Source organism: Loxodonta africana, unplaced genomic scaffold (assembly GCF_030014295.1).
Source record: "Loxodonta africana isolate mLoxAfr1 unplaced genomic scaffold, mLoxAfr1.hap2 scaffold_134, whole genome shotgun sequence".
NCBI lineage: Eukaryota > Metazoa > Chordata > Mammalia > Proboscidea > Elephantidae > Loxodonta > Loxodonta africana.
In genome coordinates this window covers 52,106-196,284 of record NW_026974892.1, presented here as the reverse complement: position 1 = coordinate 196,284, position 144,179 = coordinate 52,106, and the positions used below count along the sequence as shown (strand labels likewise).

The 144,179-nt window shown below is 41.3% G+C and overlaps 1 long non-coding RNA gene across 4 annotated transcripts; it reads left to right on the top strand.

The window, feature by feature from the left end:
* Positions 1–27,998: 27,998 nt before the first annotated feature.
* On the top strand, positions 27,999–142,947 carry LOC111749293 (uncharacterized). 4 transcript variants are annotated; one of them, XR_010319973.1, is made up of 7 exons: positions 28,005–28,105; positions 29,303–29,505; positions 72,685–72,827; positions 79,884–80,058; positions 99,728–101,134; positions 136,976–137,136; positions 141,030–141,504. It is a non-coding gene; the product is annotated as an uncharacterized LOC111749293 (long non-coding RNA). The 4 variants fall into 4 exon arrangements; XR_010319974.1 differs by lacking the exon at positions 99,728–101,134 and adding an exon at positions 141,511–142,947 and having other exon boundaries at positions 28,008–28,105; positions 141,030–141,144; XR_010319971.1 differs by lacking the exon at positions 99,728–101,134 and having other exon boundaries at positions 28,010–28,105.
* Positions 142,948–144,179: the final 1,232 nt, after the last annotated feature.

Sequence of the window (144,179 nt, the reverse complement as noted above, 5' to 3'; positions counted from 1 at the left end):
TCCGGAGTACAGGTCTGGGGCCCCTCCTGCCAGGGCTCCAGGTTGCTGACCAGGGACTGAGTGTTGGCCAGTGTGGGGGCAGAGCTGATCGTGCTCTCCTCAGAGAGCTCGGCCTCAAAGACCTGGGGCATCTTGCCCACGGGGGCAAAGGAGGTTTTGGTCTGCCAGGCGACCGCCACCCCCTTGACTGTGCGCACCTTGGTGAAATATGTGCACCTGACCCATCGCTGTCCTGGGGCAGCCCCGTAGCTGGAGGAGTGAGAGGTTTGCTTGGTGGAAAATGAAGGAAAAGAGCTCTCTGATGGTTTTTGGAATCTTCCTGGGCCTGGAACTTGGGCTTTTTGCTTGGGATATTGTTGACTCCTGGGCATTTTCCTCTTGGATAGAGACCTCTGAGAATAGAGAGTAGATTTAGTAGAGCTTTCAGGGTCCTTATCCTCACCTGTGAGCCCAAAGCTTTGGTCACAGGGACCCCTGGAGGCCTCTCCATCACCATATCCTCCACCTCTGCAGACCCCATGGTTTCTTTCTTCTTCCCCAGAGACCCACCACCCTTTGGGGGCACTGCTGTGGAAGACAAAGTCTCCATTGTAAAGTGGCACTGTTTATGGTAGTTCATTTTTTAAGAAGTTATTTTTCTTTAATTCCACATTTATTGAATTCCAATGAATTTGTTCCTTTGGAACTTAGAAATGACCTCATTCCCCTGAAACGTCATAATAAATGTGTGACGTCATTGAAAGTTTTCTATGAGGGTGATTTTCTTAGTAAATTTCGGGTGTAAGCACTCAAAGGAGAGCAATGCTGACCTCTTTTCAATCTCTTTTCCTGAAAGGCTGTTTTACGGAGAAGTTACACTTAAAGAGAAGAATGCGTATATTTAGTTAAGACACTTAACTAAATATACGCATTCTCCTTCTATCATTCATTAGATTTGGGTTGTTTTAGAATAACTCACTGTTGAATGAGAATATGTTAGAGCCAGGACATATGACGAAATATAAACACAAGAATTTGTTAAAATGAATAAATTTTTAACACTAAAACAATTTCATCTGGGAATAAAAATTCTTTTATATATATTGTTGATCCTCTACTATATACAGAGAATTTCTATTTTAATAACTTTCATTTCTTTCTTCCTACCTTCCTTCCTTCCTCCCTCTCTCTTTCTCTTCCTCCCTCCCTCCCTCCCTTCCTTTACTTCTTTCCTTTCTCTCTCTCTTTCTGTTCTATGTCATTAAAAAGTGTACCACCCTTTAGATTCACCAGTTCCAAATAGTTGAGAGATAATATAGGGTAGCTGTGAGTTGGAATCAACTCTATGGTAATGGGTTTGGTTTACAGGGTATGTATTTTAAAAGGTTTTATATATATACATAATTTAGCTGGACATTTAGGGAAAACTACTTAAAATCTCCTCATATCAATTTTATCATCTATAAAATGTCAGTGGTGATATCAACCTTAAGAGGTTGTGTGAAGTATAAACTACAATTTAATCCTGACACAAATCCTGAAATATTTTAGGTGTCACCCAGTGAAGGTGGTGAATAAAAGTTTTACCTCCCATGTATGGTCATGGTCCAGATTTAAGGCTTGTTTCTCCCACTTTTGTTTCTTCTCTGAAACTATCATCAGATTTTTTTCTCCTTGTCCTTTCTTTTTGTGTATAATGTAATAAATGCTAGTGCCCATATCACAAAATTATGGGGGAAAATTAAAAATAAAGACAGGTTAAAAGTTTTGTAAATAGACTACAAATAAATATTTATTTTTCTTTCAATGGATAAAATAAAAATAAAAGGGACAAAAAAAAACCTATTTGGATTTATTTTTACAGAAGAAAAAACATCCTCTTCTATTTATACCTGGGGAAAATGCTTAAAGCTGCTTCCGGGTCAGGCACACAGCCCTTGAAATGAGTTCACAGGACAGGATACTAGCACATAAACAGGCAAGACATGGATAAAAAACAATATGTTCCATTGGCAGTCATAAGACATGGCATCAAATAACTGATCTGATGTGGCATTCATTACTTCTGTATTGTGCTGTTTTCCCCACTTCTTTAATTTAGGAAAATATTAGCTACCTCGTGGGCAAAACCATTTTAAAAACGTGATTGTAAATATGATGTACATATATTCACAAAACGTGGAGGAATTCTATCCCTTCAAAAATATAGGAAAAAACATTTGGGGAACTAGTGACTAAAAACAATGAAACATATAAATCCTTAGATTAGAGAAGGCAAAGATACCCCAAGAGGGTAAAGTAAAAATAAATCTGAATCAAGATATAATGTAGTGAAACTTCAGTACATGAATACAATAAAAAATCTTTAAAAGAACCAGAGAGTAAAGAAAGACATTTATTCAAGAACATAGTGGAAAAATTCACAAGTTGCAAGAATCCTTAGAGAGACAGCATGTAGAAATCCAAAAGATTAACAATAAAATTACAGAATTAGACAACGCAATAGGAAGTCAGAGGAGCAGACTCGAGCAATTAGAATGCAGACTAGGACATCTGGAGGACCAGGGAATCAACACCAACATAGCTGAAAAAAAATCAGATAAAAGAATTAAAAAAAATGAAGAAACCCTAAGAATTATGTGGGACTCTATCAAGAAGGATAACCTGCGGGTGATTGGAGTCCCAGAACAGGGAGGGGGGACAGAAAACACAGAGAAAATAGTTGAAGAACTCCTGACAGAAAACTTCCCTGACATCATGAAAGACGGAAGGATATCTATCCAAGATGCTCATCGAACCCCATTTAAGATTGATACAAAAAGAAAAACACCAAGACATATTATCATCAAACTCACCAAAACCAAAGATAAACAGAAAATTTTAAAAGCAGCCAGGGAGAAAAGAAAGGTTTCCTTCAAGGGAGAATCAATAAGAATATGTTCTGACTACTCAGCAGAAACCATGCAGGCTAGAAGGGAATGGGACGACATATACAGAACACTGAAGGAGAAAAACTGCCAGCCAAGGATCATATATCCAGCAAAACTCTCTCTGAAATATGAAGGCGAAATTAAGATATTTACAGACAAACACAAGTTTAGAGAATTTGCAAAAACCAAACCAAAGCTACAAGAAATACTAAAGGATATTGTTCGGTCAGAGAACCAATAATATCAGATATCAGCACAACACAAGGTCACAAAACAGAACGTCCTGATATCAACTCAAATAGGGAAATCACAAAAACAAACAAATTAAGATTAATTAAAAAAAAAAATACACATAACAGGGAATCATGGAAGTCAATAGGTAAAAGATCACAATAATCAAAAAGAGGAACTAAATACAGGAGGCAATGAACTGCCATATGGAGAGTGATACAAGGCGATATAGAACAATACAAGTTAGGTTTTTACTTAGAAAAATAGGGGTAAATAATAAGGTAACCACAAAAAGGTATAACAACTCTATAACTCAAGATAAAAACCAAGAAAAACGTAACGACTCAACTAACATAAAGTCAAGCACTATGAAAATGAGGATCTCACAATTTACTAAGAAAAACGCCTCAGCACAAAAAAGTATGTGGAAAAATGAAATTGTCAACAACACACATAAAAAGGCATCAAAATGACAGCACTAAAAACTTATTTATCTATAATTACCCTGAATGTAAATGGACTAAATGCACCAATAAAGAGACAGAGAGTCACAGACTGGATAAAGAAACACGATCCATCTATATGCTGCCTACAAGAGACACACCTTAGACTTAGAGACACAAACAAACTAAAACTCAAAGGATGGACAAAAGTATATCAAGCAAACAATAAGCAAAAAAGAAGAGGAGTAGCAATATTAATTTCTGACAAAATAGACTTTAGACTTAAATCCACCACAAAGGATAAAGAAGGACACTATATAATGATAAAAGGGACAATTGATCAGGAAGACATAACCATATTAAATATTTATGCACCCAATGACAGGGCTGCAAGATACATAAATCAAATTTTAACAGAATTGAAAAGCGAGATAGATACCTCCACAATTATAGTAGGAGACTTCAACACACCACTTTCGGAGAAGGACAGGACATCCAGTAAGAAGCTCAATAGAGACACGGAAGACCTAATTACAACAATCAACCAACTTGACCTCATTGACTTATACAGAACTCTCCACCCAACTGCTGCAAAGTATACTTTTTTTTCTGGCGCACATGGAACATTCTCTAGAATAGACCACATATTAGGTCATAAAACAAACCTTTGCAGACTCCAAAACATTGAAATATTACAAAGCATCTTCTCAGACCACAAGGCAATAAAACTAGAGATCAATAACAGAAAAACTAGGGAAAAGAAATCAAATACTTGGAAAATGAACAATACCCTCCTGAAAAAAGACTGGGTGATAGAAGACATCAAGGAGGGAATAAGGAAATTCATAGAAAGCAACGAGAATGAAAATACTTCCTATCAAAACCTCTGGGACACAGCAAAAGCAGTGCTCAGAGGCCAATTTATATCAATAAATGCACACATACAAAAAGAAGAAAGAGCCAAAATCAGAGAACTGTCCCTACAACTTGAACAAATAGAAAGTGAGCAACAAAACAATCCATTAGGCACCAGAAGAAAACAACTAATAAAAATTAGAGCTGAACTAAATGAATTAGAGAACAGAAAAGACAATTGAAAGAATTAACAAAGCCAGAAGCTGGTTCTTTGAAAAAATTAACAAAATTGATAAACCATTGGCTAGACTGACTAAAGAAATACAGGAAAGGAAACAAATAACCCGAATAAGAAATGAGAAGGACCACATCACAACAGAACCAAATGAAATTAAAAGAATCATTTCAGATTATTATGAAAAATTGTACTCTAACAAATTTGAAAACCTAGAAGAAATGGATGAATTCCTGGAAAAACACTGCCTACCTAAACTAACACATTCAGAAGTAGAACAACTAAATAGACCCATAACAAAAAAAGAGATTGAAACGGTAATCAAAAAACTCCCAAGAAAAAAAGCCCTGGCCCAGACGGCTTCACTGCAGAGTTCTACCAAACTTTCAGAGAAGAGTTAACACCACTACTACTAAAGGTATTCCAAAGCATAGAAAATGACGGAATACTACCCAACTCATTCTATGAAGCCACCATCTCCCTGATACCAAAACCAGGTAAAGACAGTACAAAAAAAGAAAATTATAGACCTATATCCCTCATGAACATTGATGCAAAAATCCTCAACAAAATTCTAGCCAATAGAATCCAACAACACATCCAAAAAATAATTCACCCTGATCAAGTGGGATTTATACCAGGTATGCAAGGCTGGTTTAATATCAGAAGAACCATTAATGTAATCCATCACATAAATAAAACAAAAGACAAAAACCACATGATCTTATCAATTGATGCAGAAAAGGCATTTGACAAAGTCCAACACCCATTCATGATAAAAACTCTTACCAAAATAGGAATTGAAGGAAAATTCCTCAACATAATAAAGGGCACCTATGCAAAGCCAACAGCCAATATCACTCTAAATGGAGAGAACCTGAAAGCATTTCCCTTGAGAAGGGGAACCAGACAAGAATGCCCTTTATCACCGCTCTTATTCAACATCGTGTTGGAAGTCTTAGCCAGGGCAATTAGGCTAGACAAAGAAATAAAAGGTATCCGGATTGGCAAGGAAGAAGTAAAGTTATCACTATTTGCAGATGACATGATCTTATACACAGAAAACCCTAAGGAATCCTCCAGAAAACTACTGAAACTAATAAAAGAGTTTGGCAGAGTCTCAGGTTATAAAATAAACATACAAAAATCACTTGGATTCCTCTACATCAACAAAAAGAACACCGAAGAGGAAATAACCAAATCAATACCATTCACAGTAGCCCCCAAGAAGATAAGATACTTAGGAATAAATCTTACCAAGGATGTAAAAGACCTATACAAAGAAAACTACAAAGCTCTACTACAAGAAATTCAAAAGGACATACTTAAGTGGAAAAACATACCCTGCTCATGGATAGGAAGACTTAACATAGTAAAAATGTCTATTCTACCAAAAGCCATCTATACATTTAACGCACTTCCGATCCAAATTCCAATGTCATATTTTAAGTGGATAGAGAAACAAATCACCAATTTCATATGGAAGGGAAAGAAGCCCCGGATAAGCAAAGCACTACTGAAAAAGAGGAAGAAAGTGGGAGGCCTCACCTTACCCGACTTCAGAACCTATTATACAGCCACAGTAGTCAAAACAGCCTGGTATTGGTACAACAACAGACACATAGACCAATGGAACAGAATTGAGAACCCAGACATAGATCCATCCACGTATGAGCAGCTGATATTTGACAAAGGACGAGTGTCAATTAACTGGGGAAAAGATAGCCTTTTTAACAAATGGTGCTGGCATAACTGGATATCCATTTGAAAAAAAATGAAACAGGACCCATACCTCACACCATGCACAAAAACTAACTCCAAGTGGATCAAAGACCTAAACATAAAGACTAAAACGATAAAGATCATGGAAGAAAAAATAGGGACAACCCTAGGAGCCCTAATACAAGGTATAAACAGAATACAAAACATTACCAAAAATGATGAAGAGAAACCCGATAACTGGGAGCTCCTAAAAATCAAACACCTATGCTCATCTAAAGACTTCACCAAAAGAGTAAAAAGACCACCTACAGACTGGGAAAGAATTTTCAGCTATGACATCTCCAACCAGCGCCTGATCTCTAAAATCTACATGATTCTGTCAAAACTCAACCACAAAAAGACAAACAACCCAATCAAGAAGTGGGCAAAGGATATGAACACACATTTCACTAAAGAAGATATTCAGGCAGCCAACAGATACATGAGAAAATGCTCTCGATCATTAGCCATTAGAGAAATGCAAATTAAAACTACGATGAGATTCCATCTCACACCAGCAAGGCTGGCATTAATCCAAAAAACACAAAATAATAAATGTTGGAGAGGCTGTGGAGAGATTGGAACTCTCATACACTGCTGGTGGGAATGTAAAATGGTACAATCACTTTGGAAATCTATCTGGCGTTATCTTAAACAGTTAGAAATAGAACTACCATACAACCCATAAATCCCACTCCTAGGAATATACCCTAGAGATACAAGAGCCTTCATACAAACAGATATATGCACACCCATGTTTATTGCAGCTCTGTTTACAATAGCAAAAAGTTGGAAGCAACCAAGGTGTTCATCAACGGATGAATGGGTAAATAAATTGTGGTATATTCACACAATGGAATACTACTCATCGATAAAGAACAGTGACGAATCTGTGAAACATTTCATAACTTGGAGGAACCTGGAAGGCATTATGCTGAGCGAAATTAGTCAGAGGCAAAAGGACAAATATTGTATAAGACCACTATTATAAGATCTTGAGAAATAGTAAACCTGAGAAGAACACATACTTTTGTGGTTACGAGGTGGGGAGGGAGGGAGAGAGGGTGGGAGAGGGTTTTTTATTGATTAATCAGTAGATAAGAACTGCTTTAGGTGAAGGGAAAGACAACACTCAATACATGGAAGGTCAGCTCAATTGGACTGGACCAAAAGCAAAGAAGTTTCCAGGATAAAATGAATGCTTCAAAGGTCAGCGGAGCAAGCGCGGGGGTCTGGGGAACATGGTTTGTGGGGACTTCTAAGTCAATTGGCAAAATAATCTATCATGAAATCATTCTGCATCCCACTTTGAAATATGGCGTCTGGGGTCTTAAATGCTAACAAGCGGCCATCTAAGATGCAGCAATTGGTCTCAACCCACCTGGAGCAAAGGAAATTGAAGAACACCAAGGCCACACGACAACTAAGAGCCCAAGAGACAGAAAGGGCCACATGAACCAGAAACCTACATCATCCTGAGACCAGAAGAACTAGTTGGTGCCCGGCCACAATCGATGACTGCCCTGACAGGGAGCACAGCAGAGGACCCCTGAGGGAGCAGGAGATCAGTGGGATACAGAACCCAAATTCTCATAAAAAGACCAAACTTAATGGTCTGACTGAGACTGGAGGAATCCCGGCGGCCATGCTCCCCAGACCTTCTGTTGGCACAGGACAGGAACCATCCCCGAAAACAACTCATCAGAAATGAAAGGGACTGGTCAGCGGGTGGGAGAGAGATGCTGATGAAGAGTGAGCTAATTATATCAGGTGGACACTTGAGATTGTGTTGGCAACTCTTGTCTGGAGGGGGGATGTGAGGATAGAGAGAGAGGGAAGCCGGCAAAATTGTCAAGAAAGGAGAGACTGAAAGGGCGGACTCAAGAGGGGGAGAGCAAGTGGGAGTAGGGAGTGAGAAGTATGTAAACTTATATGTGACAGACTGATTGGGTTTGTAAACGTTCACTTGAAGCTTAATAAAAGTTATTAAAAATAAATAAATAAATAAATAATATAGGAAAAAACATTTGGGGAACTAGTGACTAAAAACAATGAAACATATCAATCCTTAGATTAGGCAAGGCAAAGATATCCCCAGAGGGCAAAGTAAAAATAAATCTGAATCAAGATATAATGTAGTGAAACTTCAGTACATGAATACAATAAAAAATCTTAAAAAGAACCAGAGAGTAAAGAAAGACATTTATTCAAGAACATAGTGGAAAAATTCACAAGTTGCAAGAATCCTTAGAGAGACAGCATGTAGAAATCCAAAAGATTAACAATAAAATTACAGAATTAGACAACGCAATAGGAAGTCAGAGGAGCAGACTTGAGCAATTAGAATGCAGACTGGGACATCTGGAGGACCAGGGAATTAACACCAACATAGCTGAAAAAAAAAAACAGATAAAAAAATTTAAAAAAATGAAGAAACCCTAAGAATCATGTGGGACTCTAAAAAGAAGGATAACTTGTGTGTGATTGGAGTCCCAGAACAGGGAGGGAGGACAGAAAACACAGAGAAAATAGTTGAAGATCTGCTGACAGAAAACTTCCCTGACATCATGAAAGACGAAAGGATATCTATCCAAGATGCTCATCGAACCCCATTTAAGACTGATCCAAAAAGGAAAACACCAAGACATATTATCATCAAACTTGCCAAAACCAAACATAAACAGAAAATTTTAAAAGCAGACAGGGAGAAAAGAAAGGTCACCTTCAAGGGAGAATCAATAAGAATAAGTTCAGACTACTCAGCAGAAACCATGCAGGCAAGAAGGGAATGGGACGACATATACAGAGCACTGAAGGAGAAAAACTGCCAGCCAAGGATCATATATCCAGCCAAACTCTCTCTGAAATATGAAGGCGAAATTAAGATATTTACAGACAAACACAAGTTTAGAGAATTTGCAAAAACCAAACCAAAGCTACAAGAAATACTAAAGGATATTGTTTGGTCAGAAAACCAATAATATCAGATACCAGCACAACATGAGGTCACAAAACAGAACATCCTGATATCAACTCAAATAGGGAAATCACAAAAACAAATTAAGATTAATTAAAAAAAAAATGCTCATAACAGGGAATCACTGAAGTCAAAATGTAAAAGATCACAATAATCAAAAAGAGGGACTAAATACAGGTGGCATAAAACTGCCATATGGAGAGTGATACAAGGCGATATAGAACATTACAAGTTATGTTTTTACTTAGAAAAATAGGGGTAAATATTAAGGTAACCACAAAGAGGTATAACAACTCCATAACTCAAGACAAAAGCCAAGAAAAAAGTAACGACTCAACAAACATAAAGTCAAACACTACGAAAATGAGGATCTCACAATTTACTAAGAAAAACGTCTCAGCACAAAAAAGTATGTGGAAAAATGAAATTGTCAACAACACACATAAAAAGGCATCAAAATGACAACACTAAACACTTATTTTTCTATAATTACGCTGAATGTAAATAGACTAAATGCACCAATAAAGAGACAGAGAGTCTCGGACTGGATAAAGAAACACGATCCATCTATATGCTGCCTACAAGAGACACACCTTAGACTTGGAGACACAAACAAACTAAAACTCAAAGGATGGAAAAAATACATCAAGCAAACAACAAGCAAAAAAGAAGAGGAGTAGCAATATTAATTTCTGACAAAATAGACTTTAGACTTAAATTCACCACAAAGGATAAAGAAGGACACTACATAATGATAAAAGGGACAATTGACCAGGAAGACATAATCATATTAAATATTTATGTACCCAATGACAGGGCTGCAAGATACATAAATCAAATTTTAACAGAACTGGAAAGTGAGATAGACACCTCCACAATTATAGTAGGAGACTTCAACACACCACTTTCGGAGAAGGACAGTACATCCAGTAAGAAGCTCAATAGAGACACGGAAGACCTAATTACAACAATCAACCAACTTGACCTCATTGACTTATACAGAACTCTCCACCCAACTGCTGCAAAGTATACTTTTTTTTCTGGCGCACATGGAACATTCTCTAGAATAGACCACATATTAGGTCATAAAACAAACCTTTGCAGACTCCAAAACATCGAAATATTACAAAGCATCTTCTCAGACCACAAGGCAATAAAACTAGAAATCAATAACAGAAAAACTAGGGAAAAGAAATCAAATACTTGGAAAATGAACAATACCCTCCTGAAAAAAGACTGGGTGATAGAAGACATCAAGGAGGGAATAAGGAAATTCATAGAATACAATGAGAATGAAAATACTTCCTATCAAAACCTCTGGGACACAGCAAAAGCAGTGCTCAGAGGCCAATTTATATCAAGAAATGCTCACATACAAAAAGAAGAAAGAGCCAAAATCAGAGAACTGTCCCTACAACTTGAACAAATAGAAAGTGAGCAACAAAACAATCCATCAAGCACCAGAAGAAAACAAATAATAAAAATTAGAGCTGAACTAAATGAATTAGAGAACAGAAAAAACAATTGAAAGAATTAACAAAGCCAAAAGCTGGTTCTTTGAAAAAATTAACCAAATTGATAAACCATTGGCTAGACTGACTAAAGAAATACAGGAAAGGAAACAAATAACCCGAATAAGAAACGAGAAGGATCACATCACAACAGAAGCAACTGAAATTAAAAGAATCATATCAGATTATTATGAAAAATTGTACTCTAAGAAATTTGCAAACCTAGAAGAAATGGATGAATTCCTGGAAAAACACTACCTACCTAAATTAACACAATCAGAAGTAGAACAACTAAATAGACCCATAACAAAAAAAGAGATTGAAACAGTGATCAAAAAACTTCAATAAAAAAAAAAAAGAGATTGAAACGGTAATCAAAAAACTCCCAAAAACAAAAAGCCCTGGCCCGGACGGCTTCACTGCAGAGTTCTACCAAACTTTCAGAGAAGAGTTAACACCACTACTACTAAAGGTATTTCAAAGCATAGAAAAGGACGGAATACTACCCAACTCATTCTCTGAAGCCACCATCTCCCTGATACCAAAACCAGGTAAAGACATTACAAAAAAAGAAAATTACAGACCTATATCCCTCATGAACATAGATGCAAAAATCCTCAACAAAATTCTAGCCAATAGAATTCAACAACATAACAAAAAAATAATTCACCACGATCAAGTGGGATTTATACCAGGTTTTTTTTTTTATGCAAGGCTGGTTTAATATCAGAAAAGCCATTAATGTAATCCATCACATAAATAAAACAAAAGACAAAAACCACATGATCTTATCAATTGATGCAGAAAAGGCATTTGACAAAGTCCAACACCCATTCATGATAAAAACTCTCACCAAAGTAGGAATTGAAGGAAAATTCCTCAACATAATAAAGGGCATCTATGCAAAGCCAACAGCCAACATCATTCTAAATGGAGAGAGCCTGAAAACATTTCCCTTGAGAACGGGAACCAGACAAGGATGCCCTTTATCACCGCTCTTATTCAACATCGTGCTAGAAGTCCTAGCCAGGGCAATTAGGCTAGACAAAGAAATAAAGGACATCCAGATTGGCAAGGAGGAAGTAAAATTATCTCTATTTGCAAATGACATGATCTTATACACAGAAAACCCTAAGGAATCCTCCAGAAAACTACTGAAACTAATAGAAGAGTTTGGCAGAGTCTCAGGTTATAAGATAAACATACAGAAATCACTTGGATTCCTCTACATCAACAAAAAGAACATCGAAGAGGAAATAACCAAATCAATACCATTCACAGTAGCCCCCAAGAAGATAAAATACTTAGGAATAAATCTTACCAAGGATGTACAAGACCTATACAAAGAAAACTACAAAGCTCTACTACAAGAAATTAAAAAGGACCTACTTAAGTAGAAAAACATACCTTGCTCATGGATAGGAAGACTTAACATAGCAAAAATGTCTACTTTACCAAAAGCCATCTATACATACAATGCACTTCCGATCCAAATTCCAATGTCATTTTTTAATGTGATAGAGAAATCACCAACTTCATATGGAAGGGAAAGAAGCCTCGGATAAGCAAAGCATTACTGAAAAAGAAGAAGAAAGTGGGAGGCCTCACTGTACCTGATTTTAGAACCTATTATACAGCCACAGTAGTCAAAACAGCCTGGTATTGGTACAACAACAGGCACATAGACCAGTGGAACAGAATTGAGAACTGAGATATAAATCCAACAACATATGAGCACCTGATATTTGACAAAGGCCCAGTATCAGTTAATTGGGGAAAAGATAGTCTTTTTAACAAATTGTGCTGGCATAATTGGATATCCATTTGCAAAAAAATGAAACAGGACCCATACCTCAGACCAAGCACAAAAACTAACTCCAAGTGGATCAAAGACCTAAACATAAAGACTAAAACGATAAAGATCATGGAAGAAAAAATAGGGACAACCCTAGGAGCCCTAATACAAGGCATAAACAGAATACAAAACATTACCAAAAATGATGAAGAGAAACCCGATAACTGGGAGCTCCTAAAAATCAAACACCTATGCTCATCTAAAGACTTCACCAAAAGAGTAAAAAGACCACCTACAGACTGGGAAAGAATTTTCAGCTATGACATCTCCAACCAGCGCCTGATCTCTAAAATCTACATGATTCTGTCAAAACTCAACCACAAAAAGACAAACAACCCAATCAAGAAGTGGGCAAAGGAAATGAACACACACTTCACTAAAGAAGATATTCAGGCAGCTAACAGACACATGAGAAAATGTTCTCGATCATTAGCCATTAGAGAAATGCAAATTAAAACTACGATGAGATTCCATCTCACTCCAACAAGGCTGGCATTAATCCAAAAAACACAAAATAATAAATGTTGGAGAGGCTGCGGAGAGACTGGAACTCTTATACACTGCTGGTGGGAATGTAAAATGGTACAACCACTTTGGAAATCTATCTGGCGTTATCTTATACAGTTAGAAATAGAACTACCATACAACCCAGAAATCCCACTCCTCGGAATATACCCTAGAGAAACAAGAGCCTTCATACAAACAGATATATGCACACCCATGTTTATTGCAGCTCTGTTTACAATAGCAAAAAGCTGGAAGCAACCAAGGTGTCCATCAACAGATGAATGGGTAAATAAACTGTGCTATTTTTTTTATATTCACACGATGGAATACTACGCATTGATAAAGAACAGTGACGAATCTGTGAAACATTTCATAACATGGAGGAACCTGGAAGGCATTATGCTGAGCGAAATTAGTCAGAAGCAAAAGAACAAATATTGTATAAGACCACTATTATAAGATCTTGAGAAATAGTAAAAACTGAGAAGAACACATACTTTTGTGGTTACGACTGGGGGAGGGAGGGAGGGATGGAGAGGGTTTCTTACTGATTAATTAGTAGATAAGAACTGCTTTAGGTGAAGGGAAGGACAACACTCAATACATGGAAGGGCAGCCCAATTGGACTGGACCAAAAGCAAAGAAGTTTCCGGGATAAAATGAATGCTTCAAACGTCAGCGGAGCAAGGTCCAGGGTTTGGGAACCATGCTCTAAGGGGACTTCTAAGTCAATTGGCAAAATAATTCTGTTATGAAAACATTCTGCATCCCACTTTGAAATGTGGCGTCTGGTGTCTTAAATGCTAACAAGTGGCCATCTAAGATGCATGAATTGGTCTCAGCCCACCTGGAGCAAAGGAGAATGAAGAACACCAAGGTCACATGACAACTAAGAGCCCAAGAGACAGAAAGGGCCACATGAACCAGAGACCTACATTATCCTGAGACCAGAAGAACTAGTTGGTGCCTGGCTACAATCGATAACTGCACTGACAGGGAGGACAATAGAGAACCCCTGAGGGAGCAGGACATCAGTGGGATGCAGACCCCAAATTCTCATAAACAGACCATACTTAATGGTCTGACTGTGACTAGAGGAATTCCGGTGGTCATGGTCCCCAAACCTTTTGTTGGCACAGGACAGGAACCATCCCCGAAGACAACTCCTCAGACATGAAAGGGACTGGACAGTGGGTAGGAGAGAGATGCTGAGGAAGAGTGAGCTAATTATATCAGGTAGACACTTGAGACAGTGTTGGCATCTCCTGTCTGGAGGGGGGATGAGAGGATAGAGAGAGTTGGAAGCTGGCAAAATTGTCACGAAAGGAGAGACTGGAAGGGATGACTCATTAGGGGGAGAGCAAGTGGGAGTAAGGAGTAAGATGTGTATAAACTTATACGTGACAGACTGACTTGATTTGTAAACGTTCACTTGAAGCTGAATAAAAGTTAATAAAAAAAACTTTATTTAACAGAAGAAACGAGAAAATAATATCTGCTCTTAACACTTCTATTCATATTCATATTTCAGATTTACACCCCCCAAAAAAGAAAGAGAAAGAAATTATAATGGTTGTGAATTGATATAAAAAATTATTATTGAAGGTTATACAATAGTCTAAACAGAAAACCTAATAGAAATTAAATGCAATTGATGAATTGTAACAGAAAGCTTAGCAATGATTTTAGATGAATTTTCAAAACCATTTAATTAAACAAAAGCTTTACAAGATTTATTTTAAAAGATACAAGTTACATAAGAACAAAACTGCACACACTCCTCAATGACATGCATGGAATCAAGCTTTCGAGACCTTCATTTGCTGATGTGGCATGACACAAAAGGAGAAGAAACGGCTGCAAACATCCATTAATAATAGAAACACAGAATGTATGAAGTATGAATCTAGGAAAATTAGAAATCATTAAAAAATGAAATGGAACACATAAACATCAATATCTTAGGCATTAGTGAGCTGAAATGGACTGATATTCGCCATTTTGAATCGGACAATCATATGGACTACTATGCCAAATCGAAGAGATATGGCATTAAGTTTATCATCAAAAACAACATTTCAAGATCTATCCTGAAGTACAATGCTGTCAGTGATAGGATGATATCCATATGCCTACAAGGAAGACCAGTGTCTTAGTCATATAGTGGTGCTATAACAGAAATGCCACAAGTGGGTGGCTTTAACAAAGAGAATTTAATTTTCTCACAGTCTAGTAGGCTAGAATTCAAAATTCAGGGTGTCAGCTCCAGGGGAAACTTTCTCTGTCAGCTCTGTGGGAAGGTCTCCATCATCAATCTTCCCCTGGTCAAGGGGCTTCTCAGGTGCAGGGACCCTGGGTCCAAAGGACATGCTCTGCTACTGGGGATGCTTTCTTGGTGTTATGAGGTCGCCATATCTCTCTGCTTGCTTGTCTCTTTTATATCTCAAAAGGTATTGCCTTAAGACACTATCTAATCTTATAGATCTCATCAATATAACTGCGACTAATCCATCTCATCACATCATTGTGATAGGATTTACACCACATAGGGAAATCACATTAGATGACTACATGGTAGACAATCATACAATACTGGGAATCATGGCCTAGGCAAGTTGACAGATATTTTTTAGGGACACATTTCAATCCATGACAAGCAGTTAATATGACTATTATTCAAATTTATGCACCAACTGCTAATGCCAAAGATGAAGAAACTGAAGATTTTTACCAACTTCTGCAGTCTGAAATTGATCAGACATGCAATCAAGATGCATTGATAATTACTGATGATTGCAATGTGAAAGTTGGAAACAAGAAGGAACAGTAGTTGGAAAATCTGGCCTTGGAGACAGCATGATAGAATTTTGCACGACCAATGACTTCTTCATTGCAAATACCTTTTTTCAACAACTTAAATGGTGAGTATACGCATGGGCTTCACCAGATGGAATATACAGGAATCAAATGTCTACATCTGTGGAAAGAGACAATGGAAAAGCTCAATATCATCGGTCAGAACAAGACCAGGGGCTGACTGTGGAACAGACCATCAATTTCTCATATGCAAGTCTACGAGAGCCAAAGTACAACCTTGATTATATCTCACCTGAATTTAGAGACTATCTCAAGAATAGATTTGATGAATTGAAGGCTAATGCTTGAAGGCCAGATGAGTTGTGGAATGACATCAAGGACATCATACATGAAGAAAGTAAGAGGTCATTGCTCTGACAGGGATCACAATAGAGGGTCTGAGAGCTGGAGAAAAATGTGGAACAAAATTCTAACTCTCAAAAAAGACCAGATTACTCACCTGACAGAGACTGGAGAGATGCTGAGTATGTCCCCCAGACACACTTTTTGCTCAGTAATGAAGTCACTCCTGAAGTTCACCCTTCAGACAAAGATTAGACAGACCCATAAAGCAAAACTAAAGGGGCACAAAAGCCCAGGGGCAAGGGCTAGAAGGCAGGAGGGGACAGAAAAGCTGGTCATAGGGAACCCAGGGTCTAGAAGGGCAGAGTGTTGACATATTGTGGGGTTGGTAATTAGTGTTACAAAACAATATGTGTACTAATTGTTTAATGGGAACCTAGTTTGTTCTGTAAACCTTCATCTAAAGTATGACAATAAAGATATAAAATAAAATATATATGTATATCTGTTGGAAAAAAAAGAAAGCAAGAGGTCATTAAAAAGCCAGGAAAGAAAAAAAGACCAAAATGGATTTCAGAAAAAACTTCGAATTTGCTCTTGAATGTAGAGTAGCTAAAGCAAAAAGAAAATAATGAAGTAAAAGAGATGAATAGAAGATTTCAAAGGGCACCTCAAGAAGACAAAGTAAAATATTATCATGAAATGTGTAAAGACCTGGAGTTAGAAAACCAAAAGGGAAGCACATGCTCGGCATTTCTCAAACTGAAAGAACTGAAGAAAAAATTCAAGCCTTGTGTTGCAATATTGAAGGATTCTACAGGGAAAATATTAAATGACGCAGAAAGCATCAAAAGAAGATAGAGAAGGTGGAGTCAAGATTGCGGAGTAGTCAGACACTTCCAGTGATCCCTCTTACAACAAAAACCAAAAAAAAAAAAAAAAAAACAAAGACCTGAAAAAACAAGTGGAACAATTTTATACATGACAAGATAAGGGCTCTGAACATCAAAGGCAAAGTTAGGAAATCAGACTGAGTGGCCGGGGGAGGGAGACACGGTTCAGAAGTGGCGAGCAGTTGCCGGACCTGACTTGGTGAGAAATGGCACCCCTTGGACACAGTCCCCTGGAGGGACAGTGGCAGGGCTGGCAGTAGCATTCAGGATGCAGTTTCCTCAGGGGGAGACAGCAAGTCTCACAGTCTACTCACAACTCCGGAACCAGAGAAGAACAGTGTTGTTGGCAAAAGCTAAGTACTTGCATTCGTTTTACTGTGCGCTTAGCCCCCAAGATGGCTTCAGTAGCTGTAGATTTCCCTGCACCTGAGATAGGTGTTGCTGTGCAGCCTGAGCCATTCTCCTGGCCTTGGAGAAGGAATAAATTAACAACTGGTGGAAAAGATAATCTGCCAGCTCCCCTAAGCTGGGGAGCTCAGGACAGAAGAAGCTCCTTTCCAGGCACAAATGGTCCACGGACTTTAAATATCTTTCACCCCTGCATGGACCTGTGTAGGCCCATCTCGGGAGATTAGGCCCTTGTTACTGCAACGGTGTATGTGCCGGGTATCCAACTGTTTCACCTTGCAGTGGAGAGGTGTGTTTTTGATGTTTGACACTGCTCTGCCTATTAAACAGGGTCCTCACCTACCTACATTGGTGGCCTGAGGAGTGGTGGCTCCACCCACATCATCTAGACACCCAAGACAGGGGTCCAAGGATAACAGGTGCCTCCCAGTCCTTACAACCAAAAGCATAGGGTGCCTGTGGTATAAATGCAGAACCCAGCTACCTGTGCACTATAGAAAACGGGTGCACTTTCCTCACAGACACTTGGGAGATGGTTGTCAGCCCCCTGCCTTTGTTCAGAGTGTGACCCCCTGCTTCAACCAGATACCTGTGTCTCCAACAATCACCCCTCCCCATCTAAGACTATAAGACTTGATGACCTACAATTGATGACCAACTATCTAGACACCTGAGCTGAATCTATACAAGAAAAGTGAATGGACTCCTAGGCTCATATACCTGGTAACAGCTCGAGCCATCTGGTGACAGGACGTTAAATCTTGAAAGTTGCAAATGATCAAGCGAGCTCACTCAAGCACCCTATTTGGGCATATCAAAACAAAACAAAGCAAAAAGCTAGGATACAGTAGGCAAAAGTAAAATTATAAAATAAAATAACTTATGGATGGCTCAGAGACAGCAGTCAACATCAAATCACGTAAAGAAGCAGACCATGATCACTTCAACAATCTCTCAAAACAAAGAATCAAGTAATCTTCCACATGAAGGTGTCTTCCTGGAATTACCAGACGTAGAATACAAAAGGTTAATATACAGAACTTTCAAGAGATCAGGGAGATCAGGCAAAATGCAGAACAAGCCAAAGAACACACAGATAAATTAGATGAAGAAATTAAAAAGGCTACTCAAGAACATAAAGAAAAATTTAATAGGCTGCAACAGTCCATAGAAAGAAAGCAATCAGGAATTCAGAAGATTGACAATAAAATTACAGAATTAGACAACTCAGTGGACAGAGGAACAGTATTGAGGAAATGGAAAGCAGAATTGGTGAGATTGAAGATAAATAACGTGGCACCAATATATTTGAAGAAAAATCAGATAAAACTATTTTTAAAAACATGAAGAAATCCTAAGAATCATGCGGGACTCTATCAAGAGAAATAACCTAAGAGTGAAGTATCAGATTAGGGAGGGTTAACAGAAAAAACAGAGAGAATTGTTGAAGATTTGTTGGCAGAAAATTTCCTTGATACCGTGAAAGATGAGCAGCAGATATCTATTCAAAATGGTCATTGAACCCCACATAAGGTAGATCTCAAAAGAAAGTCACCCAGACATATTATAAACAAACTTGCCAAAACCAAAGACAAAGAGAGAATTTTAAGAGCAGCTAGGAATAAATGAAAAGTCGCCTACAAAAGAGACTCAATAAGAATAAGCTCAGACTACTCGAGAGAAACCATGCAGGGAAGAAGGCAATGGGATGAGTTATATAAAGTAATGAAGGAAAAGAATTGCCAGCCAAGAATCATATACACAGCAAAACTGTCTCTCAAATATGAAGGTGAAATTAGGACATTTCCAGATAAACAGAAGATTAGGGAATTTGTAAAAAAAAAAAAAAACCTACAAGAAATACTAAAGAGGGTTTTCTGGTTAGAAAATCAACAATATCAGATATCAACCCAAGACTAGAATGCAGGACAGAGCAACCAGATATCAACCCAGGTAGGGAAATCACAAAAATAAATCAAGATAAAAAAATGCTCAGAACAGGGAAACAGTGATGTTATTACGTAAAGGACGACAATACTAAAATAATAAAGAGGGACTGAAAAATGTAGTCATAGATCTTTCATATAGAGAGATAGTCAAGGGGTAGAGAGAAATAAAAGTTAGATTTAAACTTAGAAAAATAATGGCAAATAATAAGGTAACCAAAAAGGAGACTAACAATCCTACACATCAAAATAAAATACAAGAAAAAGGTAACAACTCAGAAAAAAAAAAATCAACAACGAATAAGAGGAAAAGACCATATACAGAGAAAAACTACTCAGTACAAAAAATTAAGCAGAAAAAAGAAACTCGACAACATACAAAAAAAGATATCAAAATGACAGCACAAAACTCATAACTACCAGAATTACACTGACTGTAAGTGGACTAAATGCACAAATAGAGACAGAGAGTGAAAGAATGGATTAAAAAACACGATCCATCTATACACTGCCTACAAGAGACACTCCTTAAAGACACAAACAAACTAAAACTCAAAGGATGGAAAAAACATATATCAAGCAAAAAAGAATCAACAAAGAGCAAGAGTGGCAATATTAATTTCTGACAAAATAGACTTTAAAGTTAAATTCACCAAAAAGGATAAGGAAGGACACTATAAAATGATTAAATAGACAATATACCAGGAGGATATCACCATATTAAATATTCACACACCCAATGACAGGGCTTCAAGATACATAAAACAAACTCTAACAGCATTGTAAAGTGAGATAGACAGCTCCACAACAATATTAGGTGACTTCAACATACCACTTTGGTGACGAACAGAACATTCAGAAAGAAGCTCAGTAAAGACATGGAAGATCTAAATGCCACAATCAACCAACTTGACTTCACATACATATACAGAACACTCCACCCAACAGCAGCCAAGTATACTTTCTTTTCCAAAGCATATGGAACATTCTCTGGGAGAGACCACATATTAGGCCATAAAGCACACCTTAAAGAATCCAAAACATCAAAATATTGCAAAGCATCTTCTCTGACCATGAAGCTATAAAAGTAGAAATCAAAAACAAAACAAAAAAAAAAGCAAGGGAAAGAAATCAAACACTCAGAAACTGAGCAATACCTTGCTCAAAAACGACTGGGTTATAGAAGAAATTAAGGATGGAATAAAGAAATTTACAGTATCCAATGAGAATGAAAACACTTCCTACCAGAACCTTTGAGACACAGGTAAAGCAGTGCTCAGACGTCAATTTATAGCAATACATGCACACATCCAAAAAGAAGAAAGGGCCAAAATCAAAGAATTATCCCTACAACTTGAAGAAATAGAAAGAGAGCAACAAAAGAAACCCTCAGGCATCAGAAGAAATTAAATAATAAAAAGTAGAGCAGAATTAAATGAAATAGAGAACAGAAAAAAAAATTGAAAGAGTTAACAAGACCAAAAGCTGGTTCTTTGAAAAAATTAACAAAATTGCTAAAACATTGGCCAAACGGACAAAAGAAAAGCAGGAGAAGAAGCAAATTACCCAACATCACAACAGACCCAACTGAAATTAAAAGAATCATATCAGATTAGTATGAAAAATCATACTCTAACAACTTTGAAAACCTAGAAGAAATGGATGAATTTCTAGAAACACATTGCCTACCTAAACTAACAGAAACAGAGGTAGAACAATTAAATAAACCCATAACAGAAGAAGAGGTTGAAAAAGGTAATTTTAAAAATTAAAAATCTCCCAAGAACAACAACAAAAGCCCTGGCCCTGACAGCTTCCCTGGTGAGTTCTACCAAACTTTCAGGAAAGAGTTAACACTACTACTAGTAAAGGTGTTTTAGAGCATTGAAAAAGATGAAATACTCCCAAACTCATTCTATGAAGCCAGCATATCCCTGTTACCAAAACCAGGTAAAGACACCACACACACACACACAAAAAAAAACAAATTACAGACCTATATTCCTTACGAAATTAGATGCAAAAATCCTCAACAAAATTCTACCCAATAGAATTCAATAACATGTCAAAAAAAATAATTCACCAGGACCACGTGGGATTCATACTAGGTATGCAGGGATGGTTCAACATTAGAAGAACAATCGAAGTAATCCACCATATAGGTAAAACAAAGGACAAGAACCACATGATCTTATCAACTGATGCAGAAAAGGCATTTGACAAAGTCCAACACCCGTTCATGAGAAAAACTCTCAGCAAAATAGGAATAGAAGGAAAATTCCTCAACACAATAAAGGGCATTTATATAAAGCCAACAGCCAACATCACCCTTAATGGAGAGAGCCTGAAAGCATTCCCTTGAGATGGGGAACCAGACAAGGATGCCCTTTATCACCACTCTTATTCAACAGTATGCTGGAGGTCCTAGCCAGAGCAATTAGGCCAGATAAAGAAATAAAGGGCATCCAGATTGGTAAAGAAGAAATAAAAGTATCTCTATTTGCAGATAACACGATCTTATACAGAGAAAACCCTAAAGAATCCTCAAGAAAACTACTGAAACTAGTAGAAGAGTTCAGCAGAATATCAGGATACAAGATAAACCTACAAAAATCAGTTGGATTCCTCTACACCAACAAAAAGAACATTGAAGAGGAAATCACCAAATCAATACCATTTACAGTAGCCCCCAAGAAGATAAAATACTAGGAATAATTGTAACCAGAGACATAAAAGACCTATACAAAGAAAACTACAAGACACTACTACAAGAAACCAAAAGAGACTTACGTAAGTGGACAAACATACCTTGATCATAGACAGGAACTCTGAACATTGTAAAAATGTCTCTTCTACTGAAAGCGATCTATAGATATGCTGCAATTCCAATCCCAATTCCAAGGACATTTTTTAATGTGATGGAGAAACAAATCACCAACTTCATATGGAAGGGAAAGAGGCCCCAGATAAATAAAGCATTACTGAAAAAGAAGAACAAAGTGGGAGGCATCACGTTACCTGATTTTACCGCCATAGTAGTGAAAACAGCCTGGTACCGGTACAGCAGCAGACACATAGACCAATGGAACAGAACTGAGAAACCAGACATAAATCCATTCACTTATTAGCTGATATTTGATAAAGGCTCAAAGTCAGTTAAATGGGGGAAAGATAGCCTCTTTAACAAATGGTGCTGGCATAACTGGCTATCCCTCCACAAAAAAATGAAACAAGATCCATACCTCACACCATGCACAAAAACTAACTGAAATGGATCAAAGACCTAAATATGAAATCTAAAATGATAAAAATCATGGAAGAAAAAACAGGGACAACACTAGGAGCCCTAATAAAAAAAAATATGTAGCATAAACAGTACAAAAAACATTGCTAACAATGTGCAAGCACCCAAAGAGAAAAGAGAACTCCTAAAAATCAAACACTTACGCTCATCCCAAGCCTTCACCAGAAGAGTAAACTGATTACTTACAGAGTGGGAAACAGTTTTTAGCTATAACATTTCCGATCACCCTCTGATCTCTAAAATCTACATGATATTGCAAAAACTCAATAACAAAAAGACAAATAATCCATTTTAAAGATGGGCAAAGGATAGGAACAGGCACTTCAACGAAGAAGACATTCAGGCAGGTAACAGATACATGAGGAAATGCTCACAATCATTAGCCATTAGAGAAATGTAAATCAAAACTACAACGAGACACCATCTCACTCTAGCAAGGCTGCCATTAATGCCAAATCACAAAATAATAAATGTTGGAGAGGTTGTAGAGAGCCTGGAACACTTATTCACTGCTGGTGGGAATTTAAAATGGTGCAGCCACTTTGGAGATCAATCTGGCACTTCCTTAAAAAGCTAGAAATACAACTACAATAGGATATGGCAATCCCACTCCTTGGAATATATCTTAGAGAAATAAGAGCCTTTATATGAACAGATACATGCACAACCATGTTCATTGCAGCACTGTTTACAATAGCAGAAAGATGGAAGTAACCAAGGTGCCCATCAACAGATGAATGGATAAATAAATTGTGGTGCATTCACACGATGGAATACTTCACTCAGATCAAGAACAATGATGAATCCGTGAAATATTTCATAGCTTGGAGGAATCTGGAGGGCATTATGCTGAGTGAAATTAGTCAGTTGCAAAAGGACAAATATTGTATGAGACCACTATTATAAGAACTCAAGAAATAGTCTAAACAGAGAAGAAAATATTCTTTGATAGTTATGAGGGTGGGGAGAAAGGGAGGGAGAAGGATATTTGCAAATCTAGATAGTAGACAAGAACTATTTTAGGTGAAGGGAAAGACAACATACAATAAAGGAGAGGTCAGCATAAATGGACTAAATGAAAAGCAGTTTCCTGAATAAACCAAATGCTCCAAAGGCCAGAGGAGCAGGGGCAGCAGTTGAGGGACCATGTTTTCAGGGGACATCTAGGTCAATTGGCATACTAAAATCTATTAAGAAAACATTCTGCATCCCACTTTGGTGAGTGGCGTCTGCAGTCTTAAAAACACTATCAAGCGGCCATCTAAGATGCATCCATTGGTCTCAACCCAGCTGGAGCAAAGGAGAATGAAGAACACCAAAGATACAAGGTAATTATGAGTCCAGAAGACAGAAATGGCCACATAAATCCGAGACTATATCAGCCTGAGACCAGACGAACTAGATGGTGCCTGTCTACAACCGAAGACTGCCCCAACAGGGAACGAAACAGGGCATCCCTGACGGAGCATGAGAGCAGTGAGATGCAGACCTCAAAGTCTCATAAAAAAAATCAGACTTAATGATCTGACTGAGACTAGAGGAACCCTGGAGGTCATGGTCCCCAGACCTTCTGTTGGCCCAAGACTGGAACCATTCCCAAAGCCAACTCTTCAGACAGGGATTGGACTGGATTATAGGATAGAAAATTATAGTGGTGAGGAGTGACCTTCTTGTCTCAAGTGGACACATGAGACTATGTGGGCAGCTCCCGTTTGGAGGGGAGATGAGAAGGCAGAGGGGGACAGAAAGTAGCTGAATGGACACGGGGAATACAGGGCTGAGAGAAGGAGTGTGCTGTCTCATTAGTGGGAGAGGAGCTAGGAGTACATAGCAAGCTGTATACAAATTTTTGTATGAGAGACTGACTTGATTTGTAAAGTTTCACTTAAAGCACACACACACAAAAGACAGAAAGAATACACAGAGTCACAGTACCAAAAGAAATGGTCGACTTTCAGTCGTTTCATGAGGTGGCATATGATGAAGAACTGGTAGTAGTGAAGCAAGAAGTCCAAGCTACACTGAAAAAAAAAAAAAAAAAGGCACTGGCGAAAAACAAGGCTCCAGGAACTGACAGAACACCCACTGAGTTGTTTCAACAAACAGATGCAGCACTGCAGATGCTCACTCCACCATGCAAAGAAATTTGGAAGCTAGCTACCTGGCCAACAGGCTGCAAGAGATGCATGTTTGTGTCCATTCAAAGAAAGGCGATCCAACAGACTGTGGAAGTTATCAAATGTAAATTAGTAAATATGGTAAACAAACAAACAAAGAAACTCTATCTATTCTACACTGAATATGACATTCTATCCCCAGGAGATCTAGTGAGTTTATGATGTTGTTGTTAGGTGCTGTTGAGTCAGTTCCAACACATAGTGACCCTATGTACAACAGAACGGAACAGTGCCCAGCCCTGGGCCTTTCTCATTGCTGTGTCTGAGCCCACTGTTGCAGCCGCCGTCTCAATCTGTCTCATTGAGGATCTTTGTCTTTTTCACTGACTCTCTACTTTACCAAGCACGATGTCTTTTTCCAGGGACTGATTCCTCCTGATAATATGTCCAGAGTACGTGAGACCAAGTCTTGCCACCCACTTTTCTAAGGAGCATTCTGGCCGTACTTCTTCCAAGACAGGTGTGTTCATTCTTCTAGCAGTCCATGGTATATTCATTATTCTTCACCAACAACATAATTCAAGTTTCAGTTCTTTTGTCTTCCTTATTCATTGTCCAGCTTTAGCATGCATATGAGGCGACTGAAAATATCATGGCTTGGTTCAGGCACACCTTAGTCCTCAAAGTGACATCTTTGATTTTTAACACTTTAAAGAGTTCTTTTGTAGCAGATTTGCCCAATAAAATATGTCATTTGATTTCTCGAAGTCTGCTTCCATGGGTGTTGACTGTGGATCCAAGTAAAATGAAATCCTTGATGACTTCAGTATTATCTCTGTTTATTGTGATTTTTTTATTGTTCCAGTTGCGAGGATTTTTGTTTTCTTTATGTTGAAGTGTAATCCATACTGAAGGCTGAAGTCTTTGATCCTTATCAGTAAGTGCTTCAAGTCCTCTTCACTTTCAGTAAGCAAGGTTGTGTCATCTGCATGTCTAGGCTGTTAATGAGTCTTCCTCCAATCCTGGTGCCCCTTCTTCTTCATATGATCCAGCTTCTTGGACTGTATGGATATACGTTTTTTTAAAGACACTGAGTTTTTGGTAATTTACTACGGCAGCCCTAGAAAATGAATACAGAGCCCTTCACCAAGAACAAGTCAAGTTAGCACCAAAAATGCTCCTGTAAGGGTAGCCGCATAGCATGAGACATGGCAGTTTTTAAAAAGTATGAAGTAAAACTTTCAGCTTTGACAAAGAAAGGGCTCCTCTAAGTCCAAGTTCTAAGTCCACTGCTGTTGGGTCAATTCTATCTCATAGCGACCCTAAACGACAGAGTAGAATTGACCCATAGGGCTTCCAAGGAGTGGCTGGTAGATTCGAACTGCTTGAATAAGTATTGTGAAAAAATACAACCCTGACACACAACTTTTCTGAGCTTAGTATTAAAACAAAACAAAACAAAAAGAAGTTGCTATCGAGTGGATTCTGACTCATAGGGACCGTACAGGACAGAGTAGAGCTTCCCCACAGGGTTTCCAAGGAGGGACTGGTAGATTCAAACTGCAGACCTTTTGGTAGCACCCAAATGCATAACCACTGCACCACCAGTGGCTTTCAAATCAGCTATAGGCTGATGATCTCCAAATTCTTAGAACCTGGAAAACTATTCTACCTCAGAGTGGTATCCACAGCTGGAAACTGTTCTCCACACTTGGATGACCTCAGACATCCAAATCTAACATGTCCAGAAAAAATCTTTTGGTCATTTTCTCAAGTTTGTTCCTCCATGGTTTTCCACATGGTAGAGAATGGCTCTGGTGACCATGCTCTCATGGTAGCCTGAATTCCAGAAGTCACCTTTGATTCTCCATTCCCCTCATCCCATACGTCTGATCGACCAGCAATTCTTGGCAGCTCAAGCTCCAAAGTACACCTCAAGCCTGCCCACTGTTCCCACCTGCACTTCCACCATCACTCCTCACCCTGACCACTGCAGAAGCATCCTGACCGGTCCTCTGTATTTGCTGTCTTCAAGTTCTCCTGGGCTACAGTTAATTCCTGGGACACATTCTTTCTCAAGACCGTTGAACAATAGAAGGAGAAGGGCATTTAGTTGTATGCTACCTCCTCCGCTTGAGCTGCACGCCCCTCAGAAATCACTTTTCACTGTCCACTCTATAATGTCTCTATTCCAATTTCCTGTCTTTGGCCGCACTGCTTTGATAGCGTGCATGCATGTTTGCTTCAGGAGTCATGTAGACAGATGCTTGCAGGAATTTTTCTTAGTACAATCATGGTTGTGTGCCATCAAGAGATTCTGACTCATATCAACCCTGTATGACAACTTAGAACTGCTTCACAAGGTTTCCTAGGTTGCAGCTTTTTATGGTGCAGCCCCGGTGGCACGGTGGTTAAGAGCTCGGCTGCTAACCAAAGGGTGGACAGTTCAAATCCACCAGTTGCTTCTTGGCGGAAATACATGGCAGTCTGCTTCTGTAAAGACTTATAGTCTTAGAAACCCTATGGGGCAGTTCTACTCTGCCCTATAGGGTCACTACGAGTCTGAGTTGATTGAACAGCAACTGGTTTGGATTTTGTTTGGTTAGAATCTTTATGGGAGCCCATCTCCAGATCTTTTCAACCCCTGAGCTGGTGAGTTCCAACGGCCCACCTTTCAGTTAGCCAAGCACTTAACCGTTGCACCTCCAATACTTAACTCTGCGCCGGAGAGGGCCCTCTCCTGACGTCTCCCGTCTCCTCACCCCGCACACCTTGGCGTAGTCCTTGCTTCTAGACCCCACCCTCCCCTCTGGAGGCCCAACCCCCCCAAGCCCGCCCCACACCCGGGCCGCTGGGCGGGGCCGGCAGCCATGTTCCTCGCCGTCCAGCCAGTTACTCCCGGAAGCGCTGGGACGGGTGGTGAGGGGCCCGGGCAGGTGGCGCGCCTTAGAGAGGATGCTGTTCCTGCTGCTTTCCGTGCGTGTTTTCTGAAAGGTATGAAACTCCGGCAGGTGGGTGGAGGGACCCGCTCCCAGACTGAACAAGCCCGGCCCCTCAAAGGTGTGGAGGGAAGGCGCCAGGAGGGCGGTTTCCAGTGCCAGCATCCTGTGGGTTCCAGAGGTTGGAGAGTCCGGACGTTGGTTTAGCAGCTCGCATCGCCCCCTCAGGCGTACCCCGTCCCGAGTGATCCCCAGGGGCGGACGCGGCACGGGGGCGGGCAGACGCAGCCACTCTAGGGGTCTGCGAAATTTGCATCCCCATGGATTTGCGGGGGGGGGGGAGTCCAGCCGCAGGATCCAGCTGCGGAGTGCCCTCGGGCCTAGGGGCTTGAAGGGCTTGGGGAGAAAGGCAGTGTCCAGGGCTGCGCCAAGGTCCCTACTCTGCCTGGGGCGGGTTTGCGGGCCAAGCTGGGGGATGGGCGCCTGCCCCCTCCGCCCCCCACCTGCTCCCTGTGCCAGGGGGGAAACCAAGGCCCAGAGTTCGCCCGGGGGCGGTGAGATTCCAGACTGAGGATGGGGCACTCGCCCCCGTTCGTCGTCCCACCCCCACCAGACTCCGTAGGGTGCCAGGGACGGGGAGAGAGGGATCCCCCGCCCAAGGCCCCGCTGCCCCTTACTGTTTTGGGCACTGTGCCTGGGAGGCTGAGGCACCCCGCGCCGTCGCCCGCGCCCAGCTGGTCTACTCTCAGGTCTGGGGCGTCGGCGCGGCCCCGGCCCCACCTGGAAAGGAAGGGGTCCTGGGAATCTGTGGAGCAGCGCGGGGACCCTACTCCTTGTGGAAGCAGCGATTCAGTGTGTGTTAACAGTGTGGATGCCGGGTCCCGCTCCCGCTCTGGGTGGCGGGGGTGGGGGTAGCAGGAAGGGGTCCTGAGCGCCCATGTTGTTTGTTAACTTGAGCATTTGTGCGGCGCTGTGTACCGGTGGCTGTGGACGCGGTCTCTGGTGCTGAGGGGATATGAGGGTTCCTCAAACTGGTGGGATTTGGAGCCTCTACCCTGGTGGCAGTGGGTTTAGTGGGTTACCCTGGTGGCTAGTGGTTAAGTGCTAAGGCTGCTAGCCAAAAGGTTGGCAGTTTGAATCCACCAGGCGCTCCTTGGAAACTCTGTGGGGCAGTTCTACTCTGTCCTATAGGGTCGCTATGAGTCAGAATTGACTCGATGGCCACAGGTGTGGGTTTTTTTTTTTTTTTTAGGTTGGAGGAGATTAGGTGTCTCTCGGGCTGACATTTGAAGGTCTGGAGCTGGCCGTTTATGAGGGTTTATAAGGGTTTTAAGTGCTCCGGCCATGGGCACCAACCCGATCTTCCAGCCCCTGCGGACGGACCGCCTCCCCCGCCCCGGGGGGATTGGCTGCTCTGGGACCCCGAGCCCAGAGGACGGTGAGAAGCTGACAAACGTGAGTGATGCCCTGCAGGCTCCAGTCGGCGGGGCAGCCCTGCTCACATGGTCTCAATAGGGGCAGTCGGCTTCGTGCCTGGGGGGTGGTTTCCGAATGTTTCCTCGTGGCCCCCCCCCTCCTGCGGGGCGACAACTCTCCCCTGGGCGGGGACCTAGTAGAGGTCTGCAGGGCATCAGGGTATGGAGGGGCAGAGCTTGGGCGGGGAGGGCGCAGCCCTGCAGGTTCCTCTACGTGACCACGGCGGGGGGGTGTGGGTCGTGAAGGCTGGGCCTGGTTGAGGACCCACTAGGTCTTGCAGGAGGAGTGGGTTAGGATAATCATAGCATTAATGGGAGTATTGAGAGAGCGCCCTGGGGCGTTGGGTCCCTCGGGAAGAAAAGCTTCTGCTATTCCCACTGGAGCAGTACCCAGGTCGTCCCGGCTTAGGTCCAGGAGGTTCCCATGCTCGGAGGGCCTGGTGGGCAGAACAGAACCGGCGGTGCGCGCGCCCTCTCGCCCCCTTGCGCCGAATCGCTTAAGTTCAGTGTAAGGCGATTCTAAGCCATGGTTCTGGAACTCAATAGTGAAGCAGAGCAAATGATGCAGTGCCTTGATGGGACCGGTGGAGACAACAAGAAGCAAAGCACAGCTGAAACTTCAAAATTCCACTGAGTGTTAGTAGGATTTGGAGGGAGAAAATAGACGGAGACTCGAGAGGCCCAGAGATGCAGAAGGGTTAGAGGATTAGGGTTAGGGGTTAGGGTTTGGTGTTAGGGGTCCAGGTTTGGGGGTTAGAGGTTTGGGAGTTAGGTTTAGGGGTATAGGTTTTAGGTGGTTGGGGGTTGGGGTTAGGGCTGGGGTTACTAGGCTTGGGCACAAGTGGTTTAGGGTTATGGTTAGGGTTGGAGTGAGGCTGAGGTTGATTCCCCAGTCTTGTGTACCGTCTCTTCCTTCACCAGAGTTACCACATATCTGTTGTTTGGTTGGAAACCCTGAGGGTGTGGTGGTTAAGAGCCACCGGTGCTAACCAAAGGTCTGCAGTTCGAATCCACCAGGCACTCCTTGGAAACTCTATGGGGCAGTTCTAATCTGTTCTATAGGGTCTCTATGAGCTGGAATCGAGTCGACGGCAGTGAGTTTCGTTGTTTTGGTTATTGTTTAGTTAGCTTTTCTCTACCCACTCCGTCTCCCTGGTGAACATCAAGGATTGTTTCTGTGCGTAAATATTTTCATGAGTTTTTATGATAGTGGTCTCTCACTGTGTATGTCGTTTTGTGATTGACTTAGTCAGTATGATGCGCTCCAGATTCATCCATGGCGTGAGATGTTTCGGAGATTCATCATTGGTCTTTATTGTCGTGTAGTGTTCCACTGTGTGTATGTACCATAGGTTGTTTATCCATTCCTCTGTGGACGAGCACTGAGGTTGCTTCCATCTTTCTGCTACTGTGAATAATGTTGCAGTGAACACGGGTGTGCATATGTCTATTCCTGTGACTGCTCATGGAAACCCTGGTGGCTAGTGGATAAGTGCTACGGCCGCTAACAAAAAGGGTTAGGGTTTGGGGTTAGGGATGTTAGAGTTAGGGTTGTTAGAGTTAGGGTTTGGGGTTAGAGTTTAGGGTTAGGGTTTTTCGGTTAGGGTTTTTGGGTTGGGGTTAGGTGTTAGGGTTAGGTTTAGGGTTTGAGGTTAGAGTTTGGAGTTATAGGTTAGGTGTTAGGGGTTGCAGTTTGGGGTTTAGTGTTTTGGGGTTTAGTCGTTAGGGTTTGGGTTAGGTTTTAGGGGTTAGGGTTTAGGTTTAGGGTTGGGGTTGGTGTTGGGTTTGTTTGGGATATGTGGTTTGGGTTAGAGGGTGGGTGTTAGGGGATTGGGGGTTAGAGATTGAGGGAGTTAGAGGGTGAGGGGTTAGAGGGTGAGGGGGTTAGAGGTTGAGAAGATTATAGAGTGAGGGAGTGAGAAGGTGAGGGTGTGAGGGGGTGAAGGTTAGGGTTTAGGGTTAGAGGATTTAGGCTTAGGGTTCAGAGGCTTAGGGTTAGCGGGTTAGGGGGTTAGGGTTTCAGGGTTCAGAAGTTGGGGTTGGTGTTGTGGTTAGGGTTAGAGACTTAGGGTTAGAGGGATAGGGTTTGAGGTTTAGGGTTAGAGGATTAGGGGTATGGTTTAGAGGTTTATGGTTAGGGGTTAGGGCTAGGGTTTAGGGGTTCAGGTTTAGGGGTTTGGGATGGGTTTGGGGTTAGGTTTCAGGGTTTAGGGTTAGAGGGTTAGGTTTAGGGCTTAGGGCTTAGAGTTTAGGGTTTTAGGACTTAGGGTTTAGGGCTTAGGGCTTAGAGCCTAGGGTTTAGGGCTTAAGGTTTAGGGTTTAAGGCTTAGAGTGAGGGTTTGGGCTGGGGGCTGGGGTTAGGGTTTAGGGTTAGGGTATTAGGGTTAGAGGGTTCGATGGTTTAGCGTTTAAGTTTAAGGGTTAGGGTTAGAGGTTGGGGTTACGCGTGTTAGTGTTTAGGGTTTTGGCGTTTAGGGTGTTCGGGTTAAATGTGTTAGGGCTAAGGGTGTTAGGGTTTTAAGTGTTATGGTTTAGGGTTAAGTGATAGGGTTAGGCTTAGGCTCATTCTTAGGTTTAGGGCTAGGGATTTGAGGTTTAGGGTTTGGAGTTGGGTTTGGGGGTTGGGGTTAGGTTTAGGGCTATGGTTAGAGGGTTAGAGTTAGAGGGTTAGGGTTTTGGGTTAGGGTTTCAGGTTAGCGTTAGAGGGTTAGGGTTCGAGGGTTAGGGTTAGGGTCGTTAGGGTTAGGGTGGTTAGGGGTTAGGGTTAGGTGTTAGGGTTTAGGGTTTATGGTTAGGTTTAGGGTTTGGGCTTTGGGGTTTGAGGTTTGGGTTTAGGGTTTGGGGCTTAGAGTATAGGGTTTAGAGTGTAGGGTTTTGGTGTGTAGTGTTTTGGGGTGTAGGTGTTTAGGTTGTAGGTTTTAGGGTATAGGGGTTAGGGTTTGGGTTAGATTTAGAGTTTAGGGCCTTGGGGGTTAGGACCTAAGGGCTTAGGGTCTTAGGGGCTTTGGGGCTTAGGGCTTAGGGGCTAGAGTTAGAGGGCCAGGGTTATGGTTTGATTCCTGGCTGGTAATTTTTTTCCTTCAATATTTTGTATAAGTCATCCCATTGCCTTCTTGCCTCCATGATTTCTGCTGAGTAGTCCAAGTTTATTATTATTTACTCTCCTTTGTTGGTGACTTCCTTTATCCCTAGCCTCTCTTAAAATTCTCTTTATATTTGATTTTGGCAAGTTTGATTATTATATGTCTCGGTCACTTTCTTTTGAGATATACCTTATATGGATTTTGATGAGCATCTTTCATGATATCAGGGAAGTTTTCTGCCAACAAATCTTCAACAGTTCCCTCTGTATTTTCTGTTAGCCCTCCCTGTTCTGGTACTGCAATCACTCATAGTTATTTCTCTTGATAAAGTCCCACATGATTCTTTGGATTTCTTCATTTAAAATTCTTTTATCTGCTTTCTCTTCAAATATATTAGTCCCAAGAGTTTTATCTTCAGTCTCAGTAATTCTGCCTTCCAGTTCTTCAATTGTGCTCTTCTTACTTTCTATTGAGTTTTCTAATTCTGTAATTTTATTGTTAATCTTCTGAATTTCTGATTGCAGTCTCTCTATGGTTTTTTGCAGCTTATTAAATTTTTAATTATGTTCTTGAGTAACCCTTTTAATTTCTTCGGCTGCTTTATCTTTGTGTTCCTTGGCTTGTTCTGCATTTTGCCTCATTTCCTTCGTGATGTCTTTAAGAGTTCTGTATATTAATCTTTTGTATTCTGCATCTGGTAATTCCAGGATTGCACCTTCATCCAGAAGATTGCTTGAGTCTTTGTTCTGAGAGCTTGTTGAAGCAATCATGGGTCAGCTTCTTTTTTTTTTTTATTTTAATAATTTTTATTGTGTTTTAAGTGAAAGTTTACAGATCAAGCCAGTCTCTCACATAAAAACTTATACACAATTTGTTACATATTCCCAATTACTTTCCCCCTAATGGGACAGCCCACTCCCTCCTTCCACTCTTTCTTTTCGTGACCATTTTGCCAGTTTCTAAGCCCCTCTACCCACCCATCTCCCTTCCAGGCAGGAGATGCCAACATTGTCTCAAGTGTCCACCCAAACCAAGTAGCTCACGCCTCACCAGCATCCCTCTCCAACCCATTGTCTAGTCCAATCCATGTCTGATGAACTGGCTTTGGGGATGGTTCCCGTAGTGGGTAAATGGAAGGTGTGGGGGCCATGATCACTGGGGTCCTTCCAGTCTCAGTCAGACCATTAAGTCTGGTCTTTTCATGAGAATTTGGGGTCTGCATCCCACTGTTCTCCTGCTCCCTCAAGGGATCTCTGTTATATTCCCTGTCAGGGCAGTCATTGGTTGTGGCCCGGCACTATCTAGTTCTTCTGGTCTCAGGATGATGTAGTCTCTAGTTCAGGTAGTCTTTTCTGTCTCTTGGGCTCGTTATTATCTTATGTTCTTGGTGTTCTCCATTCTCCCTTGATCCAGGTGGGTTGAGAATCATTGATGCATCTGAGATGGCTGCTTGCTAGCATTTAAGATCCCAGATGCCACTCTTCAAAGTGGGATGCAGAATGTTTTCTTAATAGATTTTATTTTTCCAGTTGACTTAGATGTCCCCTGAAACCAGGGTCCCCAAACCCCTGTCCCTGCTTTGCTGAACTTCAAAGCATTCAGTTTATTCAGGAAACTTCTTTGCTTTGGTTTGGTCCAGTTGTGCTGACCTCCACTGTGTTGAGTGTTGTCCTTCCATTCACCCAAAGTAGTTCTTGTCTATCTCTTTAGTAAATACCCCTCCCCTCTCCTCCCTCCCTCCCCCCTCTCGTAACAACAAAGGAATATGTTCTTCTCAGTTTAAAATATTTCTCAAGATCTTATAATAGTGGTGTTATACACTTTTTGACCTTTTGCAACTAATTTCACTCAGTATAATGCCTTCCAGGTTTCTCCATGTTATGAAGTGTTTCACAGATTCATCACTGTTCTTTATTGATGTGTAATATTCCATTGTGTGAATATACCTTATTTATCCATTCATCCATTGATGGGTACCTTGGTTGGTTCCATCCTTTTGCTGTTGTAAACAGTGCTGCAATAAACATAGATGTGCATATATGTGTTTGTGTAAAGACTCTTATTTCTCTAGGATATATTCCGAGGAGTGGGATTGCTGGGTTGTATGGTATTTCTATTTCTAACTTTTTAAGGAAGCGCCAAATTGACTTCCAAAGTGGTTGTATACCGTTTTACATTCCCACCAGCAGTGTATAAGTGTTCCAGTCTCTCCACGGCCTCTCCAACATTTATTATTTTGTGTGTTTTGGATTAATGCCAGCCTTGTTGGAGTGAGATGGAATCTCATTGTAGTTTTTTGATTTGCATTTCTCTAATGGCTAATGATTGAGAGCATTTCCTCATGTATCTGTTAGCCGCCTGAATGTCTTCTTTAGTGAAGTGCCTATTCATATCCTTTGCCCATTTTTTAATTGGGTTGTTTGTCTTTTTGTGGTTGAGTTTGAGCAGAGTCATGTAGATTTTAGAGATCAGGCACCGGGCAGAGATGTCTTAGCTGAAAACTTTTTCCCAGTCTGTGGGTGGTCTTTTTACTCTTTTGGTGAAGTCTTTAGATGAGCATAGGTGTTTGATTTTTAGGAGCTCCCAGTTATCTGGTTTCTCTTCGTCATTTTTAGTAATGTTTTGTATTCTGTTTATGCCATGTATTAGGTCTCCTAATGTTGTCCCTATTTTTTCTTCCATGATCTTTATCGTTTTAGATTTTATGTTTAGGTCTTTGATTCATTTGGAGTTAGTTTTTGTGCATGGTGTGTGGTATGGGTCCTGGTATGGGTCCTGTTTCATTTTTTGCAGATGGATATACAGTTACAGCAGCACCTTTTGTTAAAAAGACTATCTTCTCCCCAATTAACTGACACTGGGCCTTTGTCAAATATCAGCTGCTCATATGTGGATGGATTTATATCTCGATTCTCAATTCTGTTCCATTGGTCTGTGTGTCTGTTGTTGTACCAGTACCAGGCTGTTTTGACTACTGTGGCAGTATAATTGGTTGTAATATGGGGAAGAGTGAGTCCTCCCACTTTGTTCTTTTTTAGTAATGCTTTACTTCTCCGCGACTTCTTTCCCTTCCATATGAAGTTGGTGATTTGTTTCTCCATCTTTTTAAAAAATGTCATTGGAATTTGGATCGGAAGTACATTGTATCTATAGATGGCTTTTAGTAGAATGGACAATTTTACAATGTTGTCTTCCTATCCATGAGCAAGGTATGTTTTTCCAATTACGTAGGTCCCTTTTGTTTTTTTGCAGTAGTACCTTGTAGTTCTCTCGGTATAGCTCTTTTACATTTTTGGTAAGGTTTATTCCTAAGTATTTTATCTTCTTGGGGGCTGCTGTGAATGGTATTCATTTGGTGATTTCCTCTTCAATGTTCCTTTTGTTGATATAGAGGAATCCAACTGATTTTGTATGTTTATATCGTAATCGGAAACTTTGCTGAACCCTTCTGTTAGTTTTAATAGTTTTCTTGAGGATTCCTCAGGGTTTTCTGTGTATAAGATAATGTCGTTGGAAAATAGAGATAATTTTATTTCTTCCTTACCAATCTGGATGCCCTTTATTTCTTTGTCTAGCCCAGTTGCTCTGGCTAGGACCTCTAGCTCAATGTTGAATAAGAGCAGTGATAAAGGGGATCCTTGTCTGTTTCCCGTTCTCAAGGGAAATGCTTTCGGGCTCTCTCCATTTAGGATGATGCTGGGTATTGGCTTTGTATCAATACCCTTTATTATATTGAGGAATTTTCCTTCTATTCCTATTTTGCTGTGAGTTTTTATCATGAGTGGGTGTTGGACTTTGTTAAATGCCTTTTCTGCATCAATTGATAAAATTATGTGGTTCTTGTCTTTTTTTTATGTGCTGGATTGCATTAATTGTTTTTCTAATATTGAAGCAACTTTGCATACCTGGTATAAATCCTACTTGGTTATGGTGGATTTTTTTTTCATATGTTGTTGAATTCTGTTGGCTAGAATTTTCTTGAGGATTTTTGCATCTATGTTCATGAGGGATATAGGTCTGTAATTTTCTTTTTTTGTGTTGTCTTTAGCTGGTTTTGGTATCAGGGTTATGCTGGCTTCATAGAAGGAGTTAGGTAGTATTCCGTCCTTTTCTATGCTTTGAAATACCTTCAGTAGTAGTGATAAGTCTTCCCTGAAAGTTTGGTAGAACTTTGCAGTGAAGCCGTCAGGGCCAAGGCTTTTTTTTTGGGGAGTGTTTTGATTACCTTTTCAATCTCTTTTTTTGTTATGGGTTTATTTAGTTGTTGTACTTCAGTTTGTGTTAGGTAGGTAGTGTGTTTCTAGGAATTCATCCATTTTTTCTAGGTTTTCAAATTTGTTAGAATACAATTTTTTGTAGTAATCTGTTATGATTGTTTTACTTTCAGTTGGATCTGTTGTGATATGGCCCATCCCATTTCTTACTCGGATTATTGGTTTCTTTTCCTGTATTTCTTTAGTCAGTCTGGCCAATGGTTTATCAATTTTGTTAATTTTTTCAAAGAAGCAGTTTTTGGCCTTGTTAACTCTTTCGATTGTTTTTCTATTCTCTAATTCATTTAATTTTGCTGTACTTTTTATTTTTTGCTTTCTTCTGGTGCCTGACAGTTTCTTTTGTTGCTCTCTTTCTGTTTGTTCAAGTTGTAGGGACAGTTCTTTCATTTTGGCTCTTCTTTAATATGTGTGCCTTTATTGATATAAATTGACCTCTGAGCACTGCTTTCACCATGTCCCAAAGGTTTTCACAGGAAGTGTTTTCAGTCTTATTGAATTCTGTGAATTTCTTTATTCCCTCCTTAAGGTCTTCCATAACCCAGTCTTTTTTGAGCAGGGTATTGTGCAGTTTCCAAGCATTTGATTTCTTTTCCCTGGTTTTTCTGTTATTGATTTTTACTTTTATGGTCTTTCGTTCAGAGAAGATGTTTTGTAATATTTCAGTGTTTTGGGTTCTGTAAAGGCTTGGTTTATGACCTAATATGTGATCTATTCTAGAGAATGTTTCATGTGCACTAGAAAAGAAATTATAGTTTGCAGCTGTTGGGTGGAGTGTTCTGTATAAGTCTATGAAGTGAAGTTGTTTAATTGTAGCAATTAGATCTTCCATGTCTGTATTGAGCTTCTTACTGCATTTCCTATCCTTCACTGAGAGTGTTGTGTTGAAGTCTGCTACTATAATTGTGGAGGTGTCTATCTCACTTTTTAATTCTGTTAACGTTTGTTTTATGAATGTTGCGGCCCTATCATTGGGTGCATAAATATTTAATACAGTTATATCTTCCTGGTAAATTGTCCCTTTAATCATTATGTAGTGTCCTTCTTTATCCTTTGTGGTGGATTTAACTTTAAAGTCTATTTTGTTGGAAATTGATATTGCCTCTCCTGGTCTTTTTTGATTGTTGTTTGCTTGATATATTTTTATCCATCCTTTCAGTTTTAGTTTATTTGTGTCTCTATGTCTATGGCATGTCTCTTTTAGGCAGCATACGGACTGATCATGTTTTTTTATCCAGTCTGCAACTTTCTGTCTCATTATTGGTGAATTTAGTCTATTTACATTAAATATAATTATAGATAAGTATGAGTTTAGTGCTGTCATTTTGATGCCTGTTTTTGACAATTTCATTTTTCCATTTACTTTTTTGTGCTGAGTTTTTCTTTGTAGAATGTGTGTTCCTCCTTTTTATAGTATCTGAGTTTATGTTTTTTATGTTGGTGAGTCATTATGTTTATCTTGGTGTTTATTTTGAAGTATGGAATTGTTAGACCTCGTTGTGGTTACCTTAATATTTACCCCGGTTTGACTAAGTAAAAAGCTAAGTTGTTTTGCCCTGTATCGCCTTGGTTTCCTCTCCATATGTAAGATCTATGCCTCCTGTATTTAGTCCCTCTTTTTTTGTCTATTGTAATCTTTTACATAATCACATCAATGATTCCCTGTTTTGAGCAGTTTTTTTTTAATTAATCTTATTTTGTTTTTGTGATTTCCCTATCTGAGTTGATATCAGGATGTTTTGTTCTGTGACCTTGTGTTGTGTTGGAATCTGATATTATTGATTTTCTGACCAAAGAATTTCCTTTAGTAATTCTTGCAGTTTTGGTTTGGTTTTTGCAAATTCTCTAAGCTTGTGTTTATCTGTAAATATCTTAATTTCACCTTCATGTTTTAGAGTTTTGCTGGATATATGATTCTTGGCTGACAGTTTTTCTTCTTTGAGTGCTCTATATATGTTACTCCATTGCCTTCTTGCCTGCATGGTTTCTGCCGAATAGTGCAAACTTATTGATTCTCCTTTGTAGGTAACTTTTCGTTTATCCTTGGGTGCTTTTAAATTTTTCTCTTTATCTTTGGTTTTGGCAGGTTTGATGATATGTCTTGGTGATTTTCTTTTGGGATCTATCTTGTATGAGGTTCGATGAGCATCTTGGGTGGATATCTTTTCATCTTTCACGATGCCAGGGAATTTTTCTGCCATCAGATCTTCCACTATTCTCTCTGTATTTTCTGTTACCCCTCCCTGTCTGGAACTCCAGTCACACGCAAATTATTCTTGATAGAGTCCCCCATGATTCTTAGGGTTTCTTCATAGTTTTAAATTCTATTATCTGATTTTTCTTCAACTATATTTGTGTCAATTGTCTTATCCTCTAGCTCCCCCACTCTGCATTCCAGTTCCTCGAGTCTGCTCCTCTGACTTCCTATTGAGTTGTCTGTGTGACTTTATTGTTAATCTTTTGGATTTCTGAGTGCTGTCTCTCTATGGATTCTTACAGCTTATTAATTTTTTCACTATGTTCTTGATTAATCTTTTGGATTTCTTCAACTGCTTTACCCGTGTATTCCTTGGCTTTTTCTGTAGATTGCCTTATTTCATTTGTGAGGTCATTCTTGATGTCTTCAAGCATTCTGTATACAATTGTTTTATATTCTATATTTGGCAATTCTAGGAATGTATCCACATCCAAGAATGATTTTGATTCTTTGATTTGGGGGTTTGTAGAAGCAATCATGGTCTGCTTCTTCATGTGATTTGATGTCGACTGCTGTCTCTGAGCCATCTATAAGATTTTGTCCCATTTTCTTTTATATTTGCTCACTGAGTCTTATCTTGTTGTTTTGTTTTGTTACAATACACCCAGATGGGCTACTAGGTTGTGGTATGGTGATTGCTGTAGGTTTTGAAACACTTACATCCTGTTACCAGCTTGCCTGAGCTGTTACCAGGTATATAAGTGTATGAGTCCATTCACTATTCTTGAATACAATCAGCTCAGGTGTCCTGATAGCTGGTCACCTAGTGTGTGGTGTAGCCTCTCACCTATTACCTTAGAGGAGTAGTGGTGATGGTTGTATGCACCAGTTTCTATTAGTGGCAGGGGGTCACATTTCGAGGAGGGCAGGATGCTGACAGCCTTCCTTCAAGTGTCAGTGAGGTAGGTGTGGCTCTATTCTCTAGAGCACTCTGGTGGGTGGGCTCTGCAGCTGTATCTTAGGCACCCAATGCTTGGGAGATGTCACTATTCTCAGACCCCTCTAGCAGGTGGCTAGGTGGTGTGGGTGGAGTCTCAGCACTCAGTTCGCTGGTGTGGATCAGCGAGGGCTCTGTTTAGTAGGTAGAGAGGTATCTGACCTCCAAAACTTGCCTTTCCACTGCTGAGCTAAAATAATTATGGTGAGATCTCTATCAGAATCGCCTTTGCAGTATAATAGCCACCTAGTTACCTGTAGGGTGAAAGCCAAAGACTATGGGTCTGTTAATGCCTGGATGGAGCTGATTCTGTATTGTTATTCCAGTTTAGGGAAGTCAGGGAAGGATTTTTCTTTGATTGTTAAATGCTGCTTTTCTCAGGCCAGGGGAATGGGTTAGAAAAGAAAGAAGAAAAAAAAATCGAGCAGTGCACTTCACTCTCTAGCACAGAGAATTCCAATGTTAATGAAGCTGGCTGGGGCAATGAGGGGTGGAATCAGATATATAGAAGAGAGTAGCCTGGCAAAATATACAAAGTTTACTTATGTTGTTTGGTGAGGACTGTTTTTTCTGAGATTCCAGAGCATTGTGTAGCTTGTGTGTGGTGGCTGGATCCCTGCTGAGACTGTCCCAGAGGGTTAGGGCTGCGTCCATGCTCACACCGTCTCAGGAAGCCGCAATCAGCTCCCCCACACTTAGTCCCAAGCCCAGCACCAAGGTTTCCTTTCTGGGACGCTGCACTCCAGGCTCCAAAACCAGTCGCTGCTTTCCCATGGTTTTTCATTTCCCTGTCAGCCGCGTCTGTGTGGAGCCTGCGTGTGCTGCCTGGGTCTCCTCCGAGGTTCTTCCTGAGGGTTAGGCCTACATCCGTGCTTCCCTGTCTCAGTAAGCCACAATCAGCCCCACCACTCTGGCACCAGGGAACCGTGAGGGCTCAAGGCTGTGGCATGGGACACTGGCTCCGGAAGCGGTCCCTGCTGCAGTGTGGCTTTTTGCTCACCTGTCACTCAGGTCAACTCCTTAGTTCTGTGTTTGATGGTCAGGGTTTGTAGATTGTCCTTTATGTAATTGATTCACTTGTTTTTTCGAGTCTTTGTTTCAAGAGGGATAAGCCGAAGCTTCTACCTAGTCAGCCATCTTGGTCCTGCTCCTGTGTCTGCCTCTTTATGTGATTTGATATTGACTGTTGTCTCTGAGCAATCTGTAAGTTATTGTATCAGTTTATTTTATGCTTGCTTTTTGTATCCTAGCTTCTTGCTTTGTTTAGTTTTGGTATTCCCAAATAAGCTGCTTGAGTGCGGTAGGTTGATTATTTTCACCTTTGAAGCTCTAATGTACTATCACCAGATGGCTAGCACTGTTACCAGGTATATGAGCCTAGGAGTTCATTTAGTTTTCTTGTATGGATTCAACTCAGGTGCCCAGGTAGTTGGTCATAAAGTGTAAGGTACAGGCTCTGTCCTACAGTCTTAGAGGGGCAGGGGTTATTGGTGTAGGCAGAAGTATCTGGCTGCAGTAGGGGGTCAGACTCTGATCAAGGCAGGGGTCTGACAGCTGTCCTCTGAGTGTCTGTGAGGAAAGCGCATCCCTGTTCTGTAGAGCACACGGGTGGGTTCTGCAGAAGGGCGGTGGGTACCCAATGCTTTTGTTTGTAAGTTCTGGGAGGTACTACTTACCCTTGGAGCCCTGTCACAGGTGGCCAGGTATTGTGGGTGGAGCCAGCAGTCCTTAGGCCCCTGATGTGGGTAGGTGAAGATGCAGTTTAATAGGCAAAGCGGTGTCAAACATCAAACACCCATCTTTCCACTGTCCAGCTGAAACAGTTGCAGTCTGGCAACAAGGGCCTATTCTCCTGAAATGGGCCCACGCAGGTCCATGCTGGGGTGAAAGGTATTCAAAGCCCATGGACCATTTGTGCCTGAACAAGAGCTGCTTGTGTCCTGAGCTCCTCAGCTTAATTGAGCTGGCAGATTATCTTTCCCCCAGTTGTGAACTTATACCTTCTTCAAGGATGGAAAAATGGCTCAGAGTGGTACCGGGGCCTATCTCAGGCCCAGGGAAGTTGACAGCCACTGAAGCCGGCTTGGGAGCTGAGGGCGTGGTAAAATAAACACAAGTAATTAGCTTTTGCTGAGAGTGCCGTTCTTCTCTTGTTCTGGAGGTGTGAGTAGTCTGTGCAACTTGCTGTCTTTCCCTGAGCTAAGCGCCTCTGGAGCACTACTGCCAGCCCCACTGCAGTCGCTCCAGGGAATGGTGCCTGAGGGTTCCTGGCTATTCAGGTCCAGTAACTCCTCTCCACTTCCAAATAGTCTCTCCCTCCCCCTGCCGTTGAGTCCATTTTCTAACTTTGCCTTTGATGTTCAGGGTTCCTAGCTTGTCATAAATATAATCGCTTCACTTGTTTTTTCGGGTCTTTTTTGTAAGAGGGATCACTGGCAGCATCTCCCTGCTCTGCCATCTTGGCCTCGCCTCTCTAATATAATCAACAATTTTTTTTTAAATGAAAAAAAAGAGTGAAACCTGTAGAAACAACAAATAACAGAATGAGATCCACAGAAAAACTAGATATTGGAGCTATCAGACAAAGACACCGAAATAACTCTATTATGTTCAAAGAAATAAAGGCAAGACTTAGAAATTTGGCAAAAAACTAGAAACTAAGAAAAAGATCAACTTAGAAAGTCAACTGAAAACTATAGCTGAAGTTAAAATCTTAATGCATGTATATAACAGTGGATTAAAAATGCTGAAGAGAGATTTAGTCAACTGGAAGATATGTTGGAAGAAAATAGAGGCATAGACAAAAGAAAAAATATATAAAATATAAAAAGGAATAAGATATAGAGAATACAATGAGAATATCTAGCATAAGATTAAGAAGGAAGAAAAAGAATGAGGCAGAAAAACTGAGATTATGGCTGAGAATTTTCTTCAAATGATTAATGATATCAAGTCACAGATCCTAGAAGACTTACAAAACCCAAACCAAAAAAAAAAAAAAAAACCAAAAAACCCACTGCCGTCGAGTCGATTCTGACTCAAAGCGACCCTACAGGACAGAGTAGAACTGCTCCGTAGAGTTTCCAAGGAGCGCCTGGTGGATTCGAACTGCTGACGTTTTGCTCAGCAGCCATAACACTTAACCGCTACGCCACCAGGGTTTCCTTATAAGACCCATGTAGGGTAAATACAAAGAAATTCGTATCTAGGTACATCATAGTAGAACTGCTGAAGCTAAAGACAAAAAACCCCACAAAAATCAAATAATTTAAAACTACTTAAAGAATGGAAGAGATTATCTTTAAAGGACAAAGAAAAAAACTGACTGATGACTTCTCTACAGAAATAGTGACAACCCTAAGATAATAAAAAAAAAGACAATAAGATGATATATTTAAATTATAGAGAGAAAATCCATGGCAACCCAGAACTCTATGCTGAGGAAAAACATCATGAATGAGCAAAGACCTTTTGTTTTCAGACAAACAAAACCTGGATAAGTTAACATCAGCATGCCCACATTAAAGAAAATTCCAAAAGTATTCTTCAAGCAGAAAGAAAATAAGGTGAAAGGCTTAAGATGCAAGAAGGAATGAAAGTTAATGAAACGAGTAAAAATAGAGGATTACTGACTGCATGACATAATAAGAATAGACATTATTGGGTTTAAAATATGTAAGAAATTAGAATGTATGATAACTACAGCCTTTTGACTTTAATGGCTGTATGGTCAGGAAACATGCTGTGTAATATTTTGATGTTTTGGATTCTGTTAATGCTTGTTTTGTGGCCTAATACGTGGTCTATTCTCAAGAATGCTCCATGAGCGTTAGAAAAGAAAGTTTACTTGACTACCATTGGGTGGAGTGTTGTGTTTAAGTCTATGAGACCAAGTTGGCTGATTGTGGTATTTAGATCTTCTGTGTCTTTATTGAGCTTCTTTATGGATATCCTGTCTGTCATCAGAAGTGGTATGTTGAAGTCTTCTACTATTATTGTGGAGCTATTTCTCTTTTCAATGCTGTTTGAGTTTGTTTTATGTATTTTGGAGCCCTGTCATTGGGTGTATAAGTATTTATTATGATTTTGACCTCCTGGTATATTGACCCTTTAATCATTATATAGTGTATTTCCTTTTCCTTTGTGGAGGATTTTACTTTAAAGCCTGTTTTATCAGAGATTAATATTGCCACTCTTATTTTTTATTGTTGTCTGCTTGATATATATATATATATATATATTTCCATTCTTTGAGATTTAGTTTGTTTATGTCTTTGAGTCTATGGTGTGTCTCTTGCAGTCTGCATACAGATGGATCATGTTTTCTAATCCATTCTGCTACTCTCTGTCTCCTTATGGGTGCAATTAAACCATTTACATTTATCGTAATTATTCATAGTTAACGAGTTTTTTTATGAGTTTAGTGCTGTCATTTTCATCTTTTTTGTGTATGTCTTGTTGGCATTTTCCTTATTCCATTTAATTTTCTCTGTTGAGTCGTTTTTCTTTGTGCATTTTCTTTCCATCCTCTTCATTTTTGTTGCCTTTGTATTTACTGCTAATTTATTTTTTTCTGTGCTGAATCGTTTTTCTTTTTAGTCTTTCATCTTCTTCCTTGTTGTTGCTTTTGTATTTGCTGAAAATTTATGTTTTCCTTGCTTTTTTTTAAATTTTAATGTGTAGGATTGTTAGTTTCCTTTGGGTTACCTTAACATTTACCTGTTTTTCTAAATTTAAACCAATCTTTTATTTCTTTATATCGTCTTGACTTCCTCTCCATATGAAAAAACTATGACTACATTATTTAGTCCCTCTTTTTTGTGTTAATGTTGTCATCTTTTACAGATCAATGTCTCTGTTTCTACATTTTCAGTGTTTTAGCTTTCATTTATTTGTGACGTCCCTATGTGGGTTGATATCTGGTAGTTCTGTCCCGTGTTCTAGTTTTGGGTTGTTAGCTGATGTTATTGATTTTCTAACTGGAGAACTCCCTTTATTATTTCTTGTCATATTGGTTAGGTTTTTAAAAATTCCTTAAACTTCTGCTTCTCTGGAAATGTCCTAATTTCACCATCATATTTGAGAGACAGTTTTGCTGGATATATAATTCTTGGCAGGCAATTTTTTTTTTTTTTCCTTCAGGGCTTTGTATATGTCCTTCTTGCCTGCACGGTTTCTGCTGAGTAGTCCAAGCTTAGTCTTACTGACCCTTCTTTATAGGTGACTTTTTGTTTATCCCTAGCTACTCTTAAAATTCTCTCTTTATATTTGGTTTTGACAAACAAGATTATAATACGTCCTGGTGACTTTATCTTGGCATCTACCTTGTGTGGGGTTCAGTAAGCATCTTGGATAGATATCATCTTATCTTTCACAAGATCAGTGAAGTTTTTAGCCAAGAAGTCTTGAATAATTCTCACTGTGTTTTCTGTTATCCTCCAACCCCCACCCCGATTCTGGTGTTCCAATCACTCTTGATAGAAAAAAAATAATTCTTAGAGTTTCTTCAATTTTAAAAAATTATTTTATCTGATTTTTCCTCAGATAACTTGGCGTCAATTGCTTTATCTTCAGTCTCACTAATTCTGACTTCCAGTGCCTCAATTCTGCTCCTCTCATTTTCTATTGGGTTGTCTAATTCTGAAATTTTATTGTTACTCTTTTGGATTTGCTTGCTATCTTTCTATGGATTCTTGCAGCCTGTTACATTTGTCATTATACTCTTGTATAACCTTCTTAAGTTCCTCTTTTGTTTTATCTGTGTGTTCCTTGGCTTGTTCTTCGTTTTGCCTGATCTCCTCCTGGATCTCTTGAAGAGCTCGGTCTCTTAATCTTTTAAATTCTACCTCCGGCAATTCCTGGAATTTCTCTTCATTTGGAAGATTTCTTGATTTGTTGTTTTGGGAGCTTCCTGAATCCATCATGGTCTGCCTCTTTATGTTATTTGATATTTACACTTGTCTCTGAGCCATTAGTGAGTTATTATATTCATTTATTTTATGTTTGCTTGCTGAGTCGGAATCTACTTGACGGCACTGGGTTTGGTTTTTTTTTTTTTTTTTTTTTTGGTGTACTGTGTCCTAGCTTCTTGTTTTATTTTGATATGCCCAAATAGGCTGCTTGGGTGAGCTAGTTTGATTATTGGCACCTTTTGAAGCTCTTAAGTCCTGTCACCAGGTGATCAGAGCTGTTACTAGGTATGTGAGCCTAGGAGCCCTTTTACATTCTTGTATGGATTCAGCTCAGGTGTCCAGGTAGTCGGTCACCAAGTGTGTGGTGTAGGCTCTTACCTACAGTCCTACATAGACAGGGTTGATTGGTGTAGGTACAGGTGTCTGGCTACTGTGGGGGGGATGACTGCCCCTGAGTGTCTGGGAGGAAAGCATGTCCCTGTTCCCTAGAGCACATAGGTGGGTGGGTTTTGCAGCCAGACCATGGTCACCCAATGCTGTTGGTTGTAAGGACTGGGATTCACCACTTACTCTTGGACTCCTGAATTGGGTGGCTAGGTGGCATGGGTGGAGCCACCAACTCTCAAGTCACTGATGTGGGTAGGTGAGGACCCTGCTTAATTGGCAGAACATTGTCAAATATCAGAAATCTGCCCCTCCACTTTATAGCTGATACAGTTGAAAGTAGGCTTCAGGTATATACCCTGTCGTAGTGTGCTAATGAGAGCCTATGCTGTTGAAATGGGCCCACACAGATCTATGCAAGGGTGAAAGGCATTCAAAGTCCTTGGACCCCTTATGTCTGTGCCTTCCCTGAGTTCCTGGCTTAGGGAAGCTGGCAGATTATTTTTTGTTGTTTGTTCCTGCTCCAGGGCGTGTAATAGTTCCTACTTCTGGCCCAGGGGACCCAGAAATAGCTGAAGCTGGTCCAAGACTAAAAACAGAGAGGGAGGAAGCAGGTAAATGGGAGAGATGTTCTTCCCAAAGGGGATGATTTTTGATTTGTGTGGCATTTTAAATGCATGTACTTATCTTTTGCCAACTTAGCACTGCTTTTCACTGCTTATGGAGGCTTGTGTAGGCTTTCCACCACTCGGTCTCTTCAGATGTGGAAAACATGTCCCGAGCATCACTGCTTGCGTCACCGCACATGCCATCTGATCCAGCCTGCAGGGTGCTGGTTTCTGCCGGGTCAGGTCTGTCAAACTCTCACTGCTTCTGAACCATATTCCCCTCCCCCTGCCACTAAGTCCAATTCTGTAACTTCACCTTTGATGTTCAGGGCTCCTAGATTGTCATATATAATCGATTTACTTCTCTGGGTCTTTGTTATAAGAGGGGCTACATAAAGCATCTGACTACTTTGCCATCTTGGCCCCACCCCCTACAAGAGACATTTTTCATCACATTCCTGAATCTGACACTCTCAGAGAAACTTATCTCTGAGAAAATGAAATAGGGATGAGGCAGTAGGCAGAACAAACCCGTTGGGTTGGAGTCAATTCTGATGCATAATGACCCTATAGGTCAGAGTAGAACTGCCTCATAGGGTTTTCAAGGAGCGGCTGTTGCATTTGAACTACTGGGCCAGAGTATATTTGGAGCACTAGTGGTGCAGTGGTTAAGAACTCAGCTGCTAACGAAAAGCTTGGCAGTTCGAATACATTAGCTGCTCCATGGAAACCCTGTGAGGGCAATTCTACTCTGTCCTATAGCGTTGCTGTGTGTTGAAATCAATTCACCAGCAATGGGTTTGGTTTTTTGATTTACATGCCTACATGAGTAAAATTTGACTTGAATCTCTAAACTTAATTCTAACGTAAGAATGATATTGTAGCACTTCTCCGTAAAGGTTTGTCTTAAGTCATCAGGATAAATCCAAACCCACTGCCGTCAAGTCGATTCTGACTCATCCTGACCCTATAGGACAGAGTAGAACTGCCCGATAGAGTTTCCAAGGAGCGCCTGGTGGATTTGAACTACCGTTCTCTCGGTTAGCAGTTGTAGCACTTACCCACTGTGCCACCAGGGTTTCCTCATCAAGATAAGCCTGTGCTAATTTATTGGATACCTTCAGGAATTCTTCATCAGTTATATTCACATTAAGAAGGAAAAAAATATCAGAAGGAACTTCATACATCCTTACCCTTCATTTCATGCAAGATTCAAGTGTGTCAGTGATGGTGGTTATGTAAAATTGATTCCTGGCACTCAATACTTCTGGAGCATTTCTGTCATTTACTTGTTTCTTCTAATGCTTCTGCAACAATAAACTGTTTGATAATCAGTATTTGGCAGTATTTGTTTTATTGTGTTTTCAAAATATTCTCTTATGTAAATATCTTGTTAATAGCTGGTAGAGATCTATGCATGTCTATAAATTTACTTCTGAATCTTGGAGAATTGACTCGTCAAATGGAAATGATGCAATATATTATTATACATAACAAACATAAATACATGGTCTGTGTTTCCATTTCGTTGGCGACGTTTTAAGCTTCTGTTCTGGTATCGCCTTTTTGTGACTGGTCTTCAGCAATATTCTCTATGGCACCTAGAATCTGGGTGTGTGATTCCAGGATTGCACTCGTTGCTATAGCATGTGCTTCCCAGTGGTTATTAGAAAGACATTTTAATGGTGATCATTGCCTATGAACAGCTCATCGGTGAATAGAGATGGCAAAAAATTTGTAAAATATCTGAATAGAAGAAAAAAATCATTTTTTTGACAAAAATCCATTGTGATACATCCTACAAAATTAAGTGAATATGCAGCACCTTGGTATGAAAATGGCGTATTCATTACATTCCAGAATTTTCTGTTGCATGCCTTTATAATGCAGTGACATTTCACAGCATTGTCATAGGATTGGTCTCTGCACTTAGAAAAATCAATTTTGCAAACTTCGCCTAATTAGTGAAACACTTGGTTTGCAATGTCTTTGAGGGCTAATGCGATGTGTTCTCCTGACTCGCTTGGTGCATGTTATGCCTTCTTTTCCTCAAGTTTCTTCAGTTTGTAATGGAAATGTCTAGCTTGTGCCTTTTATGCCATTGTACCTTTGGAAGCAGATAACTTGTGTCCTAGATTTCACAGATGAAGAGAGATTTTTGAATTTTGGACTTGGACTTGATTTAAGACTTTTTCTATGCTATGATGGGATGAGGAAACCCTGGTGGCGTAGTGGTTAAGTGCTACGGCTGCTAACCAAGAGGTCAGCAGTTCGAATCTGCCAGGCCCTCCTTGGAAACTCTATGGGGCAGTTCTACTCTGTCCTGTAGGGTCACTATGAGTCGGAATCGACTGGACGGCAGTGGGTTTGGTTTTGGTTTGTGATGGGATGAATATGTTTTCCATTTGCAAGAATGTGATTTTGGGGGGGCCAAAGGGTAGAATATCATGGATTGAATTATGTCCCCCCAAAATGTGTGTATCAACTTGGATAGGCCATGTGAGGTTGTCCTCCATTTTGTGATGGTAATTTTATGTTGAGAGGATTAGGGTGGGATTTTAACACCTCCCTAATCCTAGATACACGGAGTTTCCCTAGGGTGTGGCCTGCACCACCTTTTATCTCTCAGAAGATGAAAGGAAAGAGAGTTGGGGACCTCATACTATCAAGAGCAGAGCATGCCCTTTGGACCCGGGGTCCCTGCGCCTGAGAAGCTCCTTGACCATGGGAAGATGGAGGACAAGGACCTTCTTCCAGAATCAACAGAGAGAGAAAGCCTTCCCCTGGAGCTGACATCCTGAATTTGGACTTGTAACCTACTAGACTGTGAGAAAATAAATTTCTCTTTGTTAAAGCCATCCACTTATGGTATCTGTTGTGGCAGCACTAGGTGACTAAGGCAGCGATGATTTTAGCTTCTGTTTTGGAGTTTCCTTTTTGTATCTGGTCTTCAGCAATATTCTGTGTGGCACCTAGAATTGTACTTGTTGCTATAGCATGTGCTTCCCAATGTGTATTAGACATTTTAATGCTCAATCATTGCCTGAATATGTTTTAAGAACAGCTCATCAGTGAGTAGAGGTGGCAAAAAATTTGTAAAGTAACTGAATATTAGAAAAAACATCAATTGCTTTTGGACAAAAAAAAAATCTATTGTGATACATCCTACAAAATTAAGTGAATGTGCAGCACCTTGGTATGAAAATGACATATTAATTTCATTCCAGAATTTTCTGTTGTATGCCTTTATAATGCAGTGACGTAATGGCAGCATTGTTATAGGATTGGTCTCTGCACTTAGAAAAATCAATTTTGCAAGCTTCACATTATCAGTGAAACACTTGCTTTGCAATGTCTTTACCAGTATGATTTTTTAAGCTAGTAAATGTGATAAATCACCACACAGGTTTTCTATCTGTTGGAGATACGGATCTTTAAACAATACTTAGCTGGCCTGTATGAGAAGGCTCAGAAGTGGAATCCACAGACAAAATGAAAGATCGAGCTATGCTTATTTCACTGACAGTAGTTGATTGAACTTCATCACTTATCAAGATTATAAATTTTTTACACATTATTTGAGAATTATAGGATGGATTGCCCTTTCCTGTGTTACCATATTTTGAGATGTGACTTGCTAAAAATAGATCAAATGAGCAACAAGTTGAAGCCAACTTTAAAATTTTCCATTTCGTGGGGACCCAAAGACTTCATTTCTTTTTCACGAAGATAGTCCCCATTCAGTGATTGTTATGACAACCACGACACATTACAAAATGGCTTTTCAATACTGATGTTCATTAATTTGTGATTCCAGTTCATAAGTTAAGCCAGAACAATGTGTTTGGTTTAAATATGATAACATGATCTCTGTGAATTGAACTATTTTCATGTTTACTGATCCTATTCAATTTGCACCAATTGCTAAATTCATCTGTAACAATTCGAGAATTAAGTGAGGATGACGGGTTTGTTTGGTTAGTAGGTTTGCAAACAAAACAATACACTGAGCTGACTGATGGAGATTGCAGTAGCCACTCCCTCTTATAATTTTCATCATTAACTTTGCACTCTAGAAAAAATTCTGGCTATAGAACTTTGTTTACCATCCAGGAATTTTCAACACAAATTTACAAGTGGACAACTGTAATGTTGAGAATCACTTGGGCCTCTTTTGATCCAGTGATTTACTCCATTGAAAGAAAATTATTCCACAAGGCAGGATCTGCATTTCTGTTATTTATGGAGTCTGCAGATGTGACAATTTAATATTCTTAGTTTCACTTTCTAGATCATTACTAATTTTTTTTTTTTTTTTTTTTTACTACAGCAAGAAATGGATGCAGAATTTGGAACAAATCCTGTTATATTTGTATTGCCATCCTTAATTTCAGCACTAGTGGTACTAGTAGGATGATTCCCACCCATAAGCACGTACCTTTAATGGAAGAAGTCTCTTCTGATTTATTACATTCTAAAAAGGAATTTGGGGATTGTCTTTAGGGATTCACAAATCATTTTCTTTTTATCTCCTGCAGGCTTCCATTTTTGCACTCCACTTAGTTATTGCCATTTCATTTTGCCTGGATATAAAATTATGTCACTTTTTAAATTTGATTCTACCATAACAATAAATTTGAATAATAGAAAGTAAATTTATAAAACAGGTAGTTTATAAAATAAAATTTAATTTAGAATTTAGACATTAACACAAAAAATTTGTATTTGAAAATTAAATAACTCATTGCTGTGGATTAAATTTTAACTAACAGTGACCCTATTGGACAGAATAGAACTGCACAGCAGGGCTTCTAAGGAGAGGCTGGTTGAAACCTTTTAGTTTCAGCCAAGCTCTTAAGCAAATGTTCCACCAGGGCTATATTTCAAAATTAGTAAGTAAAAACATTAATTTGGACCATGAGATTTTGTTCTTCAGGTCTTAGATAGTCCAAAGAAATAGTACATGATATCCTTCTCCATGGACTAATTCCTCCTGAAAACAGGTCCAAAGTATGTAGGATGTAGTCTAGCCATCTTTGCTTCTAGGCTAGGGTACATTCTGGTTATACTTCTTTCAAGATAGATTTTTTCGTTCTTTTGGCAATTCATGGTGTATTCAGAATTCTTCACCAACACGACAATTAAAAGGCATCAATTCTTCTACGGTCTTCCTTATTCATCAGCCAGCTTTCCCACACATACGAGGCCACTGAAAACACTGTGGCTTGGATCAGTTGCATCTTAGTTTTCAAGGTGATGTCTTTGCTTTTCAACACTTTAGAGGTCTTTTGCAGCCAGTTTCCCTAATGCAATGCATCTTTTGATTTCTTAACTGCTGTGTCCATGGGTGTTGATTGTGGATCCAAATAAAATGAAATCCTTGACAACTTCAATCTTTTCTCCATTTATCACGATGTTGCTCATTGGCCCAGTTGTGAGGATTTTTGTTTTCTTCATGTTGAGGTGCAATCTCTACTGAAGGCCGCGGTCTTTGATCTTCATCAGTAAGTGCTTCAAGTCCTCTTATCTTTTAGCAAGCGGGGTTGTGTCATCTGCAAAATGCGGGTTGTTAATGAGTCTTCCTCCAATCCTGATGTCGTGTTCTTCGTATAGTCCAGCTTCTCAGATTATTTGCAGATTAAATAAGTATTGTGAAAGGATACAACCCTGACACACACCTTTTCTGACTTTAAACCACGCAGTATCATATCACCTTTTTCTGTTTGAACGTCTACTTCTTGATCAGGTTCCTCATCAGCACAATTGAGTGTTCTGGGATTCCCACTCTTCGCAATGTTATCCATAATTTGTTATGACCCAAGCAGTCAAATGCCTTTCCATAGTCAATAATACACAGGTAAACATCTTTCTGGTATTCTCTGCTTTCAACCAGAATCGATATGACATCAGCTTTGATATCCCTTCTTCCATGTCCTCTTCTGAATCCTGCTTAAATTTCTGGCAGTTCCCTGTCAATGTACTGCTACAGCTGCTTTTGAATGATTTTTAGCAGAATATTACTTGCATGTGATATTAATGATATTGTTTGATAATTTCCACATTTGGTTGGATCACCTTTCTTAGGAATAGGCGTAAATATGGATCCTTGCCAGTTCGTAGGCCATATTTCTTGAGATTAGACAAGTGAGCGATTCCAGTGCTGCATCCATTTGGTGAAACATCTCAGTTGGTATTCCATCAATTCTTGGAGGCTTTTTTTTCTCACCAATTCCTTCAGGGCAGCATGAACTTCTTCCTTCAGTATCATCGGTTTCTGATCATATGCTACTTCCTGAAATGGTTGAAGGTCGACCAATCCTTTTTGGCATAGTTACTGTGGGTATTACTTTCATCTTCTTTTGATGCTTCCTGCTTCATTTAATATTATACCCGTAGAATCCTTCAGTATTGCAACTCAAGGGTTGAGTTTTTTCTTCAGTTCTTTCAGCTTGAGAAATGCTGAGTGTGTTCTTCCGTTTTGGTTATCCATCTCCAGATCTTTACACATGTCATTATAATACTTTTTCTTCTCAAGCCACCCTTTGAAATCTTCTGTTCAGCTCTATTACTTCGTCATTTCTTCCTTTCACTTTAGCTACCCGACATTCAAGAGCAAGGTTCAGAGTCTCTTCTGACATCCGTTCTGGTCTTTTCTTTCTTTCCTGTCTTTTAAAGGACCTCTTGCTTTCTTCATGTGTGATGTCCTTGATGTCATTTCACAACTCACCTGGTCTTCAGTTGTTAAGTTTAACACGTAAAATGTATTCTCGAGGTGGTCTGTAAGTACAGGTGAGATATACTCAAGGTCGTACTTTGGCCCTTTTTGACTTATTCTACTTTTCTTCAGTTTCAGCTTGAACTCCCATATGAGCAATTGACAGTCTGTTTCACAATCGATCCCTGGCCTTGTTCTGACTGATGATATGAGTTTTCCCATCTTCTCTTTCCACAGATGTAGTCAGTTTGATTCCTGTGTATTCCATCTGGTAAAGTCCACGTGTATAGCTGCCGTTTATGTTGGTGAAGAAAGATATTTGCAGTGGATGAGTCACTGGTTTTGCAAAATTCTGTCATGAGATTTCTGGCATCATTTCTATCAGCAATGCTGTATTTTCCAACTACTTTTCCTTCTTTGTTTCCAACTTTAACATTCTAAAGACCAGTAATTATCAATGCATCTTGATTGCATGTTTGATCAATTTCAGGCTGCAGACGTTGTTTAAAATCTTCAATTTCTTTGTCTTTGGCATTAGTGGTTGGTGCATAAATTTGAATAGTCATATAAACTGGTCTTCCTTGTAAGTGTATGGATATTAGCCTATCAGTGACAACATTGTACTTCAGGCGAGATCTTGAAATGTTCTCTTTGATGATTAACGTAACGTCATTCTTTTGACTCTGGTGGAATATCCATGTTTGTAAGACTGCTCACAGACTGTTTCACCAGAGAGTTTTCTGGTACTGCAATATCTACCACTAATGTCTGTGATCCCTGTGAATTGGCAAAATAAGAATAGTGCTATAGATTTCTTCCAAATACAGAAAACATAATTATGAAAATGTTCTTGCTGTTGATTATGTTCTTTACCAATCTGTTCGTATGGGATTTTTGATACTTCACTTGAAAAATGAGTCCAAGGTACTGTGATGTGATTGTTTACTTTGTGTGGCCTTTCTAGCCATGGTCTTATAACATCTACCCTGGTACTTGGGCAGGACTGTGTGATAGGGTACTTGTGGCTCACCAAGGGGATTGTTTAGTTTTCCCTTCAAAGAGAACCAGTTCCAGAGCAAAGAGGAGGATTCAACTCCCATCAAGGAAGAACAGCCAGGAGCTGAGCATATATTATGGACCTGAGATCCCTGCACTGAGAAGCTCCTAGAAGCAGGAGACTGAGATAGAGAGAGGAAGCTGGAATCCTGAAGACGGTAAGATGCCATGGCAGGAGAGACCAAGCAACAGGGACCCAGCTATAGGAGATGATGGCCCAGGGAGAAGGAAAGCTGAGTGCCTTTGGAGAGAGCCCCAAGGCCAGGCAGAGGCACACCTACGAGCACAGGAGGGAAGAGGCTGTCCTGATAGAAGAACTGTATTCTGAGTGTCTTTGAGCCTGAGTTGTAACTGTTACTTCCCTAATAAACCCCATAATCGTGAATATGGACTGCGAGCTCTGTGTGGCCGTTGCAATGAAGTATTGAACCCGGCAGAGAAGTAGGGAGTGCTGTGTGAGGGACAGTTGGTGTCAGAGTTAGTGAAGATGGTGGAGAGAGGATAGTTTTTTCACCAATGCCTTCAATGCAGCTTCGATTTCTTCCTTTTATACCATCAGTTCTTGATCTTATGCTACCTCTTGAAACGGTTGAAAATTATCCAGTTCTACTGCAGTAGCTATATTAATATCAGACAAATTATACTTCAGAAAAAGGAGTATTATTGGGAACAAGTAGGGACATAACATAATAAAGGTTCAATTCTCCAAAAAGATACAACAATCCTAAATGTGTACGTATTTAACAACACGGCTCCAAAATACAAAAACTAATAAATCTGAAAGGGGAAATGGACAAATACGCATTTATAATTGATATCAATACTTTTCTATCAACAATTAATAGAGCCCTCCTAGTTGAAGTCCAAAGCATCTGTGTGATGTCTATGTGTGTGTACATATGTGTGTGTGTATGTATATAGTATAAAGACAAGTAATACAGAAATAAACATAGATAGATGTTGTAGTCCTTGGGAGGTGCAAACGGTTAATGCATTCAGCTGCTAACCAAAATGTTGGAGGTTTGAGTCCACCCAGAAGGACTTCGGAAGAAAGGCTTGGCGATCTACTTTTGAAAAATTAGCCATTGAACTGACACACTTGAGTGTCAGTACTACTCTGACACACATCGGGGGAGGGGTCACCATGAGTCAGATCAGCTTGATAGCAATTGAATGATTTTTTTATTCATTCTGCCAATATTTGTCTTTTAATTGGTATCTTAGGCTGGGTTCTCCAGAGAAGCAAAACCAGTGAGATATATATTTAAATAGATTTATATCAAGGAAATGGCTCACGAGGCTGTAGAGGCTGGTAGGTCTCAAGTCCATGGGTCAGGCTGGTGGCTTCTCCTGACTCACGTAGATGCAGGGACTGCAGAACTCAAGATCTGCAGGTCATACAACAGGTCTGTGGCTCACAGGCTGCAAAGGCTGACAAATCTCAAGATCGGCAGGTAAGCTGGCAGGCCGTGCCTCACAGACTGCGGAGGCTGATGAATCCCAAAATTGGAAGGTAAACTGAAGGTTCAAATCCCAAAAACTTGAGATCAGATGAAGAGGAGCCAGCTGCAGGATTCAGAGTGAGCAAAAGCTCAAGAGCCTTGCCAGAAAGTCCACCTATATTGGATGCAGTCCACACCCGCAAGGAAACTCCCTTACATCTGATTGGCTACTCACAGCAGATCCCATCATGGAGGTAATCGCATTATATCACATCTCATCATGGAAGTGATTTCATCCGTATACGACTGCTAAACTACATCGTAACTGCCAAAGCACTGAGAATCATGGTCCGACAAAGTTGACACACAACTTTAATGATCCCAATTGTGAATTTAATCTATTTATATTTAAAGCGATTAATGATAAGGAAGGACTTATATCTTCTACTTTGTAGTAGGTCATATATGTATTTTGTTGCTCATTTTCTTCACTACTGTCCACTTTTGTGTTTGACTGATTTTTTTCAAGTGTACAATTTTGGTCCTCTCCTTATTTCCTTTCCTTATATTTTTTTACTTCTTAGTGGTGACCATGAGGATTACAATTAAGATCTTATATTTATAACAGTCTTCTTTTAATTAATATAAATTTAGCTTCAACAGTATACAAAATTCTGCTTTTATTCAGCTCAGTTACCTCCCCTGCTTACGTTGCTGTTAAAAAAATTGCGTCTTTATACATTGTGTGTCCATTAAGAGAGATATGTAAGTATTTTTATGCATTCGTGCTTTAAATCATATATGAAAAAAAGAGAGGCGTGATATAAAAATATTACTGACTTTGTTTTATCTAAGTAGTTACCTTTACGGAGTCTTTGTTTCTTTTTATGGCTTCCAGTTACTGTCTAGTGTCCTTCCATGCCAGCCAGAATGATTCCCTGTGGCATTTCTCATAAGGCAGTTCTGCTACTAACACACTCCCTCAGGTTTTGTGTATCTGGGCATGTCTTAATTTCACCTTCATTTTTGAAAGATAGTTTTGCTAGATATTGACATCTTGCTTCATAGTTTTGTTTCTGTATTTTTTTTTTCCAGTGCCTTAACTACATCATCCCACTATTTTCTTGTCTCAATGGTTTCTGGTGAAAAATCAACAGTTAAACTTGTTGAGACTCTCTTGTACATTAGGAGTCACTTATCTCTTACTGCTTTCAAGTTTCTGTGTTTGTCTTTTGACATTTTGATTATGTCTGTCTGTGGATATCTATGTATTTATTGTCCTTTGAGTTTATTGAGCTTCTTGGATATCTAGATGACATTTGGGAACCTTCCAGTCATTACGTTTTCAAATATTCTTTCTGTCCTTTCATCTTTCTTTCCTTTCTGGGACTCCCTTAATGAATATATTGGTATGCTTGATGTTGTCCCGCAGGTCCCTTAGGCTCTATTCATTTTCTTCATTCTTTTTCCTTTATGCTCCTCAGTTAGAACAATTTCAGTTGTGCTTTTTCAAGTTTACATTTTCCTGCTTTCTTGCTCAAATCTGCTGTTGAGCTCCTCTAATGAAATTTTTATTTCAGCTATTCTACTTTTCAGCTCTGTAATTTCTTTTTGGTTCTTTTGTATAATATTTCTTTATTAATATTTTCTACTTGTTCATACATTCTTCTCGGTTTCCTTTTTTTTTTTTTTTTTTTGGTCTATGGTTTCTTTAGCTCTTTGAGGAAATTTAAGACAATTGTTTTAAAATCTTTGTCTAGTAATCCCAATATCTGTGTTTCCTTAGGGATGCTTTCTGTTCATTCTCTTCTTTCTTCTTAACAAATGAACCATCCTTTTCTGTTTCTTTTTATGACTTAAAATAGTGTGTTGAAAACTGGATATTTTAAACATTATAATGTAACTCTGGAAATCAGATTCCCTCCTGTCATTAGGGTTTGCTTTTTTTCTTTTTTTTTTCTTATATTGTTGAGGGCCAGTCATCCATTTGCTTAGTGATGTTCCCAAACTATTTCTGCAAAGATTGTATGTCTTCTCATGTGTGGACACTGAAGTTCTGTTCTGTTATGTCAGCAGTCAGTTCATGACCTGACAGTGATTTCTTTAAAAGCTTGTAGCCAAAAAGAAAAAGGAACATTATCCCAGTCTTTGCAGATTGGCTCTGAACTGGCGTGTCCTTTCAATGCTAAGCAAGAGTGCCTAAAACTCTGCCTTAGCCTTCACTTCCTGCCCCCATGGAGCCCAAAGATCAGCCAGAGGTGCAAGCCCAGAGCTTTGTCAGGATCTTTATGAGCATGTCTTCATCCTTAGGCAAGAACATTGCACTCCAGATTCCTCAGTATATGTGGTAGCCCTTCAAAGCCCTAAACCACCAAGCATCTTCCTCTCAGCCTCCTTTTTTCCAAGCTTTTGGATGTCTCTGCTGTTTTCTCTGTCCTTCATCCTTTGACCCTGGAGGTAGGACCAATTCTTTGAGCTTTGTACTCCTCAGTTTCCATCACATCATACATTTTTTCTTGTGTGCTGTTGAGTCAATTCTGACTCATAGTGACTATAGGATGGAGTAGAACTTCTCCAAAGGGTTTTTAAGGCTGTAATCTTTATGGAAGGAAACTGTCATATCTTTTTCCTGTGGAGTCGTTGGTGGATCAGATCAAAAGGTTTAAAAGCTGAGTGCTTAACCACTGCACTACTGGGGCTCCTTTTGACATCATGCATCATAATAGACTTTTAACACACCCCTCAGAAACATAGAAGTCCATAAATTATCAAGGATACAGAAGATTTAACATGTATAAAAATACCAAATTGATATATGTATATGTGCGTGCATTATCTAACCACTAAAGAATATACATTCATCTCATGCACATACATAGTGTTTATAAAAATTGACTATATACTGTGTTATAAAGCAAGTTTCAACAAATTTCAAGAGTCTGCAATAATATAGAGGATACTATGTAAGTACACCATAATTAAAAAAGAAACCATCTTAGAAAAAGAAAATACAAAATCTCCATGTCCTTGGATATTTTAAAATACTATGAGTCAAAAAAGACATCATGATGAAAATTAGAATACATTTTGAAGTGAACAATTATGAACATAGTGCATGTAAAAAGTTGTGCAGTACAGACAATATAATATAGGAAACTTATAGCCTTAAAAATATAATTGGAAAGAACAAATCTTGAAAAATAAGTGAGTTAAACATCCATTCAAAATGTTGGGAAAAAAACAGAACAAACATTCATAGAAATTTTTGTTTCTATTGATTGAATACATGCAACAGACGATCAACGAAGACTAAAGTTGATTCTTAGAAAATGCTAGTAAAATTGACAAACTTTAGGCAAGACTGATCAAGAGAAAAAGAATGAAGGTATAAATACCGAATATCAGGAATTAGAAAGAAAATGACTACAGATCTTGCAGAACATAAAGATAACGTGAGAATGTTATGAACCATATTAGTCAATAAATTTGCAAATTTAGGTAAAGTAGGCAAACGTATCATACCATGTAAGTTAATAACAACGATTCAGGAAGAAACAGGAAGCAAAAGTAATTCCACAACTGTTAATAGAATTGAATTAGAGCTCAAACTATTCTCAAAAAGAAAACTTCATGTCAGATGGCTTTTCCTGCAAATTCTGCCAAATATTCAAGAAATATTTCACAAATTCTTCAATATAAAATGAAATATATACCCAAACTCCTTTTTAAAGCTTGTAGAATGAATATTGATACCAAAACCTGACAAGAGCAGCACAAGATGCGAAAATTACAGGCCAATGTCACTGATGAACATAGATGCAAAATATGAAAATAAATAGGCAAAACAAATGCAGCAATACTGTAAAGAAGATTATATTATGACCAAGTTGGGTCTATCCCAAGAATTCAAGGTTAGTTTAACATTCAAAAATGAATCAGTATAATTTGCCATATGTACAGGAAAAATAAATGTGGTTATATTAATAGGTGTAATAAAATAAGTATTTGATAACCTTCAGCATCCACTCATGTTTTTTAAAAGAACATCTAGCATGCCACGAGACCAGAAGAACCAAAATGTTCCTGGCTACTGTCGCTGAACATTTTGATCAAAGAGTCCATAGAAAAGCCCTGATCAAAAGGGGGAAAATGCAGAACAGAATTTCAGATTCTCATGAACCCCAGACTTTTTGGAGCCATTGAGGGTGAATGAACTCCTGAAACTATTTCCGTGAGATATTCTTTAAACATTACACCAAAAGCCTTCCCTTGAATTATCTTAAAACTGAAGTATAAAAAAGAAAAAACCAAACTGTTGCTGTTGAGTTGATTCTGACTCATAGACCCTGTAGGACAGAATAGCACTGCCCCATAGGGTTTCCAAGGTGCAGGTGGTGGATTCAAACTGCTCTTCTTTTGCCTGGCTACCGTATCACTTAACCACTGTGCCACGAGGGCTCCAGAACATTAGCTACTTAACTAATAAAAATGGTCTACCTTGAGCATATGCTCTTTGAAGAACTGTCTACATGGCATCAGATTGACAACAGCTACTGAAAAGATTAGATAGGAACCTTAAGGAGCAGTGGGTTTATGTTAATGACAGAGGAACAACTCAGAAAAGGAGGGTAAGAATGGTTGCACAACTTGAATGTAACCGATGTCATTAAATTGTACAGGTAGAAACTGTTAAGTTGGTGTATGTTTTGCTGCATACATTCTCCACCACAAAAAATAAATTTACAGGTAATAATTAACAAAAAATGTCAAGGAGAGCTAAATATTTTGAAAATAAGACAGATTTGCATGTGAGGGAAGGAGTGGGGTGAGGTGTTTTAGATTAATAGTCAGAAGGCTTATGGGAGCAGGATATTTGAGGAGATAACTGACCTATATCCAAGGAGAGAATAGCTGTATGAAGTTCTGGAGGGAGGATATTGCCAATAAAGGCAAGAGTTGTTTCTGAGGCCCTTAAATAACCAAGTGTTTTGGCATGATTGAGGAAGCTCAGGAAATAAGTCATGGCTAGTTAGTGTGGAGTGAACCGAGGGAAGACTGTTAGGAAATGAGGTTAGTATGGTGGGCAAACCCCGCGTCATGAAAGACCATGGGAAGGGTTTGGGAATTTTTCCTAATCGCCATGAGAAGCCACTGAAATGATGCTGTTTTGTAGACTGTAAGAGGGAAGATCGGTGGCGTGGAGTCCAGTTTTAACCAAGAGATGATGGTGGCTGTAAGGTGGAGGTAGTGAGAAGTGGATAGAGTCAGGATTTATGTTAAGGTAGTGCCAAGAGTCCAGAATTTGTATCAATGGATTGGATGCAAGCTTTGAATAAAGGAGAGAAATCAAGGGTGATTTCTAGGTTTTTGTCCTGAACAACCCAGAGGATAGTGAGAATATTTGCTGAGATAAGGAAGACTGGGAGGTAGATAAGACACTTGGAGCAAGAATTTTATTTGAACCACATTAAGTTTGAAATGCCTAGTAGACATTCAAGGGGAGATGTAGTCAGCCATGGGTGAAGGAACAACAGGGCAGAGTGTGTAAATGAGGGTATCCTAGAGCTCAGGTGGAATTGACTGCCATGAATTGGCTCAGATAACCTAGACAGTGAGAAGTGATGAGTGATGTTACTTAAACAGGGCATGGAAATCAATGAAAAAGGTGTGGGAGTGGCAGGGAGGCTAAAGTAGAGAAGTTTCTCTCTCCCTAAACCTGATTGGCTGGATTTGAAGACATCATAAGTTCGTGTATGAGAAATATCCAGCAAATTACCAGTTGATTTAATAAATTGATAACAAAGTCTACCTTTCAGCCAAAGATTGAAAAACAAACAAACCAATTGCCATCTAGTGGATTCTGACTCTTAGCAACCCTATAGGACTGAGTAGAACTACCCCATAGGGTTTCTAGGGAGCAATTGATGGATTCAAACAGCAGACTTTTGGTTAGCAGCTGAGCTCTTAACCACTGCACCACCAGGGCTCAGACCAAGAATAACACACGTGAGGAACTTACTCCTTAGTTCAATCAAGTATGAGACCAAATGGGCAATACCTGCTCAAAAGCAAAGATGAAAAGGCAGGAAAGGACAGGAAACCTGGACGAATGGACATGGGGAACCTGAGGTGGACAGGGAAAAGGGGAGAGCGCTGACACAAAGTGGGGATTGCAACCAATGTCACAAAACAGTTTGTGTATCAATTTTTGAATAAGAAACTGATCTGTGCTGTAAACTTTCACCTAAAACCCAGTAAAATTAAAAAGAAAAAAAAATCAAATAAAGTTCAGTATAAAAAAAATAGACAGGAAAAGAATCATTTTAACGGGAAAATGTAGATTGTAAAAATGCGTATGACTCACCCCCATTTTAAAGAGTATAATATTCTGTAGTTTGATATGTATTTGCACTGGAAGCTTGGAAGCAGACTTAGAGACGTGGATACCTCAGGTGGTGGGATTTAAAAAATACATGGTTTTATTTTTTAAAATTCGTCTGTTATTGGTAGTTTAAAACGGGTCTTCAGTTATCAAAATATCAAAAATAATCAAAAGAATACCTGTATAACCTGCTTTTTAAATAAAGAAAATCCACTGAGATAGCTCACAACTGGCAATTGCCCAGCTGGGTAATCGGCCAGGTGAGGGGCATCAAGGCGACCAGGTGAGGATGGTCCAGACCAAATGGAGAGGAGAGGAAGCTCCACCCAAGCGTTGGGGGAGGGTGCAGAGGGCACCTCCTCTAAGGGTCATTTGTTTGCTGACCTCCGATGGCCGTCTCCGAGCCCACCAGAGGGCTCCCTGATGGCTTGACACTGACCATTTGGCCTCGGAGAGCCTGAGAAGCCACCATGGGAGGGTGTGGTTTAAAAAATATATTTCACTGTATACATTCATATTTACACTCTATGCCAGTCTCTGTGCTTCTAGTCTTGTTTCCGTGCAATCATGTAGGTAATATACATAATATGTAGTTCTTTGGAATTCATCATTCTGACAGTCTTTTTAAAAACAAAAACCAAACCCATTTCCACGGAGTCAATTCCAGCTCGTAGCTACCCTATAGTACAGGGTAGAACGGCCCTATAGGGTTTCCAAGGAGTGTCTGGTGGATTCTAACTGCCGACCTTTGGTTAGCAGGCGTAGCTCTTAACCACTACACCACCAGGGTTTCCAAAGACTCTTCCCTGGCTGGAAATCCCTGGCGGTGGCGGTGAAAATGCGGAATCCTAGCCACTAGACCACCAGGGAACCGACAGGCTTTTTAGCGTGTAGAAATTCAAATTTGTAATTTTGGAGATTCCCCCTCTTTTTTCCAAAATGGGGGCACTGAGATGGAGGATTTTCCCATGCCCACCATCCTAAGGGATTTAATTAACCCATAGTTGAGACATTGTAAACATCTCAAGAAATTATTGCCTTTGAGAAACTTGAGGGTAAGTAGGCATATCACCTGGCTCATCTTAAACTCCTTATAAAAACCTGACTTGAAGACTCACCTGCCTTTTTGAATAAGTGCCAGCTTGAATAGGCAGGGTTCAGGGAATTGCCAACCAAAGGTATGGTTTCTCCAGAGGCCTCCAAGGGGTGTAAAAGAAGAGGGGAGCCAGACCCCGTGCTTGGGACACACCCTTGGTATGAAATATTTGAGTGTGTGTGTGGTGGGGAGCACTCGGTGTGGGAGAGTGGGGTGGGTGGGTAATAGGGAAATGCCTGGTTTTTTTTTTTTTTTGGTTTTAAGAAACAGTTTTTTACTTTTTTTTTTTTAAATTACAACGAACAGTTCAGTGGAGACATGTTCCTTATCTGCAGGGGCTAGTGGAATTGCTGATAGCTGAGAATGTAGCCTGCTCCCCAAGTGCGAGTTGGCATTTTGGAGAGAAATCTTGATGTTTGGAGCACTGACTGGCCCTGCCTTTTCTAAATAATTAAGGGTGGTGGGGTGGTGGTAAGAGAAAGAGGATGGTCTATGAACACTGACCCTGGAAAATTAACTCCCAAGTGTGTGGGTTGTGGATAGCAAGAAAAGAACATCACCTGCAAATGACAGCAGTGCCTTTATTTATTTATTTATGCTTCTTTTTAGTTCTGAGTTGTTTTTAAGCCACAAATTAATGGGGCCACCATGAGTTTTCAGAGAATGAGTTTTACAAAAATCCAAGTGTTTTAAATATTGCAAGGATTTCCTTATATATGCTGTATATGAGAAAAGTCCTTACAGTTAAAGGGAGGAGAAAGAAAGTATATTCAGGAATTAAATTTTCACAGTTCTCTAAATTCTTATATTTCTCTTGTTGTCCATTTTTCTTTTTTTGTCCTTCATCCACCCCTTCCACCTTGACCCACTGTCTTCATCATCTAGTGCTGCCATAACAGAAATACCATGAGTGGATGGCTTTAACCGAGAGAAATTTAATACCTCACATTGAAGTAGGCTAATAGTCCACATTCAAGGCATCAGCTCTAAGGGAAAGCTTTCTCTCTCTTTCGGCTCTGGAAGAAGGTCCTTGTCCTTAGCCTTCCCATGGACAAGGAGCTTCTCAGGTGCAGGGACCCTGGGTCCAGAGGACATGCTCTGCTCCTGGTGCTGCTTTCTTGATAGTCTGAGGCCCCCAACTCTCTGCTTGCTTCCCTTTCGTTTTATCTCTGGAGAGATAAAAGGTGGTGCAGGCCACACCCCAGGGAAAGGTGACCTGAGTGAGGGTGGTGTTACAATCCCACCCTAATCCTCTTAAAGTAAAATTACAATCACAAAATGGAGGACAACTACACAATAGTGGGAATCATGGCCTAACCAAGTTGAAACACACATTTTTTTAGGGTCATAGTTCAATCCATGACACCCACCAAACCAAACTTGTCACCATCAAGTTGATTCCAACTCGTAGAGACCCTAGCTGATTTGAACTCATAGAGACCCTATAGCATAGAGTAGAACTACCCCATAGAGTTTCCAAGGACTAGTTGGTGGATTCGAACTGCTGACCTTTTGGTTAGCAGCTGAGCTCTTAACCACTATGCCACCAGGGCTCTTCTTGATCCACAGTCCACCCTAATTCACCACAGTGTTAAAAAAAGGCTTTGCTATTCTAAAATGAGAACTTTTTACTATACTTTTGTGTTAGTGGTTGCTTTTGGTATGTCTTTAAGCACTGAACAGTTTACTCATACCCATTAAAAACCCATTGCCACTGAGTCTATTCCAACTCTTAGCGGCCCTATAGGCCCTATAGAGCGGAACTGTGCCATAGACTTTCCAAGGAGCGCCTGGTGGATTTGAACTGATGACCTTTTGGTTAGCAGCCATAGCTCTTAAACAGTACACCACCAGTGTGGGAGGGGTTTAATTGATAACATGATGTCTGGGCTCCAAGGGAGATGGAATGGATGTGCAGGAGAAGGGCATGCAGAGTCTGCCTGTATAGTCCCCAGAACTCTGTTCAAGATCATGACATACCTCAGTAATCACTTGAATCTAAACATACAACTTTAACAGTTGATGTAAATGACTTTACACATGAATTTCAGAACTCAACTCTTTCTCAGTGGAAGTTCCTTCAACCTAGCCGTTTGTTTGTATTCCCTTATTATGAAAACTAACATTTATTGTGTTCATTCTGTGTGTAAGGCCTTTTTCTAAGTGCCTTGTGTGTTTTATTTAACCTGCGTAACAACCTTTTGAATAAGACCCATTTTAGAAATGGGAAACTGAGGCAGTGAGAGGTAAAGTAACGTGCCCAGATCACCCAGCTGATAAATTGAGTTAGGATTTAAACCCAGGCAGTTTGTTTCAGAATTTGCTTTATGTAATCACTGTACATGACAGCAGTGAACCCTAGTGGCTGTGTGGTTAAAGAACTTGGCTGCTAACTGAAAGGTCAGTGTTTCAAACCCACCAGCCTCTCTGTAGGAGACAGATGTGGCAGTCTGCTTCAGTGAAGACTTACAGCCTTGGAAACCCTATGGGGCAGTTTTACTCTGTCCTTTGGGGTCACTATGAGTTAGAATCGACTTGATGACAGTGGGTTTTGGCACATAATACTAATGTGCAGTGTATTCTGTATGCCGTGTATATGTTCAGAAACTAATTTTCCCAACATTTATGCCATATATAGATTACCAATCCAGTTGCCGTTGAGGAGATTTTCACTCATGAGGACCCCGTGAGTTTTCAGAGTAGGACTGCCCTCCATACGGTTTTTAATAGCTGTGAGCATTTGGAGGGAGATTGCCAGGCCTTTCTTCCAAGGCAACTGAGTGGATTTAAACTGCCAACCTTTCAGTTAGTAGCTGAGCACTTAACTCTTTGTGCCGCCTAATACATATATATACTAGGAGGTTTTCCTCCTTATTTGTATTTTAATGATTTTTAGACTCTTATGAATACTTGTTCCTGGCACTGAACTAGATGCTAAAGAACAGAATAGGCACATGTAACCCTCTCTCACCTTCTCCCTTCCCTCTTTCACAGAGATGAAATGAAAAGGAATTAATGAAGACAGATCATTGGATTAGGGCCCATACTCAGGGCTCTAACAGCATGGGGAGTTTCTCCTGTCACTTCAGTTCTTGTTCAGGAATTGGTACCTGTTTTTTGTGAATCACAAAGACCAGTGCTTTATATCAAGCCATTTAGATTTGGGGTATGGAGCAGTTTCTTAAATTTTATTTTCAGAGATTTTTTTCTAATAGTTGTTTACATTTATTTTAATTGTATATTCTAAAACCGCTACGAAAAGGTATGAAATAATTGTTTAAATTTTAATTCATATGGGTCAAAATGTATATTAAACTACCTATCTTCACCTTCACAGTCGTTGTTATGTTTGAGCCAATTGTTGTGGCCACTTGTCACCAAGCGTGACGTGCTTCTCCAGGGACTGATCTCTCCTGACAACATGTCCAAAATATGTGAGATGAAGCCTCGCCATTCTTGCTTCTAAGGAATATTCTGGCTGTACTTCTTTTAAGGCAGATTTGTTCATTCTTTTGGCAGTCCGTGGTATATTCAATATTCTTTGCCAACACCGTAATTCAACGGCTTCAATTTTTCTTTTGTCTTCCTTATTCATTGCCCACCTTTCATGTGCGTATGAGGTGACTGAAAACACCATGGCTTGAGTCAGGCGCACATTAGTTTTCAAGGTGACATCTGTGCTTTGGAACACTTTAAAGAGGTCTCTGGCAGCAGATTTGCCCAATGCAATGTGTCGTTTGATTTCTTGACTGCTGCTTCCGTGGGTGTTTATTGTGGATCCAAGTAAAATGAAGCCCTTAATGATGTCAACATTTTCTCCGTTATCATGATGTTGCTTATTGGTCCAGTTGTTAGGCTCTTGGTCTGTAGTCTTTGATCTTCATCAGTAAATGCTTTAAGGCCTCTTCACTTTCAGCAAGCAAGATTGTATCATCTGCATATCTCAGGTTATTAATGAGTCTTCCTCCAATCCTGACGCCTTATTCTTCTTCAGACAGTCCAGCCTCTCGGATAATTTGCTCAGCATACAGGTTGAATAGGTATGGCGAAAGGATACAACACTGATGCACACCTTTCTTGACTTTAAACCATGCAGTATTCCTTGTTCAGTTTAGATGACTGCCTCTTTTTCTATGTACAAGTTTCTCATGAAAACAATTAAGTGTCCTGGAAATCTCATTCTTCCCCATGTTATCCATAATTTGTTATGAGCTGGAGTAGGTCTCAGAAATAATGTGCCATTTCTTCCAGTTGGTTGTGCACGGCTGCCTACTTCCCTAGGTGGTAGCAGCTAAGGCCTGTCTCAGAAACACTCTCCTCCCCACTTAGCATGAGTTTTCACACTGCTCCATCTTTTCCCGTGTGTGTCTCCCGCCCTCCTCAGTGGCCGGGGGAAATGATAGTAGTCCACTGATGAGATTTATTCTTTTATTATACTTTATTTCATCATGTGTTTTTATAACATAGTTCCATTAAAATCAAGGGTAATAAAAATGTTTGTATGATGGAAGTGGATAATCCCACCCATTGTGTCCATCTAAAGTTTCACGAGGAAACTGTGCCCACAACGGAGGGCTCCCACTCCTCTGGCTCACTGTATTTTCTCCTTGTTTATTTGCTCTTTGCTCTTTCCTGATGGATGCATGGGACCACTGAGCTTCAGGACTCCACAATTCTGCCTTTCATACCAGTGTTACTGTAATCTTGGGTTCCTGGGCTGCCTTGCCACAGATTTACTCATTCTGTTTCTGTTATTTCATTACTTAAAAATTTCTCATGAATTTTTCCAGAAGTACATTCTAGTCCTCAAAAACTTGGAAGCAATGGGAAAGTATGCAATAAATAACAAGAAAACATACGTAATGCATAGAATAAATTATTAACATTCCGATATGTCTATTATCTTACTTATATTGGCGTGTATGTGTATTAGAGTCTCTGGTTGATGCAAATGGTTAATATCTTGAGCTGCTGACAGAAAGTTGGAGTTCAGGTCCACCCAGAATTGCTATGAAAGAGAGGTCTGGCAGCCTACTTCCGAAAACTCAGCCACTGAAACCCCTATGGAGTACAGTTCTACTCTGGCACACTGGTGTCATCATGGATCAGAACTGACTCAGTGGCAACTGGTTTTATGTGTGTATTAGCACACACATTTATATATATTAACACAGATATTATATCCTGATATTTTCATTCAACATTAGTCTTTTCTCATGATAAATTTTTTTTGGTTTTTTTTTTAATGAGGGCATTAAATTACTTTATAATATTCTGTGTGCATGTAGTATATGTTTTTTAACAATTTGAACTATAGTTGCAATAATAAATGTGCATGTTTCTAGTAATCTTCAACCTATACTTACATCTTTTTAACATACATCTCTGCCACTAAATCTCTTTGTTTAATTATTGTTTAACACTCTTTACGCCTAAGAGATGGTCTCAGAAGCAGCCCTGATCAGTTTTTCTCCCTCTTACTCATGAAGCCCCTTAATGTATTCCAAGGTATCAACTACGAAGGATTTTACGTCCTTATCGTTTGTTTATTTTTCATTCAGTCAGTATATTCCATGGGCCAGAAATAGTCTGTGTTATGCAGATACAGTGGTGAAAGGTACACACTGTCCCTGTCGTCATGAAGGGGACAACCCAGTGCAGGTGGGAGGAGCACTGGGGAAATGCAGCTGAGAGCAAGGACAGACAACCCTCCAGGAACCACACTGGACTTCAGAGAGGCTTGTTGGCTGCTGTTCACCTGGCAGGCTTCTAGATACCAGAGTACCCTTGGGCTTGGTGCCTGCTCCTCTCTCTATTGACACCCTCCCTCTAGGATGCCTCAGTGAGTTCACTGCTGTCTATTTGTAGCTAAGGACGTGAGGTTTATACCTCCATCCATTCAAACTCCTCCTGGGTCCAGACTCATATATTCAAATGTCAGCCTAACTCTCTGTATTGACCTCTTTATGCATTAAAATGATACATTCCTCATATGGCCATCATGAAAAGCAAACATGAAAGGAAAAGCACAGGAGTGCCTGGCACCAGTGTAGGTACTCAATGAACATTAGCTGTTGGTATTATCCTTGACATCTCCATGTGGGGTGAAGTTTTATTACCGGACATCTCCACGTGAATATCTAACAGGTACACCTTGTTATCTAGGCTATGAAACAATTCTTGGTTCCAACCACCATTCTCTTCTTATCGATGAATTTCTCAAGGCTTCAGTGATGGGAGTGTGTGTTTTTCCACACAATGGACGTGATTAGGAATGGTTGGCTAGGTCCTACACCATAAATTGCTCCAGCATTCCTATGGGTGACCATTGAGACAAGTTTCAGCCAACGAATGTAGCAAAGAATTGGAACCACTCTCAGCTGTTCATGCGAGTACTCTCAATCCAGAATATCTGGTAAGTCGACTGTTAGGGATTGAATTGTGTCCCTCCAAAATGTATGTGGAAATCCTAACCCCTTTACCTGTAAATCTGACCTTGTTAGGAAAGAGGGGGCCTGCTTTTATTATGTGAATGAGGTCATACCAATGTAGGGTGGGTCCTAAGCCTTACTCTTCTTAGTTATAAAAGGAGCAGAATACACACAGGCACAAACAGGCAAAGAGGAAGACAGACAAAGAAGACAGATGCATCCACAAGGCCAGGAACACAAATGATTGCTGGCATTTACTAGAAGCTGAGGTAGACAAGGAAGGACTTCCCACTACAGTCATGCCCTGAATTTGAACTACTACCTACTGAACTATGAACAAATAAATTTCTGTTCTTTAAAGCCATCCAGTTGTGTTACTTTTTATTATGGAGGGACTAGGTAACTAACACACATACCCGTGCTTGTAAGTTCAGCCCAGTGCAGAATAATTTTCTTCCCTCCTTGGTCTAGCCCACCTGAACCTGCTCTTTCCCTATCAGTGTCCTTTGTTTTCACCTAAGAGCTATGACTGAGTCCGCTTGATGCTGATGCATTAAAATTTCAATTTATTTTTTTATTTATGATTACTATTAATTCCAGTGTTTTCTACGGTTTTCAATGGAGACAGTCCTATAATCTATGAATAGCAGTTATACTTTTTCTCTTTTTGTACTTCCAGTGTTAAATGTTTAATAAAAATAATGATAGAAGCATCCTTATTTTATTGTTTATTAATTTTAAAGAGAATGTCCCACACGTCACCATGAACTATCATGCTAGTTGTAGTTTTCCACGTTCGGGAACTCCTTTTCTGTTCCATATTTGCTCCTAGCCCTTATCTCTCCGTGTGATTGGATTTTATCAACCTGCTTTGCCCCCATCTCTTGAGGTGAGCATATGTCTTCTCTTCTTTCACCTGTGCATGTGGTGAATGAAATTACTAAATCTTTAATGTTCACTCAAATTTGTATGCCTGCAATAAACCGCCTTGATCATGGCATGTTACATGGTTTATATTTTGCTGGATTTCCTTTGCTAGCATCTTACGTAGGGTTTTGCATCTTAGTTACTGAGTGTGCTTGTCCTCTAACTCTTCTCCTACCTTCCTTCTCTAATTTGCTATCATTTTTTAACTAGCCTTAAGGGTCAAGTTAGTGGAGTATCTCATGGTTTTCTAATCTCTGTTGACTATGTACAAGATTAAAATGACTGTTTCTTGCATGTTTGCTGGAACCTGACTGGAAACGATCTAGGTCTGCCATTTTCTTTGTAGGGAGATCTTGAACTACTGACTCATTTTATTTAGGTGGTTAAAGGCATCTTCTGGTGCTAATTTACTTAGAAGAAATTCTGATGCATGTTCTAGGTTGCTCAAATCTCATCTTTAAATATTGATTATCAGGGCTTATAGCCTCATGCAAGCCAATTTATCAATCCCAGATTTCCCCAAAGTCAGGCTCTACAACTATTCCCAGTACCAAATTCCCTCATTTAAGACTTATTTGCAAAGAAAGAGACAACAGTATGCTATCTATGCAGTTGTGTATCCGCAGCCTTCTTGAGTCCATAATGTGAGGATACAGTCTTCTAAGACTTTTTTTGTAATTGTTCTTTTCTTAATTTTTTTTCCTTTTTTCACTGCCACCCCCCCCCCGCCCCGCCACCCCATCTAGTAGTTTTAAAGTTGTGCGCTTCAGGTTCAAGTCTGTAATCCAAAAGAACAGGCTTCTAAAAGCAGAAAGCAGGCAGTGCGACCGTTGGGCTGTTGGTGGGGTGGGGGGAGGGGAGCTGCTGCTCAGAGAGGGCGCCCGAGGGAGGCAGGAGATGCGGGGCTGCCCGCCGCAAGCCTGCAGACTCCAAGGAGGCAGAACCTGCGTGCGCCCTGAGCCTTTTGAGACAGGCCCAAGCCCGCCGAGCCCGGTGCTAACCTCGCACCCGCCAGGCTTGCGGGTTCCCCCAGGACTAGGGGAAGCCTAAGGCCAAGGAGGGCAAGGCCTAGGGTCTGGACCTTGGAACTGGTTCTGCCATGCGTGATCTCAGCGCTTATGCTCAGAAGGAGGGCAGGAAGCATATCGCAAGGTGCCTATGACCCAGAAGGGTGGGAGTTGTGGCCACCCACGGACTATGGGTCTGCATATGGAGGCCCCCAGGGTGCAATTCCAGGAGCAGAACACAAAGCCACAGAGGGGACAGTGCACCTCGCCAGTGCTCCCCAGGGGCATTGCCCCAATTTGGGGAGCAGTCCCTCCTCTGGGCTAGGGACTTTGTTTCCTCCACTGTCTTCCCTGACTGTGAGCAGACTCTTGTCTACACAGACTAAGGAGGAGTTATCAAAATCAGCTCCGAACTCCGGATTTGAGTTAAGGATCGTAAATTAACACAGAGAAATACGACTTTAGCAATAAGTGCCTGCTTGAAGCCCAAGTTGCCTGAAAATAAGGAATTTCAGTCTTTCAGCTCCTCTGCTAATCTAGGGACTAAGAACAGGATCTCACTGGAGCTCAAAGATGTGGGGCACTGGGAATACTCTGGGTCTGTCTGCTCACGGCTGATTGCCTCATTCCCAGTTTTATTATACACCTTAGATACAGACCAGAAGAGGAGTTTGGGGCTTGACACCTGACATCTTAACACCAGTTCCTGTTTCTTGAGGAAGGAAGAGGTAAAATAAATCAGCGTTTTCTGTGTCCTTCTCCATCCCCGGAAGTCCTCATGAAGACCCTCTCAGGTAAGGACTGACAGGGAGTGGCTTGGTTTACTATTCAACTTTGTCCTTCAGTAACTTTGTTTATGTTCTGCATGTAAACTATTGTGCATTGACAGAAGCATTCTAATTCTTATGCAGAATGACTAGACCTGCTGCAGAATGACTATATTGTGCCTCCCTTGGGCACCCCTGTCTGCGCAGCACCCTCCACCCCCAACTGCCCAACCGCCTCTCTCCTGGCATTCTGCTTCTAGAAGCATGTTCTTTTGATGCAGAGATGCAGCACACACAGAATCCCAGCTGGATTACAGACTTGAACCTGAAGACCTTATGCAGAATGACTATTTATGAACGCTTAGTACTAAAGCAGATACTTACCCCTCAGAGAAGGCCCTGGGGGAGGTTGATACATGCATTCCCCAGTGCTCCTGCTGCTCTAGAGGTGCCAGAAATACCTCTGTGGGAAAGGCCTTCAGATTAGGCTCATGGCCCACGTGGGAATTCAGGCCTATTTTTCTGTTAGAACATCTCATTTAGCTCTGAAAATGTTATTATCTAGTTTATTCACCAGACATGAGTACAGACATCTCATATTTTCAAAATTAATGCCATTCTTTAATACTAATTTGCCACCAAGAGTATATTCCAAAGTGTTTCCAATAGGCTAGCAAGTCTTTCCAAAGAGGGGAGTCCTCCGCCATGTTGTGCAGTGACAGCAGGGTTGGCATAATATGTTTACCCAGATACCTACCACTTTTTTTTTTTTTATTATTGTGCTTTATTTGAAACTTTACAGAGCAAATTACTTTCTTGTTCAACCATTTATACACAATTGTTTTTGACATTGGTTGCAATCCTCATCATGTGTCAACACTCTCCTATGCTCCAGTTCCCCGTTTCCATCCGCCATGATTCCTGTTCCATCCTGCCCTCTTTTCTGTGCTTTTGGGCAGGTTTTGCACATTTGGTCTCATACACATGATTGAACTAAGAAACAGTTTCTTCACATGTGTTATTGTTTGTTTTATAGACCTGTCTAATCTTTGGCTGAAGGGCGAACTTCAGAAGATACTTTCCACTGTGTTGCTTTCCATAATTCCTGAAATTCCAAGCCTGCCACCTGAACAACTTCCTTTAGTGTTTCATTTAGAACAAGTCTGGTGGCGATGAATTCTCTTAATCGTCTTTCACCTGAGAATGTCAATATTTTTCCTTTACTCGTGAAGGAAATAACAGCCTATAGAACACTGGGTTAATGTTTCTTTTCTTTCAGTGTTGAAAAAATGTTGTTTTCACAGCTTTTTGGCCTCCATGGCTTCTGATGATGAATACAGAGTCATTCCAATTGTTTTTCCTGTGTGAGATGAGTTGTTTTCTCTCTAGCTTCTTTGAAGATATTTTCTTGGTCCTTGTTATTCCACAATTGACAGTGAGGCATTTGGGGGTAAAATTATGTGAGTTTAACTTGCTGGAGTTTGCATAGCTTCTTGAATCTGTAAGTTTATGTCTTTCAACAAATTGGGAAAGTGTTGAGCCAGTATTTCTTCAAATACTTTTTTCTACACCACATATTTTCTCTACTCCTTATGGAATTCCGATAAATAAATGTTAGATATTTTTGGATTTTTTTGAGGCTCTGTTCATTTTTTTTTTCAATATTTGCTCTCTGTTTTCAGATTGGATATTTTCAATTGAACTATTTTCATCTCATTGATCCTTTTGTCTGTCAACAGCATTCTGCTGTAGAGCTGATCAAGTGAATTTTTTATCTCTATTTTTCCTGTCTAAAATTTTCATTTGTGAATGTTTTCTATGTATTTTTCTATTTTTCTAAGGTGTGCCTGTTACTTCTTTGAGCGTGGTTAAAGTAGCTTTTTAAAGTTTTTGTCTATGATTCCAAGACTATGTCTTACTTCAGTCTTACAGAAAATGTCGATGTTGTTTGTTTTAGGAATCACTTGACCCAGTTATGTTCAGGCTGCAAGTTCTTTCCCAACTTCTGGATGCTGTGGCTCAGATGTCAGTTAAGATTTTGAAGACTTTGCAGTGATATTTGGATGTAATCTATGGGAGTGTCACTCAGTTTGGGACCTTGTTGGTGTTCTAACCCATAATGCAGTTCTCAAAGGATTGATCTACTTCTTAGGGTCAGAGCAAAGCATATGCAACTGTGGGAGTCGGGGGCGTATGAAAAACAACTTTATGGTATCCCTCTCTTGAGCCACCTGGTCTCTGTCTCTCTGAGGCTGTCTGATGTCTGAGCAGCTACCTTCCTGGTCCACTGGCAAGAATGTTGGGGCTTTAATCTCTTCATTCTGCTGTGCAATGAAGTGCCTGGGTCTGCCTGTGAGGCCAAATATTGGTAAGATGGAGAAAATATAACAGAGATTCCTCTACATTATTTGGTCCTTATACACTTAGGTCAGAGAGAAGGCACACTGTTTCTGGTGATACTTCGAAACAGGTATGGAGAAAAAGGCATTAACAGGTTGATAGCTGCATACTAGGTGTTAGGGATTAAATTCTGTCTTCCCAAAATGTATATATCAGCTTGACTAGGCCATGCTTCCCAGTATTGTGCGATTATCCACCATTTTGTCAGCTGATGTGATTTTCCAATGTATTGTAAATCCTACCTCTGTGATGTTAATGAGCGAGGATTTGAAGCAGTTATGTTAAGGAGGCAGGGCTCAATCTACAAGATTAAGTTGTGTTTTAAGTCAATCTCTTTTGAGATATAAAAGAGAAAAGAGCAGAGAGACAGGGGGACCTCAGTACCACCAAGAAAGTAGTGTCAGGAGCAGTACATCCTTTGGACCTAGGATCCCTATGCTGAGAACCTTCTTGTCCAGGGGAAGATTGGTGACAACGACCTTCCCCTAGGAGTGACAGAGAGAAAAAGCCTTCCCCTGGAGTTGGCACCCTGAATTTGGACTTATAGACCCTCCAAGACTGTGAGAGAATAATTTTCTTTGTTAAAGTCATCCATTTGTGGTATTTCTGTTACAGGAGCACTAGATATCTAAGACACTAGGTACCAGGAGATGTACATTTCCCAGCTCTTTCACTCCCAGGGCCACTATGACTAAGTAGCCAATGCCATAAATCCATGCAAGCAGACTATTCTGATTACTGCTTTGACTCTACTGTCTGTTATGGTAACCACACTCACCTTGTCTTTGTTAATTGAGTGCCACCACTTGGCTGCTACCACCACGGGGTCCAGGCAGCTGCATTGTAGTTAGGTGTCTTAATTCAGTTAGGGCAGTTCTCACTGTGGATTCTTACTTACATAAAATAGCAACCACAGAAGTCTTCAATAATGCTGGGGCTTGCTGCACAAATGTGTACCTCACCGCTATGGTAAAAAGAGAGCCCTCTGGGCACTCCGTGTGTGGGTCTGTGGGTCCAGCCTAATAAATCCATTCTAACCTGCCAATTTCCCTCAGCCTTTGGATACCTTCTCCTACATTATACAATGGCAGATCTGCCATTTCCACTTGATTTATTGTAGGCCACCACTTAATCCATGCTTCAGTAAACCAGCCAAATAAACTATGAGATCCTTTTCTAACCTCTCAAGCTGAAACACTGAATGAAGAATCTATGCTTCCTTGGCCTATATCAATAAACTTAGACTAATTCACCTTTATGTTGCTTGCACCGTTATCCCACACCCATAATAGCCATTCCCACACATGTTCACCAGGTTTCTGTATGTATGTATGTATTAGAAAAATCAAGCAGTTCTTTTGGAGTTTAGCATACCTTCTCCTGGGTCACACTTCATAGTTGACCTTTTGGGGCTTGTTGGGACTGAAGTCTAGGTATAGGTCTAGAAGCAAAAATGGGCAGTGGCAGTGGGATGTTCAGCCGTGTCTTATAAGGCATCTGCCTAAGGTAATGCCCCAGGCAATGCCCCAGACACCACCCCAGGAGATAACTCAAACAAGACACTTCAGGCACAGCTGGGGTAATCTCATCAGATGGAGGTGGAAGGGATAATTGTTTTACTGGGAAGGGTGCCTTAGCAGGCAAAGTTAGAGAATCTCTTCAGATGGGAGTAAGAGGTCTGGTTCTGTTAGGAAGAGCGATTCAACAGAAATTGGAGGTTCATTGTCCCCCGCTTCCTGACTGTCTGCCCATATGTCCTCATCCCAAGTTTCAGGATCCCATTTCTTCCCAATCAGTGCCCTCACTCTAACTTCAGACACCATTTGAGGCTGGATATTCAACTGGCGCTTTAATTCAGTCACTCTTATGATAAGAATCTGAGTTTATTTTTGGCAGCATTAGCCTTGTTACTATAAGAAATATGGTTTTCTTTCTGGGCACAAGTGGCAGCTTTCAGATCTTGTATGTGGTGCTTGAGCTTTGAGCCCATTTCTTTCATTCACCAGTGTGGCTCCAAAAGCAGGACCAACCAAGCAGCTTCCTTATTATTCTTATTGTGACAAAATTATAGAAAAGTATCAAATATGTAATCAGGCAGAGCCTTGTCTCTCACAAATATTTGGTCCAGTGGTAGTAGTATTTTGCGTATTTCTATTGTCACCTCCCACCATGGATTAGCAATAGCCTGTTTACTTCTGGAGACAGTCATCAGTGCCTTTAAGACTAGCTAGACTTGAGAATCAATTCAGAAAACTCATCCTTAAGATTTGGTTCCTCTACAATCACTGTAGGTACCAAATGTCTTAGCCTGGGATCTCTAGAGGTGCAAAACTAGTGAAGGGAACATATATATATATACACACATATATATGAGTGTGTGTATATATATGTGTGTGTATGTGTGTATATATATACATATATATGGAAACCCTAGTCGCATAATGGTTAATAGCTATAGCTGCTAACCAAAAGGTTAGCAGTTCGAATCCACCAGGCGCTCCTTGGGAACTCTGTGGGGCAGTTCTACTCTGTCCTGTAGGGTCACTATGAGTTGGAACCGACTTGACGGCAATGGGTATATACACACACACACACACATATGCATACATACATATGTTAGTTGTTGTTGCTGTTAGATGCCATCGATCCTATGTAAAACAGAATGAAACATTGCCTGATCCTGAACCATCCTCACAATCATTGCTATGTTTGAGCCCATTCTTGCAGCCATTGTGTCAGTTCGTGTTGTTGAGCGCCTTCCTCTTTTTTTCTGACCTTCAGCTTTTCCAAGCATGATGAGCCTCTCCCGGGACAGGTCCCTCCTGAAAATATGTCCAAGGCACATGAGACGAAGCTCGCCATCCTTGCTTCTAAGGTGCATTCTTGGTGTACTTCTTTCAAGATGGTTTTGTTTATTCTTCTGGCAGTCCATGGTATATTCAGTATTCTTTGCCAACACCATATTTTAAATGAATCAGTTCTTTGGTTTTCCATATTCATTGTCTAACTTTCTCAAGCATGTGAGGTGATAGAAAATATCATGGCTTTGCTCAGGCACACCTTAGTCCTCAAAGTGACATCTTTCCTTCACAACACTTCAAGGAGGTCTTTTGCAATAGATTTTCCCAATGCAATACATTGTTTGAATTCTTGACTGCTGCTTCTGTGGGCATTGATTATGGATTCAAGTTAAATGAAATGCTTGATGACTTCAGTATTTTCTCTATTTATCATGGTGTTCCTTACTGGTCCAGTTGTGAGAATTTTTGTTTTCTTTATGTTGAGGTGTAATCCATACTGAAGGCTGTAGTGGTTGCTCTTCATCAGTAACTGCTTCAAGTCCTCTTTACTTTCAGCAAGCAAGGTCGTATCAGCTGCATATCATAGGTTGTTAGTGAATCTTTCTCCAAAACTGATGCCATGTTCTTGTTCTTCGAGACCAGCTTCTCAGAATGTTTGCTCAGCATACAGATTGAGTAAGTATGGTGAAAGGATACCACCATGACACACAACTTCCTGATTTTAAACCACACAGCATCCCCTTGTTCTACTCAAATGACTGCCTCTTGGTCTATGTACATAAAAAAAAAAAGTACATATTCCGCATGAATACAGTTAAGTGTTCTGGAATTCCCATTCTTTGCTAAGCTATCCATAATTTGTCATGAGCCACACATTGAGTGTGCTTGTATAGTAAACAAAAATAGGTAAACATCTTACTGATATTCTCTCCTTTCAGCCAAGATCCATCAGACATCAGAAATGATATCCCACATTCCATGTCTTCCTCTGAATCCAGCTTGAATTTTTGGTAGTTCCCTGTCTGTGTACTTCTGCAACTGTTTTTAATTATATTCAGCAAAATTTTTCTTGCATGTGATGTTAATGGCATTGCTCGATAATTTCCGCATTGCCTTGGAGCACCTCTCTTCCAGTCATTTGGTCAGGTAGCTGTCTTCCAAATATATTGAAATAGACAAGTAAGCACCTCCAGCACTGCATCCATGTGTTGAAACATCTCATTTGGTACTGTATCAATTCCTGGAGCCATGTTTTTTGCCAGTGCCTTCAGTGCAGCTTGGAGTTCTTCCTTCTGTACCATCAGCTCTTGATCATCTGCTACCTCCTGAAATGGTTGAACGTTGACCAGTTCTTTTTGGTGTATTGAGTCTGTGTATTCCTTCCGTCTTCTTTTGATGTTTCCTGTGTTGTTCAATATTTTGCCCATAGAATCCTTGAGTATTGCACCTAGAGGCTTGAATATTTCCTTCAGTTCTTTCAGCTTGAGAAATGCCAGGTGTTTTCTTCCCTTTTGGTTTTCTAACTCCAGATCTGTTCACATTATTATTATCATACTTTGTCTTCTCCAGCTTCCCTTTCAATTATTCTATTGAGCTCTTTTACTTTATTATTCCTTCCATTCTCTTTAGCTACTGTACATTCAAGAGCAAGATTCAGAGTCTCTTGTGACATCCTCTTTGGTCTTCTCTTTCTTTCCTGTCTTTCTAATGACTTTTTGTTTTTTTTTCATATATGATGTCCTTGCTATCATCCCACAACTAATCTGGTCTTCGATCATTAGTGTGCAGTGCATCAAATCTATTCTTGAGATGGTCTCTAAATTCAGGTTTGATATACTCAAGGGCATACTTTGACTCATGGACTTGTTTTAATTTTCTTCAGCTTCAACTTGAACGTGAATATGAGCAGCTGATCATCTGTTCTGCAGTCAGCCCCTGGCCAGATTCTGACTCATGATATTGACCTTCTCCATCATCACCTTCCACAAATTTGATTCCTGTCTATTCTGCCTGGAATGGTTCACGAGTATAGTCACCGTTTATGCTCCTGATGAAAGGTATGTGCAATGAATAAGTCATTGGTCTTGCCAAATTCTATCATGTAAGCTTCAGTGTCATTTCTATCATCAATACCTTATTTTCCAACTACTGATTTGTCTGCTTTGTTTTCAACTTCGCATTCCAATTACGTAATTATCAGTACATCTTGATTGATCAATGCATCATGTTTGATCAGTTTCAAACTGCAGAACTTGGTAAAAACCTTCAACTTCTTCATCTTTCACATTCATGATTTGTGTGTAAATTTGAATAATAGTCTTATTAACTGGTCGTCCTGGTAGGCCTGTGGATATTATCCTATTGCTCGTAGTGTTGTACTTCAGAACAGATCTTGAAATGTTCTTTGTAGCGATGAATATGATGCCATTCTCTACAGTATCTCAATCCTGGCATAGTAGAACATACCATTGTCTAGTTTAAAATGTCCAAAACCAAGCTATTTCAGCTCACTAATGCCTAGGATTATTGACCTTTTATGCATTCCATTTCATTTTTGATGACTTCCAATTTCCCCAGATTCATAATTCCTTCATTCCACACTCTGAGTATTAATGGATTTTTGCGTCAGTTTCTTCTCATTTTGAGTTGTGCCCCATCAGCAAATGTCATTAAAGTGGGATCTACTTTGAGGAGGTAGCTCTTCCCCACTCGTATTTTGAGTGCCTTCCAACCTAAGGGGTTATCCTCTGTCATTCAGCCAGACAGTGTTCCAGTACTATTCGTAAGATTTCACTGGCCAGTTTTTTTTAGAAATAGATCACTAGGTCCTTTTTCCTAGTCTGTCTAAAACCAGAGCTCCACTCAAAGCTGTCTACCATGGGTGAACCTGGTGGTATTTGAAATACCAGTGGCATAGCTTCCAACATCACAGCAACATGCAAGCCACCACAGTACAACAAACTGACAGAAGAGTGGTGGGAGTTAAAAATGAGAAGAACCAAAAAGAGTGCTTCTTCCATGTCTGCTGATTTAGAGGAACCATGAGAAACTGTCAAGTGAAGAGTGATTCAGAGAAAAACATGGGTAGAGTGTGACCTAATTTCCATAAAAACAAACAAATGAATGTCCTTACGTGTGTCCTGGCAAAAAGAAGTATGTAAAAGGATACATATGTATCTTTGGACACTGGACACTTTGGGGGAGCAGGTACAATATACTTATGTGGGGATGGCTCTTATTATAACTTCTGTATACAAATCTCTATTGTTAAATGTGTTATAAGAATGTAAAACCTTTTAAAGTTTAGTAACATCATACGTGTATGTGTGTGTATTTGAAACTTTTTTTTTTTTTACTATTTTATAAATGTGTTTTTTAGTTATCTAGTTTAGTGTGGCTATAGCAGAGATACCACAAGTGGATGGCTTTAACAAACAGAAACTTATTCTCTCACAGTTTAAGAAGCAAGAAGTTTGAAGTCAGGGCACCAGCTCTAGGAGAAAGCTTTCTGTCTTTGTGGCTTTGGGGGAAGGTCCTTGTCATCTATCTTCCCCTGGCCTAGGAAATTCTCAGCGCGTGGACGCTGGGTCAAAAAGACGTGCTCCACTCCAGGCACTTCTTCCTTGGTGGTATGAGGTCCCTCTCATTTCTGCTCACTTTTCTCTTTGTATGTCAAAAGAGACTGACTCAAGACTCACCCTAATCCTGTAGATTGTGTCCTCCCTCATTAACCTAACTGCCTCTAATCCCGCCTCATTAACATCACAGAGGTTAGAATTTACAACCCATAAGTAATCACATCAGATCACAAAATGCAGGACAGCCACACAATACTGGGAATCATGGTCTGGCCAGGTTGACACACATTTTGGGGGACACTATTCAATCCATAACAATAGAGAAAACACTGTCTTCAATGCCAGATTCAGAGACTTTTATCCATCTATGAAGGGCAAACACAGAAACTGAACAAAATTCAGACCAGCGAATTATTGCTTGCTCTTGTAACTAATGACTTCTTCTGGCCTCTATGCCTGGAAATGGCCAAAAACAATTCTGTGAGGATTAATTCAGTCACTGCTCAAACATCTACTGCATGTACATGTCTACAGGTAAGGAAGAATGCTGGACACCATGTGTGATTCATTAAGTAACACGGGGACCATTAGACTATTGTTCTCCTTCTCTGGTATGCCACTATCACCTTCTCCCCTTGTTGCTCTCCTGAAAAACCCACGCTTGTATATTCTAGGCTTTTTTCCAGGATTGAATTTGCAGGAAGTTAAAGATATATCTTTGAAAGATAAAGAAGACTTTGGCCACATTGTCTTTAGACAGTTGAACTTCCCAGCCAACCTCTGTGCAGGATGGGAATTCACAATCCCTCCTACACAGTACCTCTGAGCAGGACGGGATTTCTGTTTCATTGTCAGGAGAAGGTGGAATTCACCCGTCTTCAGAAAACTTACTTTCCTTTGCCTCAAACTGTCCTACTCAGGATCTGTCACGGTCACTCTGAGAAATTCACATGGGCAGCCTGTATGGAAGTGCCCATCCTAGAGACCCTGCCCTCCCTTCCTTGCTCCATAGGGCTTCCTCTGACACTTGGGGTCGCATCTCCCAGGGAGTACACACCTCTGGCACTTCCAGGGATTCCCAGGCCCTGGGATACTGTGGATGGGACTTGGAACTCAATCTGTTTCTTCCCATCCTCACCTTTGGTTATTTGTGTTCTGTCTTCACCAGATTTAGGAGGCCTTGTCTTCTCTTTGCTCGTTTCATCTCAGTCAGGCTTTTCTATTCCAATTCTCTGATCTCAGAACAGATCAGGTTAGACCACAGAAAAGAGAAAGACCAAGCAAACATCACTGATCTGTGCAGAAGCTGCTGGGAAGGGATTCGATTCTCATTGGTTTAGGGTTTTAAGCCCACTGCTCACCGGCAGGCAGGTTCCCCCCAGAGTCTGGCTTCTGTCTGGTACCTTGTACTACAAAGAACTCAGTGACCAGCCCACCTTCACAATCACACCTCCCTTAGAGCTATCTTTGCAGAGGCTCTTTCTCAGACTTCCACGTCCCACTGAAATCCCATTTCTCTTTCCTTACAAACATTGTGCTCATTCTCAGGGCCCTGAGACCTCATCTGCAGGTGAGTCTTGTCCTCTTCTCTCCTTGGCGGGGGGAGCTTTTGAGTGGACCTCATGTCTTTGGACAGATATCCTAGGGCTTCTTCCACCCTGGTGCTCTAGGGCTGGATCTCTCCATGTAATAGAGGGGGCGTGGACGGGGCACAAGGCTAAAAGAGTGGATCTTCCAGGTGAAGTGGGTTTAAGAAGCCTGAATGAAGTTCTTCCCTGAAGGGTGCATATTTTGCAGTCCAGACATCCTGCTTCTCTCAGTCTAAGAGTCCTAGCACGTCTTCAGGTGCTTTCTCCTTTGACCTTGAGGCCATGCCTGCACCCTCTGCAGCCAGGTCTCCCACATGTGCAGCAGCACCAGTAGGTGTGGTAGCCTCTTCAGCCCCTGTCTCCTCCTCCAGATGCTCCTGGAGGTACCTGGCTCTTCTTGACAGGACTCCGGGATGCTGACCAGGAACTCAGTGTTGGTTAGACTGAGGGCAGACATGATGGCACTCACTTTCTTCAAAAACTCAGCCTCGAGACCAGGGGCCTTTTGCCAACAGGGGTGTGAGATGTTTTGGTCTGGTCTGCCAGACCATGGCTAACCCCTTGACCTTACACACTTGGGTTAAATACTCATACTTGACCTATTGATCTCTGGAGTAATTTGATGAGTGAGAATTCTGCCTAGTGGAAGCTGATGAAAAAGGCCTTGCTGATACTTGGGGAATCCTCCTGGGCTTGGAACTTGGGCTTTTTGTTCTCATGTTCTACCCTGAGTGACACTTTCCTCTTGGGTTGAGACTTACAATAATGGAGAGTTAATTTACATGAGCCCTCTGGGCTCTGGTGTCTCAACTGTGACCTAAGTCTCTGGTCTCAGGGATCCCTGGAGGCCTCTCCATCACCACCATCCTCCACCTCCACAGTCCCCATGGTTTCTTTCTTCTTCCCCAGGCACCGACCATACTTTAGGGAATTTACTCTGGGCAATAAAGTCTCCTCCAGAAAATTTCAGTGATGGTACTACCTTATAGCAAAAGTCTATCGTTTTTCAAAAAATTATAATACGTTGATTTAAAAAAAAAAACTCCCAGTTTTCTTTTAGTAGATTCCAATTCATAGCAACCCTGTAGGACAGAGTAGAACTCCCCATAGGGTTTCCAAGGAGCAGCTCGTGGATTCCAACTGCCAAACCTTTTAGTTCGCAGCCAAACGTTTATCCAGTGATAGTTTATAATATAAACAGAGGATCGCCACATTAAAAAAAATTTTTTTTTTTTGCATTTGTTGGACGGAAGTGAATTTGCTCCTGTGGAATATGGAAATTACCTCATCCTCTGCACCTTCATGATAATACATGGTTTCTCTAAAAGCTGTTTTCTATGAAAGTTATTTTTTTTAGTAAATTTAGAGTGTAAACATTGAAACAGGAGAATCGGTCTCCTCTTTGTAACTTGTTTTCTTCCTCCTTTTAAGGGAAGGATTTTCATAGAAGGAATTATACTTAAGGAGACAGCGTAATTTGTACTTTTCTGTGTAATTTAAAACTTCTTCTCGTACCCTTAACTAGCCTACACCAGGAGATTAAAATTGCCTTTCTCTGAACAGAAGCCCATTACCATGTCCTTCAGGGTGAGGCAGAAACAGATGTCCACATTTGAGAGTCTGATGGCACAAACCTTAGTAGCTGAATCACAACCATGCCTCCTGTGGGGGGGGCGGGGCTTGTATATGTCAGCATAAGGGTCAGTATTTTTCTGAGTTTGAGGGAAAGATTGGCGAGTTAAGGAAGAAAGAGAAGGAGTTTGGGAGGGGAGTGTAAGCTCCAGTGACAGACAGAAGATGGGGTGAGGGATCTCTCAAAGGGTATTAGAGGCCAGTCAGAAAAGCAGGATGCAGCAGGAAGCAGGGCCAGTGGAGGGCAGCACTGGGTGGAGGAGGACAGCAGAGGTAATAGTAGTGGGAAGGGCAACAAAACTGGCCTGAAAAGAGTGATAAATGACTGATCCTAGATGAAGCTCAGGTTAAGAAAAGTAGGAAAATAAAAAATTCTATCCTGTAGCCATGTTTGTGGTTAGGGGTTGTTAGGCTCTTGAGGGAGGTGGGCAGGAGACACAGGAGGGGAAGGGGAGTTTCTGGATCTAGGGAGGAGTCTACAGCCCTTCTTCTGCCCTCAATGATGTGGGTTCTGGGCTCGTCAACCTACCACTCCCAGAACCTCCTGAGAAATTTCCTTAGTTCTTCACATGGTATATTAATTCCATCTCATTAGAAAATATAATAAGTAGGCTTCTTGCTACCCACCCTTTCCATCATCCTATACTCTCTGCCCCAGTTGCCCACTGGCTTCCTTCCTTTCCACCATGTTCAGATCCAGAACAAAAGAGTGCCTTGTCTGCAGCTATTCTGGAAAGCTCTCAAACTTACAGTTGAATTCTTTCGTTTCATCCCTCATTTATTCCTACATTTCTTATTGACAAAATAAACTTTGGTTAATTGTCTACTAAATGACAGAAAATGCTTTCTCAGAAGAATCTTCCTTATGACCTTATCCATTCGTTCCAAATCCCTCATCTTGTCCTACCATGGCTCTCTTTTCTGGTGGAAGTCAAACCTTTTGTTCTGTAGCACTCGGCAATCTGGGACAACTTTTCCTCACCTTTATCTAGAGTCTTAGAGAAAGGCCTTTTCCTCGTGTGTCACTGTTTCATCCTGCTTGGGTGAAGATGTCCAAACATAATGGTGTGAAGGACCTTTATCCCTTCTCCCATCAGGAACCTTTGGTAACCTGGGGACTCTGGCTTGCTCCTGAATTTCCTTGATTCAGTAGCTACAATTTCTCTCCCACAAGACCTGAGGTTGGCACCCTTTTCAAAAAGCAGCTGAGATCTGAGTTAGCACCAAGGCTTCCGTAATCCTGTGTGACATCATTGCTGACAGTGCTGAGTTCCATGGGCCCAGGTTGAAGCTAAACATGGCAACCAGAAAAACATGAGACTGTCAGGTAGGTGCTTGAGAAGTGCTAGTGCCAATGTGGGAAGAAGGAGATTAGATACTAAAAATGAATTGAAACTTTTCCGTGCCGTGTAAGGGGTTACTATCCCTTGGTGGGTAAAGAGAGCACAGGGAATGATAACAGTATCACGGGTAGCTGCTTTCTCCCAGTCCTCTCATTTGACTCTGTTGGAATCATGTCTCTCCAGCTCTGGTTATAAAATGTCCACTCTGAGCCCCTCTTAGGTCTCCTTAGCCTCTGAGTCTTCACACAGGCTCTGCTCTCTGACTAGGAGATGTTCTCTCCCTTCCCGTCTGCTGGTCTACTCTCCCTGGTGAAGAGTGAAGGTGAAGAAAACTGACCCCACTGGAACAGATTAGGCTTATGACTTCACCAAAAAGGCCTAAGACTCAGGAATTTTGTGGTCAGCCAGAATGGGAAGTTTGGGAGTTGACTTGGGGAAAGCCCATGACAGACTCTGCTTTTGTTTAGGAGGCCATTTAGAAGAGAAACCAGCCAATGGGGAGACCATTTGAGGAAGAAATTAAGAAGGTTGGGGTGGTGATGAGGAAGGAGCAGACTTCTCCAAGGAAAATAAAAGTTTCAACATGGGGATGGTAGGGGCTTGTGTTGTGTGACCCCAAAGGACAGAAGAGGCAGGAATGGTAGGGAAACAATAGAACAAAAGATAATCCGTGCCTCTTCACAAATGTAACAAATGCCCCAGTGTTTTCAGCCTGTTTCCTCAGACTTTTCTCATCAAGCCATCCCTCCCCTTTTACTGAAGCCTCTGGAAAATACCTGGGGCTTCCTGGATGCTCGGCCTTTTTTCATCCCTTAACTATTCAGTCATATTCCCAACTTGGTTCAGGCATCACTTCCTGGTTGTAGTCTTCCCTGAATCTTCTCCTGGTAGATGAGTCCACTTCTTGCTCTGTACTCCATTGTACCCAGGAAACCCTTTACCACAGCATAAAACACAATTGCATTTACTACACATTCTTCCCCTCTCTGTGCCCATGCCTTCTATGAGACTCCGGAGCACCTTTCATTAGCAGTAGGAGTCTTCTTCTACCTGTTAGTTGAAGGCCGACCTTACGGTTGCTTCAGCCATTTACATAGTAGCAGAGAAGATACAAGGAGAGAATTGAAAAGATTTTACATTGAGTCTTGCCCTTTTGTTGCTCTTAAACCCTGAGAACCTGTGGGAATGACCCCAGGCCAGCCTGCTGAATGATGAGGGACCATTGGAAAGAGGATCCAGCGGTTTCACTGAGTTGATTTTATGAAACTGGCTCGCAGGTGACCTGGAATCAAATTGTAGACACATGAATAAGCCCTGCTGCGAGCCACTGTGGCTGGCCCAGGTCAGAAGAACCCCAGAGTGACAACCTGAAAAATTATGAGCTTAGTAAATGGTTGTTTTTTTAAGACACTACCTATTGGAGTCATTTGTTACACAGCAATAGGTGACTGATACACCTGTTAACTTGGCCGTTTCTCTTACCAGGCAGTGAGGCAACTTCTCTAAGTCATTTCATCACCAAGAGCATCTGGCCTAGGGTCTGACATGTAGCTGTTTATACAGGAAATCTTTGTTGACTTAATGCATGAATGAGTAATACAAATTGTATGTGCGAGTCTGCACAAAATCATTATGAAAAAAAGCATGATTTTTTAAAAAATAAAATGAATTGAGGCTCAGAACTACCTGCTTACAAAATTGAGGGGAGTTTTTAACCTCACTTTTAGGGTACTCTCTCATCCAGATATGCAATAATTCCCAGGGTTTAATGAAGGACCAGTGCTTGGAGAAGACCTTCAACACACCCATTGCCTCAGCCTATGTGGGTGATCTCTCTAGAAGCATTCGTTCTGCTGTTTCCATTCTCAGCTGGAGCATGAGAGCCTTGGTGGGGCTGTCAACAGCATAACAGGTTTTGTCTACTTATGTGCCTGCATCAGCCTTTGAGGTTCTGTAACCTACTCCAGGGCACTATCAAGAAGGAGGTCCTACCCCTTCCCAATGTCTAGGACCCTACTATCTCACTGTCACTCTTCCCCTGGGCTCCAGTTCACTCAGTCTGATCACCTCAGTGAGCTGAGGCTTTTACCACAGACTCTTCAGAGTCTTGAAGTTTCAGGGCTTCAACACTGTGAGTCCAGCTATCTCCTTGAAATGAGGTAGGGAAGGAGGAAAAATGTAGGAAGACTTTATTTTCCATTTAATGTTGCAATAAAATTTCTTGCCCTGCATTTTCGAAGGGTCCTGCCTAACAATTCCCTCTGTTCTCTTCCAAGATGTAGGACGATGAAGAGGGAGTGTTTGTTGTGTCATAATCTGCAGAAGGCTGCAAAGTGCACATGGGGTCCATTCCCCCGATGCTCACACTACGGCGCCCCACCCACGTGGAAATCTCTGCAAGTGTTACTGAGTCCCTCCCACATCCACAGTGAACAGCTTTCAGATTCTTATAAGAGGGAATTGTGTCCTAACACCAGCTGCTCCCTGGAAACCCTATGGGGCAGTTCTACTCTGTCCTATAGGGTCTCTGAGTCAGAATTGACTAGATGGCTACAGGTTTGGCTTTTTCTTTCAGCCGAGTGGTGAGAGTTTGATGTCAGCTCCATAATCGTGTTATTAAAAAATGATGACAAAGTACCAGGTGAAAGTAACAAAACAAAACTGAAATGTAATGGCTTTTTCACATTTATTGGCCCCACAGAGTTCCTTCGAGGTGTTTACTTTTCACTAGATTCGGAGAAATGTTTGTGAGAGAGACACAGCTTGAGATAGCTCCAAAATTACGTTTCCCTCCTTAATGTTAGGTTACATTAAGAGCTGGTTGGCTGGTTTATCATCTGCCTGCTTCACAAAAATAGAAGGCCCATGCAGGCAGGAACTTGTCTGTTGTGTTTGTCAGAGTATCCTGGTACCTGGTGCCTAAGAAGTGCTAAAAAATGATTTGAGTGAATGTGGGTGGGTTTTTATAAAAAACACTGTGTTGCTGTCTTTATTTAGTTAAATAGTGAAAACAGGGATAAGGAAAATGGAGACAATTATTTGTATAATTTAGAGTTACATAAGATGAGAATAGAACTTGAATAATGAAGAGATAAAAAAATAAGCTGTGTGGATGGAATGTACCCCCTTCCCTTTGCTTTGGAGGGAGACATTTTAAAATTGGATTGTTTTTTCCCTACTGATTTATAGGTTCTATATGTTAATTGAAAGGTAGTCTTTTAGGAATCACAAATATTTCTATTGAGATACAATTCACCTGCTGTAACACTGCCTTTGAAATATGCACAATACCTTGGCTTTTAGTATATGGGCAGACTTGGTACAACAGTCACCACTGTCTAGCTTCAGAATATTTTCAGTGCCCCGTAAATGAAGGCCCTTGTTAATAAAGGCGTATTAACAGTCATCCTCATTACTCCTTTCCTCCATGCCGTAGCAACCACTAATCTACTTCTGTCTGTGTTGGTTTGTCTGTTCTGGACATTTCATGTAAATGGAATCATGCACGTTGCGGTCATTTGTGTTTGGCTTCTTTCATTTAGCGTAATGTTCTCAAGGTTCGTCCATGTTGTGTCATGTATCAGTACTTGGTGCCTTTTTGTGGCTGAGTAATATTCCAGTCTATGAATATACCACATCCTGTCTATCAGGTCATGACATGTGGGTTCTCTCCACATTTTGGCTGTTATGAATAACACTACTAGGAATCCTCTGTGTGAGTTTGTATGTGAACATGCTTTTGATTCTCCGGGCTACAGACCTAGGAGTGCAATTGCAGTGTTGTATGGTAATTCTGTGTTTAACTTTCTGCAGAATTGCCAAACCGTTTTCCAAAACAATTGGATCATTTTACATTTCCACCAGCGGTATTCCAGCTTCTCCACATCGTCGCCGACACTTGTCCATCCTGTTGAGTTTAGCCGTCTTACTTGTTTTGAAATAGTAGTGCACTTTAGTTTAGATTTGCATTTCCCTGATGACTAATGAGGTTACGCTTCTTTTCCTGTGCTTGTTGACAGTTTCTGTATCTGCTTTTGAGAAATCTCTATTCAAATCCTTAGCCTGCAAACTTTTTTTCAGCTTTTTGCCTGTATTTTTACTCTCTTCATATACTTTTTGATATGCCAAAGATCTACAGATCTTAACAGTTTTAGCCTTCATATTTTGGGATTTTTAAAAAGTCTTTCTCTTTTATCAATAAAAAGAAAATAAAAACTTCTAAAATTTTTATGGTTGCATATTTTAATTTTAAATATTCGATCCATCTGGAATTTTGTTTTGTGTAAGGTATGAGAAAAAGGATGAAAACATTTTTACAGGTGGTCTGAGTGATTACCTGATTGCTACAAACGCTCCTTTTCCCATGACCCATATCTTCACTGCATTTTCCCGTAGTCCGTACAGAGACGCCTTTTTATAAAGGGAGGCCACCATTCCCAGCCATTTCATTTTAAGGTTTGTTTTCTGCAATTAAATCCCTTGTGTATCTTATCTACACACCTTTTCTTTTAAGCTAATACAAATTTTGTGTGAGTAGGACCTTGGCGAGTGTAAGATGGGCTTGAATTTCATAACTGGTTCCATGTGGTGCAGCCCAGCAGACGGACAGACAGAAGCAGGGGCTGCAGAGGCGACAGAAGCTATGAGAACAGGAGCCTCTAGAGATTTGCTGTGGAATTTCACATAAAGCTCTAGACTTTTCTGTGTAAACTTATCATCATATATGGACATCACCTTAGAACAGACAGAGAATAATGCTTTAAAAGTTAGACATTCCTAAGGAAGGTGTTCATTCCTTAGCGGATGCTGAGAAGTGTATGTGTTTTGGTGAAGATATGTACCCATTTCTACTGGGTATGTATCTAGAAGTAGCATTGCTGGGTCCTAGGATATATGTATGTTCACAGCTCTTGTAAATACAGACAAAACATTTTTAAACTGGTTGTATCAAATTACACTTCCAGTAGCGGTAGATTAGAGCTCCATTTACTCCACGTTATACCCAATAGTTGGTATTTTCCATCCTTTCCATTTTAGCCATTCTGGCGTGTAGGGGATAGTATCACATTATGGCTTTTTATTAGAATTTCTCTGATAACCAGTGAAGTTTTGTCACTTTTCATATGTTTCTTGGCCATATAGAAATCTTTTATACAGTGCACAAGTATTCGCTCATTTTTCTATTGAACTGTCCGCTTCCTTTTTCCTTTTTGGATTGTTCTTTATGTATTCCAGAACCAAGTCAGTATTAGGATATATGTATTGCAAATAACTTCTGCTACCACATGAATTCACCCTTGTGGCTTGTCGTGAACTTTCAGATGCAAACACCCGTCTTTTACAAAAACAAGCAAATGTGTAGACATAAAAGTTTATTAGGGGTTACCAGGGGCAGGAGGGAGGAAATAAAGTGGTGTTCCTGCATATGGAGACTGAGTTCTGGTTAACAGTGGTAGGAAAGTCACATTGATTAAGGGCAGGGTTGCACAGCCAATTAATGGTAATTACTGTCAGTTGTTCAGTCACCAAAGGTTGTGTGGTATGTTTACAACAACAACGATGAGCAGCTGCTGGGGCAACATAAGAGTACTCAACCGATGAGGCGTATTCTTTTATTATACTTTTCTCTATTTTCTAATTTGTTTTTATAACATGCTACTGTTCAAATTTATAAAATGTTTGCATGATGAAAGTGGATAACAAGGTCTATCCCACCCATTACATCCTTCTAAGGTTTAAATGAGGGACTACATGCCATCAGCAGAGGCTCAGCCTTGGTTGGCACTCGATAAATACTTGATTTCTCCCACTCTTCTGGCTCACTGTCTTCTCCCCTGGTTTATTTGCTCTTCTCTTTCGAGCTGGAAGCATGTGACCAGAGGCTTCCCGACACCATCATTCTGCTTTCCATACCAATGTTATTGTAGTCTTGGGTTCCTGGGCAGCCTCTCCACAGGTTTAATTCTTTCACTTCTGTTCATTTATTGTTTAAATATACTCGTTTAATTTTGTCCTGCTTGTAGAAGTATATTCTAGTCATTGAAAATTTGGAGACTACCCCAACACACATGGGAACACCATGAGTAAGAATAGACTCCACGGCAATGGGTTTTATATGTGTGTCGCACACATTTATGTATATTCACTTAAATATTATATCCTGCTCCTTTCACTCAATATTATATTTCCATGATAAAGTTTTGTTTATTTTACAGACAACATCAAATTGTTTTATTATATTCTGCTGTGTGCAAGGAGTATATAATTTTAGCAATTTGAGTATAGTTGAAATATTAAATGTGCATGTTTCTAGTAATCTTCAACCTATACTTAAATCTTTTAACAAAAATCTTTGCTATTGAACCTTTTTTTTTATTTGTTATTCAGCATTCTTTAACACTAGGAGATAGTCTCAGGATCAACTCAGATCATATTTTCTCCCTCTTACACACGAAGGCCCTTAAAGTATTCAAAGATTGTCGTTGTTGTTGTTAGGCGCCGTCGGGTCGGTTCTGACTCATAGGGACCCTATGCCCAACAGAACGGAACACTGCCTGGTCCTGGGCCATCCTTACAATCATTGTTATGCTTGAGCTCATTGTTGCAGCCACTGTGTCAATCCCCCTCATTGAGGGTCACCTTCTTTTCCGCTGACCCTGTACTCTGCCAAGCATGATGTCCTTCTCCAGGGACTGATCCCTCCTGACAACATATCCAAAGTATATAAGACGCAGTCTCGCCATCCTTGCCTCTAAGGAGCATTCTGGCCGCACTTTTTCCCAAACAGATTTGTTAGTTCTTTTGGCAGTCCATGGTATATTCAATATTCTTCACCAACACCACAATTCAAAGGCGTCAACTCTTCTTCGGTCTTCCTTATTCATTTTCCAGCTTTCACATGTATATGATGTGATTGAAAATAGCATGGCTTGCGTCAGGCGCACCTTAGTCTTCAGGGTGACATCTTTGCTCTTCAACACTTTGAAGAGGTCCTTTGCAGCAGATTTGCCCAATGCAATGTGTCTTTTGATTTCTTGACTGCTGCTTCCATGGCTGTTGATTGTGGATCCAAGTAAAATGAAATCCTTGACAACTTCAATCTTTTCTCCATTTCTCCTTTTGTTGCACATTGGTCCAGTTGTGAGGATTTTTGTTTTCTTTATGTTGCAGTGTAATCCATACTGGAGGCTGTGGTCTTTGATCTTCATTAGTAAGTGCTTCAAGTCCTCTTCACTTTCAGCAAGCAGGGTTGTGTCATCTGCATAATGAAGGTTGTTAATGAGTCTTCCTCCAATCCTGATGCCCCGTTCTTCTTCATATAGTCCAGATTCTCGTATTATTTGTTCAGCATACAGATTAAATAGGTATGGTAAAAGAATACAACCCTGACGCACACCTTTCCTGACTTTAAACCAATCAGTATCCCCTTGTTCTGTCTGAACAACTGCCTCTTAATCTATGTAAAGGTTCCCCATGAGCACAATTAAGTATTCTGGAATTCCCATTCTTCCCAGTGTTATCCATAGTTTGTTATGATCCACACAGTTGAATGCCTTTGCATAGTCAATAAAACACAGGTAAACATCCTTCTGGTAGTCTCTGCTTTCAGCCAGGATCCATCCAACATCAGCAAGGATATCCCTGGTTCCACGTCCTCTTCTGAAACTGGCCTGAATTTCTGGCAGTACCCTGTCGATATACTGCTGCAGCCGTTTTTGAAAGATCTACAGCAAAATTTTGCTTGTGTGTGATATTAATCATATGGTTCTATAATTTCCACATTCGTTTGGGTCACCTTTCTTGGGAATAGGCATAAATATGGATCTCTTCCAAAAAATATATATATATATATATATTTCTTTTTTTTTTTTTCCAGTCAGTTGGCCAGGACGCTGTCTTCCATATTTCCTGGCATAGACGAGTGAGCATCTCCAGTGCTACATCTGTTTGCTGAAACATCTCTATTGATATTCCATCAATTCCTGGAGCCTTGTTTTTCGCCAGTGCCTTCAGAACAGCTTTGACTTTTCTTCCTTCAGTACCATTGGTTCCTGATCATAGGCCACCTCTTGAAATGGTTGAATAGTGACCAATTCTTTTTGGTATAATAATTCTGTGTATTCCTTCCATCTTCTTTTGATGCTTCCTGCGTCGTTTAATATTTTCCCCATGGAATCCTTCACTTTCGCAACTCGAGGCTTGAATTTTTTCTTCAGTTCTTTTAGCTTGAGAAACACCGAGCATGTTCTTCCCTTTTGGTTTTCCATCTCTAGCTCTTTGCACATGTCATTATAATACTTTACTTTGTCTTCTTGAGAGGCCCTTTGAAATCTTCAGTTCTTTTACTTCATCAATTCTTCCTTTTGCTTTAGCTGCTTGACGTTCGAGAGCAAGTTTCAGAGTCTCCTCTGACACCCATCTTGGTCTTTTCTTTCTTTCCTATCTTTTCAGTGACCTCTTGCTTTCTTCATGGATGATGTCCTTGATGTCATTCAAAAACTTGTCTTGTCTTCGGTCACTAGTGTTCAATGTGTCAAATTTATTCTTGAGATGGTCTCTAAATTCAGGTGGGATATTTTTGCTCTCATGGACTTGCTCTGATTTTCCTCAATTTCAGCTTGAACTTGAATATGAGCAATTGATGGTCTGTTCCACAGTCAGCCCCTGGCTGTTTTGTGACTGATGATATTGAGCTTTTCCATCGTCTCTTTCCACAGATGTAGTCAGTTTGATTTCTGTGTGTTCCATCTGGCGAGGTCCATGTGTATAGTCACCGTTTATGCTGGTGAAAGAAGGTATTTGCAATGAAGAAGTCGTTGGTCTTGCAAAATTCTATCATTTGATCTCCGGCATTGTTTCTATCACCAAGGCCGTATTTTCCAACTACTGATCCTTCTTTATTTCCAGCTTTTGCATTCCAATAGCCAGTAATTATCAATGCATCTTGATAGCATGTTCGATCAATTTCGGACTGCAGCAGCTGAAAAAAATCTCCTATTTCTTCATCTTTGGCCCTGGTGGTTGGTGTGTAAATTTGAATAATAGTTGTGTTAACTGGTCTTTCTTGTAGGAGTGTGGATATTATCCTATCATTGACAGCATTGTATTTCACGATAGATCTTGAAATGTTCTTTTTGACGATGAATGCAACATCATTCCTCCTCGAGTTGTCATTCCCAGCGTAGAAGACTATATGATTGTCTGATTCAAAATGGCCAGTACCAGCCCATTTCAGCTCACGAATGCCTAGGATATTGATGTTTGTGCATTCCATTTCATTTTTGATGATTTCTAATTTTCCAAGATTCATACTTCGTACATTCCAGGTTCCAATTATTAATGGATGTTTGCAGCTGTTTCTTCTCATTTTGAGAAATGCCATATCAGCAGATGAAGGTCCTGAAAGCTTTACTCCATCCATGTCATTAAGGTTGACTCTACTTTGAAGAGGCAGCTCTTCCCCAGTCATGTTTTGAGTGCCTTCCAACCTGGGGGGGTCATCTTCCGGCCATATATCAGACAGTGTTCCGTTGCTGTTCATAAGGTTTTCACTGGCTAATGCTTTCCAGAAGTAGATTTCCGGGTCCTTCTTCCTAGGCTCTCTTGTCTGGAAGCTCAGCTGAAACCTGTCCTCCATGGGTTACCCTGCTGGTATCTGAATACCGGTGGCATAGCTTCCAGCATCACAGCAACACACAAGCCCCCACAATATGACAAACTGTCAGACACGTGGGGGTAGCAAACTATGATTTCATTCATCATTTTCATTTTTTCATTCAATCAATATTTAGAAAGATTCCATGTGCCAGAAATAGTCTACATCATGTGGACGCAGTGGTGAAAGGTACACATTGTCCCTGCCATTGTGAAGGGGACACCCAGTGCGGGTGGGAGGGGGACTGGTAAAATGCAGTCCAGAGAAAGGACAGACCATGCTCCAGGAACCACACTGGACTTCAGAGAGCTTTGTTGGCTGCCGTTCATCTGTCCGGCTTCTAGATGTCAGAGTGCCCTCAGGCTCAGTGCTTAGTCCTCTCTCTCTATATAGACACCCTCTCTCTAGGATGTCTCAGTGAGTCGGTGGCTGTCTGTAGCTGAGGATGTGATGTTTACACCTCCATCCATTTCAACTTCTCCTGGTTCATGACTTCTATTCAAATGTCAGCGTAACTCTCTGTACCGAGTTCTTCATCTGTAAAATGTGCCTTATAATGATACATTCCTCACATGGGTATCATGCAGAGCAAGTATCTTAAGAGAGGAGAAACCCTCACAAGAGTCCTGGCACCAGTAAGTGTTAGCTGTCAGTATTATTACCTGACATCTCCACGTAGATGTCTAACAGCTATGCCATGTTATCAATGCCATGAAACAATTCTTGGTCCCAACCCCATTCCACCCTTATCGATGAATTTCTCAGGGCTTCAGTGATGGGAATGTGTGCGTTTTCCCACATAATGGACATGGCTAATAAAGGTTGGCCTGGTCCTTCATAATAAGTTGCTCCAAAGTTTATATGGGTGGACTCAGACAAGTGATAGCCAACTAATATAGACAAAAAATAGAACTCTCAGCTGCTCATATTTGTACTCTCAGCCTAGAATATCTGGTGAGGGTACTATATGGACTGAATTGTGTAACCCCAAAGGTACGTTGAAATCCTAACTACTGTACCTATAAATGTGACCTGATTTGGATATAGGGGATTTTTAAAATTATTTTAATGAGGCCATACCAGTGTAGGGTGGGTCCTAAACCTAATCCCTTCTGAGTTACAAAAAGAACAGAATAGACACAGACACAAACAGGGGAAGAGGGAGACAGACAAAGGGGAAGATAATCTACAAGGCCAGGAACGCAAAGGGTGGCTGGAAGCTGCTAGAAGCTGAAGTAGACACGAGCCATGCCCTGAATTCCTACTTCTAGCCTCCCGAACTGTGAGAAAATAAATATCTGTTCTTTAAAGCCACCCAATTGTGTTATTTTTTTCTTATGGCAGCCCTAGATGACTAACACATACCCATGGTTATCCATGAAGCCTGGTGTAAAATAGTGTTCTCCCCTCCTTGTCTAGCCCACCCGAATCCTGCTATTTCCTTATCAGTGTCCTCTGCCTTCACTAAGAGCTACAACAAGAGTCGGCTTGATGCTGATGCATAGAAATGCAGTTTATTTTTTAGTTTATATTTATGATTGACTAGCATTAATTTCAATGGTTTGTTAATTTTTCTGTGGAGGCATTTCTGTAATCTATGAGTAATAGCAGTTGCAACTTTTCCTTCTTTTTGTTGTCGCTTTGTTCTAGCTTGGGCCTCCAGTGTTAAATATTTAATATAAATAATGATAGAAAGCATCCTTATTTTTTTAAAGAATTTTTTTGTGTGCTTTAAGTGAAAGTTTTCAAATCAAGTCAGTCTCTCACACAAAAACGCGTATGCACCTTGCTACACACTCCCAATTACTCTCCCCCTAATGAGACAGCCTGCTCTCTCCCTCCACTCTCTCTTTTCGTGTCCTTTTCGCCAGCTTCTAAACCCCCTCCACCCTCTCATCTCCCTTCCAGGCAGGAGATGCCAACATAGTCTCAAGTGTCCACCTGATTCAAGAAGCTCACTCCTCACCAGCATCCCTCTCCAACCCATTGTCCAGTCCAATCCGTGTCTGAAGAGTTGGCTTCGGGAATGGTTCCTGTCCTGGGGCAACGGAAGGTCTGGGGGTCATGACCACTGGGATCCTTCCAGTCTCAGTAAGACCATTAAGTATGATCTTATGAGAATTTGGGGTCTGCATCCCACTGTTCTCCTGCTCCCTCAGGGTTTCTCTGTTGTGTTCCCTGTCAGGGCAGTCATTGGTTGTAGCCGGGCACCATCTAGTTCTTCTGGTCTCAGGATGATGTAGTAACTGATTCACGTGGCCCTTTCTGTCTCTTGGGCTTGTAATCACCTCGTGTCCTTGGTGTTCTTCATTCTCCTTTGATCCAGGTGGGTTGAGACCAATGGATGAACCTTAGATGGCTGCTTTCTAATGTTTAAGACGCCAGACGCCAGTCTTCAAATTGGGAAAGCATCCTTATTTTAATGCTAATTAATTTTAAAGAGAATGTCCCACATTTCACTATGAACTATCATGCCAGTTGTATGTTTCCAACTTAAGGAACTCCTTTTCTGGTCCATGATTGCTCAGAGTCCTTATCTCTCAGTGTGATTGGATTTTATCAACTGCTTTGTCCCCATCTCTTGAGGTGAGCATGTCTTTTCTTCTTCCATCTATGCTTATGGTGAATTAAATTATTAAATCTTTAATGTTCACTCAAGCTTGCATGCTGACGATAAACCCCCTTGATGATGGCGTATTACCTGGTTTATACTTTGCTGGATTTCCTTTGCCAGTATTTTATGTAGGTTTTTGCATCTCAGTTACTTAGTGTGCTTGCCCTGTAACTCTTCTTCTACGATCCTTGTCTAATTTGGTGTCAATATTAAACTAGCCTTAGGGATGAAGTAGAGGAGCATCTCATCTTTTTCTCTTCTTTTCTGACTTTGCACAAGATTAAAATGCTCTGTTTCTTGCCTGTTTGCTGCAACCTGAATGAAAGTGGTCTCGGCCTCCTATTTTCTTAGGGAGATCTTGAACTACTGACCCATTTTGTGTAGTGATTAAAGGTCTTTTCTGGTGCTACTTAGAAAAATTTCCACTGCATGTTCTAGGCTGCTAGGATTTCATCTTTGAATGTTATGTTGTTATCACTATTTTCAGTCTCATCCACGTCAATTAATCAATCCCAGATTTTCCCTCATTTTTCCAAAGTCAAACTCTACATCTGTTCCTGGTACCAATTCCCTTATCTAAGACTTGTTTGCAAACAAAAATACAACCCAGCATCTTTGAGTCCATGATGTGAGAATACAGTCCCATATAACTTTTTTTGTAACTGTTTTTCTTGTTAAGTGTTTCTCCTCTTTTTTTTTTTTTTTTGTTCATTTCCCACGTATCTAGCAGTTTCAAAGTTGTGCACTTCAGGTTGAGGTCATTAGCTGGATTGACTCCGTGCAGGGCCATGGGGTGCCAGTTGCAAATGGGCATCCAAAGAGCACTCCTCTAGAACTAGGAGGCAGGAGGATGTGGTTGGGCGGTTGCGGGGGCGGGGGAGGGAACTGGGCAGGGCTGTGTGGAGAGGGGCGCCCAGGGGAGGTGCCAGGTCGGAGGCTGCCCCACCACAATCTCACGTGCATCAGGAAGGAGCTGGCTGCAGGAGCCTTTCGCCAGGCTTTCCCTGAACTCAGACCCGCTAGGCTCACAGGTCCCACCAGAACTAGGGGAAGCCTGAGTCTACCGAGGTCAAGTCCCAGGGTACACCCCTGAGCCCAGTCACAGTGCTTATGCTGGGATAGTAGGGCAGAGGAGGCGTATGGGGACTTGGGTCCAGAGGGTGACCCAGAAAGGGTGGGAGAGTTGTGGTCACCCTAGGACTCTGGCTCTGCACGTGAAGGGCCCCAGGTTGCACTTCCAGGAGGAGAAGACAAAGCCACAGAGCCCACACTGCTCACACAAACAATCCCCCACCCCCCTCTGCCCTTTCTCCAGGCGGGACGCCCCTCCTGTGCTGTCCTCAGAAGGGCTCTTCAGGGACCACACCCCTAGTTTGCGGAGCGGCAGAGCCTGCCCCAGTCTGGACTAGGGACTTTATTTCTTCCACTCTCACCACTGGCTGAAGGCAGACTCCTGTCTCCACAGACTAAAGAGGAATTATCAAAATGAGCTCGAAACTCTAGATTTGAGTTAAGGATCATAAATTAACACAGAGAAATACAACTTTAACAACAAAGACCTGTTTGGAGCCCCAGTTGGAATTAAAAAAAAAAAATCTTGAACAGAGGGAGTGATAAAGGCTTCCTTCTTTTGCCATCCTCTCTCGGTGGTCCCAAGCTTTCTCATCTCCCACCTCACAAGACTGTATCAACTGCTTTGAGACTTTTAGAATAAAGATCCCCAGGCATATCACTGCTGTTACCCTGTGAGGATTTCCCCAGTGCTGGGTTAGACTAAGACAGAATCCTTCCAAGGCTTCCAGGGCCAGTGTACTGGACGGTCAACACACAGAGCCTCAGAGCCCACTTCATTTTTCCTGCAGTTGGGCATGACCCCAGGGACATGACCCTTGAGAGTGCTGACACTTCCTGAAGCCAGTGACCCTCCCCCTGGGCTTCTCTCTGCCTGGGTCTCAGAATCTCTGAGGCCAACTTGTACCCTCGGAAGTGTTTCTGCTGAAGGACACGTAAACAGCACTGTGGATTTGTGTCCTGCAGTCTGCAAAACTGCCTCCCCTGAGTGGGGTGAGGAGCTACTGGAATACTGAAACATTGAAATCATTAAAACTAGCAGAAGCCACAGCCCATGGTGCTGGGAGAAAACTGGGAAGGACGGAGAGGTGAAGAGGCTATAAAGGCCCAGGTGTGAAGGCGACCATGGGCCAGGATGTCCTGAAGTCGCAAAGCTGACCAATGCTGAGTGCCCTAAAAGCTGCCACTCCTGTGCCCATCTTTTCTTTCAATGGACAAAGTCTTTCCCTGCTCTTATGTGCCTGGGCTGGAAGGGCCTTTGACTTAGAACATGAAGCAGCCTCCAGAGCCTCTTGGGGCAAGTGATGGTCAAGGAGGCTCTGCCTAACCCCACCCTGCCCTTCCCAGTTGTCAGAGGACCAGGAATTTCAGTCTTCCAACTCCTGGGCTGATCTAGTGACTCATAACAGGATTTCACTGGAACTGGAAGGTGTTGAAGACAGGAAGTGCTCCTGGGTTTCTTCACCCAGCTGAATGCCTAGTTCCTGGTCTTATTACACGGCTTACATTCAGGATAAGAAGAGGCGTTTGGAGCTTTACGCATGACCTCTTAGCAGCGGTTTCTGTTCAGGAGCAAAGAGGTAAAAAGAAAGCAGTGTCTACTAAGTCCTTTTCCAAGAGTCTCAGGAAATTCTCACGAAGACCCTCTCAGGTAAGGACTGACGGGAAATGCCTTGGTTTAATATTAAACTTTGCCCTTGACACATTTTGTTTATGGAGGGCATATACAATATTGTCCGCTCAAGGAAGCACTGTAATTCTTATCTAGAATTTATGTAGAATGAGTATATATAAAACCTAAACTTGGTCCTTAAGCAAGGGGTTACCTCTCAGAGAAGGCCTATGGGAAGGTTTCTACCAAATTCTGTGGTGCTGCCATTGCTCCAAGGAGCCCAGGTGGTGCCAAGTTTGAGCACTCGGCTGTTAACTGAAGGTTAGTTTTTTGAACCCACCAAAAGGCTCTAAGGAGTAAAGACCTGGCGAACTGCTTCCATTAAGATTACAAACCAGGAAACCCTATCGGGGCAGTTCTCCTTTTACACTGGGCCGCAATGACTCAGAAACCCACTCGATGGCACCTAGCAATAACAACAGGAAGCTGTTGCCCCCAATGTGCTTGAAGTGCCTCTCTGGGGAAGGCTGGCCTTCACAGCCAGCTCATGGCCACACGGGAACTGAGACTCATGTTTTGTTACCACACCTTAGTTTCAGTCAATAAATTTATTTTCCAGTTTATTGACGAGACTTGACTACAGACATCTCTCAGGTATTGTCAAAATTAATTCCATTCTCTACTAATGATTTGCCAGGATGTATTTCCAAGCATTTCCAAGAGACTGGAAAAACTTTCCAAAGAGGCTTGTCCAGCGCCATGTTGTGCAGTAACTACAGTGTTGACGTAGTATATTAACCACATAGTTTCCACGTTTTCTGCTTTCCTTAAATAACAACTGAAATTCCAAGTCTACCACCTGAAGTACTTCCCTTAGTGTTTCACTTAGAAGTCTGGTGGTGATGAATTCTCTCAGTTTTCTTTCCCCTAAGAATGGCATTATTTGAGCTTTACTCCTGAAGGTAATGATACATAGATACATGATACATAGAATTCTGGGTTAATATTTCCATCTTTCAGGGTTGAAAAAATGTTGTTTCACAATCTTTTTTTTTTTGGCTTCCATGGCTTCTGATAGTGAATACAGAGTCATTCAAATTATTTTTCTCAGGTGAAATGTGTTGTTTTCTCTCTACCTCCTTCCTGAGTATTTTCTTGACCTTTGTTATTCTGCAGTTGATTTATATATATATGTGTGTGTCAACTGTTTTTCCCCTCCCGGGTATGTCTGTAAGTTCAGTACACTGTTTTTTTCTTTTTACATGCTGCTGTTAAAAAAATATATATATATATATTAGTAATGTACTTACAAATATACTTGGGATGTGGGGTAAGGCCCACTGGGTTGGCAAAAAACCCATAACCCGCAGAATATTTTTGTGCAAATTCGGTATTGGGGCATGGAATTCTTTAACTTGCTGTGGTTTGCTGAACTTCTTGAATCTGTAAGTTTATGTCTTTCACCACATTTGGAAAGTGTTCAGCCAGTATTTTTTCAAATACTATTTTCTTCACCACACATTTTGTCCACTTCTTCTGGAGTTCCAATAAATAAGCTTTTTGTCTAGTTCTTGAGGCACTGTCCATTTTTTTCCATATTTTCCTCTCAGTTTGCAGAATGGATATATTCTACTGATCTATTTCAAGTATTTAGTTTTTTTCTCTGTCATCACCATTCTGCTATTGTGAAAATATCAACTGAATTTTTGATTTCTACGATTGTACTTTTAACATGTAAAATTTTCATTTGCAAATAGCACCTATTATCTTTCCATTTATTTAAAAAGTGTCCCTGTTATTTCTTGGATTAGAATAGCATTTTAAAATCTGTTTCTTATGATTTTGAGAGTACAAGTCCTGCTTAAATTTTATGGAGAATTTTTTTGTTTTTAGCAGTCGATTGACCCAGTTATGTTCAGGCTCCAAGTTCTGTCCCATCTTCTGTATTCTATGGTTCAAATGTTAGTTCAATTTTTGAAGGCTTTGCAGCTGTATTAAAGTCTAATCTATGTGAGCGCCACTCAGTATGGAACCTTGATGGCATTCTAACCCATAGTGCGGGTCTTAAAGGATTTGATAATGCTTCTGTGGGTCAGGGCAATGGATACGCACCTGAGGGGTGAACCAGGAGTTCATAGCAAGTCTGCAGAATCTCTTTCTTGCACAGCCTCCTCTTTCTCTTTCTCTTCTGCTCTCTGAGTTCAGAAGGAGTGCTTTCCTGGCCCACTGGTGGGAATGCTGGGGCTTTAATCTCCTCATTCTGTTGTGCACATCAGTGACTGGTTCTGCCTATGGGGCCAAAGCACTGGACAACCAGCCAAAAGGCTGGCAGTTTGAACCTGTCAAGAAGCGCTTCAGAAGACAAGCCTGGCGATCAGCTTTTGAAAAGTCTCACCCTTTGAGGTAGAATTGACTAGGTGTCAGTTAACAGCAGAGAGAGAGAAAATGTAATGGAGCTTTCTCTACAATATTTGGTTCTTCCATACTCTGGTCAGAGAGAAGGATTCTCCTCTGCCAGAGTTTCAGGTGTCTGCCCACCTGCCCAGCTGCCTGTCTCTCTCCTTTGTGGACCTTCTATCCCATTTATATGAGAGAGGGCTTCTCTCGGGGCTGTTTCTGTCCACAACGGGTGTGCAGCTGTGAGATTTGGGCTCATTTAATTTCAGCCTCTGGAATGTTCATACTCTATGTTCTGGCTCCGCCCTGCCCCCATCCACCTTCAACACTTTCCTTTGCAGAGTCCTGAGATAGTGTCCCATGCATTTGTCCAGATACTTAGTTGTCAGATACCAGCATAGCCACTGGGGGCAGTGCTGGTTGTGGTTGAGGGGGGAGGGACTGTACACTGAAGGAGCTGCAAGACCTGGCTGCCTTGTGTGAGCAGGACGGGGGTGTGCTGAGGAGTGGGTGCTGAAGGTGCTGAGTAAAGGGGCATTTAGTATAAAGTTGGGTCAAGGAGAGTTTGTTGACAAGGATTTATTGCCATAGCAAGGGTTCTGGAAATGGGTTTAATATGCTGTGGGATTGCTTTTGGAAGCTTAGAAAAGGCAATGGCCCACATTCTCTGAAATCGAAATGCCAGACCTGCTGTGTCAGATGTTGGAAGAGGGATTAAAAGCCTCCAATATGTGGGCATGTCTGAGTTAGTCTTCTGTAAGACCATTTCTTGGAGGTCCTGAAGGATACCCATTTCATCAAAAGAACAAGGAATGCGGACATGAGGGGAGCACCAGCAACACAGAGCTTTCCAATATGTATACTTTGTAGGGAGTCCCTGGGCGTCACAAACAGTTAAGTGCTTGACTATTATCCGAAAGTCTGGCAGTTTGGCAGTTTGAACGTACTCAGAGGGTCCTTGGAAGACAGTCCTGGCCATCAACTACTAAAGGATGAAAGCCTTAAAAGCACTATTGAACAGTTAGTTCTACTATGCCCACATGGGGTGGTCATGAGTCAGAAATGACTTGATGACAACTAACAGTAACAATCGTCTATAGGCTCAGGTTGTTAGTGGGAGCTGGGCTGCCTAGTAGCTATGCAAATCATGGGATCCCAGCTCAACAGAGGCCAGGTGGAAGTACTTAACTGTCAGAAACAAGTTGTGTGTGATTCCAATAATGGTCAGCAGGTCAGAGTAGTAGTTATCTATTGGGGCATAATAGAGTTCCCCAAACTTAGCAGGTGTGAGATAAATGGAAAATTAATATTCAACTCATTCTGATAAATTTGGAACTAGACAAAAATTTTGGTATCACTCAACATAGTTTTAAGGTGAAGGAATAAACTAGAAAATTTAAATAACTAGTATGAGTATAATAAGAGATTTTTCAAATAATGATGATATAATTGCATACCTGAATAAAAGACAAATACATCAAAATCAATAGTTTGTCTCCAGCATAGACATGAGGGTCTCAAATTGGCAAGGGTGAGAAGGGCAGACCGTTCTCTTTCCCCTACGACTTGACTGGATCAAACTGTATTCAAAACTGTAAAATATTTAGGAAAACATTGTTCTGACCAGAGCAGCAAAGGACTTCTGTGACAAAAACTAATGTACTGAAATACATAAAATGAAACCTGAATATATGCAAGAAACATGCCATATTTTCAAATGAGAAGTCTTGTCAATCAAATGGAGGTCCCTAAAACTAATACATAAGTGGAATGTATTTCCAGTTGGAATATTAAGATAGTTGTTTTTGAATTGTATACAGTAATCGTATGCTACAAATAGTACAGTAGATAACACAGGATGTTGCTGGTGTTAGGAGACTTGGAGTCCATTTCTGACTCATAGTGATCCCATTTCACCGCCCCATAGGGTTTTCTAGGCTGTGATCATTATGGGAGCAGAACAACAGGTCTTTCCCCTCAGTGCCCCCTGGTGGGTTCGACCTGCCAAACCTTCTTTGGATTAGCAGATGAGCACTTAATCACTGCAACACTGCGGCTGCCTTAAAAGGTATAGAGAAGAAAAACATGAAAAAGCAGGATACTGACAGGTGTCTCCCTCTTCAGGTAACCGAACAAATTGATATTACATAGCATAGAAACTGACAAGTCGACCAATGAAACAAAATCTGCTAAGAAGTCACAATAACCATTGATACAAAGGCGCTATTTTGAGAAAATTATATTTATTTAATAAACGGTGCTGACTCAAGTGATCGTTCTGGGGGACAAAGCTTGCAAAAATGTGATACACAAATGATAGATTTGGAAAATCATGTGAAATGGAGATGACAAGACTTAATAACAATTTCCATTTTACACAGAAGGATAAAAGTTAATCACTTGAAAAATGAGCAGTGAATTCAAACAGATCGTTCACAGCAAATCCACATGCCCAGTAAACATAGTCCAAGTTGCTCAAAAACACTGGTAGTTAAGAAAATATCAAAGTCCCAGTGAAACTGGCACAATTTAAAAATCAACACCATCTATGGCTGGCTGGGCTGTGGGGAGAAGGATACCCTGAGACATGGCTGGAAAGGTGCTTTAGGACAGCCTCTAGGGGAAAGACATGGCCATGGCTCTGTACTTTTAAAACATACTTTGAGCTGGAAATCTCACTCTATGGAGTCTATTCCACAGAAACAGATCCTGTAGTACACAACGGATAGTTATTATTAGTGTTGACCAAACATTGACTGTACATTGATAGTTGAATGATAGATAACTTATGGTAAAGCTACATCATCAATAAATGAGTTGTAGTAGTTAAGTGGGAAAAATATCTGTGAAGTATTATTGAAGTATTACTGAAAAAATCTAGGTGCAGAGAAGTGTATATAAAATGAGCACATCTGGGTTAAACAATATCAATTGTTTGAATATGCTTGAATACCTGTTTATGTTTATGAGTGTGTATAAGTCTGTGTGCTTGTTTAAGCAAGGATAAGAGAGACTACTTACCACATTGTTAACCTGAATTATCTTGGATTCACTTGCAGGAAAGAACAGGGGGAGGAGAGCTAGAACACACAGAAAGAGTGGACTTAAAAAGCATGGATGATAATGTTTCCATTTTAGTAGTGTTACGTATGGACGAAGAAATCTGTCTTAAAGGGAGAAAGCCAGAATATTCCTTAGAAGCAAGGATGGCTTTGGCCATGTTATCAAGAGGGAGGGACCAGTCCCTGGAAAAGGACATCATGCTTGGTAAAGCAGAGGTCCAGTGAAAAAGAGGAAGACCCTCAATGAGATTGATACAGTGGCTGCAACAGTGTGCTCAAATAGAGCAAAGATTATTAGGATTGCACGTGACCGGGTGGTGTTTTGTTCTGTGGTGCAAAGGGCCACTGTGAGTCAGAACTGACTTGATAGCTTCTGACAACAACATGTAGAAGTCCAGATAAAGTGTACTGAATTGATATCATCTATTTAAATTATTCATGTAAGTTAAAAGATCAAAAAATATAGTGTCAGTGCCATATCTAATGACTTACAGAGAATCAAGGTAGAATATCAAGTGAAATAAGGGGCGAGAGCAATGTGGGTGGAGTGTGACCAGGCTTTCATAAAAGTAAACACCCCAGCAGATGTACTTGTGTACCTGTGACTGTGTATATGTGTCCCTGCAGAGAGGTGTAGGGAAGGATACACGTGTGTCTATTAACATTGGATACCTTGGGGGAGCAGGACCAAATTACATATGAGGGTGGGACCCTGACATAAATTTTTTTGTCACACAAATCTGTGATCTTGCAAATGTGATAAAAAACAATTTCAGAGCTTTGGAAATTCATAAACATCATAGATATATGTATATTTTAACGTGTTTTGTTAGATATTTAAAATAGGTGAAAATTCTCCAGAATGACAGACAAAAGATTTGAATCACTGGCAGGAGAGCACACCGCAGAAAGTAATAATCAGATCCAGTGGATTTCTTGTTGTTCTTGGAGCCAGTGAGTTCTTCTGGTCTCTATAACTGGAAATGACCAAAAATAACTTTGGGAAGTCAGTAGAGTTACCCCTCAAATACGTCCTGCAAGTACACGTCTACAGCTAAATGTAGAAGGCTGGACACCACGTGCAATCCACTAGGTAACTCATGCGCCTCTAGAAGATTCTCTTTCCTGAATATGCTGCTTCCACCTCCTCCCTGCCTAGCCCCACTGGATATCCCCCCTTTGTGCATTCTAGGCCCCATTCAGGTCTGAGCATAGATCATAGAGGACATCAACTGGGAAGGTAGCTTTTAAGAAGAAAGATGTTGATGAAAAGATTTCAGAAACCAGCACCTCCCCAGCCAGCCTCTCCCAGCCTGGGAATGCCAACCCCTCCCACCCTGATACCTCTGAGAATCTCTGAGTTTTCGGTTTGGATCCTTAGGAGACTGCAGAATTTACCTGGTCTGAACACCTTGGTTCTTTTCTGCCTGTGACCCTCTGCCTCGCAGGAGCCGTCCCTGTCACTCTGAGGAATACACACAGGACAGACTGTGGACGGAGGTGCCCATCCTAGAGGCCCTGCCCTCCATTTCTCTGCCCCTGGGGGGTTCCCTGTGATACTTGTGGTCTCATTTCCTAGAGAGATGGATACACCCCTGTCATGTCCAGGGCTTCCCCAGACTTGGGATTTGATGTCGCGACTGAGACTGGGGCTTTGTTGTCCACTGTTGAGTCTGGGCCTGAATCTGCCCCTTCCCACCATTACCTCTGATCACCTGTGTTCTCGCTGTTCTCCCTGGGTTTGAAGCCTGTCCTCTCTTTTGGTTCTTTCACCTCAGAGGGCCTTTTTCTTCCAGTTCTTTGACCTCGCGACAGGTCAGATTTGACCACAGGAAAACAAAAAAAAATTAGCAAGTTTGTTTGACATGTCAAGAACCGGAATGTACAGCTTGATTTTAAGGAGAAGAAAAAGTTCCAAAGCTCTACCCCTCACCCTAGGACATGCTCTACAGGAAATATCCTGCAAGCCCTGGATCAACTCTTATCCAGAAATGGTTAACACCCAGGGGGATTTTTCTATACCACCTCCCACTTACATTCCCCTAATGTGGAAAAAAGGATGCATCCCAATCATAAACCCAAATTCACCGTAGGAGACCAGAAGACATGGCTTGGGTGAGTTCATTTTCCTTCAACCTGCCCTCCTCTCCTCCTACCAAGCCCTGCCTCTTTCTCTGCCTCTATACTGCTGGGAAGGGACCCAGAGTTGTTTGTTTAGGGCTTTATGTCCACTGCTCACCTGCAGACATGTTTCCCACGAGCCTGCCATCTCTCTGATTCCTTCTCCTCCAAAGAACTCAGTGACACCCCCTTCACCATCACACCTCAGCAGGGCCCCCCCCAATCCTCCCAAGTCCCACTGAAATCCCATTTCCCTTTCCCTATTTATGCTGCGCTCATCCTTAGGGTCCCAAGATCTCACCATCCAGATGAGGCCTGTCCTATCCTCTCCTGGGCCAGGGGAGCCTCTGAGGGAACCTGGCGTCTGCGGTCAGCTATCTGGGGCTTCTTCCATCCAGATCCCCCTTAGGGCTGGAGCTCTCTGTGCACTTGGGTTGGGAGGGTTGGGGTCACAGGGGAAGGAGGGTAGGATCTTCCAGGGGAGCTGGGTGAAACGAACCTGAATGGAGGTCTCTCCTGAAGGGCCCACGTTTCCAGCCCAAAGGCCCTGCTCCTCCTAGTCCCGGGGTTCTAGCACGTCTTCAGGCACTTCCCCCTCTGGCCTCGGTGGTGTGCCTGCTCCTTCTGCAGCCTGGTCTCCTGCCTCTTCAGCCTGTCCAGCTGGTGCCTCAGCCTCTTCAGTTCTTCTCTCTGCTTCTCCAGCTGCTCCTCCAGGCGTCTGCAGACCGCTCTCTTCTCCCTCACCTCCCTCTTCTTGGAGGCCATCAGGCAACGCCTGGCCAGCTGGTGGCAGCGTCTGGGCCTTCGCTGGACTGAGCGTGGCAGCCGCCTCTCCAGCAGCTCTTCAAAGAAGACCCGGCAGCTGAAGCCCTGGCTCACACCATGCTCCGCATGGGCCACGAGGGCCTCCCGGGACTCGAACACGCGGCAGCAGGCCACGCAGCGGAAGCCGCGCTCACGGGTCACCAGCCACTCCGGGGTGGTTGCGCGGGGTCTCTCAGCATGCTCCTCCCGTTGGTCAGTGGGCTCCTGGGTACAGGTCTGGGGCCCCTCCTGCCAGGGCTCCAGGGTGCTGACCAGGGACTCAGTGTTGGCCAGACTGGGGGCAGAGCCGATGGTGCTCTCCTCAGAGAGCTCGGCTTCAAAGACCTGTGGCATCTTGCCCACGGGGGCAAAGGAGGTTTTGGTCTGCCAGGAGACCGCCACCCCCTTGACCGTGCGCACCTTGGTGAAATATGCGCACCTGACCCATGGCTTTCCTGGGGCAGCCCGGTAGCTGGAGGAGTGAGAGGTCTGCTCGGTGGAAGATGAAGGAGAAGGGTTCTCGGATTGTTTTGGAATCTTCCTGGGCCTGGAGCTTCGACTTTTTTCATGGGACGTTGTTGACTGTTGCACATTTTCCTCTTGGATAGAGACTTCTGAGAATAGAGAGTTAATTTAGTTGAGCTTTCAGGGTCCTTATTCTCACCTGTGACCCCAAAGCTTTGGTCATAGGGACCCCTGGAGGCCTCTCCATCACCACATCCTCCACCTCTGCAGACCCCATGGTTTCTTTCTTCTTCCCCAGAGACCCACCACCCTTGGGGGCACTGCTGTGGAAGACAAAGTCTCCATTGTAAAGTGGCACTGTTTATGGTAGTTCATTTTTTAAGAAGTTATTTTTCTTTAATTCCACATTTATTGAATTCGAATGAATTTGTTCCTTTGGAACTTAGAAATGACCTCATTCCCATGAAGCTTCATAATAAATGTGTGACTTGATGTTTTGTATGCGGGTGATATTCTTAGTAAATTTGGAGGGTAAACACTCCAGAGCAATGGTCACCTCTTTTCATCCTCTTTTTACTGAAAGGCTTTTTATAGAGAAGTTATACGTAAAGAGAAGAATGTGTATATTTAGTTATGATTCTTACATGTATACCTCTTCCTTGCACCCTTCTTAACCCAGCCACAGTAGAAGATGAAAATTGTTTTTCTCGGAATAGAAGCCCAGTCCTTAGTAGATGAAGTGAGGCAGAAAGAGATGGCCGTATCTGAGAACCTTGATGCGAGAACTTCAGATGGAGAACACACAGCCTCCTCTCCTGTGTATGTCTCAGTGGGTTGTCTATGTCAACCTAAAGGCCTCTGTATGTTTCTGAATCTTTGGGAACGACTGCAGAGTTCAGGATGCAGAAAGAGATGGAGCTAGGTCAGGTGCGTTGGATGGAGGGAAAGCTTGAGAGAGAGACAAGATTCAGAGATGGAACATGCCAGCAGTTGGTTAGAAGGATACAGAGATCGAGGAGGGAGCAGAAAGCAGGGCTCAGCCACTGAAGGGCAGAATGGGGCAGCAACAAAGAAGACAAAGTGGGGGCAGACTAGTCGGAGAAAGAATGGATAACTAAGAATGATAGCAGAAGCTGAGGTTAGCTATAGTTGGAATTTTAAAATTCTTTCCTGCTAGACTTTGAAAACATCATGCTAAATGGAATAAGTTAGTATTTGCCCTAAGTATAGGGCAAATACTGTACGGTCTGACTTATATGAAATAAGCAAATATATAGAAAGCAAGGATTATTGGTCGTTGCCAGTTGTGGGCAGGGGGAAGGGGAAGTTTTTCCACTGGGGCATTGAGGTTATGTTAATGGTTGTAGAAAAGTTTGGAGAAGGATATTGAGAATGGTTATATGACTTGAAGAATGTAATGAGTATCACTGACTCATACATTAGCAATTATTCAGTTATGTTTTATGTATATTTTGAACACAATTAAAAAAAATAAAACTTTGCAATTACAAGAGAAAAAAAAACGATCTATACTATAGCTGTCTTTACCTAGAAGAAATGTTAAACCCTTAGGTAAAGATGGTCAGGAGACCTTGGAGGAGAAGGGAAATCCCTAGAGCTAGAGGGGCAGGGCCTTCCTGGACCTTCTTCTGCTTGAGTTCAGGCTGAGGACTGTGGCAGCCTACATTGACTGGGAACTCTGAATGAATGTGTCGTACTGTGCTCCATCACACCACCCACTCCCAAAACCTCCTGATAAATTTGATATATTTTTTTAATTCGCATGATATATTAATTCATTCTCATGAAAAAATTAAGTACAAGTCTCTGTAACCACCCTTCTCCCTGGTTCTATACCCACTGCCCCAGTTGCCCACCTGCGTTCTTTCCACTAACAAAGCAGGAGAGTTCACCAATCTGACTTGTCTGCTACTGTTATGGAAAGCCCCTCAGATGACAGTAGAATTCTATACTTCACTCACGTATTTATTCCTTCGTTTATTTATTCACACTATAATTTCTTACTGTTTACTAATTGACAGGAAGTTTTTTCAGGTGAAAGCCTCGGTGATCCCTTGTGGTCCTTGTTTCCAGGGTGAATCAAACCCCTTGCTGCCCAGCACCCATCGCACAGACTGAATTTTCCTCCCACCCTTACCTCGGGCCTTAGAGAAAGGCCTCTTCCTCACGTATTGCCGCTCCATCCTGGCTGGGTGAAGATGAACCACGAAGGATGGTCACCAGCAAGATGTTTCTCCTCCTCCCACGTAGAGATGATGTCCCAAACTCTCACAAGTTGAGGACCTTGATTTAGGCAGAACCGTTTGTAATTTGGTATCCAAAGTCGCTCTCCCACAGGAGACCTCAGACCCACAACCTCTCCAAAGAGCAGTTGGGATCTGAGTGAGCACCAAGGCTTCCAGTAACTCTTGTGTGACATCATCACTGACATCGCTCAGTTCCAAGGGCCCAGTTTGAATCTAAACAGCGCACTAGGAAAAAATATGGCAACTGTTGTGGGAGAGGCTAGAAGGCTGGGAGGAGGGAAATTATATCTTAAAAATGAATTGAAATGTTCACTTAAAGAAGTCAACATCTAAGAGGAAGGAAACTGTGAGTTGAGGAAATAGAAGAGTATAATGAGTCGCTATTTCTCCCAAACCTCTTCTCTGGCCCTGAATCAAATCTCTCCAGCCCTAGAAACACAATGTCCACTCTGAACACCTCTCAGGCCTCCTTTGCCACTTAGGCTTCACACAGGCTGTTCCCTCTGACTAGTAGACATTCTCTCCCTTCCTGTTGACTGGTTCCTCCTCCAAGGTACCCAGTCTGTGCTTCTGGTTTATGTATTCAGAGGACCTAGTAATCTTTTAGTAATCCTCCATCATAGCACTGAGTCATAGGAGATGCTCAATTTCCAATTTGTGTCTTCCAAATGTGTTGTAAATAACTTGGGGACAAAGACAAGGTCTGCCTCATATTTGGTAGTCCCAGAAAGTGAGACAGAACCCCACCCATAGGAGATACCCAATATATATCTATTGATTAAATAAAAGAAAACTCTTCCAAAAGACTCACCCTTCGTAGCTATCCGTGCAGAATGGAGTTTTTGGTCTGTTGCCTGGAGGTACCATCACTCAGTGGTGGTGTCTAGGCCACTCTCTCTTGACCTCCTGACTCTAAACCCTGTGAAGCCTCTTGGCCTGTCCACACGCTTCTCCCTTGGAGCCACTAAAAAGGGTAGGATTAGATCATCACAGAAAAGCACTGAGACTCCGGACGTCTATGGTTAACCTGCCTGGGAGGCTTAGGAGAGCCCTCGGGGAAAGGTCCACTGTCCTCTGCTTGATCTCCTTGTTTGTCCAAGGGGCAATTAGAAAAGGAACAAGCAAATTGTTGAAACATTTTAAGGCAGGGTTTGGGAAGTTGTGCTTGGTAGGTAGAGGAGAGCCTGAGGATTTGAAGGAAAAAAATAAAGATGTCAACGTGGGAGCAGAGGGCTCGCTTTGTGTGACGACAGATGGTAGAATGTGGGCAAGTGGTTGGAAATATATAAAAAAAGAAAATCTCCTAACCATCCACTCGTATTTCAAAATTTAGGTCAAGCATCACTTCCTGGTGGAAGCCTTTCCGACCCTACACCTGGTAGAATTTCCCACCCTGCTCCACACTCTATTGTATTTAAGAAACGCTTCTGCCACAACTAGGGACAAACTTGGCTGCATTTACATGTTGTGATGGATAGCAAAAATGGCCACATGTTCTAATATGTATGTATCCATACATATTATATGACTTACAGCTCCCTTTCTCAAGAGCAAGATTCTTCCTCCACTCCTTGAATTTGGACTGATCTATGATTGCTTTGGCCTTTGGGACAGTACAAAGACCAATAGAAGCAGAGACCGAATATAATTAGACACATCGTGACTTGCTCTCTTACCAAAAACGAAACCCATTACTCTCAAGTATATTCTAACTCATAGTGACCCTGAAGGACAGAGTAGAACTGCCCCATAGGATTTCCAAGGCTGTCATCTTTACAGAAGGAGAGTGCCATGTCTTTCTTCCACAGAGCAGCTGGTGGGTACAAACTGATTACCTTTCCTTTAGCAACTGAGCCCTTAACCACTGCACCACCAGGGCTCCTCCTTGCCTTCTTGCTGCTCTTCAAACACTGAGAACCCATGGGAACAGCCCAGGCCACCCTAATAAATGACAAGAGACCATTAGAGAGAGAATCCAGCTGAGAAGATTTCAGGCCCTCTGCCCGCCAGCTGACATGGTGGCTGATTCCAGATACATGAGGGAGCCCAGCCGAGAGCGGCTGAGTCTGGCCCAGACCAGAAGAACCCCAAACTGCCAACCCGGAAACCTGTGAGCGAAGTAACTGCTTGTTCTTTTAAGGCACTTCATTTTTGGGTCATTTGTTATACAGCAATTGATAACTGATTCATTAACTGGGCTGTTTCTCTCACCAGACTGCAAGGAATCTTAATCATTTCTGTATCAACAGTATCTGGCAGAGGGTTGTTCATGTAGTCATTAGACAGTAGAAATTTCTTCATTTACATAATTTAAAAGTTTCTAACATTATGTTTTAACTTCCTTTTATAAATAAGATATGGGTGGATTTGCAAGTCTAAGCTGAGTGTACATGTTTTTTCCTTAGGTATTAATCCCTTTTTCTTGCTATTACTCATACATTTAGACATAATTCCAATATTATACTTCATATTCACTGTTCTTTTTTTTTTTTATTCTGCCTTTCCTGTTTCTTTTTTTATTGGAATGATGAAATTTCTCTTACTTTCTTTTTCCTTCTAGCTATTTGAAAGTCGTATTTTCAATTCCTATTCATTCATGGCAAACGTGAGATCTTTGAACATTTTAATATTTGGTATATTGTATCAAGTTCATATCTCAGTTCTCCTCTCAAACAGTAATTTTTTGCTAGCTGCCATTGAGGTGACTCCGACTAATGGTGAACTTAGGTAACACAGAACTAAAGGTTGCCAGGTCCTGTGTCATCCTCACAAGTGCCAGCAATTTAGATTCCATCATTATGGCTAATGTGCCAGTCCATCTCACCAAGGGTCTCCTACAGCCTTGTTGGCCTTCTTCTTCACCAACCATGATATTCTCCTCTAGGACTGATTAATCTGTCCTGATGACATGTCCAAAGCAAGTGAATTGGACAGTATTCTCTTGTGATCTGTAAGGGTTTAATTGTCCAATTTTCAGAAGTAAATCTCCAGGTCTTTCTTCCTAGTGTGTCTTAGTCTTGAAGCTCCACTGAAACCTGTCCACCATGGATAACCCTGTTGGTATTTAAAATACTGGTGGCCTAGCTTCCAGCATCATAGCAACATCCAAACCACCACCGTACAGCAAACTAAGACAGGCAGTGAGCTGAACAGCATATTGTTGTTGTTAGGTGTCATCAGGTCAGTTCTAATTTATAGTGACCCTATATACAGCAGAACAAAACACTGGCCAGTCTTGTGCCATCCTCACACTTGTTATTATGCTAGAGCCCATTGTTGCAGCCACTGTGTCAATCCATGTCACTGAGGGTCTTCCTCTTTTTCACTTTCTACTTTACCAAGCATAATGTCCTTCTCCAGGGCCTGGTCTCCCCTGATAACATGTCCAAAGTATGTGATACAAACACTCACCATCTGTGCTTGTAAGGAATATTCTGGCTGTACTTCTTCCAAGACAGATTTGTTTGTTCTTCTGGCAGTCTGTGGTATACTCAATATTGTTCACCAACACCATAATTCAAAGGCAGCCTTTCTTCATCAGTTTCCCTTATTCATTGTCCAGCTTTCACATGCGTATGAGGCGTTTGAAAATGTCATGGCTTGTGTCAGGCACACCTTAGCCTTCCGAGTGACATCTGTGCTTGTCACCAGCTTAAAGAGTTCTTTTGCAGCAGGTTTGCAATACGTCATTTGATTCCTTGATTGCTGCTTCCATGAGCGTGGACTGGGGAACTGAATAAAATGAGATGCTTGATAACTTCAATCTTTTCTCTGTTTATCATGATGTTGCTTATTGGTCCAGTTGTGAAGATTTTTGTTTTCTTTATGTTGAGGTGCAACCCATACTGAAGGTTGTAGTCTTTGATATTCACCACTAAGTGCTTCAGGTCCTCTTCACTTTCACCAAGTTTGTGTTATCTGCATATCGTAGGTTGTTAATGAATCTTCCTCTAAACCTAATGCCACGTTTGTCTTCATAGAGTGCAGCTTTTTGGATTATTTGCTCAGCATACAGATTGAATAAATGTGATGAAAGGATAGAACCCTGACACAAACTATTCCTGATTTTAAACCACATAGTGCCCTTTGTTCTCTCTGAAAAACTGCCTCGTGGTCTATGTACAGGTTTCAAATGAGCAATATTAAGTGTTCTAGAATTTCCGTTCTTTGAAGTGTTACCCATAATTTTTTATGATTCACACAGTATAATGCCATTTCATAGTCAATAAAACGCATGGAAACATCTTTCTGGTATTCTGGTATTCTCTGCTTTCAGCCCAGATCCATCAGACATCAGTAATGATATTCCTCATTCCATATCCTCTTCTGAATCTGACTTGAATTTCTGTTGCAACTTCTTTTTAATGATCTTCAGCAAAATTTTACTGAGTTTTGATATTAATGATATTGTTTGATAGTTTCTGAATTTTGTTGAATCACTTTCTTTGGAATGTGCACAAACATGGATCTCTTCCAATCGGATGGCTAGATTATTCGGCCAGTGCTGCATCTGTTTGTTGCAACATCTCAGTTGGTACCTGTCAGTTCTTGGAGTCTTGTTTTTTGCCAATGCCTTCAGTGAAGTGTGGACTTCTTCCTTCAATACCATCAGTTCTTGATGACATGCTACCTCCTGAAATGAATGAACATCGACCCATGCTTTTGTGTGTGTCTGTGTGTCTGTGTGTCTGTGCAGTGACCCTGTGTATTCTTTCCATCTTATTTTGATGCTTCCTGTGTTGTTCAATATTTTGCCTGTATAATCCTTCACTATTGCATCTCGAGGCTTGGATTTTTTCTTCAGTTCCTTTAGCTTGAGAGATGCCAAGCATGTTCTTCCCTTTTGTTTTTCTAACGCCAAGTCTTTGCACATGTCATTATCATACTTTGTCTTCTCGAGCCGCCCTTTGAAATCTTCTCTTCAGCTCTTCTACTTCCTCATTTCTTTCATTTCCTTTAGCTACTTTACGTTCAAGAGCAAGTTTCAGAGTATCTCTGACATTCATATTGGTCTTTTCTTTCAGTATAAGGGCTGTATTTGAGGGTACCATCATTTTTATAACTTGCAAGTATCCTCTGTCAGGGCAGTTATTGACTGTAGCTGCACACCACCTAGTTCTTCTGGTTTCAGGCTGATGGCGTCTCTGGTTTATGTGGCCATTAAGGGAAGACCTTTTATTCAAAGAATTATACTTAGAGCAAAATTTGTATATTTATGTATAATTTAAAGCTTCTCCTTTAAGATTGCCTTTCCCTGAACAGAAAGCTCTCACCATGTCATTATGAGAAATACTCTTTCAGTGTGAGGCAGAAAGAGATGTCCATATTTGAGAGTCCGATGGTACAAATCTCAGTAGCCAAGACACAACCACATCAACTGTGTGTGTGGGTGGGTTGTATATGTGAACATAAGGGTCTGTATTTTCCTGAGTATGAAGGTAGGATTGGCGAGTTAAGGAAGAAAGAGATGGAAGCATCTTGGGAGTGGAGTGCAAACTCCGTGACAGAAGTTGCAGCAGGGGATCTCTCAAGAGGGTTTTAGAGGCCAGTAAGAAACCTAGGAAGCAAAAGGAAATAGGGCCAGTGGAGGGCAGCACTACAGTAGTGGTGGGGGGTAGCAAAAATAATGGTAGTGGAGAGGGCAACAAAACTGCCCTGAAAGGAGTGGCAAATTAAAGATCCTAGACAAAATTCAGGTTAAGAAAAGTAGGAATGTAAAAAAATTCTATCCTATAGCTCTCTTTGCTGTGAGAGTTTTTTAGGCCCTTCGGGAGATGTGGGGAGAAGACATAGGAGGAGAAGGGGAGTTCCTGAATCTAGGGGAGGAGTCTGCAAGCCATCTTCTGCCCTCAATGATGTGGGCTCTGGGCTCCTTCAACTTCTCACTCCCAGAACCTCCTGAAATATTTTCTTAATTCTTCACATAGTACATTAATATCATGTCATTAGAAAATATAATAAGTACGCTTCTCTCTAACCACCCTTTCCCCCATCCTATACTCTCTGCCCTAGTTGTCCACTGGCTTCCTTCCTTTCCACCAGGTACAGATCCTAAACAACAGAGTGCCTGGAAAGCTCTCGAACTCCCAATGAATTCTGTAGCTTGATCCCTCACTTATTCCTACATTTCTTATTGATATGAGAATTTGGTTAATTGCCCACCAAATGACAGGAAATGCTTTCTCAGGACGCTCCTTCTTATGACCTTATCCATTCCCAATTCCTTCATCTTGTCCTATCATGGCTCTCTTTTCTGGTGGAAACCAGACCCTTTGTTCCATAACACACATCAGTCTGGGACAATTTTTCCTCTCACCGTTATCTAGAGTCTTAGAGAAAGGCCTCTTCCTTGTGTATCACTGTTTCCTCCTCTCTGGGTGAAGAAGTTCAATCATAATGATGTTCTGAAGGATCTTTATCCCTTTTCCCAGTTCTTCATGATGCATGACCGTTTGGTGACTTGGGGACCCCGGTTTAGTCCGGAATTTCCGTGATAGAGTAGTTTCAGGTGCTCTCCCACAGGATCTCAGATCGACACCCTCTCCAAAAGAGTAGGTGAGATCAGCGTGAACTTCCATAACCCTGTGTGACATCATTCCTGACATTGCTCAGTTCCATGGGCCCGCTTTAAATAGAAACACAGCAAAAACAAAAATATGAAACAGTTCAAGTAGGAGCTTGAATACTGCCAGTCCCAGACTGGGAAAAGGGGGCTTAGATATAAAAAAGGAATTGCAACTTTTCTCTGCACTCCATGTCGTTACTATCCCTTGGTGGGGAGAGAGAGAGTGCAGGGAATCGTTACAGTGTGATCAGGAGTTGATTTGCCCAAAACTTCTCATTTGACTCTCTTGGAATCATGTCTCTCCAGCCCTGGTCATACAATGTCCACTCTGAACACCTCTCAGGTCTCCTTAGCCTCTGAGGCTTCACACAGGCTCTTCCCCGTGACTAGAAGATTTTCTCTCCCATCCCATCTTATGGCCTACTCTCTGGTGAAGCATGGTGGTTAAGAGAACTGACCCCATTGGAACAGATTGGGCTTATGAGCTCACCATAAAATGCTAAGACTCAGGAATTTGTGGTCAGCCAGAATGGGAGGTTTAGGAGTTGACTTGGGGAAAGTCCATGACCTCTGCATCTTCCAGGCTCTGCTTTCACTCTGGAGCCCATATAGAAAAGGAGCTGGTAAATGGAGGCAGCATTTGAGGAAGCAATTAAGAACGTTGGGGTGGTGATGACTTCTCAGAGGAAAATAAAAGTTTCAACAGGGAAATGCTAGGGTCTACTCTTGTATGACTCCAAACTATAAATAGGGACGAGTGGTTGGAAAACAGTAGAACAAAAGATGATCTGCATCTGGTCACAAATGTACCAAATGCCTCAGTGGCTTCAGCCTGTCTCCTCAGACTTCTCTCTGGAGAAGACATGGGGCTTCCTGGACCCGGGCCTTTTTTCACCCCTTAACTATCCAATCATATTCCCAACTTGGTTGAGGCATCAGTTCCTGGTTGTGCTCTTCCCTAAATATCCTCCTGGTAGATTTGTTCACTTCTTGCTCCCTACTCCATTGTACCTGCAAAACCCTTTACCACAGTATAAAACACAATTGCATTTACCTGTTGTGGTTGATGTAAGAAATGTCTACACATTTATCCTCTCTCTGTGCCCATGCCTTCTATGAGACTCTGGAGCGCCTTTCATTAGCAGTAGGAGTCTTTCTCCATCCCTTAGTTGGGGCTGACATTATTGTTTTGGACATTGGGATGGTAGAAAACCTGATAAAATGAGAGAGTTGGAAGACTTTACATTGAGACTTCCCTTTTGTTGCTCTTAAACCCTGAGAACTCATGGGAACATCCTCAGGCCAGCCTGCTAGATGATGGAAGACCAATGGAGGGAGGATCTAGCGGTTTCACTGACTTGATGTTATGAACTGGCTCCCAGCTACCTGGAAGCAAATTGTAGACACATGAGGAAGCCGTGTTGTGAGCCACTGAGGCTGACCCAGATCAGAAGAGCTCCAAACTGACAACTTGAAAAATTGTGAGCTGGTAAATTGTTGCTCTTTTAAGACACGACAATTTGGGGTCATTTGTTACAGAGCAATACATGACTGATACAACTGTTAACTTGGCTGTTTCTCTCACCAGGCATTGAGGGAAATTCTCTGAGTCATTTCATCATCAAGAGCAACTGCCATAGGGTCTCACATGTAGCTATTGTATAGTAAATCTTTGGTGGCTCCATGGATGAATGAATAATATGAACCGTAACTGTGAATCTGCACAAATTCATGTGTGCAAGAAAACATGATATTTCTTTCAATCAACTGAATTCCAACTCAGAGCTCTTGGCTTACAAAATTGGGGTGAAATTTTAACCTTACTTATTTTTAGGGCTTTGTTTTTTTTTCCGTGTTGGTTTATTTTTAGGGTGCCCCTCACCCAGATATGCAGTAATTCCTGGAGTCTAATGAAGGACCAAGGTTTGGAGAAGAGCTTTAACACACTCATTGCCCCAGTCTATGTGGGTGATCTCTCTAGAAGCATTGCCTCTGCGGCTTCCTTTCCCAGCTGGAGCATGAGAACGTTGGCAGGGCTGGGAACGCCATAAGGGAGTCTGTCTACTTACGTGCCTGCATCACCCTTTGAGGTGCTGCCACTTACCCCAGGGCTTTATCAAGAAGCAGACGTCACCCCTTCCTAATGTCTGGGACTCTGCTCTCTGACTCCCACTCTTCCCCTGGGTTCCAGTTCACTCACTGTGATTAATCCAGTGAGCTGAGGCTTTTACCATAGACTCTTCAGAGTCTCCAGGCTTCAGGGATTCAACTCTGTGAGTCCAACTACCTCTCTGAAATGAGGTAGGGAAGGAAGGAAAATGCAGAAAGATTTTATGTTGAATTTAATGTTTCAATAAAATTTCTTGCCATGCGTTTTCAAAGGGTCCTGCCTAACGGTTCCCTCTGTTCTCTTACAAGATGCAGGACGATGAGGAGAGAATGTTTGTTGTGTCATAATCTGTGGAAGGATGCAAAGTGCACATGGGGTTCGTTACTCCTGATGCTCACACTATTGCACCCCACCTACTGGGAAATCACCGTAAGTGTTGCTGAGTCCCTCACACATCCACACTGAACAGCTTTCGGATTCTCATAAGCAGGAGTTATTTGTGTCCTAAGATGAGCCACTCCTTGGAAGCCCTACCCTGTCCTATAGGGTCGCTGTGAGTCGGAATCAACTGCATGGCAAGAGTGTTTTTTTTGGAGAGGGGTTGATATTAGCTGCAGAATAATGTTTAAAAAAATGCTGACAGCGTAGCAGGTGAAACCAACACAATGAAACTGAAATGAAATCTCTTTTTCACACTTATCGACCCCACAGTTCCTTCGAAGTGTGTACTTTTCACTGGGTTTAGAGGAAAGAGAGAACTCTTCACGAGAGAGACACAGCTTGGGACACCTCCAAAATCACACGACTCCTCCCTGATGTTAGGTAACATTCCATGCTGTTTGGCTGGTTTATCATCTGACTGCTCCACACAAATAGAAGGCCCATACGGGCAGGAGCTTCTCTGCTGTGTTGCAAGAGTATCCTGGTTCCTAGCACCTAAGAAGCACTCAAAACTGATTTGAGTGAATGAATGAGTGGGTGGGTTTTTATAAAAACCATGGTACTGCTCTCTTTATGTAGTTACAATAGTGAAAACAGGGATAAGGAAATGGAGACTAGTACTTGTATAACTTAAAGTTATATAAAATGAGAACAGAACTTCTATAATGAAGAGAGAGACAAAAATAAAGTGTACTAACTGAATGTACCCCCTTCACTTTGGTTGGAAAGAGACTTGGTAAAGTTGGGTTGTTTTTCCCCTACTGATTTATAAGTTCTATATATTGAATTGAAAAGTTAGTCTTTTAGGAGTCACAAATATTTCCATTGAGAGATAATTCACCCGCCATAACATTGCCCTTTGAAATGTGCACAATTCTGTGGTTGTTAGTATATGGACAGAGTTGTGCAACAATCACCACTGTCTAGCTTCACGATATTTTCAGTGCCCTGTAAATAAATGCCCTACATATTAGTAGTCATCCTCATTATTCCTTTCGTCCAAGACGTAGCAACCACTAATCTACTTTCTGTCTGTGTTGGTTTGTCTGTTCTGGACATCTCATATAAATGGAGTCACGCACCATGTGGTCATTTCTGTTTGGCTTCTTTCACTTAGCATAACGTTCTCAAAGTTTGTCCATATTGTTGCATGTATTTTAATGACTAATATTCCAGTCTACGAATATACCACAGCTTGTCTATCAGTTCATGACATTTGGATTCTCTCCATATTTTGGGTATTTATGAATAATGCTGCTATGAAAATTCTTTTGTAAGTTGTTATGTGAACATGCTTCAGCTCTCCTGGGTACATACCTAGGAGTGGAATTGCTATGCATGGTAACTCTTTGTTTAACTTTCTGAGCAAGTACTTAACTGTTTTCCAAACTGATTGGATCGTGTCACATGTCCACCAGCAATGTATGAGGGTTCCAGTTTCTCCACATCCTCACCACATATGTTGTCCATCCTATTGATTTGAGCCATCTTAGTGGTTTTGAAATAATAGTGAGTTTTGGTTTTGATTCGCATTTCCCTAATGACTAATGAGGTTGAGCTTCTTTTCATGTGATTATTGACCATTTATATATCTTCTTTGGAGAAATGTCTAGTCAAATCCTTAGCCTGCAATTTTTTTTTTCAGCTTTTTGCCTGTATTTTTGCTTTCTTCATATAGTTTTTGCTATGCCAAAGATCTGTATCTATATCTTACCAGTTTTAGCCTTCACAGCTTTGGGATTTTTAGAAAATCTTTCTCTTTTACCAATAAAAAGCAAAACAAAATCTCTCATAGTTTCTTCTGAAATTTTTATGGTGGCATATTTTACTTTTAAATATGCGATCCTTTTGGAATTTCATTTCCTGTAAGCTATGAGAAAAAGGATGAAAATATTTTTACAGGTGATCTAAATGATTACCAAATTGCTGCAAGCACTCCGTTTTGCCTTTCTGCATAAGCCATATCTTAACTGCATTTTCCCATATTCCATGTAGAAAAGCATTTTTACAGAAGGAGGCCCGCCATTCCCAGCCATTTCATTTTAAGGTTTTGCTTTGCTACAATAGAAATCCCTTGTATACCTTATCTACACACCTGTTCTCATAGCCAATAAAAATTTTGTGTGAGTAGGACTCCTGTGAATTTATAAGATGAGGTTGAATTTTATAACTGGTTCCATGTGGTGCAGCCCAGCAGAAGGACAGACAGAAGCAGTAGCTCCAGAGGGAACAGAAGCTATAAGCACATGAGCCTCTAGAGATTTGCTCTTGAATTTCAGAGAAAGCTCTAGACTTTTCTATATAAACATATTATATATGGCCATCACCTTAGAACAGACAGAGAATAATGCTTTGAATGTGAAGCATTCAGGACAGAACTGGAGAAAAATGTAGAACAATCTTCTAACTCACAAAAAAAACACCAGACTTACTGACTTGACAGGGATTGGAGAAACCCTGAGTGTATGGACCCCAGATATCCTTTGAGGTCAATAATGAAGTCGCTCATGAGGTTCACCCTTCAGCCAAAGATTAGACAGGCCCATAAAACGAAATGAGGCTCCAGCAGCATACTAGCCCAGGAACAAGGACTAGAAGGTAGAAGAGGACAGGAAAGCTGGTAATAGGGAACCTAAGTTGAAGAAGAGAGAGTGTCGACATGTCATGGGGTTGGTAACCGTTGTTATAAAACAATATATGTACTAGCTGTTTAGTAAGAAGCTAGTTTGTTCTGTAAACCTTCATCTAAAGAAAAATTTAAAAAGTTAGGCTTTCAGAATGAGAGTGTTCATTCCTTAGAAGTATGTGCTTTGTTGAACATATCTACCCATTTCTATTGGGTATGTATCTAGAAGTAGAATTGCTGGGTCGTAGGATACATGTGTGTTCACAGCTTTAGTAGATATGGCCAAAGCATTTTTAAAGTGGTTGTACCAAATTACACTTTCACTAGCAGTAAATTAGAGATCCCTTTGCTCCATGCTCTACCTAGTAGTTGGTATTTTCCATCTTTTTCATTTTAGCCATTCTGGTGTGTGGGGGATAGTATCACATTGTGACATTTTGTTAAGAGTTTCTCTGATAACTAATGAATGTATGTTGGCCATATAGAAATCTTTTCAAGTATTTCCTCATCTATTGGACTTTTTTTTTGTTTTTGCTTTATAAACGGTTCTTTATATATTCTAGAACCAAGTCCATAGTAGGACATAGGTATTGCAAATAACTTCTGCTACCATACGAATTCACCCTTGTGGCTTGTCAAGAGCTTTCAGATTCAGAAACCTGCCTTTTATAAGAACAGGCAAATGTATAGTAACGAAAGTTTATTAGGGGTTAACAGGGGCAGGAGGGAGGAAATAAAGCAGTGTTATTGCATACAGAGCACGGAGTTTCAGTTTATGGTGATGGAAAAATCCCATTGATAAGGGTAAGTTTGCACAGCTGATTAATGTAATTGCTGTCAATAGCTTGTACACCTGTACAACTTGTTCACTTGGCAAAGATTGTGTGCAATATTTACAGCAGCAACAAAAATGAGCAGCTTCTGAGGCAACACTATAGTCTGCAATTGATGAGATGTATTCTTTTATTATACTTTTCTCAGTTTTCTGGTTTCTTAACATGTGACTGTTAAAATCAAAGATAATAAAGCGTTTGCATGATGAAAGTGGTAACAATGTCTATTCCACCCATTGTGTCCCTCTGAAGCTTAAATGAGGAACTACATGCCACTAGCAGTCGCCCAGCCTTACTTGGCACTCGGGAAATATTTCATTTCTCCCACTCCTCTGGCTCACGGTCTTCTCCCCTTGTTTATTTGCTCTTTTCTCTTTCCAGCTGGCTGCATGTGACCACCAGGCTTCCTGACTCCATCATTCTGCTTTCCATACCAATGTTATTGTAACCTTGGGATCTTGGGCAGTGGTGAAAGTTACACACTGTCCCTGCCATTATGAAGGGGACAAGCCAGTGCGGGTGGGAAGGGCAGTGGGGAAATTCGGCCTAGAGAAAGGACAGGCCACCTTCCAGGAACCGCACTGGCCTTCAGAGAGCTTTGTTGGCTGTGGTTCACCTGGCCAGCTTGTAGGCGTCAGGGTGCCCTAGGGCTCGGTGCTTAGTTCTCTCTATTGACACCCTCTGTCTAGGATGACTCAGTGAGTCCACTGCTGTCTATCTGTAGCTAAAGATGCCAGCTTTGTAGCTCTAGTCAAATTCCTCCTGGGTGCAAACTCGTATATTCAAATGTCAGCCTAACTCTCTGTGTCGACCTCTTTTGTAAAATGGGCATTATAATGGCACATTCCTCATAGGACTATCATGCAGAGCAAAACTCTTAAGGAGAAGCTTTTACAAGAGCCCCTGACACCAGTGCATGTGCTCAGTAAGTGTTAGCTATTAGTATTATTACCTGACATCTCCACGTGGACGTCTGACAGCTATGCCATGTTATCAAGGCCATGAAGCAAGTCTTGGTCCCAAACCCATTCCACCCGTATCAATTTCTCAAGGCTACAGTGATGGGAGTCTGTGTGTTTTTCCACATAATGGACATGGTTAAAAAGGTTGACCAGGTCCTTCATAATAAGTTGCTCCAAAGTTCATATGGGTTACCATTGATACAAGTTACAGTCAACTAATATAGAAAAAAAAACAGAACCACTCTCAGCAGCTCATGCTTGGACTCTCAGTCCAGAATATCTGGTGAGGGCACTATTATGGACTGAATTGTATAACGCCAAAAGGTATGTTGAAATCCTAACCACTGTACCTGTAAATGTGACCTAATTTAGAAATAGGGGATTTTTAAAATTATGTTAATAAGGCCATACCAGTGTAGGGTGGGTCCTAGACCTAGTCCCTTCTGAGTTATAAAAACAGCAGAATAGACACAGACAGGAGCAGATGCATCTACAAGGCCAGGAACACAAAGGGTGGCTGGAAGCTGCTAGAAGCTGAAGTAGACATGAGCCATGCCCTGAATTCAGACTTCGAGCCTCTCCTGAACTGTAAGAAAATAAATTTCTGTTCTTTAAAGCCACTCAGTTGTGTTATTTTTTTCTTATGGCGGCACTAGGTAACTAACACACATATCTGTGCTTATAAATCCAGCCTAGGGTAAAATAGTGCTCTCCCCTCCTTGTCTAGCCCACCTGGATCCTGCTGTTTCCCTATCAGTGTCCTCTGCTTTCACTAAGCTACAGAAGAGCCGGCTTGATGCTGATGCATAGAAATTCACTCTATTTTTCACTTTGTATTTATGATTAGTATTAATTCTAATGTTTTCTATGGCTTTTAAAAATTTCCTGTGAAGACATTCGTATAATCTATGAATAATAAGTTATACCTTTTCTTGTCATTTCGTTCTAGCTTCGACCTCCATTGTTAAATTTCATAGAAATAATAAGAGAAAGCATCCTTGTTTTATTGCTAATTAATTTTAAAGAGAATGTCCCACATTTCGCCATGAACTATCATGCTAGTTGTAGTTTTCCAAGTTTGGGAACTCCTTTTTTTGTTCCTAGTTTGCTCAGAGTTCTTATGTCTCAGTGTGATTGGATTTTATCACTACTTTTCGCCATCTCTTTATGTGAGCCTTGTCTTTTCTTCCTTAACCTACACATGTGGTGAATTAAGTTATTAAATGTTTAATGTTCACTCGATTGCATGCTGACAATAAACCCCCTTGATCGTGGCGTATTACATGGTTTACACTTGTCTGGAGTTCTTTGCCAGCATTTTATGTAGGGTTTTGCATCTCAATTACTTATACCTTTCTTTTCTAATTCGGTATCAATATTAAAGTAGCCTTAAGGATCAAGTTGGAGAGCATCTCATATTTTTCTCTTCTTTGGTGACTATGTACAAGATTAAGATGATCTGTTTTTTGCATGTTTGCTGGAACTTGCCTGAAAGTGGTCTCCCAAACCTGAAACCATTTGGCCATCGAGTTGATTCCTTCTTCTTAGGGAGATCTTGAACTACTGACCCATTTTGTATAGTGATTAAAGGCCATTTCTGGTGCCAATTTACTTAGAAAAATTTTCACTGCATGTTGTAGACTGCTAGGATGTCATCATTAAATATTACGCGGTTATCACTGTTTTCAGCCTCATCCAGGCCAATTAATCAATCCCAGATTTTCCATTTTCCGGAAGTCACGCTGCGTATCTACTCCTGGTACCAGTTCCCTTATCTAAGACTTATTTGCAAAGAAACATACAACCAAGCCTCCTTTGAGTCTATGATGTGAGAATACAGTCAGTCCCACATAATGTGACATCTTTGTAATTGTTCTTTTTAAGTGTTTCACATTTACTTTTTTTTTTTTTCATTTCCCACCTATCTAGCAGTTTTAAAGTTGTGCATTTCAGGTTGAGGTCATTAGCTGGATTGACTCTGCGGGGCGGTGCGGTGCCCAGTTGCATCTGGGCATCAAGAAAAGGCGCCTCTAGAACTAGGAGGCCTGAGGCGGAGGGTGGGTGGTTGGGGGGTGGGGGCGGGGCAGGGCTGCACAGAGAGGGGCGCCCTGGGGGATGCGCGATGCCCAGGGCTGCCCCACCGCAAGCTCGCGGGCAGCAGGATGAAGCTGGCTTCAGGAGCCTTTTGCGACAGTCCCAGCCCACCCAGCCCTGCCCTGAACTCAGACCCACCAGGCTCACAGGTCGCACCAGAATAGGGGAAGCCTGAGGCCACAGAGAGCGAGACCCAGTGCACGCACCTGAGCCTGATCACAGCGCTTATGCTGGGATAGGAGAGCAGAGGAGGCATATGGGGACTTGGGTCCAGAGGATGACCCAGGAAAGGTGGGAGAGTTGAGGTCACCCTCTAACTCTGGGTCCGCACGTGGAGGCCCAAGGTTGCACTTCTGGGAGGAGAAGGCAAAGCCCCAGAGGCCACACTGTAGGTACACACACTGCACCCCCTTTCTCCCTCAGAAGGGCTCCCCAGGGAGGTCACCCCTAGTTTGGGGTGCAGCAGAGCCGACCCCGGTCAGGACTAGGGACTTTATTTCCTGCACTTTCACCACTGGCTTATAGTAGACTCCTTTCTCCATAGACTAAAGAAGAAATCATCAAAATAAGCTCAAAACTCCAGATTTGAGTTAAGGATCATAAATACAACTTCAGTGATAAATGCCTGTTTGGAGCCCAAGTTGCATTAAAAAAAAAAAAATCCTGAACAAGACCCCAGAGGGAGTGATAGGAACCTCCCTCTTTTGCCACAGTCCCTCTGTGGCCCCAAGCTTTCTTATCTCCCACCTCCTAAGACTGTATCAACTGCTTTGAGAGTTTTAGAATAAAGATCCCCAGGAATATGGCTGCTCTCATTCAGTAAGGATTTCCCCAGTGCTGGATTAGACTAAATTCTGAGAATTCTCCAGAGGCTTCCGGGGCCTTCATACTGGACGGTCAACACACCAAGCTGCAGAGCTAATTCCTTTTTCCTGCAATTGGGCATGACCCCAGGGACATGACCCTGAGGGTGCTGACACTTCCTCAACCAATGACCCTCCCCCTGGGTTTCCCTCTGTCTGGGTCTCAGGATCAGTCAGGCCAACTTGTCCCCTCCAGAGAGTTTCTGTTGAAGGACACCTAAGCGGCACTATGGGTTTGTGCCCCCCACCCTGCAAACCTACCTCCTCTGAGTGGGGTGAGGTGCTACTGAAACATTGAAACTAGCAGAAGCCACAGCCCATGGTGCTGGGAGAAAGCTGGGAGGGAGAGAGAAGTGGAGAGGCTATAAAGGCCCAGTTGTAAAGGTGAACTGGGGCCGGGATGCCCTGAAGCCAAAAAGCTGAATGGTCTCACACCTGCAGCTCCTGAGCCCATCTCTTCTTTCAATGGAGAAAGTCTTTCCCTGCTCTTACTCTGCTGGGCCGGAAGGGCCTTTGACTTTTAACATGAAGCAGCCTCCAGAGCCTCTTGGGGCAAGTGATGTCAAGGAGGCTCTGCCCAGTGCCCCCCCCCACCCCTCCCACTTGTCAGAGCTCCAGGAATTTCAGTCTTCCAGGTCCTGGGCTGATCTAGTGACTTATAACAGGATTCCACTGGAACTCGAAACTTTGGAAGATGGGAAATACTAAAAAAAAAAAAAATTTTTTTTTTTCTCTTCACACAGCTGAACACCTGGTTCCTGGTCTTACTATACAAGTTTCATAGAGGATGCGAAGAGGAGTTTGGGTTTGACACCTGACATCTTAGCAGTGGTTCCTGTTTGTTTGGGAGGGAAGTGGTAAAAAGAAGGCAGCATCTACTACTTCCTTTTCCATGAGTCTCAGAAAATCCTCCTGAAGACCCTCTCAGGTCCCAAGGACTGATGGGAAATCCCTTGGTTTATTCTTAAACTTTGCCCTTGAGGCATATTTTGTTGATGACCACATATAAAATATTGTCCTCTCAAGGATGCACTCTAATTCTTACCTAGACTTGATGCAGAATGAGTATATATGAAAACTAAAGTTGGTTCTTAAGCAAGGGATTATCTCTCAGAGAAGGTCCATGGGAAGGTTCATACCAACTTCTGTGGTACTGATATTGCTCCAAGGAGCCCTGGTGGTACAAAAGTTAAGTGCTTGGCTGCTAACCGAAATGTTAATTGTTTGAACCTACCCAGAGGCTCTAAGGAATAAAGATCTGGCAGCCTGCTCCCGTTAAGATTACACACCAGTAAACCCTATGGGGACAATTCTCCTTTCACACCAGGCCACGGTGACTCAGAAATCCCCTCGATGGCACCTAGCAAAAACAACAGGAAGACATTGCTCCCGATGTGCTTGAAATGCCTCTCTGGGGAAGGCCTTCAGAGCTGGCTCATGGCCACATGGGAATTGAGACTCATTTTTTTGTTTCCACGACTTATTTTGGGTCCAAAAATTTATTTTCTTTCCAGTTTATTCACCAGACTTGAATACAGCCAGCTCTCAGATATTGTCAAAATTAATTCCTTTCTCTAATAATGATTTGCCACCAAGAGTGTATTCCCAAGCATTTCCAAGAGACTGGAAAACCTTTCCAAAGAGGCATGTCCAGTGCCATGTTGTGCAGTGACTACAGTGTTGACATAGTATATTTATCCACATAGTTCCCACGTTTTCTGCTTTCCTGAAATATGAATGAAATTCCAAGTCTACCACCTGAACCACTTTTCTCAGTGTTTCATTTAGCAGAAGTCTGGTGGTGATGAATTCTCTCAGTTTTCCATCCCCTGAGAATGGCATTACTTTTGCTTTACTCCCAAAGGTATGACTGGGTATAGAATTATATATCTATATAGATTAATATTTCCCTCTTTGTGTTGAAAAAATGTTGTTTCACAATCTTTTGGCTTCCATGGCTTCTGATAATGACTATAGAGTTATTTGAATTATTTTTCCCATTTGAAATGTGTTGTTTTCTGTCTAACTTCTTCCTGAGTATTTTCTTGGTCTTTGTTATTCTGCCATTGATTATGATATATCATATTTTTATGCAAATAATGCATGTTTTATATATATTTTTTCTTTTTTTGTCAACTGCATTTTCCCCCTCCCAGGTATTGTCATAAGCACAGTACGCCGTTTTCTTTTTTACATGTCACTGTAAAAGAATTCGTATAGTGTGCTTAAAATATTTTCATAATAATATGTTATTGCGGTATATAATTCCTTAAATTTAACTCATTGGGGTTTGCTGAGCTTCTTGAATCTGTAAGTTCATGTCTTTCACCAAATTTGGAAAGTGTTAGTATTTCTCCTAATACTTTTTTCTGCACCACACATTTTCTCCATGTCTTCTGGAGTTCCAATAAAGAAATAGGGTTTTGGTCTAGTTTTTGAGGCTCTGCTCATCTTTTTCTGTATTTTTTCTCTGTTTTCAGAATAAATATTTTCTATTGATCTACTTCCAACTCAGTTTTTTTCTCTGTCATCACCATTCTGCTTTTGAAACTATCAAATGAATTTTTCATTGCTAGCATTGCATTTTTAGCATGTAAAATTTTCCTTTGCAAATAGCCACTATCTTTCCACGTATTTAAAAAATGTCCCTGTTATTTCTTGGAGCATGATTAGAATAGCATTTTAAAATACGTGTCTTAAGATTTCAAAACTGTAAGTCTTGCTTAAATGTTATGGAAAAACAAAATGTTAATTTTGTTTTTTTTAGCATTCAATTGACCCAGATATGTTCATGCTGCAAGTTCTGTCCTGTTTTTGTATTCCGTGGCTCACATCTTCGTTCAATTTTTGAAGCCTTTGCGGTGATACTCGGGTCTAATCTACATGAGTGCCACCCAGACTGGAATCTTGATGGCGTTGTAACCCCTAGTGAGGCTCTTAAAGGATTTGATAGTGCTTCTTAGGGTCAGGGCAAGGCATATGCATCTGGGGGGATGGGTGGTGAACCAGGAGTTCATAGCAAGTTTGAAGAATCTCTTTCTTGTGCCGCTTCCTCTCTCTATTTCTCTGATGCTCTCTGAGCTCTGAAGGAGTGCTTTCTTGGCCCACTGGTAGGAATCCTGTGGCTTTAATCTCCTCATTCTGTCGTGCACATAAGCGACTGGTTCTGCCTATGGGGCCAAAATACTCCACAACCGGCCCAAAGGTTGGCAGCATGAGTCTGTCAAGAAGCGTCTCAGAAGACTAGCCTGGTGATCTGCTTTCGAAAAGTCACACCCTTTGAGGCAGAACTGACTAAATGCCAACAGCAGACAGGGAGAGAGAAAACTTAATGGAGCTTCCCCCACACTCTTGGGCCCTTACATACTCTGGTCAGAGAGAAGGAATCTGTTCTTCCAGAGTTTTAAGTTTCTTCCCACCTGCCGACTTGCCCACCTCTCTCCTTTATGGACCCTCTATCCCATTTGATATGAGAGAGGGCTTCTCTTGGAGCTGTTTCTGTGCACAGCTGGTATGCAGTTACATGATTTGGACTCATTTAATTTCAGCCTCTGGAATGTTTATACTTTATGTTCTGGTTTCCTACCACTGCCAACCACTTCCTTTGCAGAGTCCTGAGATAGCGGCCCATGCATTTGTCCAGATACTTAGTTGTCACATACCAGTATAGCCACTGGGGAAGTGTTGGTTGTGGTAAGGGGGGGAGGGACTGTACACTGAAGGAGCTGCAAGATCTGGCTGCCTTGTGTGAGCAGGACGGGGGTGTGCTGAGGATGGGTGCTGAAGGTGCTGAGTCAAGGGGAGTTTAATATAAAGTTGGGTCAAGGACAGTTTGTTGATATGGGGGAACTCTCTCCTAACAAGGATTTATCGCCATAGCAAGGGCTCTAGAAATGGGTCTCGTAAGCTGTGGCATTGTTCTTCGATGCTTGGAAAAGGCAATGGCCCACTATCTACGAAATAGAAATGCCAGACCTGCTGTGTCAGATGTGGGAAGATGAGGCAAAAGTCTCCAATATGTGGCCGTGGCAGAGTTAGTTTCTATAAGACCATTTCTTGGTGGTCCTGAAGGACGCCCATTTCATCAAAATAATAAGGAATGCAGAGATGAGGGGAGCAGCAACAACACTGAACTTACTGATATCTGTCTTCTCTAGGGGGTCCCTGGGTGCCACAAACAGTTCAGTGCTCAACTACCAGCTGAAAGGTTGGCAGTTTGAACCCACGGAGGGGTGCCTCAGAAGACAGGCCTGGTGATCTCCTTCTAAAGGGTCACAGCCTTGGAAACCCTATTAAGCAGTTGTACGCTGCACACATGGGGTTGTCATCAGTTGGAAATGACTTGACAGCAACAAACGACAACAACAAACGACAACAATTCCCTATTGGCTGAGATTGTTCATGGGAGCTGGGCTACCTCATACCAATATAAGTAATGGGATCCCAGCCCAACAGAGGCCAGGTAGAAGTACTTAACTGTCAGAAACAAGTTGTGTGTGATTACAACAACGGTCAGCAGGTCAGAGTATTAGTTACCTATTGGGGCATAATAGATTATCCCCAAACTTAGCAGATGAGAGATAAATGGAAAAATATTCAATTCATGCTGATAAATTTGGAACTAGACAAAGATTTTGGTAAGACTCAACATACTTTTAAGGTGAAGGGTTAAACTAGAAAATTTAAATAACTGGTATAAGTATAAAAACAGATTTTCAAAATAATGATATAATTGCATACCCGAATAAAAGACAAATACATCAAAATCAAGGGTTTCTGTCCCATGTGGACATAAGAGACTAAAATTAGCAAGGGTGGGAAAGGCTGGTCGTTCTCTTTCGCCTATTACTTGACTGTAGCAAACTGTGTCCAAAACTATAAAATATTTAGGGGAACATTGTTCTGACCAGAGCAGCGAAGGACATATATAAAGAAAACTAATGTATTAACGTAAATAAAACAAAACCTGAATATGTGCAAAAAAATATGCCATATTTCCAAGTGGGAAGCCTTGTTAATCAAATGGAGGTTCCCAAAACTAACACATAAATGGATTGCATTTCCAATTAGAATATTCGGGTAGTTGTTTTTTAATTGTATACATTAATCATAAGCTACAAGTAGTACAATAGATAACAAAGAATGTTGTTGCTGGAGCCTTGGACAAGATGTTTGACTCACAGCCGTCCCGTCTGACTGCCCAGTAGGCCTTTATAGGCCGTAATCTTTATGGGAGCGGACCGCCAGGCCTTTCTCCCTCAGAGCCACTGGGTGGGTGCGACCTGGCAGCCTTTCTTTCAATTAGCAGTCAAGCACTTAACCATTGCAACACCAGGGCTGCATTACCAAAGAATAGACAAGAAAAACCTGAAATAACAGGATAGTAACAGGTGTCTACCTCATCAAGTAACAGAACAAATCAATATTACATAGCATACAAACTGACAGGTAGACAACTGAAATAGAAAACCTACTAGGAAATCACAGTAACTATTCATAAAAAAAAAAAAAAAAGGTGGTGTGAAAATCATATTTATTTAATAAATGGTGCTGACTCAACTGATTGTTCTGGGGGACAAAGCTTGCAAAAATGTGATACACAAATCATAGATTTGGAAAATTATGTGAAATGTAGATGACCAGGATTAATAACAGTTTATATTTTACACAGAAGGATAAAAGTTAAGCACTTGAAAAATGAGCAGTGAATTCAAACAGATCGTTCACAGCAAATCCACATGCCCAATAAACATAGTCCAAGTTGCTCAAAAACACTGGTAGATAAGAAAATATCAAAGTCCCAGTGAAACTGGCACAATTTAAAAATCAACACCATCTATAGCTGGCTGGGCTGTGGGGAGAAGGAAACCCTGAGACATGGCTGGAAAGGTGCTTTAGGACAGCCTCTAGGGGAAAGACATGGCCATGGCTCTGTGCTTTTAACATTCTTTGAACTGGAAATCTCACTCTGTGGAGTCTACTCCACATAAGCGAATCCTGTACTATACAAAGGGTGTTTATTATTGATGCTGACAAAACATTGACTGTCCATTGGTGGTGAAATGATAGAGAATATATGGTAGAGCTACATCATCAATAACATAGGAAGTCATTAGAATGAAAAAGAGTTGTAGTAGTTAAGTAGAAGAAATCTCTGTGAAGTATTATGGAAGTTTACTGAAAAAATCAAGGTGCAGAAAAGTATATATAAAATGAGCACATTTGGGTAGAACAATAACAGTTGAACATATTTGAATACCTGTTTACATGTATGTGTGTGTATAAATGAACAGATGATGGTACATGTATGTGTGCGTGTGCTTGTTTAAGTAAGGATAAGATAGACTACTTACCATATGGTCGAAGTGAATTACCTTGGATTCACTTGTGGGAAAGAACAGGGGGTGGAAAGCTAGAACATGCAGGAAGAGTGGACTGAAAAAGCATGGGTGATAACGTGTTTCCATTTCACTAGTGTTATGTATGAGACAAACAAATCTGTCTTGAAAGAAGCTGGAATGTTCCTTAGAAGCAAGGATGGCTTTAGACATGTTATCAGAAGGGACCAGTCCCTGGAGAAGGACACCATGCTTGGTAAAGCAGAGGTCCAGCGAATAAGAGGAAGACACTCAATGAGATTGACTGACACAGTGGCTACAACAGTGGGTTCAAATATAGCAACCATTATGAGGGTTGCCCAGGACCAGGCAGTGTTTTGTTGTGTTGTGCATAGGATCGCTGTGAGTCAGAGCCAACTCGATAGCACCTAACAACATGTCTAAGTCTAGATAAAGTGTACTAAAATTGTTATCATCTATTTAATTTATGTGTGTAACTTAGAAGACATAAAAATATAGTTAATGCTATATCTAATGACTTACAGAGAGTCAAGATAGAATGTCAAGGGAAAGAAGGGGCAAGAGCAATGTGGGTAGAGTGTGACCAAGTTTCCATAAAAGCAAACACCCCATCAGATCTACTTGTGTACCTGTGACTGTGTATACATGTCCCAGCAGAGAAACCTAGGGAAGGATACACGTGTCTATTAACTTTGGATACCTTGGGGGAGCAGGAGCAAAATATGAGGGTGGGACTCTGCATGTTAACTTTTTCATTATACAAATTTGTATTCTTAGACATGTAATAAAAAAGAATTTCATAGCTTTGGAAATTAGTAAATGACATAGACATATATTTTTAAATAGGTGAAAATTCTCTATGACAGACAAAGGTTTTAATCACTGAAAGGAGAGCATACCACAGACAGTAATAATCACAATCAGTGGATTTCTTGCATGTTCTTGGAGCCAATGTGCTCTTCTGGTGTCTGTAACTAGAAATGACCAAAAATAATTTGGGGAAGTCAATCACCTCTTGCAAACACACGTCCACAGCTAAATGAAGGAGAATGGACACCATGTGCAATTCACTAGGTAACTCATGTGCCTCTAGAAGATTCTCTTTCCCGGATATGCTGCCACTACCTCCTCCCCACCTTGCCACACCAAATAACCCACGCTTGTGCATTCTAGGCCCTTTTCAGGACTGAGCTTAGATGACATCAACTGAGAAGATAGTTGATGAATAGAAGAGAGTTTGATGAAAAGATTTCAGAAAGCAGTACCTCCCCAACCAGCCTCTCCCCAACCTGGGAATGCCAACCTCTCCCACTCTGATACCTCTGAGAATCTCTGATTTTCCTTTTGGATCCTTAGGAGACTGCTGAATTCACCTGTCCTGAAAGCCTTCACTGCCCTCTACCTCTGACGCTGTTCCATGCAGGAGCTGTCTCTGTCACTCTGAGAAATCCACACAGGACAGCCTGTGGTTGGAGGTGCTCATTCTGGAGGTCCTGTCCTCCCTGCCTGTGTCCCGAAGGCTTCCCTGTGACAGTAGAGGTCTCATCTTCCAGGGAGATGGCTACGCCCCTGTCATGTCCAGACATGGGACCTGAAGCTACGGCTGAGATTTGGGCTTTTCTGTCCACTACTTAGTCTGGGCCTGAATCTGCCCCTTCCCACCCTCACCTCTGATCACCTGTGTTCTTGCTGTTCTCTCTGGGTTTACCAGCCTGCCCTCTGCTTCTTTCATCTGAGTCAACCTTTTTCTTCAGTTCTTTGACCTCAGGACATGTCAGGTTAGACCACAGAAAGAAGAAAAAATATTAGCAAGTTTCATTAACATGTGGAAAACCTGAAAGAATAGCTTGATTTATTGGAGAGGAAAAAGTTCCAAAGCTCTACTCCTTACTTTTTTTTTTTTTTTTTTAGGACATGCTAAATACAGAAAATATCCTGCAAGCACTGGATCAACTCTTATCCAGAAATGGAAAACACCCAGGAGGATTTTGCTACACCAGCTCCCCCTTCCACTCCCCTAATCCTAATCGTAAACCCAAATTCACCCTGTGAGGACAGAAGACATGACTGGGGTGAGCTCCTTTTCCTCCACCCCGCCCTCCTGTCCTCCTCCCAAGCCCTGCTTCTTTCTCTGCCTGCAGCTGCTGGGAAGGGACCCAGAGGCCTTGGTTTAGGGCTTCATGTTCACTGCTCACCTGCGGGCAGGTTCCGCACAGTATGCGGCTTCTCTGATTCCTTCTCCTGCAAAGAACTCAGTGACACCCCATGACCGTCACACCTCCCTTAGAGCTGTCCTTGCAGGGACCCCTCAGCCTCCCAAGTCCCACTGAAATCCCATTTCCCTTTCCCTACTTATGCTATGCTCATCCTCAGAGTTCTGAGACCTCATCATCCAGGTGAGGCCTGTCCTCTCCTCTTCTGGGCCAGTGGAGCCTCTGAGGGGACCTGGTGTCTGCGGTCAGCCATCTGGGGCTTCCTCCATCCAGATCCTCCTAGGGCTGGAGCTCTCTGTGTACTCGGGGTGGGAGGGTGGGGATCTTCCAGGGGAGCTGGGTTAAACAAAACTGAATGGAGGTCTCTCCTGAAGGGCCCACACTTCCAGCCCAAAGGCCCTGCTCCTCCTAGTCCGGGGGTGCTAGAGGGTCTTCTGGTGCTTCCCGCTCTGGCCTTGATGCTGCACCTGCACCCTCTGTAGCCTGAACTTCTGCCTCTGCAGCCTCTCCAGCTGGTCCCTCAGCCTCTTTAGCTCCTCTCTCTGCTTCTCCAGCTGCTCCTCCAGGTGCCTGCAGACCACACTCTCCCTCACCTCCCTCTTCTTGGTGGCCATCAGGCAGCGTCTGCCCACCTGGCGGCAGCATTCGGGCCTACAGGGGACTGAGGGTGGAATCTGGAAGGCATTATGCTGAGTGAAATTAGTCTGTCGCAAAACGACAAATACTGTATGAGACCACTATTGTAAGAACTCATGAAAAAGTTTAAACGCAGAAGAAAACATTCTTTGATGGTTAAGAGTGTGGGGAGTGAGGGAGAAGAAAATTCACTAACATTGTGAAAATGTCAGTTCTACCCAAAACCATCTACAGATACAATGCAATCCCAATTCCAATTCCAAAGACAGTTTTTTTAACAGTAACTGTAGACAAATATCATCTTAGGTGAAGGGAAGGACAACACACAATACAGGGGAAGTCAGCACAACTGGACTAAACTAAAAGCTAAGAAGTTTCCTGATCACAACCAAATACTTTGAGGGACAGGAGAGCAGGGGCGGTGGTCTGGGGACCATGGATTCGGGGGATGTGTAGGTAATTGGCATAAAGAAGTTTATTAAGAAAATGTTCTGCATCCAGTTTTGGTGAATGGCATCTGGGGTCTTCCAAGCTAGTAAGCCGCCATCTAAAATTCAGAGATAAGAGGTTTGGGAGAAACCACAGCCCATCACACTCCGTTATCATTCCCTGAACTCACATTTCTCTTTCCAATAGAATGGTAACCTCTTTGAAGGCAGGGAAAACTTTCAATTCATTTTTATTACATACTTATTATTAAGTTTCCCCCAATCCTCCCAACACCTCCAAAAGCTGCCATGTTTGTCTTGTTTAGGTTCAAACTGGGCCCTCGAAACTGAACAATGTCAGCAATGATGTCACACAAGTGTTATGGAAGCCTTGGTGCTCACTCAGATCCAACTGCTCTTTGGAGAGGTTGTCGATCTGAGGTCTCCTGTGGGAGAGCAACTTAAGCTACCAGTTCACAGAGAGTGATTCCTCAGTTGGAGTTCCCAACTCGTGAGAGCTTGGAACAGAGGGGTGAACATCCTTTGGGGGACCTTTTTTTTTTTTTTGGTTTACCTTCACCCAGTCAGGATGAAATGGCAATATGGGAAGGAGAAACCTCTAAGACTCGAGGTAGGGGTGGGAGAAAAATTCTTCCTGATTGACAGGAGGTGTGTGGCAAAGAGTCTGATTTCACCAGACAAGATTTGGAGACAAGATATGGATTTTGAGTGAGGAGATGAAGTGGCTCTCCCAGAGAAAGTACTTGCTGTCATTTAGTAGACAACAAAACAGTGATATGAATAAAGGAATGAGTGAGTGAACCAAAGAACACGACTGTAACTCTAAGGGCCTTTCTGAGTAGGCACAGACTAGCTACTCAATTGTTCAGGCTTGGGAACCTCCTATGTTGAGGAAGCCACTGGGCAACTGGGACGGGGGTGAAGGGTGTTTAGGGAGATCAGTTATTCATTTGTATCATATTTTCAAATAAGATTGAATTAATATGTCATGTCAGGAATAACGAAAGAAGTAAAATTTCTCAGGAGCTTATGAAAGTGGGTGGCGTGAGGAAGCACTGTGTCTGTACCACTGTGAACTATGCTGTCCCAGCCTGGGCTTGGGCGGAAGACCCCATCCCCCTAGATCCAGGGAATCCCCTTCTCCTCTTCCAAGGCTTAACACCCAGTCACAGCAAAGCCTCACTTCAAGATAGCATTTTAAATTCCTACTCTACTTAATTTAAAGTATAGGTCAAGGAGGTAAAGGTGCCTAGGTGATGCAGTTTGTGCTCGACAGCTCACCTAAAAGTAGGAGTACTGGGAGGAAAAGTCCTGGCGATCTGCTTCTCTTAAGATTACAGTCAAGAAAACCCAATGGAGCAGTTCTACTCTGAAACACATGGGGTCGCCACAAGTCAGAATCGACTTCATGGCAACTGACAACAACAAACTGAACCTGAGCTTCTGTGGTTCCTAATTGTACACCCTTTCATCAGCCAGTGTCTGCCCTCCTCCATCTTTTCAGCTGCTTGCCCATGCTGCCCTGAACCGCCCCAGACCTGTTTCCTGTTTCCTCCTTGGTCCTCTGCCTGGCCGCTAACTTGCTTCTGAGAGCTTTCGCTACTTTCCACCCCACACCACACTCACACACCCAACCTGGCTCCGTCTGTTTTCTCTCTTCATCCTGAGGTCTCGAATCCTTCCCTCATGTTCAGAAATGTACATAGATAGACCTTATGTTGACACGTACAACCCTCCTAGACAAACACAGGTGAGGTGGTTGTGTCTTAGCCTCTCAGGTTTGTGGCGTCAAGGCTTTCGGCCAAACATATGTTTTCTGCATCACTCTGAAGTCACTCATCTAATAAGGACATTTAAGGGGCTACTGTTCAATTGTTTTCAAGAGGAAACAATTTTAACCTATTACTGTGGCTTGGTTAAGAAGGGTACAAGGAAGAGGTATACCTGTCAGGGTCTTAACTAAATATACAAATTATTCTCTAACTTTTAAGTATAATTCCTTCTATGAAAGACTTCCCTTAAAAAGAGGTGAAAATTTCTCCCATTTGCGTGTTTAAATTTACTAAGAAAATCACTTTCATAGGAAACTCCTTTTGGAGAAGTCACAAAATATTACAAAAGTTCAAGAAAATGAGGTCATTCCCATGTTCCAAAGGAGCAAATTCACTGAACATTCAGCAAATAAAGGGGGGAGGGAGCACATTGGATGATCTTCTATTTACAAATATAAAATCCCAAGACATGTTATAGTGTTTTTAGAGTAAACATTTTTGTTATAAGGTACTACTGTCATTAGTGTCATTGTGCCCAGGGGATTCTGTCTCCCACAGCAGCGCCCCCAAGGGGAGTGAGGGGTCCCAGGACAGAGGGAGAATTGATGAGAGGATGGTGGTGATGGACAGGCCCCAGGGATCCCTAAGACCAAATCCTTGGGCTCATAGATGAGTCTTCCCAAGACCCAGACTCGATAATGAGCAGAAAAGGCCAAGTTTCAGCCACAACAGCAAGTATTAGGAACTGGGAAACCCTGGAGGTGCCAGGGGTATGTCCTTCCCTCGGTGATGAGACCCCAAGTGGCACAGGGAAGCCCTCAGGGGCAAGGAAGGAAGGGCAGAGCCTCCAGGACAGGCATTTCCAACCACAGGCTGCCCTGTTTGTACTTCTCAGAGTGACAGACTCTCCTGCGAGGGACAGGGTCAGAGACGGAGGAAGCGAGGGCTTTCAGGCGAGGTGAATTCTGAAGTCTCCTGATGATCAAACAGAAAGCCCTGGATGATCAGAGGTACAAGAGAGTGAGGGGGCTGGCATTCCCACAGTGGCCATAGGCTGGCTGAGGGGGTCCTACTGTCCCTGGAGCTATTGGTCAAAATATTTTTCCTTAAAAGCTGCATCTTTCCAGTTAACTTCCTCTATGTTCAGTCCAGGAAAAGGTGTAGCATGCAAAGGGTACGTTTTCCAGCAGAGCAACAAGTGGAAGGAAGTGGTAGTGGCATATCAGGGAAAGAGAATCTTCTAGAGGCACATGAGTTACCTAGTGAACTGCATGTGGTGTCCAGCCTTCCTCCTTTATCTGTAGACATGTACTTGCAGGAGATGTTTGAGGAGTAACTTCATGGACCCTTACAAAATTCTCGCTGGTCATTTCCAGGTGTAGAGACCAGAAGAGCTCATTGTCTCCAAGAACAAGCATGAAATCTGCTGGGTCTGACTGTTGAGTGGTCTGTGGTGTGTTCTTCTTCCAGTGATTAAAATCTTTGTATCTGTTGTTAAAGATATTTTCCCCGTTCAAAAAAAAAAATCCAACAAAATGTTTTTAAAATAATGTATCTATGATGATGTTTATCAACTTTCAAAGCTCTGAAAGTCTTTTGTATAACACCTCTAAGGGTACAGATTTGTATAATGAAAAAGTTACAGTCATGGCCCCACCCTCATATGTAATTTGGTCCTGCACCCCCAAGGCGTCCAGTGTTAATAGACACGTGTATCTTTCCCTATGTTTCTCAGCTGGGACCCACACACACAGTCACAGGTTCACAAGTAGATCCCCTGGTTTGTTTGCTCTAATGGAAATTGGGTCATACTCTACCCACGGTGCTCTGTAAATTGCTGATTCCCTGAAGGTCATTAGGTATGGCACTAACACTGCCTTTTTGGGTCTTCTAAGATTGAACTCATATTTACACATAAAGCATTTAAATAGATGAGAACAATTACTGTATACACTATCTAGACTCATACATAGCACTACTACAGTGGAAACACATATCACCAGTGCTTTCTAAGTCCGCTCTTCCTGCATGTTCTAACTCCCCCGCCCCCACCAGTCCTTTTCCAGAAGTGAATCCAAGGTAATTCAGGTTAACAATGTGGTAAGTACTCTCTCTTACCCTTGCTTATACGAGCACACACAGACACAAATGTATCTTCGTCTGCTCATTTACACACTCACATAAACACAAACAGGTATTCAAGCATACTCAAACAATTGCTATTGCTTTACCCTAATGTGCTCATTTTATACAGACTTCTCTGCACCTTGATTTTCTCCTTCAATAATACTTCACAGAGATTTCTCCTGTTTAACTACCAGAGTTCTTTTTCATTCTAATGACTCAAACTTTATTGATTTAGCTCTACCATAAATTATCTATCTTTCCACCATCCATGGCAGTCGATTTTGCCGTTATTAACAATAACCGTCCTTTGTATACTAGAGGATTTGCTTCCATGGGATAGATTCCAAAGGGTGAGATTTCTAGGTCAAAGAATGTTTCAAAATTACAGAGCCATGTCCGTGTCTTTCCCCTAAAGGCTGTCATAACGCCCCTTTCCAGCCATGTCTGAGGCACCCTTCTCCCCACAGCACCCCCCGGCCCCAGCCATAGGTGGTGTAGATTTTTAAATTGTGCCAGTTTCACTGGGACTTTGATATTTTCTTCACTACCAGTGTTTTTGAACAACTTTGATTATGCTTATTGGCCATTCGTATTTGCTCTGAACGGTCTTTTGAATTCATTGCTCATTTTGTAAGTCCTCAATTTTTGTCTTCCTTGTATAAAATGGAAATAGTTGTTAATCCTTATCACCGACATTTCCCATAACTTCCGAAATCCATCGCTGATGTATCACATTCTTAGATGTTTTTTTTTTTTTTTGCCCAGAATGATCAGTTGAGTCAGCAGCATTTATAAGATAAACCATAATTTTCCTGAGTTGAAATACCACCTCTGTATTAACGGTTATTATGATAATCTTTGTGGATTTGCTACTTCGTTTCCTTGGTCTAGCTTTCAGTTCCTATGCTATGTAATATTTGTTCCGTTAGTTGATGAAGCAGCCTCCTTCTTTTTCATGTTTTTGTTGTCTGTTCTTTCGTATCTGTTATACTATTTGCATCTTAAGATTACTGTATACAATTCAACAAATAACTAGGTAAATATTCTAATGGGAATTGCAATACATTTGTATGTTGGTTTTGGGGGACTGTCATTGATTAAACAAGACTTCCCATTTGATAAAACATATTTTTTGCATTATTAAGGTTTAATTTTATTTCCTCCTCTACTTCAAATAGGCTCTTTTCTGTTCCAGTCAAAACAACGTTTTCCTAAGTAGTTTATGGTTTTGGACACAATTTGATGCAATCATGTAGTAAAGAAAATTGTCTTTATTCCTCCCACCCTGAAACTTCCAATTTTGGGCACTGTGTCTAGATTGGAGAGAAGTCATTGATTTTGGTATATTTGGCTTGTCAGTTTACCAAAATTTTTATCCTCATTTTCTAGGTATGCAATTATATTATCATCATAAAAAGAAGAAAATCTGTTTTAATATTTAATTCATTCCTTAACTTTTCTAGCTCATTAATTCACCTAGAAAAGTATGTTGGGTCATAAAAGTAATAACAGTATATTTGTCTACTTCCAAATTTTATTAGCATGAATGGAGTATTTTTCCATTTATCTAATATCTACTATGTTTTATGATAATTTTTTATGCCCCAGTAGATAATATATTGACCTGCTGACCATTACAGTAATGACATACACCTTGTTTCTGATAGTTAAGTGCTTCCACCTGGCTTCTGCTGCTCTGGGACCCCATTATTCCCATTGCTACTAGGCAGCTGTCTCCTACCCACAACCTAAGCCTCCAGAGGACAGACATCGCTAAGTTTCACTTTGCTGCCGCTCCCCTCCACCGTGCATTCCTTATTGTTCTGATGAGAGGAGTGTCCTCCAGGACTTCTCAAAAATGGTCTTAAGAAAACTCACTCTGGATGTCCATGTATTGGAGACTTTCCCCCCATTTTTC